The sequence below is a fragment of the Chelon labrosus genome, assembly GCF_963514085.1.
Source record: "Chelon labrosus genome assembly, chromosome: 10".
Taxonomy (NCBI): domain Eukaryota; kingdom Metazoa; phylum Chordata; class Actinopteri; order Mugiliformes; family Mugilidae; genus Chelon; species Chelon labrosus.
Window position 1 is genome coordinate 29577517 of NC_140360.1, and position 140734 is coordinate 29718250.

General features: G+C 40.8%; 1 protein-coding gene across 1 annotated transcript; it reads left to right on the plus strand.

The window, feature by feature from the left end:
• Positions 1–30570: 30570 nt before the first annotated feature.
• Positions 30571–117947, plus strand: LOC311494172 (plexin-A1-like; the record flags this gene model as incomplete). The annotated part of the gene is made up of 3 exons (XM_084553082.1): positions 30571–31749; positions 51901–52083; positions 117726–117947. 3 exons carry the CDS (start codon positions 30571–30573, stop codon positions 117909–117911), a joined length of 1548 nt encoding a protein of 515 aa, XP_084409208.1. The 3' UTR covers positions 117912–117947.
• Between the last annotated feature and the right edge of the window lie 22787 nt (positions 117948–140734).

A 140734-nucleotide genomic window follows, 5' to 3' on the forward strand; every position in this document is an offset into this window, starting at 1 on the left:
GACAGGGGAAGGATATGAGTATGGATCACGGAGGTGGTAATATGCTCTGCTATCTCTGCTTGCTGCTAAAGCTCAATGAAGGTGAGAGGGGAAGTGAGTGGATGAAAGAGCCTGAAGAAATTTGAGTGTAGTAAAGGTGAAGAGGTTAAATCGGAAGGTAATGAGAGATGCTACGTTTCTTTCTGACTTGCAGGTGAACGGTGGAAAAAAGGGTTAGGGTTAGGGAAATTAAAACCAATAGAGAAAGTCTTTCTTAAGTGAAGAAAAGAAAGTCAGATTAGGTACTTCTCTTTGTTCCTCTTTCCTATTTCTGAAAATTACCAAAATGCCTTTGACAGAATCTTGAAATGGCGTATTGACTTGATAGACTTCATTCTTCCACAAGGGAAATTGCTTGGTCACCGTAGCTCAGTTGCACATAAAAAAACACTCTTAAGAACCACAACTAAAAACCAAGTAACAAAATAAAATAAGATTAAGATAAAATAAAAATAAAATATAAATAAAATCAAGTAAAATAAAATAAAAATAGTATAAGAAAACAATTACAGAATTAGCATATGAACACGTACAAGAAACAGAGATGGAAGAATATATATTATATACATAGGAATGATAGTAAGGTGCAATAGTGTGCATTAACATTAATAACATGGAGTTATCTGTTACAGAAAGGTGAGTTGTTGTAAAGTTGGACAGAGTCTCTGGACAGCACAGGAGGCATGGACTGCGTTAGCAGCTCTCGTGTATAAACGAAAGGATGGCCACATGAAAAGTCCAGAAAAAATTAAAAAATACAAAAATGGCCAAAAACCATGAAGATTGGTTTCTGCCATAGGTAAGTATGGATTAGCTATAAAAAAAAGTCGAAGGAACACACTAAGAATAACTACTGGTGACCTGCCGCCCCTCTTTCAGGTGCCCAGGTATAGCTATTCCAGGCTAAGTTACCACATGATGTGTCTTCACAGCCTCAGAGATCCCTGTGTTTTCCTCTAGAACCACTATGATCCACCATGGCCAAGACACTTGTGGCTTTGTGTGAGGGTGTGCATTACTTGGAAATAGTTTTTTTTTCCTCTTGGACATCAGCATGTTCAAGTATTGACTCTGTATGCTGATTTTAGGGTTTAGTGAAAAACCCTTGGAATTATCTTGGTTTCTGAATGGTCATGGTCCTGGTTTTTGAGCTTAAGTGCAGTTTTTACAGATTTGTGTTTCTCTAAACCTAAACCAACAAACTGTTGAAATACATGGGCATTCAAGTATGCGGTTGCATTTGTTTGAAATGGATAAAAAGGAAGGGAGAAAATTAAGTGGAAAGAGAAAGTAACAGTCTCACAGAAAACAACGCAGGCGAGGTTTAAAAATGAGAAAATGAGACAGGAAAGAGCAGGAAGTGGAGGCACTCAGGCAAAGCGAGAGTAGCGGTATTCCTGGTGATGTTCAGTTGAGAGAAGTCAAAGAAAGAGAGGGATAGAAACAAAGGCACTGGGGTTGAGATAAATACCAGTTCTGGTCTTTCTGGAAGTGATTATAAATTGTGATCGAGGAGAAAAAGAAGGGTTGGAAAGAGATAAGGGAAGAAAGATGGAGAAAGTGACATGGGTGACTCACCTGATGACAGAGGCTTTCTCAGCTTGCAGATTTTGATGACTAGGTTCAGAGTGAATTTCCTTATAGTCGATATCAGCCATGTGACAGGATTGTATTGCTTCGACCAATAGCAGCAGTTAACATTTTGTCAGAGCACTGAACGGTGTTGTCAGAGGAACAAAACAAAAGTCTACTCAAATACTTATCTAGCAATAAAAGAATTCAGTTAACAAAACTCACAGAGAAAAGCTCATATATATATTAAGTGCTGAATATGGCATGCTTTTTGGAGGAAAGGCTCTGACCTCAACACTCCCAATAAAGAGGCAGCAAGTTCAGCACAGCAGGAAGTGAAGATGATAACTTGCTCAGAGCCTGCAGATAGATGTTAGTGGTAGAGGTGGGATTTAAAAAAAAAATGCTATATTAGCAGCAGCAGCAGCAGTAGTAGTGATTGACCAGTGATGTGAAGATTGCCAACAGTGTTTTATCTGAGTAGGTTTGTTGTGGCAGTAGGATTTAGACCAGTTTTAGACAGCCTCGCAATCATGAAGAAATATGTTCAAACGTTCAAAGGCACTACAGTGACGTATAATTGTAGGAGTTACGTTTAAGAGAATTTTTCAGAGAAGCACTCTGTCTTGGTAGTTTTGGACATAAAACTAAGGATTTAGTAGTCTCCTAAAAAGTGTAAAAGAATATCCTCTAACATCACCTTTATCACAAGCTAGGGCTGACTCAACTGTTCAGTATTGGTTGTTGTGAAAAATATAACAATCCAGAGTTTAGTCATCCCATATTTCTACTGTGGGCTCAAACAAAGCACCCAAGACAGAAAGAAAGGAAGAAAGCACAGAAGGAGAAGAAAGAACAGACGACAGAAAGAAAGAACAAAAAATAGTATCTGAACGTTTCATCGTGGTGCCAACAGAAACAATTTACCAGCTGGGGATAAATGCAAGGTAAACAGACATCGCCATCGATCTTGTGCTTGTAACGTTTTGAGAGGGATCCTGGCAGGTCTCTTTTGGCTCTGCCATGAAGAAACTGCAGCGAAATGACAGGAACGACTGTCAGCACAAATATGCTGAGTCAGCGGGTACAGTGACACTCAACCAGTCATCACGCATGTGGCAGTGTGCGCACACTCATCTCATTTCGTTGAGTGCTTAGGCAAACTTGCATGCGGGAGGGAGGGATGGCTGCAATGTTTTACTCACGTGTGCATTGAGAATGGGATCTTTTCTTTTGTCTCTTATCATGAGAAGTGGGGCTTTCCAGGTTCAGCATTTTGCTCAAGGACAAGCCAGAAGGTGTCCTTGCATCCTTATGCAGCATCTACAATACATTTTGGCATTTGATTGCCTTGGGCTTTGATTGTGTGATTGATTTTGCACCAGACTGGGCAATGACACAGCTTCGGGTACAGAGAGGCTGGTAAAATTGGTCACCCACCTCAAGTGGACATTTCTCTTGCTCTAAACTATAGGAGGAACGAGAAACACAACATACCTTAGTCGTGCTTTTCTCCTGACAGATAAAGCTCCTTCTCAGCTTGAGAAATAAACTTTCTCTTATCAGTTTAATCCTCCAGTAACAGTTTCCCTTGGTTCTTTTTGTCTTATACCTTATTTTGCCAGCTTTAAGTTTAAATTTCCCTGCATTCTTTTTCAAATAAGGATATGGCTGATAAGATACAGAAACTGTTTAGTGCTGGTAACAGCGATGTGAAGTGCAGGGTCAAAAAACTTGTTTAAATCCATTTACAGCGTCTTGAAGGTTTCTGTTCGAAAGCGCAGACATCTCCATGGCCATCAAAATTGCCCTGTGTATCACCACTCCTATACAGTGGTGACACATGGGAAACCATTTTAAGGCGATGCAGACTGGCAGTTTAACTTTTAAAGCACGCAGGGGGGTTATACATAGACAGAAATAGGAGAGAAAGTGTTGAGTTTGGTGGAAACAGCAGTGACACAACCACAGGAGATGCTTTTGTCTGGTGAGATGAATTTACTCAATACCCTCTGCCTGATGGGGTTGTCTTTTGTTTTCTGTTTTTGTGTCTGCATTCATCTCTCTTTCTCCACAGTTCAGATATTGTGTCTTATTCTCTGTTTATTATCTGTATGCCTCGCTCCCTTTGTCTCTTTATTCGAGGTACTCGTGTTGCCTAAAGAATTCCATGTATTTAAATGTTTCCCATTAAATAATATTGTGTACATGTTTTAATTATTCAAGAGCTTTTCATCTCATCAAGCAGCAGCTGATGTCCAATTTTATCCAGGTCAGAGTTGTACAGCTAGCCGCATTCATCCATCAGTGAAGCAGCCTCATTTAAACAATAAGTTGCTTGTACAAATGTGTGGAAAGGTGTCATACTTGCATATATTTTTTTTTAATTTTCAGCAAGAATGAACACCGAAGGAGCATCATTTTGTTTCTTTGTTGTTTGTCTTGATTTAAAGCCTCTTTCAGACACGACCATGGCATATTCTCAAAACTGTTAAGACATTTCTTGGTGTGACATTTACAAAGAAATATGTACCTGCTCCGTGTAGCAGTTGCATTAATGTGCATCTAAAAAAAGTTCATTCTAAACATACATTAAGCCAAATTTTAGTAGATCTGTGGATGCCTTTCACGATCCAGATGTGCAAGAATTATATCACATCCCAGCTCTTGCACATTGGCCACCTCCTTGATCAATCTCCTTTACCTTTTTGCAGTACTGCTCACACACGATCATTCCCTTTGGCCTTATATGAAGTTCCAGACGATCAGTCACAAATTTTAAAGGGAAATCTGTTCATTTGAAATACCCTGAAGATACAAACACGCGGGCCAACTGCAGCTGGTGGTCCATTTTTAATTGTCCCGCAGTAAATTCTAAACATGTAGTGGAATATATGGCCCACACATTGAACTTGCACTTGACTGCATTGTAAAATTTTGTTTCAGTAGGTGATGCTCGTTTCTTGAACGCTGCACCTTCTCCACAAAACAAGATTAATCAAAGGAGATTTTTGCCACAGGTGACCAGAAATGGCAGAACCAAAGAAAAGCAGATTAGCAAAGTGCAGAAAATTTCAGACACAATGGAAAAGTTAATATTTGTTCACAGAAAATGAGAAGTGTGTCTGATTGATATGCAATGAAACTGTCGCTGAGATGAAAGAGTGTATTATACGACAACTCTATCAAACCATTTCTGTATGTGACCATCAGTGAAAAAAGTTTGGTCGTCTCTGTGTTCACATTATTTTTTCTCATAATTCCACTTTCCCTTAATTCAGTCACTCATCGTTTTTTTGCAGTGTGTATGACTGTTTTATTCCTCCCTCCTTCTCTGTGACTACTACTGTTGGTTTTAGAGATCTCAGCAGACTGACTAGAGGAGGCTTTGCTGCAGGCAGCCCCTTCTCTCTAATGAGAGCGACGGAGCTGTTCGCTGCACTTCTATGCTCAGTGTGTGTGTGTGTGTGTGTGTGTGTGTGAGTGCGTTCATAGTAGCGTGCGTACACGGCGGGAGCGCTTGAGTGTTTATGTGTGTGGTTTTGTGAAATTGCTGGTGTGAAACTTGATGTGTGTGTTTGAGTCAGCGTGTTTTTGTGTGTAGCTATGGGGTTTGTTTTTGAGCGTCTGTACGTGCGCGTGTGTGTTTCATGCCTCGTGTCTCCACACACTGTTTCAAATTCTTTCCTCTTGTGAAACCGAGGAAACGGAGCAGTTTATGTGGCTGTTGAACACAACATTTCATTTTCCCACTGTGTGCTGATGTAGTTGACTGGCTTGCCTGTGTTCTCCTGGAGGAGTTCAGCTCCATGTATCTTCTTTTCACTTTATGCTTACCTGCATCTGTGTGTGTCTTTGTGTGCCTTTATTGTATATACTATATTTCTTGTACTGTTCAGGTGCTCAGGTTTTAGTCAAACATGCCTTGTATTTCTGTATTCTTTTTTTATAAAATCATTGACGGCTATTAATAACCGATCCTTAATTACTAAATAATGTTGTACTTTGGTGAAATTTAATCTAATAGGGAAAAATCAGAAAAATCAGAAAAATGATCTAAGATGACATCTTCAGTCCAAACTGACTAATTGACATACTGTCTCAGCACAAAGAGAGGGAAAATAAAATAACCGTGTCTGCTTCAAAAAAGTAATTCTAATGAAATACACTTACATTTGTGTTGTTAGCATGCATACACATACCATGAGCCGCCACAGCATTAAAAGCACCAGCCTGTGAAGAGAATAACATTGGTAATCTTATTATGATGTGATGTTCTTCTCACAAGCCTGGGTCCTGATATGTACCACCTTCCAGACATTGTTGCAGACCAAGCAGACCTCCATGGTAACAGGAAAGTGGTGTTCCTTGCATGCTGGTGCCAGCTAAGCGAGGCACACACACCCTGCCATACATGTGATGTAAAAGTGATGCATTAGACCAGGCTGACACCTTCCATTGCTCCGTGGTTCTGATGATAATGTGGCCATTGTAGGTGCTTTTGGCAGTGGACAGCGGTTCATTGAAAGCGTTCATATTTTTGTGAACTGTGAACTGAATGCATCATTTTTATACAGTCAATGGTTATTCAAAAAAGCAGTACAGATCCTGGCGGGCAGGTCAGTCAAAGATTCTATTGAACAAGAATAGCTCAAAGCTTCACAAAACAAAAAAACAAAAAACGTGAACTGTTCATTTTGGAGTCAATGAACATAGTTGGAAAAATGTGAACTATGAACGTGAACTAGTTCACTTTAATCTGTGTGAACTGAACTTTGAACTAGTTCTTGTTTAGTGTGAACTTGTACAACACTGGGTAGGCATCAGTGCTAACCACCTCGCCACTGTGCCGCCCTATTGTCAACATTATTTTGAGAATATTTTTTCATTAATGTAATGATAATATGGCATAATAATGCAAGTACACCCCTTCAAAAGCAATAAACTTTTATTTCTCAAGAGTATTTAACATTGTTGGAATGTCAAGAACTTTTAAATATACTAAATAAATAAAATAAACACAAAAAAACAACTGTTTGTCAAATTTATGTAGCATTTCTCGAAATGCTGACTTTTCAACTGTATTAAAAGGCTGCATTTCTATTGCAATTTAGCGAACTACACTGTCTGTGAGCGCACACCATTTTGCGCTGTTTCGTTTGTATTTACTTTGATGACCAAACGCCTCAGTGAGTGACTGTCGGGCGAAGGCTCCTCTGCATCTCGAGCTGCCGTTTTTTTGTCCCAGCTGGGAAAACTGGACTGGATGGTTGTGTTTCAGGTACGAGAGCAAGTTGGTTGTTTTAGCTTTTTCCGTTGCCACTACTTTCAAACAAATACGCAGTGTTGGGCACGTTACTTTTAAAAAGTAATTCGTTATAGTTATTAGTTACTACTCCCAAAAAGTAACTGAGTTAGTAACTGAATTACTCCATTATTAAAGTAACTAGTTACCAGGGAAAGTAACTATTGCGTTACTTAAAAAAAAATATATATATATATGTTTAAATATGTCTAAGAATTAGATTTTTTTTCTGAGCGTAATGTACACTTCACATGTACATCCTTGCCTTTTACCTCAATGAATGCACCAAACTCTCCATTGCTGCAGGCTATCTCTGATCGCTTGTGTGATACTGCTATGCGCGCGTTTGTGTGTAAACAACACCTGCCCAACTGAACACTGCCCTGCTGCTGATTGGCTTACCATGAAATCGTTTTCATTTATCGTGCGATTAATTGATTTATTGATTATTGTGACAGGCCTACTGGGTACTGACGACCGCAGACTAAGATAACCCCACAAGAGCTCTTTGTTGTTTCCAGCTTCTCTAAATATTTGTTTGGAAAGTATAAGCACAGTGTGGAATCATCTAACGCTACGTTCACTTTACAAGTGTCAACTTCACAAAACAGTGTGGCCTAATAGGTTGTTACCATGTTGCTGTTGAAGAGTTGCTAAATTGCTTGTGATCATGAGTTTAAAAATGAACTGATAATGATTGGTTGATCTTTCCCCAAGTCAGCTCAAGCAGGTTAAACTTCTTTCATACTCAAAATAATCTTTATTTGTTCCAGTTTTTTGGTGGAAATGTAATTGAATATGATCACCTTGTGCAAAACAATGAATAAAGGCAAAAAATAACAAAACTGTATTAAACTTAAAAATACAATTCTAGTATACCTAATGTACTGCTGTATTTCTCAGTAGATCATTTTCACGTGACTGTTAATGTAGAAAAAGTAGCTAGAATACCTTCCTATAAAATTAGAAGAAAGGGAGCCATTATGTGATTTATAACTGAAACAAATGACTTCTTCTTCACTTCACTTCTTGTTTTACATCAGCATTTTAACACCCAGTGTTGTATATCAGTGTGCTCTTAACATCACTGTCAAGTACGCATGATGAGTCTATTCCACACATGTCTGATGTGTTGCCTCAGTGGCTGTGGGGATTACTCTCGAGGCTACACAGAGAGAAAGAGAAAGGAAATAAAAAAGGCATGAGAGGGTGTGAATTGACCATAAAGCTCTGCCACTCTGAAGGGATTAGAAGGGGTTAAACTGCAGGGCGCGATAACGATGCCATTTCTCTGTCACAGACTTAGCCTGCTGTTGTGTGTAGATGAACACAAACCACATTGTCATTCATGGAGATGAGGGCATGTGTGCATTTATGATTGTGGATATGTGTGTGCAGGGGTGTGCATGTGTGTGTGTATGACCTATAACTACCATGGGGCAGCCACGGAGTTCCTGAGCCGAGCTGTACTGGATTACTGATGGGCTTTTCTCTGCATGCTGATGCTGAGAAGCAAAAAAAAAAAAAGAAAAAAGAAAGAAAGCATTGCATGGAGAGAAATACTGAGCAGAGAAATGGTGTGTTTGTGTGCACGAGGGAGAGCTGGAGAGACAGAAGGAATGAGGGATTGCTGCTAGTGTGCTGTTTAAGAGTGACTTAGTGGCTGTTAGGTTTGTAACATACTGCAGGAATACAGTGGAAAACCTCGGTTCATCATCCCAAATCTGTACATTGGTACTGCAGCAGTAAATTTTTAAATTACATTAGAAAGCAGAAAAAAATAAACTCTTTTTTTATAATAAATCTAGAGTTAGATTCAGTGTATTGCTGTTAATACCCACAGGGATACATCTTATTTTCTTTCTTTTCAAAATTTCGCCACAAAAGAAGGACATTTTTAATTGTTTCTCTCTTTTTTCTCTATGCATGCTGTCAAATTAGCTGTGATACCTTTTTATGTTTAGTATTAACAATGGAACCAGATGGTAGCATCTGTCTCATGCTGTTAGGCCTGACACATTCCTAAATTAAAACCATGTTTTCAACAAACTTAGTTATTATGGTTTCTTAGAAAGTAAAGGGTATATAGTTGTGATAGAAGTCTTTTGCTACTTTTGACATTTTTTTTGAGGACATCCTCACTGTTCATTAATTAAAAGCCCAGATAAAATAGTAGCAATTTTTTACCACCTTATAATGCAATCAACTGTTACCTAAGCAAAGAATCCATAAGGTGCAGCTAGTCTTTTTGTGAACAAAACCTTTTCGCACAATACATTTTTCAAGGGAGCTGCTCATCATTTGAAATAACATTTCAATCAGGAGACTTTTACTGTTAATTCAAGCCTTTAAAGTTCTCCAGCGCCTACTGACTAAATGAAAAATATTCATTTCTGTTTGTCTATCTGAATGATTTAGCCATGTTGTTATGGAAGGACAATACTTCGTCTGTATGGAAATGCTGCATGTACACATTGATATGATAAGATAGGAAATGTTGCTTTATTTGAGGGAGGTTTCAACTTAAGCAGCCTCTTACCCCAAACTCCAAACCTAACAGTACATGACTTTGCCTTTTTTTCTCTCTTTCTCCCTTCTCATTCCACCAGTTTTGGCGGCCCTGTTTGGGGTTTGGGTTCTGGAAATGATTAGCGTGCTAGACAGACCAATCAGATAAGGCGGCTGCAGCGACTGCAGAGGGTCATGGGTAAGGGTGAAGGGTCGCATTCCTTCCTCTCTGATTATATCCACTCTTCACACTGTTACACTGTAAACTGTCACAGCTGTGTGAGCGCATTTGCGCCAAAATGAAGGCTTCAACGCATTGCATTGTAATTGTTTCAAGAGCATGACATCACAAAGACTCACAGACTGTCTGTAAATGCACGTTGTCATGATTGTACTGCAGGGGACATTTGTGCATAAAACAATGATGATTAGAGAGGATTTGGAATTTGCTTCATGTGCAGCTGTTGTTCTGAAATCCTTTTCTTGCGTCCAAAGTGAACCAAACAGAGTTGTGCCAGGCTAAGCTTGAACATGGCTAATGGAGCCATGGATTTTTATGTGTTTGTACCGGTTCAGTGTTTCTGGCACTCTACTTCACGCTTAGAGTCACAGCGCATTTTTTCCACATTTTGCAGGCTGGAAAAAAAGGCTACAGGGCCAGAGCAAGAGCTCTTATACCCCTGCGTGCACAAACACACACAGACGTGCAAAGACACATATTTCCATTCAAGCCTGCGCCCTCGGTTGACCTCTTCACATGGACACTTGCACATGTGCACATGCATCAACCTGACTCAGTTTTCTGTACACATAATTATTTAAGTCACAGTTTGCCCGGCAGTGCAAAAAGGAATCTGCGCTAAATCTTCGAAGCAGCCAGATTGCTGACATTTGTGTTTTGATTATGTCTTCACATTTACGGCTGCCGATGCCTTGTTTATGTGAAATGTGTGCCTGCTGGCGAAAGAGTATGTCAGCCTCAAGCGATACGGGGAAGGGGATTGCCACTCGAATGCAACGATTGTATCAACTCAAACATCTGGTTCTCTCTGTGTGAGCGAGTGAGTTGTAGACCAGAGTGTTACCCCACCCCAGAGGTCCTTCAGGGAAATGAATGGGGCCAGCACATGCCAGATTAACAGATTTTATTACCGTAAATGGAACTTGTTTTCACAATTTTTGGAGCTTTTCTTTTTCGCACAGTCATGCAGACAAAATCAGTATGCTTCCCGTGACCAGTATATGTTTGTCTCTGTTTTTGGACTGGGTTAAACCTGTTTTGGTTAGCTAAGGCCAACTGATGTCTTGTCCTGTTCAATTAGTCGATAAAACACTAGAAGACATAAGAGCATTATTCATCAGTAGTTTCTTAACTTTCCTCATACCTTATTTTGTACGTAAGGCCGTCGGTCAATAATGAGGCGTGGGTGAGCGTCTGTTGCCCTAGTTTATGTCATGCGTCCTGCTCCATTGGCATTCGTTGGACTGCTGTCGGCAACTTTTCGACCAACTGAGCATGTTTAATTGGCGACAGAGATCAGGTCACTCTGACTGGCTGTTAAAATTAGCGAACCAGTGCATGGGAAGAGAAATGTAAGTGAATGAGAGAGCACACACAGACCGCTCTTCTCATGTCTCATCTGCAAATCATCTGGACTTTGCAATATGCAAATATTTCCACGACATGGTCATCTGGAATGAAAGCACTGAAGGCCAACTGATAATTGGGATTCAGGAGAAGTCATCTCTAAATGACAGTTTGTGTGTCCGTAGTCCTAGTTCTTTGGTTTCCTTTGAATGACGAACACTGACTATTGCCACCTTTTGCTATGGAGATTTATTTCCTCTCACTGAATGTAGTTTTTTCTGTGTGTTCAAGTGCAACTTTTTGGACCAGACGAAGGCAACGTGAAGCAACGCCATAGTTGGTCCCCGTTCAGTGGTGTGAGTTTGGTGTGTCTGGACTTTTAACCTGCCAATTTTAGTGCCTATTTAAAAGATTCAATCTGTGGGGTTCCTATTAAACTGTGGCTGTCTCTTTGTTTCACTAGTGCCCGCTTCCGTAAGGTGGTTACATTTGTGTGGCCATACTGCTGCTTCTTAGTCATTTATTTCTGCTCTTTGTTCTTTTCAAGCAGAGCCATCTCAACTACAGTTTTTAAAACATGAGCAACGGAATGTGTTTTGTGATGGAAATGTTCAAAAAGCTTATGGGGCCAGACGAAAACAAATATAGTCTGTGAGGAGAAAGGTAGCTGTTGACAAGTTCCAGGAAGTGAAAAAATGTATCATGAATGAACTAAAACTGTTCCAAAACAATCAGTCGCAATCCCAGCTTTTGACAGGAGCTGTCACTACTCTAACACTGGCACAAGTATTAGATATATGTTCATGGCTTCTCACTCTGTGCCAGGAAATTCTGGCAAATAAACGAATGCTTGTTTTCAGTTTGCAGGTTTTAGTCGTACAAGAATTTGACAAACCCAAAATTATCTTAAAGGAGACATTCTTTCTGAATGATTTAAAGCTGAAAACTTTCCCTTAGTTAAAGGTAAATGTCAGATGTCTGGATGTTTGTATTTTTCTATTATTCTATAATCCCTCGTGATCCAGAATAGATGGTGCACTCACTAACAGGCTATCCTCCACAGTGTTTCCCCGTGGTTTACAGCTTTGGAAGTGTTTGTGTGTGTGGGATACAGAGAACAGAGGAGATTTGTGAACGCACTACCATGTAGAGACAGAAATGACATGCCGTCAAAAGACCAAGCTATAGGCCTGTTCTATAGGAAAGATAACCGTAAATGGCTTCTGTTGTGATCTGGTGCTATATAGAAAATAAAATTAAATAAAATACTAAAAATAAATAAAAACTTACCAAATATAATGATAGGGGAAACTCAAAATTAAAGCCATAACCCTGTGTTTATGGCTTTAATTTTGAACTTGGAAAGTCTGCTTCAATAAGTAGTCAGTTTGTCGTTCTTGGGCTCTAAGTTTTAACTCTACAAATGATCTTTAACGGCCTCAGCAAGTAAGACTTTATATTTTATGACGATGCAATAGTCTAAACGACTTGTCAAGATGGACTCTGCTGCTAATAACCTTTTGAACTCCTCTGAAAATCTTCTCTCAGCATCCTCTGGGGGTCGTATCTCCTGGGTTAAGGGTAGACAGCATGTTTACAGTATTGGGTTGCTGCCTTGGAGCAGATCCTCAGAGACACGATGCCTTCAGTGTCTGTCTCTCTCCATCTCCCTGTCCTAGCCAAGCCTTTCTGTGCTCTCACGCCCTCACTGACCCTCAGGCCCAGGGGTGTCTCTCCGCATGCCTGTTTAACTGCACTTCCAGGAGGACACTAGCTGTAATATAGTCTGACTGAATATTTATTCAGCAGCAGCAGGTCTCTATCTGCGGATGGATGATATGAACAACCCTGACATTTTACTGTTGAACACTGTTTTCATTTTCCAGTGTGCTCCTGGCATGAGCTGCACCAACTGGTCAACACTGGTCAAATGGGTGGAATTATTTTTGCAAAGACATTTCACTTAAGTTTGACTGTCCTCATTTTGAGTTGAGTTTAAGCCTCAAATTTAATCTTCATTGTCCTCTGTTGTCCTATGTTGTTACATATAAATACATTTCTCTTATGCAGCTGTTTAACTGCTGTTTAAGTGTTGAACTACTATTGCTATATTACTATTAGGAATACAGGTTATTATTATTATCATCATAAAAAGAGAAAGCAACAATAACAACAACCAATACGCTTAATTTGGCTGAAAAGTTTATTTTTTTTTGTCTGCTTAAATTATGTTTTCCACACTGAGAGGAAAATAAAACAAAGTCAAGTTCCAGTACTTCACCACATTCAACCAGAACAGCTAGCATGTGCAGCTGATAATTTATGAACACCTGAGGATGCCCACCTGACAAAATCTACACTACATTGCTGCACCCTGCTGAAACGCGGCTTTACAGTTAACAAGAGCAAATCCTCAATCTCTAGCCGTGTTACAGAAATGCAACAAGCTGCGGGACATCCTTCAAGTTCTCATTGCTGAGGAAACCCATACAGTCAGAGGGCATGGCTGGAGGCCTTGGTTCAAGATGTTATGTTAACAAGAGCAACATCAGCGTAGAACTGTGTTGAGAAATGATCTGTGTGTTAGTGGAACTCGATGATTTTGCTGCTCAAGGCTCTGAGCGAAGTCCATATGTTGACTGTATGTACATGGTATGTGTTGTTAATATTTTTAATTATGTGTTTATTACTGTGGACCAAAGGTGGGATCAGCTGTCGTCCCCATAGTTTTATGGCCTGGTCATTTGAGTTTCATTGTCTGCCTACTATCAGCTTGAATTCTAATCTTAAATCAAATAAAAATCCACTATTAATCATAGACATGTAGTCATTAGTATTCATTTCTTTTCTTAATCTTGGTAAGATTATTCCGCACATTTTTTATTATTATTATTTATGGGATTTTGGTGTCATAAAGAGTCATTCATCCTTATTTGACAACTTCAACCACATGTCATAAATAATGACAAACAGATGGAGGGCTGACGCATAAAAGACGTATTGCACAGCAAAGCAATGGGGGGTGACTCTGCTGTGCACTTTCTGATGGTTTTATTTGACTTCCAAAGTACTCAGAGAAGGATGGAAGCACACAGTAGTTTTCAATGCTTTTGACAGTTTACAATCAAATCTATTTACTAATTGTAATCACCCTTAACTGTTGATTCTTCCACTTATTATTCTTGAACTGCTCATGAACCAAGCTTAAATGTCTGTTGTGTCATTTGAGTGAGTGGCCTACAAGTCGTTAGACAGAAATAACACTTTGGTGATACTTTATTACTCCTTGTAGGAAAAGCAGCCTTCCTCTTGGCCACAGGAAGGTCAGAGGTCAAGTTCAGCTACAGGACAGCAGCTGAAAAGTTAAAGACTCAGACTTTCTTCAGTAGTTGATTATTGATGACAGTATGCACTGTTTTTAAGATGGACCGTCTAGTTGAAGAATTAACTGTCAGTCACGCAGCTATTGGTTCCTTTTCAGTCTTTCAAATAAAGTATTGTAAGGATGGGAAGAACATGTGCACAATGCTTCTCTCCCCTTCCCCCTTTGCAAACCCATGGCCCAGAAGCAGGGCTGGAATGCTGTCAGATCCTTAACGTGGTAATCAGAACCAGATACAGCAACCCAGTATCCCGTCCAATCACAATCAGGCCAATGTGACGCCTCAAGAATTTGCCCTCTTACTCTGTGACTGTAATCTCATGTCAAAAAGGTAGATCCGGATTTGATTAGCAGTGAAATTAGAGCAGAGTTTCTTCAGTGTTTTTATGTCAGAGCCCTCCGAGTAAAGACAAATTAGGCTCCAGACCCCCATTTGATAAGATTTTGTCCCAGGAACCTCGTAAGGAAAAGAGTTCTGTTGTGGATTTAGTGACAAATAGGACTCAAGTGAATAGCGTGTCTGTCCAGAATGAAAATAGTAAGATGGTGGTGCTGAGAGTCACATGTGAAGAAAAAATACGTAATGCATTTTGTAACTGGGAACATGTCAGAATAATTAAATTATGGTATAATTGAGTTTTTCACCTTTGTAGCTCCCCCTCAGGGACACCTGAGGCTTATAGGGGCCTCTTTGACCATGACAGGAAGTGAGGGTAAAAATGTTCTCTGTGGACAGTCATGACTGTACAAGAGCATTCAGTCAACAGAGACAAAGGAATGTCTTTTTATTTTCTTGGACCAAAGCTACTCAAATCATTTTGTTGATTATCATTTAGCACTAAAAAAAAAAAAGAAAGAAAAAAAAAGAAAAAAAACATAGAATAACTTCGCGTACACATACCTTAGACCTTCTATCAATGCTAATGACTGATTTATATTTAGGATTCACTTTAATATTGTAAAGAAAAACCTAGGCACTTGACCTCCCACATGTTCCTAAAAGACACCTGGAAACCAACCAGTGTTTTTCTTATATGACCATGAAAAAGTAATTTTGTAAATTGTAAAGTGTACATAGTAATGAATCATTTGTATTCACACTGGTGTGAAATCGAATCAAAATGTCATACTGGGATCATTTCAGGTTAAGGACTGATCAGTGTCTTTGAGACATCCAACACGTGAAATTTGGCTCCAAGCATCACCACTGCTGCTGGAAATGTTATGAAGATGTGGAAATATAGGGTTCTTATTGTAGGGATTTTATGAATACCAGCTTTAAAATGTTCACTGATATGCAGCACATACTGTATATCACAATGGTTATATGCATTTATTAGAAGGATGGAGGAGAAGGAAGAGGAGTGTGAGGGGTTAAATGCTCTGGATTTAGATGAGCTCTTCCTACATCTGATCTGAACTGCCATGTGCACTTTAATAAGCACTTTCATTTATATTAAAGATGCAAATGTAGCCTTTATAGAGAGATTGATATGCATGGAGGAAACGTGTGCGTGTTTGTGTGTGCACTGGTCTATGTGCGCCACTTTATCAGGGCCCTCTGTTCATTAGCCCAGTGTAATTGTGTTAGCAGTGTTGCTGGCATGGCGGGAAGGAAATATGTGTGTAAAGGTCACATCAGAGGAGAGATGACATACGGATAGATGACACACACAGCGCTACACACATATACTGGCATCCAAACACACATCTAACATGTACACCAAGACACACACATACACACTCTCATTTGTGTGTTTGTGTGCGCGTGTGTCTCTTCTTGCCCTAAGGTATGCATATGTCTTTGTGCATGTGGAGGTGTAGGTCTGTGTAGGTGTGAGTGGCTGATTGAAGTGGCAGTGTTATAACAAGTGTGATATTCCTCCTCTCTCTGCTTGGCGTCTGCAATGTAGGCAGCAAAATGAGCAGATACATTATCTCATGTAGTGTATGTGTGTCATTCTGCTTGTTTGTGCCGTCAAAGATGAATGTGCCAAAGAAATCTAGCAGTTAACACATAGAAGCTTTGAGGAGAGGATTAAAAGCAGATATAGCAACAAAAAAAAACACGTATACATAAATCCTTTACTTTCACTCTGTTTTCGTGGGTGTGAGAGCACTCTAACATGATCAAGAGTACAGCTTGTTTTAACCATGTAAAATGAAATAAAACAAATACTATTACTTTATGCTAGTAATTGCCGCATTACACAAGTTAGGTCAAACCGTTTCCTATTTACTTCCATGAGTCAGTGTATCTTCTTAGCGTGCATATGTACTGTATTAATGCAGGATCCTTGTGAAAGGAGTATTTAAAATCTTATCATTATGACAATATTGTAATTATTTGCTGGCACCTGTAGGGAAATTATCTTTTCTTTGCTCAGGTCAGCATCAAAGTTGGACAGGAGATTTTACATATTGCTTAAAGAAAATCTGCACAAAAATACCTTGTACTGTAACTGCATTTGCATGGCTACAAGGAGCTTTATAAAAGAGTTTTGAGAGAGAAGTAAGGCAAAGACACAGTGTTGCATGAGTTGAAAGAGACTTTAAAACCAAAGTGTATTTAGTTATTGAAGTTTAGGTTGCTGAATCATTCATAAAAGTGAAATTAGTTTAAAGTTATTACACATGCTATTTTGAGTGCAGTTAACGATGAGTATCCAGATTGTGTACTCATAACAGTCATAAAGTTTGGTCTGAAAGGGTACTTTCCACCCTCAGTTGTAACTTTGGCTAGTGGAAGATACAGCAGAAGAGTAGGGACCACCCAGTTTCAAAACTTGTGACAATGACGCACAGCAAGCTGCAGCTGGTTCGAAGAGCACACCCTAGAAATGTTCAAATTTACATGCACAAATCGCAAGAACCACTATATTATAGCCAAATGGGGCCTATCCATATGTCTTTTGTCAACATGCAACATTTACTTTGATTAACTCAGTCAGTCAAATGTTGCTATTGTCATTTCTGGCAAGTTTAAGTCTAAGTTAAAGTTCAAGCTATTCACCAGCAGCGCTGTAGGTTCACATTGAGTCACACTGTATACAGATTTCATTGATTTTCTCAGATGTCTACAACAAATGAACAAAAGTGAAGCAGGGGCCTCAAATTAAGCTGCCTTAATTAACCAAACCATATAGCAGCTGAATTTATCACAGTATGAAAACCTTCTCTTCAGTCTATAAGGTGGAACAGTGGCCAGTGCATCTCCAATAACACTGTCCGTTGATTTTTCACAATTTTGCCAAGCATCTCAACTTTTAGAACCATAAAGAACATGAAATGGTGGTTAGTGACCTGCCAGAGTGGCTGATGGAGGAGATAATTAGAAAAACTTATCAGTATTTGGCTCAAGATTGCTGATAATGTTTTACTTAGGTAACTATTCTTTACAGGCAAACGGCTTTCATCTTGATTATCTGCAGTAGTGGCTGCTTTAACCTTTTAGTACCTCATTAAATGAATTAATCTCTGGCTGTGTAAAGAACAGCACTGACAGCAGAGTGGACCTCCGAGTTCAATTGTCCATTACATTATGACAGCACCACATCTAAGGCAAAGTGAACCGCTTATATTTTATTAAGTGAGCTTAGGCTGCTATTATATGATATCATTATACACTTTTCTTTTAAAAAAAAAAAGGGAAACAGTTGGAAATTCAGCAAATATTGAATGTATGCTGACATTACAGAGCTCACTGTTTTGAACTGAAGAATTCACCTCTACAATCTGCACAGCTGGCTTAAGGTATAAACCAGGGGAGCTGTCAGAGAGACAGAATTCAGGCTTGCTCCCAGAGAGAGTAACAGTAAGTAGAGAAGCACCACTGTGTGAGTTTGATACTACAGTAAATTTGCCTGTAGAGAATGGACAGCTTAAAACCCCTCTGCAGTCACAGTGAACGTGCAGCTAAGGTCAGAGAGGTGATAAAATGCTAAAACTGCAGCTAAAAAGAAACCAGCATGCACACTCAGCAAACAGAGCATGTACATTAATCAGTTTTAACTCAAACAGGGGGATTTTGGTATTGGTTCTTCGGCTGTTGAAAAAAGAATAATCTGTGAGGATCTATAGGCACAGTGAGCTCAACTAAAAAAGCAGAGTAAACACACTGTTTCTCTAGAACAGGATGATCCATAACAATAACCACCATGAAGGTTCTCAGTGTGACTTTGACCTCTCTTTCATTACGACTGCATTGGGTACTTTGTAACAGATTAAAATGCGAAAACAATTTGATAGTAAGAAAGGTTAGTTGGTACCGATGATCATACACAAAATTATTATCATCCAGTTCTGTAGCTACACTCTGCTTTACAACGTGTTGCAGTGGTTTGGCTCATTGATTAGCTGTCCAGCTTCTCTCTCATAATGAGGTCTTCAATTGTGACAGGCAACAATGAAACAACTGCACACTACTTGCAGTTAGCAACATAGTTTTGTATAAAAGAGGAGCATCCATCATCTAACTGACCAAATTCTATTAGGAACTGATAGAGACCAAAAACACAGTTCAAAAAGAGAATAGCTGTTGTATTTCTGTTCATGAGATGACCCAGAACACAAATGAACATGAATCTGTAAGTGGTAAATATGTAAAGAAACAACAGTTTGGTGGTTTGCAGTATTGGCAAGACAACATGTTAATTTTGCCATTGCAGTAAATGCAACGCTGAGAAGAGTACAACTGTATTAATTAGTGTACCTATGTGTACTTTGTGTTTATTATTTGATCATTGTATGGTTGATGATATATTTTATTTTACATTTCTGCTTTTGAGATTTGGATTTGAAGATTATTTGATTTAACAAAATTGACCACTGGCTGCCCCCAAGGTTGTTGTCTTTGTTTATGTGATTTTATACATTAATTAATTAATGAAAGAGCTCCAATCAGTCTCATGCGAGAAAGGCATTGCCAAATTTAGTTTTGTGTTAACATCTCCGCCCCCCCTAATGGCAGCTAAATACCCCAGTTCGTGGCCAGTGTTATAGCACTGGCATGACAATAAAACAGATTTCTATTGCAGGTTGAGTATAAAGTCTCTCAAACAAGATAGATGATGATATTATTCTTGCCTCCAGATATGAAACTACTGTATTCACTTAGTTACCCATCTGTCTCCACACAGAACTGTCAGCGACGCTGGGATACGTCTTTTGTCCTTGTGTCATTGTTTCTGTACTTCCGTTTATGTCCTTCTTTTGCATGCCTGTGCACACAAATCCTCTGACTCCAGTGCAGAGATGTTCTTATGCCACCCTTGATATGAATGTATTGTGCGATTTTTTTTCTTTTCTTGTTTTCTCTTTTTCTCCATCTCTTCATCCTTCATTGCCCTCTCCCTCTCATTTTCTTAAACTGCACAATTGCTGTTCTGCGGGTGTGAGCCAGCTTCAAATATCTTCGCCAAATTCCCTGATAAAGAACTGTGTTTCTGGGCCTATTCAAGCACTTAAAGCCCCTCTAAATGGCTTTAGCTGCAGGGTCCCCTCTTTGGAGAATACACTCACACACCACACACACACTCTGATGCAGTGATTTGATCCAACTGCAGAGAAATTTCTCTTTTTTAAGGTTCATCAACACACACAAATATCTGTCTCACTGTCACAATCCTATCCGCTCACAGCATCTGTTAACGTGCTCCTGCTGGACAATTAGTGTGTGTTCATACAGTATGTGGAAGTTCATGTTGTGATAGAAATATTCCTTTGTTTAGGAGGAAAAGCGATTTTGTATGAGGGAGACCCACTGGGACACGGGACAGCATGTCTCATTTGCTCATGTTGCGAAGCTCTTAGATGGAAAAATCAGTGATGGCACGTGACATTAAAAAGTGTGGTTCATTTCCTATTTCCTAGATGTAATAGACCTTGAGATTATTCAAACCCGCTGTACAAAGACTAATGACTCATTCCAGCAGAAAGGGCTGAGCAGTCAGTCAGCACAGCCAGATCCTTCCCATGATGAGTGCTGACATCACTGCAATGTAAGCCGACACAAGAAGAGCTCCCCTGGTGTCTGGCTGCAGTATAGGTCATAAGCTCCACCCCTTCCATGTTAGTGGATCAGATTTGGGCAAAAGTAAAACACTAGTACACGTCAAATAAATATTTTTCAAAGATGGTTGAAAATACTATCTTCCACCAGTGGAAGATATAGTATAAAGGCAGTGTAAAGGAGTGACAGAGTGACATCTTCCCCATTTTCAGAAAAATTTTGTTCGAAATTATTCCTCAAATAGTGCATGGGCAAGGTTCATGTTCTTCTTGAGCTGTAGCTCCTCTACATGACCTGACCAACTTGTAGGATCCATAAAAAAACTATAAATTCCAGTTTGTCTGTTTTTGTTTGTGTCTACTTGTGTGAGAGTTATTTGAATAACCGCTCTGCTTCTACCTTTTGTTTGGAGGAGAGGGTACTAGAAAGCTAGTGGTGGGGAAAAACGAACAAACATCATGTACCAGTTGATAGATCTAAACATTTGTGACAAAAAAGAGGTGGTGGCGCACTCATAACTACAATAGACAGAAGTTGCAATTGACATTTCTGCAGGTAAAGAATCCAAAAAAACATCACATTTTCAACAGCCTTGATAAAATGGGAATTACATGTTGTGGTGGAGTGGATTGTTATGTTTTTGTGCTCTAATGAGTCACTCATACAAAGATATTTAAAGATAGAACTTTTTCTGTGGTTTCTCTAGTTTGACAGCAATGCTCTGGCTAAATGTGAACTATCCTCCAGACAGATGCACTTTCATACAATGAAATAAAGCTAAAATATCAGCTTCAATCAAAACCAAAGAAAAGAGTCTGCTCCTTTGAGTCACCATCACATTCAGAAATCCACAGTAAAAGCACAGACATCAATTTCCCCACTCACAGCTCTATAATAGGTATTGTTATTGAGAGGTGCGACTCACCTCTTTCCCTTGATTGGGAAAAATCTCGCTACATTATCACCCTCTCCACCTACATGTATAAAATTAAGAGCAAGTGCTTCCCTTAATGGGAGTGTGACTGGTCCACTGAGAATACCAATCCAGGCATTCTCTCAGTCCTGTTCACTGTGGATTTTTGCCACACTTTCTGAATGAGTGATTCCTGGGCTGCACCTCTCAGCTTGAAAAATAAGTGTGTGAGTGAGTCTTCGTATTTGAGTTTGTATGTCTGTATCTGTGGCTGTGTCTGTATGTGTGTATGTATATAGATATAGTCTATCATGACCCGTTTGTGTTTGTGGCATGTCTACAAATGTATGCATGCAGTGTGTATTTCACTGGGTTAAACCACAAAGATGGATTTTATTTTAAATGCTTACCATATAACTTAGTGGTGTGTGTGTGTGCGCCACATGGAACGGAGCACTCTGATGGTTAGCTTACCACTGTGTTTGTGTGAGTGTACATTCAGCTGTCTGTGGGGTGAGTTTGTCAGCCGTGGAATGCGAATGTAAATGAACCACTGTGTCCCCTGCTTCATGGTGCAGCAGCCCACATGTGCGCACACACACAATTACAATCCACATTCTCCTTATTCCTTCACCCCCTCCCCACACAGAAAAAAAAAAACATATTTGGATTCACACAAGTATAGGCATATGTTTAAATATGGCAGAATTTTATCAAAGACCTCATCCTGTGCCATTTGAGTCAACCTGGTATAGAATTCGCAATTGCCAAATGAACAGGGGCGGATGGTGTATAGGGGCGATTTGGGCGACGCCCTACCAGCTGGGAGAAAGAGGATTTTTTTTTTACAAATTCTATCACAGCAAAAGTAGTTTTCAGTGGTCTAGACATATTATCTGTCATTGTCCAATCAGAATCGTCAGGTTCAAGTCGCGTTTCAAATGGTCCCGCCTCTCTGGGCGAATTCATCAACGTGGAAAATCGCCCCAGCTTCTCCCATTGACTCTCATGTTAAAACTTTTTTTTTTCGGAAAATGAGCCTTCAATGCATTTTCAATGAGGATTTGGGGCTCGTCCTAACGCGCTTGCGTCATACGTAACTGAGCAAAGAGATGGCTGCTTGATTGGACAATTCATCAATCAATCACGTCCATCAGGAAGCATTCGCGCAATTTTCGTCGGTCGGCTGAATTGACTGTATATACCAGAGAACGTCTAATATGGTAGACGAATATAATATAATAATATGGTGGACGGGCTCTGGTATATACTATGTGGAGAAGAAAAGGGTGAAGGAGTTGGGACCCGACTGTCCGGACTTAAACATTTCGCAGCAGGCTAGCCTACTGATTGTGGGAGGACATACACAAGGGGCTTCACCTCAAACGTGTATGCTAAACAGCTTTTTTTGTTTCCCCTGCGTGCTGTTTCAAAGTCCCGGGACAGAGATGTTATGGACTACAACGGGATGAAGGACTTAAAACTAGGGCCGGGACTTTAACTTGTTAATTAAGATTAATTACACAAAAATAACGGGTTAATCATTTTTTACGCATTTTAATCACACTTATTTTTGCACCGCGGAACGTTTCTCACTGGATGAGTTCGGCGGACCGATTATACTGGAGCACCAACTAGCGTTCATTACTTCAGACTACAAACCACAGTGAACATGAACGAAGAAGCTGATGAAACCGCTTTGGTTGGCCCCTTGGCTGGGAAATTTCAGTCATTATTCAATGGTATACTAAAAATCCATATGAAAAAAGAACTTCTCACTGTTCTCAGGTCAAATATTTATATGCGATTAAAATGTTTGATGTATTAGCACTTTTAAACTTGCTGGATTTTACAAGGCAAATAAATTAAGTTAAAACTTAGTTCCATGGCCCCATTTGTCTTTGTAAGGAGATGTTCTATTTTGTCTTTATTATTTTGTCAGAATGCACCAGAATGCTTAGTTTGTACGTGAAAATCACAAAAATCTACTGGGGGAGGATGCCCCCAGAGCCCCCTACAGGGGTTTGATTTACAAACTTTGCGCCCCCCCAATACAAAATTCACCAGCCGCCACTGCAAATGAATGATTCCATACAATAAAAGACAACTATGTGCACATGGACCTGACGGCGTCTCTGGAGAAATGCTGAGGGACTGTGCTGCCCAGCTGGCTGGAATCTTCACTAGGGTCTTCAACCAGTCCCTATCCCACTCCAAGGTTCCACCCTGCCTGAAGTCCTCCACTATAATCCCCCTGCCCAGGAAACCCCACATCTGCCAGTTGCACTCACTCCTGTAATGATGAAGTGCTTCGAGAGACTGGTCCGGGGTCACGTCACCTCCACCAGTTTGTTTACAGATCAAATAAATCTACAGAGGATGCCACAGCTCTCCATGCAGCCCTGTCCCACCTGGAGCAGCAAGAGAGCTACGTGAGACTCTCTTTGTGGACTTTAACTCTCTAAGCTAGGGGTTCTGGGTCTGCCATACCTCAAATGGATACATAATAATAATAATAATAATACATTTTATTTAAAAGCGCTTTTCAAGATACTCAAAGACACTTTACATAAAAAGGACATCAAATTAGCAAAACAATGTGAAATATAACATCAAAAACACAATAAACTGAGCTAAACATTAAAAGCAATTTTAAAAAGGTGTGTTTTTGTCAGAGATTTGAAGGTAGGAAGGTCGGTACAGTCGCGGATGTGTTTGGGGAGAGAGTTCCAGAGGGAGGGGGCAGCTGCAGAGAAGGCTCTGTCGCCCCAGGTTCGATGCTTGGTCTTGAGTGGTGGAGTAAGGAGGTTTGCGTCACATGAACGGAGGCTGCGGGATGGATTGTGGCGATGGAGCAGGTCAGTGAGATAGGAAGGGGCCTGGTTATGGAGGGCTTTGTGTGTGAGGAGGAGGATTTTGAACTGAATACGCTGTGGAACTGGGAGCCAGTGGAGTTTCTGGAGGACAGGAGTGATGTGATCACGGGAGCGGGTGTGGGTGAGCAGACGTGCAGCAGAATTTTGGATGTACTGAAGTTTATTTAAAGTTTTGGATGGTGTGCCATAGAGGATGCTGTTGCAGTAGTCAATTCTGGAAGTGATGAAGGCGTGAATGAGGGTTTCAGCAGCAGAGAAGGAGAGTGATGGACGGAGTCGGGCAATGTTCTTGAGGTGGAAGAAGGCAGTTCTGGTGATTTGATTGATGTGATGATCAAAGGAGAGGTTACTGTCAAAGATGACTCCGAGCTTCCTGTCTAGTCGCAGCCAGAGAGTGACAGTGGGCCATCATACATCTATGGCCCTCAGTCTCAGCACTGGCTCCCCACAGGGCTGCGTGCTGAGCCCACTGCTCTTCACCCTCTACACCCACAACTGCACCCCTACCCACCGCAGTTGCTCCCAGTGCGTAGATGGGTAGATGTGTCTCTGACTGTAAAGCGCTTTGAGTACCAATAGGTTGAAATGCGTTATATAAAACCAAGGCCATTTACCATATAAAATTAAAGTGGGCAATTAATACAGTTAATCTGTTAATCTCAGCCAATCTGAGCTGCCCCCAGACCCGGCCAGGAGAGGACTGACCCATCACCAGATCCCTTCCAAAAACTGCCTCTGTACCTTGAGGAGTCTGTCAGTCTAGATTTTAAAAGACATAACTTATTGAGTCCTGCTGTACTGGAAACTGGACTTGTTAGAACTTCAGGCAGTTATATGTGGCTCATGCAGAAATTTGGCAGAAGTGTGAAGTGGAACAGATCAGTACATTGGTCATGTCAATGTCAATGGTATTGCTGTTGTCAGAACAAAAGGTGTGGGAAACAAATGTTGTGACCATATTCTTAAAGAGGATTTACCCAAAGAACCAGACATTTTGCATAAATCAATGACTTCTTCAGTTCTAAGGGACTGGTGGGAAGTTGAGGTTTATATAGGAAACTCTGTGGGTGACCCATCGGAAACTTGCTTGACTTTTTTCTGTTAACGACCGGAAACTGGTGCAGCTAATTATCCTGTTTTTAAACCTCATCCTCTGCCTTCCTTTTTATCTTTCTTTATCTCCGGCAGTCTGTTGAAAACCATGAGAGGAGGGTGTGAGCCGACTACAGTCTGCTGTATTAGCGCTTGTCAATATTTCTCCTTTTGGAAAATGAATTCCAAATAGAAATCTCCTCACGCTCGAGTGTGCGTCTGTCTCCTGTCCCTGTTCTCATATCTCCTTTTTCACCGTCCTCATCTGACCTGCAGTTTGACTTTAACGTTGATATCATCAGTTGCCAGAAGCCTGGAGTTAAAAAGTGACCTAAGAAGATCAAATTCTGTGTGCATACTTAGATTTTGCATGTCTATCTTGCAAATATGTGTTAAGAAGTGTTATTGCAGACTTAATTCTCCCATTCACACATTTGTTTTGACATTAAAATTGATTTTGCTTTATAACCTTCATCCAGTGTTTATAATTCACTATATAGCCTGTTTCTATTCCCTCAGCAATGGTCACAGACATTTTATTACGTTTAAATTTTTATGTTAGCTGATTATTATGTTGATTAATTCTGATTTATCCTCCATCATGTTACTGCTTTTCAGGCCAATTAGTTACACACCTCATTACAAGAATCGCAAGGAATGCTGGGCCTTTATGGATAAGTCCAGTAAAATGACTACATTAAAATCTACTCATTGATTCTGTAGTTTGCTTGAAGGTAAATACAAAGAATGAAACAGATGTGATGCTCCCAATCAAAAAGATATTGCTACTGGTTGGACCACAAGGTCACTTGCCAGCTATTCCAGGTTTAAAGCAACGGTTTATGTGCATTCACTCCTCAGTGGTATTCTTCAAAAGCTGGTAAACATCACAGCAATGCTACCTCTGTATTTGCCATTCAGATTTTTCTTTACTTTTCACTCTCTATATCTTTTTGTCTTCATGTTGGAGGTATTGGAACCATTTTTTTGGAGCATACAGTATTTGTGTTACACTGCCAGAAATGTCTTAATCTCTGCCAATACTGCTAAAATTCTTGGTTTTGATATTGTGCCTCAGAATAGCTTCAGACTTAGTTGGTTCTCTCTGTGACAGGCTGCACAGCAATGTCAGTAGCCTTAATAACACAGCAAGCCATGCCCAGCCTAATGGGCTATCATTGCATTAGCCTTAAAATGCTTCCTTTAGTCTTTGTGAACTTTCTATGTCGAGCAACATGACTAAAGATAGGTCTGTTAAAATAATTTAGATTTTTGTGTATGGCACTGGATGCCTGTCTTTGAGGGAGTTCGATAGGTTTTAGGTATTTCCTTCTTTCTGTTCACACAGCTTATATAATGGCTGTTGGCTCCCTAACTTGTTCCTAAACTCAACTGAAATGCAAAATATCACACCACACATTTGGTCGCTCCTTTGCTTCTTCTTCTTCTTCTGTAGCATTACAATTTCAGAATTTATATCAGCCAAATGCCCTTCCTATTTTCTCCTTGTGCCACAAATTTAGCTCATGAGGTGCCTTTTTGCTGGGTTGGATGCGGAATCTGCCCTCGTTTCAAGGCTAAAGAAAAACCAATACACATTTACTTTTAAATCAGACTCTTAATTACTGACATGTTTGCTCCAGGTTAGCTTGTTTGCTTCTTGATTAACTGTCAACTGACTGCGCACACTTTGAAAGGTCAGCTGCAAACAGGGTTAAAGTTCAAACAACTTTCAGTGCAAGCTGTAAAATAAGTTGAACTTTCAGAATGAGCTGCGGAACCTGTTAAAGCGGCAGCAACACGATTATGCCAGCGATTATGTGGAGAAATCCAAACCTCTAGGCACTCTTGCTTTAATCAACAGGGTAATAAATGTAGGTCAAGGTTCCAAGTAGTTCAGTCTGGCTCATGTCTCCAACATGTTCTCTCTCTGCTGCACTTTATCCAGAAAAAAGGGTATCAGTGTAAATGTGTATACATTGCCTGTGGTTTGTAAAGTCTTTATATGCATAGGTCGATGAGCCTGAACGTGTGTTTGAGTAATAAATACTGTAAGATTAAATATGTGCAGAATGCACATGCACTAATGCGCATAGACAAACACGGACTTACACAGAGTGAGGCCAGCAGGCATGGATGTGAGGTCCATGCTAAAGAAGTGGTGTGTATAAATTTGCCTAAGTGTTTAGCCAAGGTCCGTGGCTGTGTGTGCAATCAATGTGCCAACAGCAATAAATCAGCTCGGGACAGACCTGAACGCTTCTACGGCTTCATCTGATGTGGCAGGTGGGCTTCACACGCACATACACATTAAAGTGAAGGCTGGGATAATTCAAGGTTTTCTTGGAGCACATAAGACGCTGATCAGTTTAAGAAGAATTAATGATATGATACAGTATATCATTAGAGTATTGCGGACATATATCAAGTACTAACATTTTGTCATATTTTTCTGATTGCGTGTTGATAAGAAACTTGCAGCTTTTACAAAGATTTTACATATTTTTAGAAGCTTTAGTTTTGATATAAAATTTCCTTATGATTTACTGTAAATTGTAGTACCAGGATAACAGTATCCATGACTGTAACGGAACACAATTAAACACAGAAATTTACACATACATGTTAATGAGATGATTATAGGAACAGACACAGATGATTTAATGACAACACGGTTATAAGATAAATTGTCAGACTGTTTGAATAAGGATTGTGTGCGCTACAACAGAAAGAAAGTTTATTCCCAATTAGAGTTTTCTGTCCCATTTTTTGGGGTCTTTTTTACTTTTATCATTTGTGCATTCACAGTCATTTATCCAACACGTTTCTTCACTTGTAAGCCATGTTCTCTTTTGATCTTATTCAGTTGTAAAAGAAAGACACTAACTTATTATTTATTTATTTTTTTCAGTTCATAGGTATCCTATTTCTTCTCATCATTGTCCTAGTTTAGTCATCATCTCCACTGGCTACAAAAGCTATGCGGCAATGTGTGCTGCATGGATTTTCACTTATTTATAGAATTTATAAAGTACATCAGAGAAAGTGAGATAAAATGTTGCAAAAATAGCCATTCTTATCACGTCATTTAGCATCGCCAATGAATGTGTAATGTTGTCTCTTTCCCTTTCAAGTGTGTGTGTAGTGTATGCTGGTGGCCAGTTTGTACTTGCAAGTGCATGGGTGGTGCATGAGGGTGTGTGGGCATGCTCATTTTATGTCGGTTAAGTTTATGTGTGAGTGTGTGTAGGCATGTCAGTAGGATGTGTGAGATTTTATATGTGTGGTTGTACATACATCAGATGGGACAGGCAATGGCATCGTCATCTGGGCCACTGTAATCATGGCTTGGCTGTAGATGAAAGACGCTATTGACGAGAAGTGTCTGAGAAGGAGAGAGGAATGTAATGAAAGGGAGGATTGAGGATCAGTGGCAGAAATAGGAGACAGGAATAGTTTGTTGACAAAACTTCATTATGAAACAAGCCTTTGCCTTGTGCTCTGTATTTATTTGCGCATGAATCAATGAACTGATAGAAGGAATGTTGGACAGTTCTGTCTGTATTAGTCACTATTTAGATTTTTTTACTTCACATATCCTGGAAGGTGAAATGCGTAAATGTAATGTCTTAACCCTTTATTGGGAACCATATTTGGTAACTTCAGCACGCATTTTAAATTGCGTCCCCATGCCTCTCAATGAGGTTGCAAAGCATGTGGTTTTCACCCAGTCAATCAGCAAAGGTCAAGGTCAAGTCTTCTTATGTCCTACAGTAACACTCTAGGGTTGAAATTTTGAATTTGCAAGTATTTTGATGTGTTCCTAGTTTTCCTCTTGCTGTGCTTCCAATTTATGTGTCTCAGAAGGAATGTACTGTCTTTTTCATGAGCAATCCTATACTGTTTACAGGGCTTCACAGAAAGGCCATTTGTCATTTCTATTAGCTAAACTCTACAATCATTCCCCAACATCACCAGCATCACATTCCACATTTCCCCCTTTAACAGAAAAAAACTTAAAATGGTTTTGTGGCTTTTGTATGGCTTGCTACTTGAAGCAAGATGTGCAACTTCTCTTTTAAGCATAAAATCAGTGCATTTTTGACCAAAATGTTCCCTTTGATTTTGATCAAATACTTTTGATCAGATACTTTTGATCAGATACTTTCAAAAAATACCCACCATCTTCCTAATACAATGATGGGAATAATAACAACAAGGGCGCTGAGCATGTGGAACAGCCAGACTTTACCCCAAGTGCATTCTGGGATGAGTCCTAGCTTCCCCTGACCTGTATACAAAGAAATAAAGGATGGATGGATAGTCCATCTTCCTGCCTTCTTCCTTTCACTTTGTGTTACTTTTCATCTATGACAGTCTTTAATGCCATCTCACTGCCGTCATATTGAATTGGTACGAAAGCCAAATAGCTTTGACTTCTTTCCCACACGCTGTCTACTGTTTTTCAGGTTAGCCCATCTTTCTACCTTTCTTTGGTAGAAGCAGGCTGCCTGTATTTCTCTACTCAGTTGCTTTGTTGTAAATATGTTTTAGGATTCTTGATGCAGCGCTTCTAATAATTTGTGGATGTTTACCTGCTATCACAATGCTGCACATCTGTTACTCACCCTGATTGTGTGTGCCTTTTCTGCATGTGTTTGTTGTATTTTTTGTGCATGCTGTTTATAGGCACCTCTATATGTTTCGTGGTGCGTAAAATTTCTGTTTCTGATGTGCACTTTGTCTCCTGAATCCTTTAATACCTCCAGACAATCAATACGCAGAGGAGCAATGTTTGGCCCTGTCTTCTTTTAAAAGATGCACTCCACAGAGTGGTGCGAGCCAAGAGTCGAGAAGTCAATAAAACAAAGCCGATAGTGCCCTCATTTGTTTTCTTTTTTTTTTTTTTTTAGCATCGAGGCCTCTGAGTCTGAATCTGTGGGCGAATATTTAGTGTCTTGTCATATTGATACAAACAAATAAATCTTCTTTGTCAGATCTCTGGAAGTGTAAAACACAAGTCCATGCATATATTGACAGCTCTGTTTGCTAAGACTGCTTTGTTTCTCTTTCTCAGGGCTGGTGGCGGACGAGGTTGAAGATCAGTGGATAAGGTTATAAAAACGACAGAGAAAGGAGGAAAAAAGGAAGGAAAAGTCAATTGCTTGGAAACTCTTCTTTTGTATCTTTGCACTCTGCAGTCCTATAGGGCACTGACTGACCCTGTAAAGGATTATACACACTAACACCCACTTACTCAAACACCCCCCTCCCCCCATACCACCATGTCCTCCCACCTAAACCCACCCCTTCCACTCCTCCTCATCCCCTTCCTTCTCCTCTCCCTTTCCACAACTTCCACTTCTCCTACTCCTTCCTCCACCTCCCCCCTCCTCTTCTTTTCTCCACCGGAAGGAGGTCTCACACATTTGGTGGTCCACAACAAAACTGGCGAGGTCTATCTGGGTGCTGTCAACTGGATCTACAAGTTGTCCAGCAACCTCACCAAGCTACGAAGCCACGTTACTGGCCCAGTCACAGATAACCCTCGCTGTTACCCTCCACCTGGTGTCCAGTCCTGCCCCCATGAGTTAGTGCAGACTTCTAATGTCAATAAACTCCTGCTACTTGATGCTGCCCACAACCGCTTAATTGCCTGTGGGAGTACTTCCCAGGGAATATGCCAGTTCCTGCGTCTGGATGATTTATTCAAGCTCGGCGAGCCTCATCACCGTAAAGAGCATTATCTGTCCAGTGTTGCTGAGGCAGGCACCATGTCAGGTGTGGTGATCTCCCCTGATATTTTTGGTGGCGGTGGGAAACTTTTTGTTGGCACCCCCATTGATGGAAAATCAGAGTACTTCCCCACACTGTCAAGTCGCAAGCTAATGTCAAATGAGGAGAATGCTGACATGTTCAGCTTTGTCTACCAGGATGAGTTTGTCTCATCTCAGCTCAAGATTCCCTCAGACACACTCTCCAAGTTCCCAGCGTTTGACATCTACTACATCTACGGCTTCAATAGTGAGCAGTTTGTGTATTACCTTACCTTACAGCTTGACACTCAACTCACTTCTCCAGATGCAAGCAGTGAACAGTTCTTCACCTCTAAGATTGTCCGCTTATGTGTTGATGATCCCAAGTTCTACTCCTATGTTGAATTTCCAATCGGCTGCACCAAGGACGGAGTGGAGTACCGCTTGGTTCAGGATGCTTATTTGGCCCGGCCGGGGACCCGTTTGGCACGTTCACTTGGTATTCAAGAGCATGAGGAGGTTCTATTTACTGTATTTGCCCAGGGTCAGAAGAACAGGGCCAAGCCGCCCAAGGAGTCAGCTTTGTGTCTGTTTACAATGAGACAGATAAAGGAGAAGATTAAAGAAAGGATTCAGTCATGCTACAGAGGAGAAGGAAAACTCTCCCTGCCCTGGCTGCTCAACAAGGAGCTGGCCTGCATCAACTCGGTGAGTGTAGTTCCCGGTAGTATTTTTCCAACTATGCTTTGCATTTTATCCTTACAAATTGTCTAGGACAACTTTTGTTTGTGATTATGTGCATGAATTTGTTCACAAGTGACATCACAGAATATTTCATATGAATGAAGTTAAGTTTCAAGTGTGGTTTCTACTTCCTGGAATAAGAACAATAGAACATTTTTATTGCACTTTGTCTTTTAAATGAATAGTGGCCTTTACCTTGCATTTTAGTGGGCGTGGGTTAAGGCTGTGTTGAAACCAAGCTGGAAACATGTGGAATGTGAAAAGATTTACATAATTCATTTTTTCCACTTTATGAGTTACTAATTTTTCATTATTCATTAGATTTTGGAAATCTATGAGTTTTTAAAGTAAAAACTCATCGACCCATTGTAAATCATAGATTTACAAAAATCAGAATCAAAATCATAGATTTACAAATCTATTAAATAAATAAATAAATAAAGCGACAGAATGGCAGATGACCAAAAGATTCTTGTGCAACTTTTTGACTTTCCCTGGCCAACCTGTCTGTGGAAAGAGTGAATATCAACATATCCTTAAATGCAGCAAAGTAGTACTATCCCTTTTGGTTTGGGCCAAAGCCACCGTGTAGGTGCAGTTGCCTGCTAAGTGACGCATAGAATTGGCATGGGCAGACTCAATTCTGTTGTTGAGAGCAAAAGGAATAAATCTCTTATAAACCTCTGAAAGTGATAGGACGAGAGGGATGAAAACATATGAAAACATTTTTCTTCATCAATAAATTAATAACATGAAGGCTCTTTCTGAGGTCCTGTGTGTGTATCTGTCTATCTATCTATCTATCTATCTATCTATATATCTCTATATATCTCTCTATATATCTATATATATATCTATGTGTGTGTGGGGGTGTGTGTGTATGTGTGTGTCGCCTGCTCCTGTCCCCCAGATGTCACACACACACACTCACAGGCCTGTATCCTCATGAATAATTTATCTGATCTCACCTTCTGTTATTCAGTCGGTGTTCCATAACAACCTGCCATAAATCTCTGGACTACTCTCCACCTCTCTGTCTCCATATCCTCCTCCTCCTCTCGCTGCTATTCCATCTTCTCTTTCTCTCCAATGTGTTTCACTCTAGGCCCATCATTTGCATAAAAAATTCTTTCAGTTTTCCTAACCCCATTCTCCCTCTACTTCCTTTTTTCAATGTATTTTTTATTTATTGGTTTCTTTTTAGCCCCCCCATCTCATCTCTGTGACCTCTTTTCTTAGTTTATAATTTTTGCTATTTAACGTTGTTTGTTCCTTCATTTTTTCACTGTCGCTTCTTTTGTGTTTCTTCAGTGGCGTCCTTCTCACCCCCTGCTCTCTCAAGTCTTTCCTATTTCACCATCTCTTTCTGCCCTCTCCTTGACTTTCCACTGAGTGATGAAGTATAGAGTGACTTAGTGTGTAAAGCCAGAGTCTGGATGTGATCGGAAAATGCAATGCCAGGGGAACAGACGATGCAGTGATAAAGGAGAGCAGAGTGATGAGGAGTGACAGAAAGTCAGAGTCGTTGGTTTTATGTGAGGTGGTGGCAAGGATTGGAAGAATGGGAGGATGTGAGTTGAAGCCAGGTATGAGGCAGGTGGAAAGAAACAAGGGAAGATGAGAGAAACATTTTGACAGAAACATGGGTGAGGGTATACGGGAAAGAAACAAGAAAAATATTAAAGAAATAAGAGGGACAGAGAAAGATGGCAACAAATGATGGAATACTGAACAAGGAGACAAAGTCAGGGAGAGGGACATGGAAGTAGAAGTAGTGCACATGTTTTAATCATGCTAGTGACTTTGCTCTGGGGGTGTCAGTCAGTCTACCACTTTGGTCCGGACTGAAATATCTCAACAGCCACTGGATACATTGCCATGCGACTTTGAACAAGAGTGAAGCATGCTGACTTTGACAATTCCCTGATCTCACTAGTTCTTCTACCAAACATTTTTAAAATTCCAAACCATTTACTTGATGTATTGGAACTAAAACGACTGTACAGACATTAATGGCTCCCAGACAATGTATCCCAGTGAACTCGTACATCCGGGATGAATTGTAATCTTTTTGTTCCATTTAGTTCCATAACCATGTGACACTTGTGATTGACTGCAAAACAAATGGCATGCTCAGCTGTGCTTTTTGTCCTGTGCTGATAAGAATGCTAAACAAATGGCAGCAGGATATACCTTGTACTTCGCAATCATCAGAATTTTAGCATTGTCACTGTGAACATGTTGATGGCGAATTTTAACTCCACTGTCCATAAATACAACCTCACAGAGACTTTAGACATGGCTGCAGCATGACTCTGAAGACTCTTAGATCATTGATGGGTAACAGTGGCAGCTGGTTAATGTGGGCTGCAGTCTCATTCCAATTATTCAGAAGAGATCAAATACTACCACTACATATGCTACCCGTCTTGCAGTATAATTTTGGAAAAGGAAATGCATAATTGTATGTCAGTGTTTGCAAAAAATGTTTTGTCAAATTGTATTTGGTAAATGGCCTTGCTTTTATATAGCGCTTTTCTACCTATTGGTACTCAAAGCGCTTTACAGTCACAGACACATCTACCCATTTGCTCACACAAGCACTCACACATTCACGCACCAGTGCCACGCACTGGGAGCAACTAGGGGTTCAGTGTCTTGCTCAAGGACACTTGTGGCATGTGGCACATTCCAGGGATCGAACCGCTAACCCTCTGGTTTGTGGACAACCAGCTCTACCTACTGAGCCACAGCCGCCCCAGTCTGTATATGTGGTGAATTGTGAACACATATACAGTACTGTTCTCACTAAATGAATGTACTTGTTGGTCCATCAACTACAACAAAGCAGGTGACCAGATGTTGCGCTCTAATTGGCTTCTTCTGGACCCTACATACTCCAGCATTTGCTGATATTGGTTGTTATTATTGGTGTTGGTATTGTTTTATGTATTGATTGGACTGCTTTCAGTCCTGTCTCTCTCTGTCACACGCACCATTACCTCTGTGGCTGGGATTCTTGCTCCCGATCAACAAACTGTTAGTCGATGGGTATGGCAAGAGAGGACAGTTGAAGTGAAACCACTGGGATTCAGTTGCTGCAGCCACAGAAATGAAATAAAATTTGATTTTATCTTTATATAACTAACATATCACCATATTAAAATCAAATTCATTGATTAGTAGTTTCTCTGCTTACTTGTAGCCTGGAAGCCAGCAAGTTGGTTTTTCTCCAGCAAAGATCTGTCAGTCCAATCGAATAGTTTGGACAGACTTCATGCAGTGATGGACAGAAGAGTGATAGTGAAACTGTCATACATATAAACTGAGCGTCATGGAGAATTCCGTGCTACTAGACTCATATTCTGATAACAATTAAGTCTGCCTACTGCAGTCTAGCCTACTTCAACAGTACTAAAGTGAGCAAAGCAGCGGTACTCTCTTGTCTACCATGCTGATGTATCTGTTGGTATTGTCATCCATATGTTTCATTAACCTTTGGTCTAGGACCTTTCACTCACTCCAAAATGCTTTCTTGCTAAATAAGTGTTTCAGTGTCCATGTTCAGGTGGTCACAGTAACTCATAACTGAATTCAGCAAGCTATTAAAACCGTCAGTCATGCAAAACAATTAACCACTTTTGGTCCAAGCCCACCGTTGTTGGATAGCGCTATGTGGCCTTGTACTATAAAGTGTACTATATATGCATGTGATTATGCTAATGAGCATACAGTTACATTATTGTCCTTTATGGCCATCTGTCGTTCTGCCGGCTATCGATCAAGGTCATGTCAGCAGAGCTCTCGCTGGGATGTCGCTGTGATGAATTTATCATGTCCCCATACACGCATGTACAGTGTTTCCTGACGTGAGTGGTGACAGCTCGTTGCCTCTGTGATAGTGTCATGTGGAAACTTTCATACTGGCCAATTTCAAGAGCCAAGGTCGGGTCAGTCAGTCAACTCTCCGACTCTCTTCTGTACCTGAAAGCTATCAAACTTTACTATCGAGTAGAGCACCTGAGATAATCATTTTTTAACAGTTGATGTGACATTGTAGTACGATAAAACGAATCTAATCATCTCATTCCCACTTTCCAATGGAACTGTGTTATCACTATTCATTAGCAGGATTATTGCTAAAAATAATAAGAATAGACAACGGAATAAGAATTAACTAAAACTGACTTGAAATAAGTCAATTCTAAGGTTGTATAAGGAAAGGTAAAGTAAATATACAAGAAAAGTCATGTGTATGTTGTTTGACTTCTTGAGGGACTCAACATTGCCCTTCATGCAATGTGATTTTGGCATTACTGTTAAATTACTGCAGACTGTAGCTCATGAATTGTACAAAACAAGAGCGCTACCAGGCCAAGCGAAGGGAAATAATATCCTGCATTTGTACTCCAGTGTCCTATCACATTTGAGAGGTTGTTTGCTCTCTCTGCTTGCTTACCTGATGGTCAGTAATGGCAGAATGAGCATATTATATGAAGGAACATGGACAGAAGAGCAGTGATTGAAGTGAAAGAAAGGGGAGAAATTAGATAATTATTAATTAGATGGGATTTGCAGCTCTTAAGATGGAGCTGGATCTGGTGGATCTGTTACTTTTAAAGAGTCAGACAAAAGATATATCAAGCTTATTTTGATATTTATTTATTTTCAAAATGCTAGCCTAGTTTTCACTCATTTTATCTGGGAATTTATCACTGGGATGAATGATAGGGTAAGATCTAGATCAGAAACATTCAAACCTATATTCTATTTGTGAACTACCAGAGTTTGAATTATTCTGAAATATTTATTGTAGATAGATACTTTATTTATCATGTCAGAAATCCGGTAAAGACCTTTGCGTCACTCGGTAACTCGGTAAAGTAACTCGGTAACGTAACTCGGTTCCAATCGTTCATTTTAAAGAGGTGTTCAATGGATTTAGTTTGGTTACGAATGTCATAATTCTAGTCTGTAAACAGGGGTTGATAAGCTTTGTCTCTGATGTGTTTGAATGTTCCTCCGATTCTCTATAACACTGGTTCAAGTATTATTTTTGTTAATGAAAGTGTAGCCATACTTTTTTTTCATTCATCTTCTGTAACCGCTTGTACTTGAAGCCTATCCCAGCTGTCATCGTTCGAGAGGTGGGGTACACCCTGGACAGGTCGCCAGTCCATCGCAGGCCAAACACAGATGCACACTCACGTGCACACCTACGGCCAATTTAGAATCACCAATGAACCTAACGAGCATGTCTTTGGATGGTGGGAGGAAGCTGGAGTACTTGGAGAGAACCCACGCAGACACAGGGAGAACATGCAAACTCCACACAGTAAGGCCCAGCTGGCCCATGGATTCAAACCCTTAACATTCTTGCTGTGAAGCATCAGTGCTAACTATCAGAGACAGGGGTACTCATACTATAGTCAACTGAAACCCTTGATCAATCACCGGTGATCTTAGTTAAGTAATTACGTGACTTCCAAAACAGCTGCATCATGGATGGTTTGTGGCTATCCTTTTAAAAGGGTGCAGTGCTCATGTTAACCATTTGTAGACATACAGTATGCTATCGCTGTCACATTAAATCTCCTTTGGTTGTGATTTGTGTCTTTGTCAGATGTCTCAAGTATTTTTCAGTTTGGGTGATTGTTTTCTCTCAAAGCTCGACACCCAGATGTGTGTGTCTCAAACTGCAGGTATCTCCACGTGCATCTCTATGTCCACTCATTATCAGAAAGAGGCCAGTGTTGGTCTTCTGGGAGTTAAACTGAGTGGTGGGTGACCTTCTCTGGCTGTGGGCTGCCGTCCAGCTCTACAGCTCTGCGAGCAGGCCGACCCAGCAACGCTACAGCCTTAGCATGACTAATGAGAATGATTCAGAGAGGGTGAGAGAGATACTATCCTCTGTGTAGATGTGTGTTTAGGACTCACTTTATCTCCATTTTTTGCATCTCCCCCTCTACGTGTGTATATGTGTGTGGTGGTGTGCCCACCTTTTATCCAGGCCTCCTTAGAAGCAGGAAAACAACGGCACAAACACACACACACAAAAATGGACTGATAATAACAGTGGGTGAGTGTGTGTGCATGTGAGTCGGCATTGTCTGCATAAACACAAGGTGGACATCAGAGGTAAAATTGCCTGCAATAAAGAGCAAGAAGACTCTTCTTTCATTATTGCCTCCTCTTTCTGCCTGACTCTACATCTCTCTATGTGTTCGCACTCTCTTGCTCACTCCGTCTCTATTTTTCTCAGAGCATAATAATCTTTATCAGAGTTGATCACAGCTGGTCAGGATTATCGTCTATTTCTGTGGCATGTTGCATTCTGTATTCCAGGCGGTTGGTGAGTGAAAGTGTGTAGTTGTGTCCGTTCATGGCTTCGTTCTCTCTCTGTCTCTCCATTGTATCTTTAGTCTCATTACTGGTGGGTATCAGTGGATGGATCACCCACATTGCATCATCCTTTGGGCCTGCTGGATGGGGGATATCAAGGCTCTAATGACGGTGCTGACATTATGCACACTATTGTATGGATGGAGCAAAATTATCTGTTCATGACACATAAAAATTACTACATGCATTTTACAGCAACAAATACATTTCATTTGTCAGTGGAAGCACATTCTTTTATGAAATTATACGTATTTTATATAATTGCAAACTGAGAAAGGCAATTGCAGTCACTTAGGAGACCGGAAGTACAAGTCTTACACATTTTATATTTTGTGACTTGCATTACAGTTGGTACAATTCCATTTTGGCTTGAGCAAACATATAACTGTCCTGGTTGAATCCTCAGTGCAAACTATAAGCAAATGTAATAGTAAATAGCTGATTCAATTCAAGTCTGTATGTATAACATGTGAGAAAAAATAAACTCTTACTCTGCAAGAACCATCAGCCCAGCTGACACAAGTCAATAATGGCCGTTCCAAGGCTCTGGTCGCTTAGGATACCCTCTTTCCATTTGACACAAAGAAGCTGATAATTATTCACTGTTATTAAAACTATAATTAAAACATTGCCAGTGTATGGAAGGAGCTAGCTCTTCTTGCCCTCGCTGCTGTCAGCACAGTGAATTTAGTGGTAAGAATTGTGTTTCGTTGTGATAAACATTTCGACAGATCTGCATTTTTGTCTCATGTCTATCAATAGTACAATAGTACAAACTGACATTGGTTGTTGCCTCAACTGGCTCTAATTACAGCACTGGCATTATGAACACTAATGTATAGGGAGCAAAATTATCTGTTCACGATGCATAAAAATAAATGAAGATGAGATTCAACTCAGCAGTTGCCCATCACTTCTAGAATCAAGAATCAAGAATCCTTTATTGTCATTACTTGAGAACAACAATTTTGGGCAGTAGCTCCTGGATTAAGTAGTGTCTCCTTGCTTAAGTAGTGAACTAGCACTAGTTTGCACCTTTGCCTAGTTTACCATTCTGTCACAATTAGGTGAATAAATAGCCTGGTGTAGCCAGGCCACGGTATTTAGATTTCAACTGTTGAGCTGTTCAGCTGTTACTGGTATATCCATCACCGTATAAAGTTTGCCAAAACAATTTTAAGACCCGGCAGAACTTTCCGGAGCATAATCAGTTCCCAACTAAGGGGTTCCAGAACAATTTTCTGCCACGAAAAATTAGTTGGTTTCAGGCGAGTGAATACATTTAGTAATATAATGCTGTTTATGAAGACCTGCACCAAAATAAGACCATAATTAATATATGAAAGCTAATTCACAATATGTATCCATACACAGGAGTCTGACAAGCTTACAGAAAATGTTACTCAGCCTCTGGTTTGCCTTATTTTGCCACTTTCTGGAAGCAGATTGTGTTATCTCAGACCACAGGTAGAGTTTCTCCCTTGCTTTAAAAACCTTTTAAAGTTTTTATGACTCAGTGAGAGACTAAGTGACTTGCCATGATGGATTTTTTTTCGCAGCACAGTGATAAATAGATGCAGCGCAGAGGTGAATTGCTGTCAAATGCAGTCTAAAATACGGCCCATTGGGGGAAACACATTTTGATGAGGTGCACTTTTCTCTCTCGCTTTTGAGAGGTTTTGATGCATGATACAGCAAAATGTTATATACCTCACGGCATTTTTAATGACTTCAGCTGTAACACTCCCCCATATGTTTTTGTCTTGTGATATTCTCCGCCTCAGGCTGAGTCACGTGGTTCCCACCCTGGTGTGAGATCTTCCTAATTTATAGTACATTCTAAATGGGGGATCCAACAGCAATATGAATGGTGCCTGTGAAGTAAATACTTCATGCACAGTAGCATTCATTGTAAACTCTAACACATGACGAAATGGATTAATGGCTGCAATAGGCCTCATGAGAGTGTCAGCTTGTTATGGATTTGGAGTCTTTCGGAGCTCGTGACTGCTTAGCCTTAAAGCTGCAGGAGTGTGACCTTTTTTCTCAGAAACTCACTAGCAGTTAAGTGAGACTTCTGAGTTGACACTGAGCAGAAATATCAAGAGAGAAACGTCTGTTTAAGGACGTGAATGCCATATTTTAAACTGAATATTTCTGTCAAGACTGGCTGGAATCAGACATGGTGTAACAATTCACTACACCCTAATCTTTGCTAGTCAGATTTCTTTCATGAATTCAGCAAACATTCGGCTCAGAAGAAACAATGTCCCTAACATCTAATTCATATCTCCCATTAGCTTGTTAACTGGGTCAAAAAGCCAACAGCTTCCTCCCGAAATCCTATACAATGCTGTGCAGGGCACAAATCTCTGCTGCACACTCGGATAACTGCTGACCAGCAGCATCTACTGAAAAGTGGTATTATTTATTGATAGGCGTTCATGCTGTGCTGTGTTTGTTTATGATAGACATCTGTGTGCATGTGTGATTGTGCATACATGCATTTATTAATGCATATTTGTTTCTTAAATTATTAATTTGTGTGTATGTGTCAATGCAAGGGGGTGTGTTTCTCTCTCTCTCTTTGTGTGCACATTTGGGTTTACAGCAGTCTGTCCCAGCTTTGTTTGGGTTTTCCTTCGAGTTGCTCAGCAGGCCCTGTGAGACGAGATAAAGCTTAAAGACATCCTTTGGCTTTTTTTTTCTCGGTGTGTGTGAAGATATGGAGATGTGTGCATTCATCCTCACACAAACACACACACAACGAAGACAATAAACGGCTAATATTGAAAATATGAACAGAAGGCAAAGCCTACATTTGGATTCACGACATTAACGGGGCTGCTTGAAATTTTAGCAGCCTTTCTAGTATCTCAAGTACAGTATTTGTTAAAAATCCTAACAGATCTAAAAACTGACTTTACCCACAGTGATTTAGTTTTTACATTATATTTTTTAAACAGAATTTCTCATTACTGTCATGTCTCACGTGAAATTATTCAAGGACATGCTTACTTAGACAAAACAAAAGATAATTTCAGTCAATTATAATTCTGTTAAATTGTGCATGGCATCCTGTGTGTGTTTACTTCCATGTGCATATATTCTTACAACTGGACTTGTGTGTCTGTATTTTTAGCTTGCTTTGTTTTGTGTCACTCTGAGCTTACCGCTTTCTCCATACAGCAGAACAGTGTTGCACTGGTTCTCATATCTGGGTGAATTTCGGTAGAGGACAGTAGTAATTGACAGGTGTCATTAAAGGCTTTAGTTCAGATTCCGCACATTACACTTTGCAGTGTTCAGAATGCTAGAGTGGCTCAAAGAGCATCATCTGGCTCATGTTACATAGACAGCGCATTTTGGCAAACATGCTGAGGTGATGTTTGCCTACAATTCGTAAATGTAGGCCAAGAGTAGCAGATGTGTTACCTCACCCAAACGTGTTACAGTATCTGCCTATGATCTGTGATGTTGGCCCCAATGATTATTAGTATATTGTCCAGCACCAATATTTACAGTGACTGGCCAGTAAACTCAAGTTACAAATGAGAGAGAACTTAATTAATCAGTGCACATGTTGAATTTGTATCAACTTATTTTAAATGGTAAATGGCCTTGTTCTCATATAGCGCCTCTCTGCCTATTAGTACTCAAAGCACTTTTCACTCACATCCACCCATTCACTCAAACAAGCACACACGCATTCACACACCAGCGCCATGCACTGGTGTGTGAACCCCAATCGAACCCCCATTATGAACTGGGAGTTCAGTGTTTTGCTCAAGAACACTGCCACAGCATATGGCATATTCAGGGATCGAACCGCCAACCCTCAGGTTTGTGGACAACCCTCTACCTATGGAACCACAACCAACCAAAGGTGTAAAAAAGCTGTATAATACAAAAAAAAATAAAAAAAAATGCTTTAAAACTATTAACTTAGTACATTTTTAATTGTTTTTTAAACTTGACGTGGCACCATCTGCAGAGAACGCACAAACATGACAAAAGACAAGTTTAATTTTGGCCTGTCATCCACTCACCCACGGAATTAACATTAATTAGCAGCAGCTGATGTGACCTGCCACAGGCAATGTTTGTCATTTTAACTAGCTAAAGCATCACGTCTATGTCAGACTTGAGAGAATCTGTGTATTGTCAGTGTAAATGTCAGGACTCAAAGTCACTCACCCGAGTACGCCCCAATAATATATCACATTTGCGCAATCAAATATTGCCACATTTGTTTTAGAGGAATGATGCTTTGCAGCAGAGGTTGGACAAAACACAGGAGCTAGTAAAAAAGGGGTTTTCCGTATAGTCTGCTTTATTTTGGCCTATAAAAAAATTAAATTAGAATATTCCCAGATCAGGCTTAATAGCAACCACTGATTGGCTCAGGAAATCACTGATATTTATCCAGACATCTAGGATCTGGCATCCAGACAAACACGCTATGCTTGAAATTATGAATGTGTATCTGACTCAAATGCAACTAAGATTTACCGATAATTTTACCCGTCAGCAATGACATTATGACCAATGACAGACGTCTTGAGTAACAATGATGTCTTTATGACTTCTCTGATCTCCATTTCTCGTTATCATGGAACATGTCAGTCTGTCAGGTATTTTGGGCAGCAAACGTGGGGCAGTCAATGTGTTAGAAGCAGTAAAAATGGAAAAGTAGAGGGATTTGAGTGACTTTGACCAGGGTTGAGTTGTAATAGATGGTGTGGTCAGAGGCTCTCTAAAACTGCAGCTCTTGTGGGGTATTTCCAGTCTGCAGTGGTCAGTACCTCTGAAAACTGGTTTACTGATGCACATGTAGAGTGAAGGCTGGTGTGTTCCAATCAAATCCATTCAAACTGCTGAAAAGGTTATTGCTGGTTCTGACAGAAGGATGTTTTCTGTTTTGTATGGGGTTGCATAGCCACAGATGAGTCAGCATGCCCATGCTGACCCCTGTCCACTGTGCCTGAGCAATGGAAAATAGTGGTCTGCACTGACGAAACACAAATGGCTCATAAGTAGTTACATACTACAATAGTGAGTATACAACAGTGAGTTCAGTGGGTTGACTTGGCCTCCAACTTAAGTATGGGGATGTATCCAAGTATCTGTGGGATGTGCTTGACAAGGAAATCCAACCCATGGAGGCCCCACCTACCAACTTGCAGGAGTTTAAAGGATCTGCTGCTAACATCTTGGTGCCAGACACCACGGGTCTAGTTCTAGTAGAGTCCATGTCTCAGCAAGTCAGTGCTGTTTTGATAGCAAAAGGAGAACCTAGGCAGACATTTATAATGTTATGACCGATCAGTGTATAGCATAAACATTTCGATGAACAGCAAATCATCGTCGGCAAAACTATAGAAGATAGAAATATATATGGACATTTAAGAATTTTGAATTAAAGGAATCTTTGATTTAGATGAAGAAATAAGTTATGAGTTCATGCTGAATTTCACTACAAACATCACAAAGGTGGAAACACACATTCACAGCAGTGTTGAAAATGTACAAGGCTGCTGTGAACAAATGTCAACTGTGCCAGAAAAAAATAAATAAAAAAAGCGGTGTAGTAGACTGCAGCTTTCCTTGTGGAATTGGCTCAGCTGATGACCAGGGCTATCTGGGGTAAAGCAAGGAAGAGGTAAAGGAAAGAATAGGTGACTTTAGAGAGGAAGTTAGACAACTGCGTATGAGAAATTTCATGTTTTAATTGTTATATTTTCGTTGTAATGCATGCAGAAAATATAGGTGGGAATTTGGGAACAATGCAGGCTTTTTGAATTTTTTTCTGTCGAATCCAAATAAAATCCTCCATGCACGCACACATTCACACTTCAGAGTTGCAGGTCATTCAGGTTTTGTATGTTTTTATGGGAATAATGTTCCTCAAACTGGCACATCTGTTTGCAGTCAGAGCATGTGTGGGGAGTTGGTGAGGTTTAGGGTGCTGAAGGAAATGGACTGGAGAACGAAACAGTGAGCGAGAAACAACAAAGGAATCACACAAGATTCACATTTGGTTAGAGAATAATTACACCAACAGAGCAGAGAAACCGAGTGGAATAAATCTAGCAGCAGAATAACTGTTGATCTCTTGGCATAACAGAAATTTGTCCGACTCTGACCTATGGGCCTGAAGTCTCTCTCTTTCGCCTGCCGCCTTCCGTTCCACCAAGCACATCTCCTTGCTGCCAGACGCTCCCTCCAGCTCCAACATAATACTCCTCATTTCAACCAAGCCAAAACAGCAGATGCCGAAATGTCTTGGTGTCTTCCCTCTTCTGATGAGCTACAAGAAAAGTAAAAGAAACAAAAAGGGGATTTAAATAAGGAAAAAAGGCAAGAGGGTGCAAAAACGTGCAAATAATTAAGAAAGCAAATGATGTGTATCCAGATTTTTTGCTGGCCTTTTTTTTAAAAGACTTTTTCTGAATTAAAGGAGTAACTCTACATAATTAAAACTAATCTGGAGTTGTCACAGCTCAGTCACCCATCTCCCTCTTAGTACTTTTCCATTGACCCTGCCTCTGCCTCACTCAGCCTGCTGGCCACTCCCACCTCATCAGTCAACTCAGCAAACCTGTGTACACAGCTCCTCATCCTCTAATCAGGGAACACATATTCTTCAGTTCCACACTCCTCTGCCAGTCACCTGGAGATGGTTACGGCCAAGGTAGAGGCGATGACATCCAGTCCCTGAAACCCGTAAGCAGCTGCAGCCTTTCCTGGGCTGCCACCCATCTCACCACCCTGACACCTTCCAAGACTCCCTTTTGGTGATCTAAGCCTGAGGATGCTGCCTTCCAGACCCTGAAGGACATATTCAATTCTGCGCTCATTCTCAAAGTTCCCAACACGGAGCATCAGTTCTTCGTGGAGGTGGATGCTTCACATGTAGGCGTGAGGGCTGTCCTGTCTCAATGAGCAGCTAGTGACCAGAATCTCCATCCATGTGCCTTTTTTCTCTCTGCAGCTCTCACGAGCCAAGAGAAATTATGACATTGGCGACCAGGAGTTTTTGGCTGTCAAGCTGGCCGTGGAGGAGTGGCAACACTGGCTGGTGTGGACTAACCGCAAGAAGATGGAGTACATCCGCACTGCTAAGTGGCTCAACTCCCGGCAGGCATGGTGGGATCTCTTCTTCTTCAGGTTCAACTTCACCCTCTTCTAGCGACTACTGCAGCATCAAACCTGACACTCTTTCCTGTCAGTTCTATAGAGAGGATGAGTTTCAGGCACCATCCTTCCATCCCCATGTGTTGTGGCATGTCAGACTTGTGAGATTGAGGAGAGGGTGAGAGCCGCTACTGAGGGTCTGTCTGGTCCCAGTGCTTGCCCACCAAATCACCCATATGTGCCTGCATCCCTGAGGTCAGATATACTCCAGTCCAAGCTTCGAGATTGTCTTCCCACCCTGCAATTCAGCCACCTTCAGCCTGTTGTCTGGGGTCCATCCTCAATCCAACGCCCAGACCGAAAGAATGAACCAAGAGATGGAGACGGCCCTCCGGTATATGGTGTCCCAGAACCTGTTCTCTCAGTCCCCGCATCTGTTGTGGGTGGAATAAGCCCACAACACCCTGACTAGCTCTGCCACTGGTCTGTCCCACTTCCAGTGCGCCTATAGTTACCAGCCACCTCTCTTTCCGGCTCTGAATAGGGAAGCTTACTGTCCCTCTGTCCAAGCCTTCTTCTGCCGTTGTCGTCAGACCTGGACCCGGGCTAGGGTCTCCCTCCTGAAGGCAGTGGGCTGGTACTCTGCAGTCGCTAACTGACATCGCTCTCAAACTCCTGAGCACCATGTGGGCCCAAAGGTTTTACTTTCCACCCATGCCCTTCCTCTCTATGTGGAGTCCAACAATGTGGATCCCGAGTTTGTTGGACCCTTCGCCATCGACTGTTATCAGTCCTGTAGGAGTTCAGTTCAAGCTTACCTGGTCCATCTCCTGACTTTCCAATCGTCCAAGGTGGAGCCAGTCCGTGAGGGCCTGCAGGTGCTTGCTGGTCAATCACCACCTCCTCCCTGCCTCATCTCCCAGGACTCTCCCATACTGTGTGCCACATCATCTGCTCCCACCCATGTTGAAGAGGTTTACCGTATCTGATCGATCTTTCCTCATTTTATTTTTGCTGTGTTCGTAAAACACCCTAATACTACTTCCAGCAGTATGATTTCCAGTAGCAAGGTACCAAACGTCAAAGAAATACAGCTTTCAGGGAAATTGGCACTTTTCAATGCGTCTTTATCAGATAAATGTTGACATCACTTCCCACCAACAACAGTTGATCCGTTAATTAGCTCCACATAGGTGGAAGATACATTTCATCACGTGCATGCTCATGTGCATACCTGTGCCCTATGCTATTCAAAGCAAAAGATAAAAAGAGAGGATCCCTTAATTAAACTATTGCTTCATGGCACCTCCACTGGTCAAAAATTGTATATTCAAGAGATGATTAAATAGAAATGAATCCTTTTTCTGTTCTTTTGTTGTCAGCCATAGTACTCCGTTATAGTAAATTGTTTTTATTTTCGGATTGGAATACTGGCGGAAAAGCTAGCTGTGACAAATTATGTATTTGCTTACCCAATTAGATTAGTTGTTATACCAACCAACAGCCGGTCATGTGTGCGTGTCAGTGTGTGTTCAAGCACATGTGTGGGTGGGAGGTGCAGATGCTTATAGTTCTTTTGCCATTAGAGCAGACTGCTCTGCCAGATGTCTGTGTGGATGTCTTACAGAGGTTCAACACTTTACTCTTTCTAACTATACACACACTGCCTAAGTCACATGCACACAGATGCACTCGAAGAAACAAAGTGTGTGTGTGTGTGTGGGGGGGGTGTGTTTGTACAGGTTTTGAGTGTGTGTTTGTGTATGAGCAGGTCAAGGCTTTGAGTGTTCCAGTCTGTTAGTCACATGTTTAAGATCTCCACTGCAACCCCTACATCATCACAAATACATGCTTGCTCTTGTTTGTCATATACACTGACAAACACACGCACACACACAGTCATTAACAACCAATTAGAGAGCAGATATTGGCTCAGTGGGGGAACCTAAAGGCCAGCCATTGCTGTCCTCCACTTTCATTGCCAAGTCACAGCACATACCTGGATGCAGGCTGGGGGTGTTTGTGCATGTGTGTGTTGTTGACTTTGTTTGGCAGTCTACTCTCCCTTCTTTCTTTTTTATAAACAATAGACATACATGCTAACCTAATTACATAATTAAATGCATTTTTGCACTCTGCAATTCTTGTTATTCATTGCATCAGCCAACGTGTCTCAGTAGTACAACTCACACTTCAACATTATCTATCTCACATGGGAAAGAGGCACGAGCTATGTTTAACATACGCACACTCAGAAACACATGGGCAAAGTCGCTCGTTCTCTGTGGGATAGGTTGGATGTGTTTATGCCAGTGTTGGATGAGGAGATGCTTGAGGCATTTGGCTCTCTGAAGAGCATGTAGACAACATTTCTCGCTCTCTCTTGCTCTCTCTCTTGCTCTCTCTCTCCCTCCTCCCCCCTTTCCTTAAGCCTATGCAAACAAATCAGCGTACGAAAAAGAAATCTGCTGTTGAACAGTTGAAGTTGATTAGACAGATGTGGTTGCTTCTCAATAAAAACAGTAAGAGGGATAAAGAAAGAAAACATTGCACACATATAGTACACCATCGCTAAGGGAACAGTTCTTCACTCCATGCTCAGCAAACAGACGTCTTAACAGATGCAGCTTTAATCCTGACCTAAAACTAAATCTGGGAAAAAAACTCCCCAGTATGGACACTGCTACAGCCTAAATTGAGACTGAACTAAAGATAGTCATAACCCATCTGAAAGAGATCTGAAAAGACTTCCAGATCCAAAATATGCTTACTTACTTTCAACATCTTCCTTACATTACAAGCCTTGAATTATTTCCCTGCATGGTTCATTCTCATCCATTCATTCATTTTCTTTAACCGCTGGTCCTCTGGAGGGTCGCGGGGGGACTGGAGCCAATCCCAGCTGTCATTGGACGGAAGGCGGGGTACACCCTGGACAGGTCTCCAGTCTATCACAGAGCTAACACAGAGAGACAGACAACCATTCATGCTCACATGCACAGCTACGGCCAATTTAGAATCACCAATTAATCCAACGTGTATGTCTTTGCCGGGGCTACCGGAGAGAACCCACGCAGACACAGGGAGAACATGCAAACTCCACACAGAAAGGACCCAGAACCTTCTTGCTGTGAGGCATCAGTGCTAACCACCACCACTGAATTAGCTCAGTCCATGTTCAGTGTACACAACGGAATGCTTGTTAATCAGTAAGAACATTGAGTATTTTAAATGGAAATACAAATTTAATTAGTACAGTCTACAAAAAAAGTACGCAAAGTAAGAGGACACACAGTGAAAATAAGAATAAAATTTAAATAGTTTTACAATAGATAATGCTAGAAACTTGTTCTTTCCAGTGCTGCATAGTTTGAAACCTCCGTATGGGCACTACTACTCTTAAGCTTCCACGATTAATTCAACTCATAGGGCTAAATCGAAACTCAGTCTTTCGCTCTCTCTTCCTGGCTTGAGGCTCATTAGTGTCGACAAGAGCGCTGTTGACCCCTGAGCCTTCCTCCATGTCTCTCCATCCTATCTCCCCTTTTTTTTCTCCCTCTCCGTCTCTTTTCCTCTCATCTCACTTGCCCCTCTCTTTCCCTAATCACCCCATCATCATTCACCCAGCAAGAGTTTGGCAGGGTGTGTTTGTGTGTGAGTGTGAGTGTGAGGGTGAGCGTGAGCGTGAGTACGAGTGCGAGTGTGTGTGCCGTTTGTGTGTTTAGCCATGGGCCGGCATTTTCCTGTGTACAGCAGAGGTCTTTGGTAAAGGACAACACAGGGGACTCTGTCCTTGTCTAACCCCCTGGAAATAGAACAAAGGTGTATGTGTGTGTGCGCGGGTGTGCGTGTGTGTGGGTGTGTAATAATGCTATGTACAGTGGCCTGAGTGTGAGCTATAGCTAGTAATAATAATAGCATCCAACAGGGACAATCTATGCAGGGCCCACACTGGTCAGCCACAACATTAAAGCCACTGACAGGAGAAGTGAATAACTTTGACCATTGACCATGTTCTGCTGGGTAACTTCTGGACCTGGCATTCATCGGACACCCTCACCCCATTGCTCAGATATGAGCAAACTGACCAGTCGATTGGGAGGCTACAGCCTTAGCTACACGTGATAGTCTCTTTTATACTGGTGACTGATAGAATTTCCGCATCTCCTCAATGAGTAGCTGAGGAGGAATGATAAAGTAGACAGACTGTAGGAATTACATGTCTACAAGGCACACAACAGCTAGCAGATGTCAGGTCTGTGTGAGGCCACATTTGTCTGCAGTGAAAACACGTCGACTGAACGCTCCACTGTGCCTCAATCTGAGTTGTTGACTCTATGGTAATGATGCAAGTCAAGCTAAACATAACAAACCATTAGCGTCTTCAGCACGCTGACAACAGCACTGGGAAGATGGCGATCTCATTTCTGTGTGTGCGATCTTGACAGACACAGGGAATGCAGATTAGTTTACAAGTATGAGCCACCCGGTATAAATAAATATAGACTAAATGATGCTGTTATAAGTTTGTATCCTAAACAGTTTCTACTCTATTGTCATGTTCCTTAAACCCCCTGGTTTAGTTTCAACACAGTAGATAGAGTAGCAGGTCTGGCTTTGGTGGATCACTTTTGATACAGCTTGTGCAAATGTTGCATAGCAGTTTTGACCTTCATGGCACAAACGTCCTCTTTTTGTCTTATAGTTTAGTTGTTCGGTTGACAGACCTTTGGAACAGTATTTAGTTTATTTGGCTCAAGCAATGCGTAAATGCTTGCAACCCTGGATTCTCAAAGAATGAAGGAAATACGGTTTCAAAGAACTGCAGGCATGTGAAAGCAAGAAAAAAGACTAACCCTATGGGACCTACGCAATTTCCCACTGGCCAGTCCCTGTGACCCTGAAAAGAAAAAATAGAAAGATGAGAGAAATGTTTGAAGACATGAAAAAAGAGAGGAGGAAGAGTAAGAGTAATAAGCAGAGTGAGGAGAAATAGGATAGAAGGAAAAAATATCAAGTCAGAGGAAATAGGTGAACGAAAGAATGGAGGGCTGGTTCTGTTGTCTTTAGAGGAAACAAGTGAAACTGTGTGGCAGGGACCCAAGACTAGGGTTCATACTGTCAGTGATGCATAGAAGCCTCCATCTTCTCTGCATCACTTCCTTTTCTTTCCTCCTCTCAAATTAATCGCCAAACTGTTCCAAAATTGAGAACATGTTTATGTAAATCATACAAAAGCCAAAGCTATTGTGTCTGTGTGTGTTTCCCTCCCTCCCTTCCTCACTTTGTCACTTTGCGTCTTTGTTCATTGAAGTTAAACTTTGTTGTGTTTCTGGCTGCCTTTGAAAGTCTGGTAGAAGGCAGACAATGTCCGCCACAGGCATTTTTCTCAACCTCTTTTCAACCACACTCACTCGCGCACAAACACACGCGTTCCCTGACAGCTTTGCTGTTTTGGAGGGGTGGGGTGATTGATTAGTCTCTGTGGAGACGATATGTCTTGTAATGAACAAGAAAAAGCTGCCGTGTTAATTTGTGCAGTGTGGGAGGCTTAATTGTGCTTTTGTGTGTTTATGTGTGTGCTTTGTTGTTCCTGGTTCATGTATTTATATGCTACTGTATACACGTATCTTCCTCGAAATAAAAGCAAATTCCCTCTGTTTGCTCTGCATGTTTGTGTTTTGTGTGTCTGAACTCACATCTCCTCAATCTCTTTTCAGATTTGTGTGGACCTGAATTTGTGTATTTCCTAGTGGGCCTTTCTGTACATGTGTTTGTGTGTGTGAGGTTACCACGGTAATGCAGATGCTGTCGATTATCTCTGTTACACATGTCAGAGTCAGGGAAAGCTACTGATGCATACATAGCTATCACATTCTTTTAATGACATGCCTATTACACACCCTGACGCACACACACGCAGTACGTTCATAAATCAGGCGTGACATATCAACATATCAGCGTGGCGATGAGCCTAGACACTTTGATTATGATATGCTAATCTGACCTACAATTTACTTCCAGCCATTTCTCTCCAGCTTATATGTTCACCATCCCCTCCATGTTTATTTCAGTTCCATTTGAACCACACACTTTATTGGCTCGCCTTTTGTCAGAAACTACAATGCCAAAGCAGTGAGAAATCAATATTTCAGACATTAGCGAATAACTGCTCTTCCACTCAGACCATGCAGAGATGCTTAATTGCTTGGTTTGACACCATGTGCGATGAAATAATCAAAGGCTGTAATGGAGGAGATTGCATCAATCACAGAAGCCTTAACTGCTGTTTGTGTTTTTGTCCTTAATGAAATTCATATTTCCGCATGTTCTCCAAAAAAGTTGGAGGGACTGAAGTAAATTTTTTAAGTGACATCTAGTAACTTAATACTATTTTTCTCTGAATCCGCAGCAGCCTGGCTTCATTCCAGCGCCATAAAAAGCCTACTAAGTGCTGTTGAGATTGAAATCTCTGCTTCTTCTTTAAGAATTAATGTTAGTTTAAGGAGAAAGGGAATTTAGAAAGTGTTAATGGTTGAATTAATGGCTTCCTCTCCCTCTGTCCCCCTCCTGCAGCCACTGCAGATAGACGATAACTTCTGTGGCCAGGACTTTAACCAGCCTCTAGGGGGCACCACCGCCATCGAGGGTATCCCGCTTTATGTGGACAAGGACGACGGCATGACCTCTGTTGCGGCGTACGACTACCGTGGGCACACTGTGGCGTTCACTGGCACTCGTGGCGGACGCATGAAGAAGGTAGGCCAACTGTAGTTTGGAAATACAAACGGTTAAGAATTAGTAATAATTTAATATTTTATACACATACTGCCTATGAAGTACATACATTGCGTAGGCATTATGCTGGTTTTGCAGTTACAAAAAAATCACCTGACAGTGGTATTGTTTTGTTGATACTTGAGACAAATCTAATAAAATGTGGCTAAAATGGGGACTCAAACTCTCCTGCAAGAGTACAACTGTGTGTGTTTGTGTGTGTGGTGTGTACTGCATGTGTGTGAGTGTTCCACACCAGAGAATCATTTCCACTTTGAAGCAATTTTGTGTCATTTTGTGATGTATTTTCAATGGTCACTGGTTTCGGCACTGCTGACAAATGGTTTTGTCATCAGAGCTCATTGCAGTTATCAGCTTTGAATGTGCATGTAGTGTGGTGTGTGCATATGTGTGTGTGTGTGTGTATCTTTATTGCCATTTTGTGTTTCGTCTTAAAATGGATTGTCACTGCTTTGCCAGTGTCTTTGAATGCCTTTGAAACATAGCAAACAAGACACATATATGCTTGGGGATAACAAAAAAGTAAGGCCGCAGCTCTGGATGCAACTTTTCTCCTACAGAGCAAAGTGTGTGTGTTTGTTTCATTATGGGCAACGTGTAGAGTGGAGCTCACGCTGCTAGACAAACTGGAGCTGTGTGGGTTTTATCTTGCTGAGTGTTGTTTTTGTGGTCTAGTCACAGGATTGACAAAAGCCAGCAAGTGTGTCAAAGTGGCTAAAGGGTGGTTGTGGGTGATTTTCTATGCTTCTCCTGAGTAAAAGAAAATGTTGTGTGTGTATGTGCGTGTGTAGTTCTGTGTGTTTGTTTGTATGCTGCAAAGGGCGCCTCAAAACCTGTCCTCAATCACATGCAAGCAATAATTTCCCATCATGTTAAGCATACACACAGCATGCTGTCATTTTGTGTATGCCTGTTGGTTTACAATATGTGTGCTCTCCTCAATCACCCGTGTTGAGTAGGCTGCATGGTGTGTGTGCCAATCAGCCGCTCCTTCATCTGAGATCCGACTGAGCTGTGTCTGTATTTTTTCTTTTTTTCCTCAGCAGGAGACCTCTGCATGAGCGTCTCTGTGTCACAGGATTCTTGAGAATGAATAAAAAAAGTCACTTGAGGATAAAATTATTGAATAAATACATGGATAACACAAAATAAATAAAAAAATGTTCATCTACATTTCACTGTCTGTGGTGTTTAACTTTGAAAAGTTTTAGAAACGTTCCCTAGAGGTTTTTTTTGGGGAGTAGTTAAATGTCAACTATCATTTTGTAGGTGCTGATATCTTTTCTTTCCAGTGGTGGTGTCTTTGTGTTTTACATCTTACTCTCTGTCACGTTCTGTTAAACTCAGCAAAAACGATTCAAATATTCAGCTGCGACAGTTTTAGATATGACAGGTTAAGCACTAGGCCTGTGTCTCTGCAGTCTGTGGAAAAGCTATTGCAGTAATGCTTCTGTCAACTATATGGGCTATGATAATACCCGCGCACACACACACACTCATACACGCTCACACATGGTTCCTTACACAGCTTCCTGTCACTTGAGTTTTGCTAAGTCGACTGAAACCTAGCCCGCTAGTCCTTGCAGCTGACCCCTGGACTGTGTCTGTGGTTGTGTGCGCAGACAGATGATTTGTGTGTGTGTGTCGAGAGCATGAGGGTCAGCAGATCCTGGATGATATCCCGCTGATCGGAATCCCATTTCCCCTCAGCCGGCGTGTCTTCCTGTGCTTGCGGATGGAGGGAGGAAGGTGAATATAGAGGTGGAGGCTGCCGGTGTCCTCACACAGATCAATGCAGATGCTGCAGTTAAATGCAGCCGTCTATATGAGCACGGAACTGGCAAGACAGGATGACAATTACAATAAATCAACAGTGATTCGAGCTATAGCCAGTTTATGAAGCTTTCGTCGGTGTCCTCTTTCTCTGACACCGGAGGTGATTAGTTTTGGCTTTCAACAAGGTCCTAACAAATAAATTGGAGAACAAATGCTAAACGGCTGAACATGATTTGTGCAAAACTAAAGTTGGAGGTAGTGAGAGGGGAATGGAGTTAGGATTAGAAAGAAGTATGGGAAAAAAGTGATTCTGAAGCTGATGGAGAGAGAAGGTTACAGGCTGTGTGGTTTTATTGCTATTCATTGGGAGTTAAACTGTGCTCCTTGGTCTAATGAAATGTAAAGCTGCAGTGTATTGATGTCTGCACACACACGCTCTCATACTCATTAGGATTCCTACAATGTGACTGTTACTAAATGTGTGTTTGTCTGTGTGGACATGTCTAGGCTGCTAGACTCTATTGATTGATCTATGAATATATAATCACTAGTGTAGATCGTAAATCCAGGGAGTCAATTGGATAAGTGTTGGTGTCTTTGTCAGGGTTTGTGTGTGTGTTTGTGTGTGTGAGAGAGAGTTCTAAAGAAAGCCATGGTAAATCTGCGCTGCTTTCAGTGTGACTAATAAAAATGCAATGGCTGACCAAGCACATGGCATGTAAGTGCAAAATACTCAACTAGTAGCTCCACTACAGTTGGGTTAACTGCTTTCTTTTTTTAGTCTTTGACACATGGCAGTGCATGTATAGACTAACACTGCTTGTCCTTGTAGTTGGTAAATTTCATTTTTGAGTTATATCCAATTAGAATACTATTACTATACACTTTACATTCATTTGATGGTGGAGAACAGTTGATTAAGAACCTCATGTGAGGACAAAGGGTCACTGTGTGAATTATTAGCGTGGCTCATTAGGAGGTTGTTGCGACTGTGCTGAATGAATAACAAGAAAATGAGTATTTCAGAAAGAAAATGATCTTTGGTCGCTGCTCCAAGTTGTAGCACCTTTTACGATACATGTCCAGTGTAGTAAGATAAGATAACTGTCCCGATATGAGTCTTGAGCCGATCTTAAATAAACAAAATGTCCTCCCCTGCACATTCATAAGGGCTTTTCTTAAGTTACATGTATTCTCCTCGATCACGTATGCACCCTGCAACTGGAATAGCACTTTCAGCACTGTCTAGAGTAGCCCTGTCAAAGCTAATGTGTAATAATTCATGGAACCTGTATGAAAGGATACGATGAAGGATATGCAAGAGATTGTACGTATTGTGTATATTATGCAGCATTTTCACAGACAAGACAGGCTCCCTTTTCTCTCTATTTACATCTTATGCCTGCCATTTAGCAGACATATGCTTTATATAAGAGTATACTACAGTACTCTTCTTAGTGCTTCAAAATTATGCATGATTACATTTTTCTTTTAGACGCCACACCACATCACTTTGTTGACAATGTGCAGGTGGGCCACTGAGTTTTTAACAGCATGAAATAACACTATAGCACTGTTTGCCAGAAACATCCTAAAAACCCTCTTCAGACCTCTGTAAAAACCTGGAAATCCATTCATTCCCCTCAATTCGTCTCCTCTTTTGTCTACCTGTGAGAACAAGGTGCTCTCAACGCATCAGACGAGATGAAAAGAAAATCTCAACAGCCTGAAGTATTTCCAGATTTTGGAAACAAAAAGAGGCATGCAAGGCAGATAAAGAGAGAGAGAAATTTACTCACAGGGGTTCATAGGTGTGCGAACGCGTCGGTGTGTGTGGTGGGTGAAAAGGGCTATGGTTTCATGTCATTTCATCATTTCCCTGCTAGCAGCAAATCCAATTACTTTTTCTTTTCCTTTCCATCTTGGAAGATAGCCTGAGTGACAGGACTGATTGGAGTACAGCGGTACTGCGGTAACTGTGTCAACTGCTTGATTGACATAACACTGGCACTTCATGCTGCCTTCAGACAGGAAGACAAGTGAGACTGGTTAGACTTCAGGGCATCTCAGAGCTGGTGAGGTGGACCAGAGGTTCACCTGCCCTGCTCCTTCGATCGTATTTCCCTCCCACTCAGAGATGATCTAATTTACTTTTTGGCAAGATGCTCCTCATGTTCTCCACTGCCTCAGTATGATGGCAGTGACATACTGTATATTACCCCATCACCCCATTCTATCTCTTTTCTCACTTCTCCCAGCTAACAGTATCTCACCCATTCCATGGTAATAATCTATAATAAATAACCAGTGTATTGTGTGAATTGAGTAATAATATGCCCACCATTTCTTAAGGGGCATACAGCATCAAACAGCATAACAGTTCCACACCAGTATTTAAAAGAGGATCCCACATTGCATAAGCTTACTGTGGCTTATAAAGCAATGCCAACCTACATCTAAACTACATAACACATATAGTAAGCTTAGTATGTGCGTAGCAGAAGAGGCAAGTTACGCTGGAAGATACATTTATGTAACGAAATGATAAAGATATAACTGTTTCAATCCATTAGTTCAGTTGTGCTATGTGACTTTGGTCTGTTAGCATGTTAGTTCGGATCCAAATTAACCCAAGTCACACCCTGGAAGACCAACAGCCACCCCTATGTAAAATTACAGTTTTTGTCAATGGAGTCAGGTGGCTTTCAAGAGAGCACTGTAACTGCTCCAGATACCCTCCAGGAAAAGGCTGTCTGATGGATTCAATACTATTCTAATTATAGCATACAATTGAACTGATTATGTCTTTAGGTGGACCTGGAATATATTTTACTTCTGGCCCAATCCACAAGATTTACTTTCTTAGCTTCTCTGTGCTGGTCCTTCTCTTTGCTTCTTCAAACATGTACTGCATGTAGTACACTGACTATTGATAAGTACCTCAAACGACAACACTTCAAGGAAACTGAACTACCCCTTTTAGTAAAGGCAAATTAATTATTTCCATCATACATTAAATCATATGACCCACTATACACAGGGTTTCTGCAGGCTTGAGCAAGTGAAATTTAAGACTTTTTAAGACCTTTTTAAGACCATTATGGGTTAAATTTAAGACCTACTCAAAGTATAAAAAATAAGGAAAATCAGAATTACTTTCAAAATATCAAAATGTATTGTCATTCAACTATGAACTACCCTCTAGATGTGATTTAACATGCATTGAGACATGTCCCAATTTCCTCCATCCAATGTGCCATGCATAGTTTTGTAATGTTTTTCAGTGGAATTAAACGGCTTTGAAACACATCGCTGTAGACCGCTATAGAGCTCCGGGCATCACGTGACTTTTTTTTTTTTGTTGACACCGCCATATTGGCAGGAAAAATTTCTAGAGCAAGTGGTGATTTCAGGCCGTCAGAGTTTACTGCGCACTTTAAACAGATTATATCAGATTGCAGATGATCCAAAGATTTCCCACACGTCACTTTATGATGATGAGGCAGCAGAATCGCCACACGGCGGCGCCTCCTTTGTTTTCATCGCTTAGTTCAGCAGGTGTCACTCTTGCATCCGTCTCTTTTTTTTTTTACTTCTTCAATCTCCGTAATATGGACGCTGCTGAAGGCTACAAGCCACGATCGTTTTATTATCTGTTATTATAGTGTTATGTAATATGCCGTGAGACCTGGCTTCATATGGTTCTGTTTAATAAATGAACTGTGCGGAAATCCCTCCACTTCTTCTCCCGCCTCGCTACTTCATGTTGAAGCTAGCAAACGTGGCTAAGCTTCTCTCAAACTCCACGTTACAAAGCCAACAATCATTAAACTTACATTTGCCCATTTCCCAAGTTGACAACAAGGTTCATGTGACAGAAGAAGTCTCGAATCCAAAAGGAGGCCAAAATCCATAACGCTAACAAACGTTATGTGACGAAAAAATCTCCCTGCTTCACTTGCACCGTATGGCCGTACCATGCCCGGTACAGCAACACGTTACAAACCGGGCTAAACACTGGATTCCACTTTCAGGTCTCATTTGTAGTTTAATTCCTGTGTATTGCTAATAGTTATATTTCATAAAAAACTACACAGAACACACGGAACTAACTGTGAATGCCACCGACACATTGAACAAAATGCCAGTGAAGCAGTAAATGGACGTAAGGATTCAGACTTGACTAAATGTAATATAAGACTTACAATGCAAAATATGCTCGTATTTAAGACTTTTTAAGGCCTTAAATTGGCATTATCAAATTTAAGACTTTTTAAGACTTTTTAAGACTCCGCGGAAACCCTGTATACAAGTTGAGACCCTCAGACTGGCAACTGCTTGTCTAAGCAGTGCACCAAGCGGGATGTTGTTATCTGCTCTTCATCCAGAGAACGAGTTCCTTAGATCTCTTCCCATGGTTTGAGATGGCTGTGGATGTATTGGCTCTACAGGCTTAGCAGTAAAACTAGCTGACAGAATGATTAAGTCTAATCAGGAAACATGGGATAGGAGGTAATTTAGCATGTGAATGCTAATTAGCACTAGCATTTAGACTGGCAGACGATGATTGAAGCAGCGCATCGGCTGCTCAGGCTGGTTAAATGGCAAAAACACCAGGCTGCTAGAGATGATTGATAATCTCTGGGTCGGGCTGCTGTCTGTTTCCCTGCTTGAGTGTGAGTGTGCGGGGAATATAGTTTCTCTTCCTTCTCATGAAAACTTGTAATGAACAGATGAGCACAACACCTGAACACTCTAATCCCATCTTTATCCAATTAACTAGAAGTTAGGGGAATAATGTCCTATTAGTTTCTCACAATACACAGCAGGCTTTTCTGAAGCTGTGTGTGCGTATGTTTGAGGCATTATTCATATCTGGAGTTTCTTTCTAAAGTCTCCCAACGCCTTTACACACTCAGAGACACACGCAGTGTGCCTACATTGATGAAAATACACATATAGCATGTAAATGCACAGTGTGTTCATGCACAAAACTGTTTCTGAAATTGTAGTTTGGCATTCATGCTGTGTGTGCTTGTTGCTATTGTGTGTGATAAACTGTACACTGATGGATGTTTTGTGTGAATGAGTGCCATCCTCTTTAAAATATATGTGTGTTTAACTGTTGTTAAGAACCTTTTAAGGGAAGACTAGTGTGTAAATCTTGAAGAAATAATATTATCACTGAAAGCTAGCGTTTGAGTGAATTATTGTCCTGTTCTCTCCTCTCGTACTTCCCTGGTCTCCTTATCTTTGGGGCTTATAGTTTTCCTGTCTACAAAAACCCTTTCCCCTCCACTCCCTCTCACTTATGTGTCACCTTCAGCTCTCTCTCTCCCAACTGAGGTGGGCTGGATGCCCGCAAATCTGCCTCCCTCAAGAATTTCCCGCCCCATCTTTGTGTGTGCGGTGGACTGTCATTCTCTCCTCTACTCCTCATTCCCTCTCTCCCCTCCCTCACTCTACCTATTGCCTCTATCCATTAGTATATTAGTATACGTCAGCCTGCTGTTTTTGTCGAGCCTTTCATGGACCAGAGACGCAGTGAGGGAGAGATATGATGAAGAGATACAAAGACACAAAACAGTGGGGTATAGTCTGTTTCACACTGTGCATATGCTTTATAGATTACATTTCTTGAAGTTAAGACACACTGGTGATAGTGTTTGCGCTTATTATTTATATCGTCTTCAAAGAGCACTCTGTCCTTTAACGTTGTGAGTAGGCTCTTTTTTTTCCAAACTTGTATACTGTTGCCCCTAGCCAAAATTTTCAGACTTTGACCAGCTCCCTCTGGAGCTGTTAAAATCGTTGTGCAGCTTTTGTACCGCTTGATTAGGTCAGAATTACACACATGTAGAGACTGGAGTTTTAATGGAACTCAGTGAGGTGGTTTTGACAGCTGGCCGATCAAGTGCAAAGGAATGATGGTTAATGGATAGGGCTTGATGTCACTGACTCATGCTTGATTATTCCCTGGTTCCCCAGAATAGTATATCTCCAAAATTCCTTATATTTAAAGCATCCTATGCAAAAATCCATGTAGTATTAAAATGTGTTCACATGAATCATTATGAGGCGGCACAGTGGTTAATTGGTGATTCTAAATTGGCCGTAGCCAGTGGGAGTGTACATAAGGCTTCCACATGTTAACATGTATGCGTCTAAATTTAAATCCTCCCAGCTGCTGGATATCTTTGACAGAGACAAATACCCTACAAATACCAGAGACAATACCAAATACCTGAGACGTTTTTTTTTTTTTTTTTAAAGTCAGCGCTGTATCTGTTGCTGATGAGAATAGAGTGATACAGAAGTAGTCCTCCATCAGTGCTGGCTGAGTGAGCTGAATTGCAGCTGCAGGATCTCGGCCACCTCCGGGATGGAGACTAATATGATACTGTTCTGCATCGCTTATTAGAGGCAGCCGCTGCTAATGTGCCATTGCGGTTGTGGGTTCAATTCCCAAGTGGGCTATCACTTCATATGTATTACCCCCTGTGTCCTTGAGCAGGGCATTATCTCAGCAATCCCTCTGGAGGAATATGGCTCAGTGTTAATGGATGTGCGATGTGCATCAAGAGCTAGATGGATATATTAGTGAGCTAATGAATCTTTGATAAGTGGGAAGGCTTTGTGTGTGTCAGGAGACAAAAGGAAAGATCACGGCTAAACCCATCAACTGTAAGATGGCTTTAATTCACATAAAACCCTGGTGCAGTCTGACATTGCCATTGCCATTGTGGAGCAGACTGATGGGCTTGTTGGCTGTATGTAGCAAATCCATAACGAAAAAAATGAACAGCCAATATTCTGGGGCAGACTTGTTTACGAAGCACCTTATCGAAAGTTGCTCCTTATAAATCTCTAATACTGCTGTACTGGAATAAAAATGCTGGTTAGTTTAGCTTATTGATGACAGTGACTGACTACACAATATATCATCACTGCTGCATGGTGTCATGAGATATTTTAGAAGTAATACATAAATTGTGTTGCATGCTATCTCTGTGTATGCTTTAGTTTTTACATGTTATTTGCCCCCTGACCTGAGTCCTATCACCAACCCTCTTGTATGTCATCTGTAGACATGACACATGTTAAGTGCTTGAAGGGGCTATTATTTCCAATTTTCATGATATTATATTTCACCATTCAGTGGAAATGCTTGGACCTACTTTTCAGAAGTCAAATTTCGGCAAAACTTTCTCTTATAGTAGATTTGATAGATACTGACATTTATACAGTGATGCATACATGTATATACTGCATATTTAAATTGAGAGCTAAAAAAAGTAATTTGTTGCATAATTGAACAGGGTGGAAATGTTAGTACTTTGGATTCCTAACTTTTTCCATTTCCTGTGTGTCTTTTTGCCTCTCTGTCTTCCATGAAATGCTCCCCCCTTTTATGATGTAATTCACATATGGCTACAGTATGAATGCGGCATATTGTGACTGAAAGAGGAAAATGTGCAAAAAAAAAAAAAAAAAAACAGCATTAACCCAGTGTCCTCTAATCCATGTAGACATCACCAGTGCAGACACTGAGTCAGAACGTCCCACCGTTAGGGCATGCACGGCCACGAGTGCAGACAAACAACAGACACATCCACGTATGTAGATGTTCGTCCATAGCCAGCGATGCAGTCAGACAGCTGTTGTGCTGATGGCTGGTGTCAGGTGCCAGTGGCCTGATTCAAGCTGGCTAACCTCCTCACATCACAACATGTGTCCGCACAAATACAGGAGGTGGTGGGTGGACATGTGTCTCTGTATCTGGCATGCATCTGGAGAACAACTGGCATGTTGGGGGTGTCTGCGTGTGTGTTTGCTGTGTTCGCAGGTGTGTGTGTGTGTGTGTTTGTTTTCTGTCTGTGCAGGTTTGCATGACACAATAGCCTGGGTGGTTATGTGTTTGTGTCTGAATAGAGGTCAGGAGAAATATGTCATTGTGTTTTGTGTCTACTATTTTAATCTGTTTTTTACATCTAGGTGAAGATGCAGTGTGGGTGTGTGTACACATGTGCATGTGATTACAGGGCACATGCAGGAAAGGATGCAGACAGTGTGTGTTGTGTGTGTGTGTGTGTGTGTGTGTGTGTGTGTGTGTGCGCACGCGTGCATCCGAGTGTTTGTAATGCAATTGAAAAGGGCTGATTTTTCCATTTGTTTCTGTGCACATGTGCAAGTGCGCAAACGTGTGTGGGGGTCTCTGAGAGATACTGATCCTTAGATTAGAGGGAATCTCACACACCCGTGCGTGTGCATATGAGATCATCTTCATCAGTGTGTGTTTAGTGCAGGATGTAATGTGCGCTTACATGTGACAGCAGCTGTGCCTTATTCGTGTAGAATGGGAGCTGCCCACCTGATGCCAGGGCAACTGCCACACACACACACAGCCCCCCTGCACACAAGCACACACACTCAAATGGTGCCAGTAGAGCATTTTTGTGTCTCCAAGTGTGTGCTTGCTGCAGAGAGGAAGAGAAAGGGGCAGCTGCAGTATAAAGCCTTCATCAACTGTTCCTCTAGACTGCCCCATCTGTCTATCCACTAATACACAAACACACACCCATACACTAATGCATACACATGGTCCTTCTGTTGTCGTATCAGTCACACATGGCGTACTTCACACTCATTTGGGTCTGTCACGACAATGATGTGTATTCTCTGATGTCTTCTGTGAAGACAAATATGTGTCAACTGTGTCTGACACCACGAAACGCCATTTGTGGCATTTCCTGTTAACACAGAACACAGTGTTGTGTGTTCGTGCTTCTTCTAAAATAATTTCCCTCGTTTCAAATCTCTGCTGTGTCGTGATCTGGTAGTTGTAAAAACCTCAGCAGGCGATTGGCACTTTCTTGCTCATCAGCCCCATGTTGGGGTGTTTTCTCCATTTATTTATTCAGGATTTTCCTTTAATTTATTAACTGAGGGCGATGTATATAAGAGAATGCACGTCACTAAATGAAGTCCAAACTCTAAGATAAAGAAGAAACCTTTGATAAAAAAAGATTCTGACAGATCTAAAACTCAACTTGTTGAGGTTAAAATAAAAAATTGTCAGCAAGGCACAAGGACATCAGCTAAGCACTCATATGTTACTGAGGGAGAGACAGACAGATGCAGCACCTGAGAGTTGGTTGCGGTCAAGGAGATATAATGAAATAGAAAAGAAGAAGGCTGAGAGTGAGAGACAGAGAGCGTGCATCAGAGAGTCAAAGCATTGTCTTTGATGAGGTTTATGATATTGATTGCCTGCTCTCCAGAAGCCTCCTGATTTCTGATTTGGACACTTGTGAACATTGTGATTGCAGCGGGAACATCTAATGTCTCGAGTGGCCCCTGCAATCAAGGACAATGACCCTTAACTCCATGTACACTCTCTTGCCCACACGCTCTCCCTCTCATAAACACACACTTCTATGCATAGTTTTATTGTGAAACTGTTTTTTCCCCCTAGATTTTGGATCTGCTGTTTAACTTTTAAATTATTATGTTCGTTCTTGTCAAAAGCACATTTCCTTATATTGAGGATAAGATAAGATAAGACAAGATCAAACACAATAATAGAATGCATATGTTGTCTACTGGGACTGGCTTGGTTGATATTTTTGGCGCAACTGAAGTGTGCTGATGGACAACAGACAGAAAAATCAGCAAGTGCACCATTAAACTTTAAACATTTAGAGCTGTAATCACCTGACTGTTGATGTTGCTTGCCTTACTGGTTTCCACTGATCTGGGCATTTGGTTACCTGATTAAATGTTCATTTACATTACAGTCAACACACCAAAATGCTACATGCTACAATGATACATGATTCTAGGTGCTATGTTAGCCAATAATAATCAGTTCTATTAACAGAACAATTAGTGAGTACCATCATACAGAGGTATCAAGCATGTCTAGATGTTAAACCAATGTTGGGTGTAAATTCTGACGGCTCCCCCTTGGTGGCTGGCTGCAGTATAGATCATAAGCTCCACCTCCTCTGTGTTAGTGGATGGGACTTGGGAAAAAAATGACAAACTAAAACACTAAAGTTTCGTTTTAGTTAGTTATTTGACACTATAGAAACATGATGTGACCTCATGATGACTACCATGTCATGTCAGTGAAGCGGTCCCGTAGGGCCATGAGAATAGGGGGAAAAAAAAATCTAAATAAATAAGTACAGTCTATAATCAAATGTATTTGTCACTGGTGGATATTAACAGCATTAACCAATCACAAACACAAGTGAGTATGGTGGAAATGTGGGCAGTTCATCGATAATGTGGCTCTGCATTGCTCCACTCTCGGACAGTACCCTGTAGATTCTGGCTCCAAACCATAGTCCAAACTCGCAAGATGGCACTGCCCGTATCCCTGGAAAGCTAGCATCAGTTTGGCCAATTCAAGGAAGTAGGGATGTGTTGTACATGTTTATGTACAGTCTATGGTACACACACAGGAAGGTACTAGTAGTGATGTGGCAACAAGAGACCATGAAATTCAGCGAGTTGTAGGTGAAAACAAAAAACTTTTGGTGATGTGAAGTGGGCAGATACCAAGTTGATCTAATCTAAGCAGTGAGGAAATGCAATTGCAGCAACAACAAATGGGAGCAATTGGAAGAGTTGGGATATGAAGAAAACACAGAGTTCCTTAAACAAAGAAACACTGTCCACAACTTTGGTTCCTACCATCAAATTGAACATGGTAAATGGCCTTGCTTTTATATAGCGCTTTTCTACCTATTGGTACTCAAAGCACTTTACAGTCATAGACACATCTACCCGTTCGCTCACACAAGCACACAGGCATTCACACACCAGTGCCATGCACTGGGAGCAACTGGGGGTTTAGTGTCTTGCTGAACCCTCTGGTTCGTGGACAACCCGCTCAACCTACTGAGCCAGAGCCGCCCCCTTAGTAGGCTTGAAGAGTCGGGTAAACCCAAAAGAGGCAGTAACAGTGGCGTTGATGGGGTTTTCTTTTCAAATAGGGAGTGGGGGCAGCAAGAAGGCACTTGCAATGCTTTTTATGTTCACTTGAAAATATTTGTGGTGGTAAATATGCAAAGAGGTTACCTAGGTAACCAGGGCTTGGAACATCCACCAGTGACCAGCTACGAGACAATGGGCGACAAGCACTTCGTTTTTTTGTAAGCTGTGGTAGATATTACGTTTATTGGTATTTTTTTTAACTGTTTCCCCACTGTTTCTCTCTTTTATTCTGCTTTGCTGTATCCTAACTGATCTAGTGTTTGAGCAAAATTATATTTTACAGAAAAAAATGCAAATTCAAGTTTTTTTTTGGCAGTGACTGTGTGTTTTTCTGAGAGGCAGACAGATCAGCAGATCAGCTCTCAAGCACTGAGATGAGCAGGCTCGTTGGTTGAAAACTACAGAGAAAATATATACAGGTTGATGGTAAGAGAGCGGAGGAGGACAAAGAGCCGGTGTTGTTCGTCCAGCTGGTGTGTGTGCTTGCTTCTATTGTAGCCGGATACAGCGGAGAAAATTACTTAGATTACCAAGACTGATATCAAAATCACACTCTAGGACACACTATAGGACAAGCTTCAACTGCCAGCCCTGCACACGTACACACACACACACAGAAGGCTTTGAGAGGCATACAAAGCCTTCTGAAAGACAGGCAATGCTTGCTTTGTGTGTGTGTGTTTGTGTGTGTGTGTGTGTGTCGAGGTCTCTAATTGAAGTGTAAAGTGACTTGGCAGGCTGCCTGATGTTATGGAGTCATATGGAGGGACAATAGAAGAAGAGAATAACAGGAACTAAAAAGGAAAGGGTTGGATGAATGTTAGAAACCAGTAATGGGAGAGGGTTGTAAGATTAAAGATTGGAGGCGGAGAATAGAGGAGAGTTGGAATGAGCTGATGATGGAGGGAATTAGACGGTAACAACAGAACAAATGCAATTTGTCTGTCCCTAGTGGAACATAATGCAACAATATTACATATCACATACTACTTTCTATGTTTGAAGCCATATTTCTAAATGACTCAGAGGTTTATTTCATGAGGACATTCCGTTTGGCCGGTGTATCCACAAATGCTTCCTGTTTGTGGTTCATCCATACTGATCGTAATAATGATGAGCATCAGCAAACGTCTGTGACTCTCTTATTCACAATATAAAACACTACCAGTTGTCACGACGAGTGCTACATTTCCAAACACTTTCTGATATTGATACTGATATATAATATAATTATTTTTTTTTTATTTTTTTTTGCCATTGTTGTGTTGGTATGATATGAACACAATTTATTGCCTGTGTATCAGTCATGCTTTCATGTGGCATCTAAATTCTAAATTCTAAGGTAGCGAGCGCTCCATTGCCACAATAGAAAGACGCATTCCACTCACTTTTGTTGCTCTCTAAAGTGTGTGTGTATAGTAGTGCGTGTGCGCCGGATTTTGTCTTGCGCTTGTGATTACCTACTGAGCGAAGCATGAGTCATTCAGTCTTTTGAAACCATCAGGCATCCAACTACAGTGGTGTGCATCTGTGTCTTGTGAGTCTCACAATCCTTCCTTCAATCCATTTGCACCACACGCCAAAAATGTTGAATGTGGTTGTTAGAGGTGTTGTATTTTCCGTATAATGATGTGTTTCTTTGTGCTTCACATGCCAAGTATTCAAATAAAGCAGAGGTAGTAGCAGATGCAAACAGTATGTTAGAAATATTGTTTTTCTTCCCATTCAGTTTGGTTAGTGTTGTGTGTCTATTCTTTCTGCACAATTTATTTTATGACTATCACTCTTTCTCTTGTCATAGTATTTTTCTTATCTCATACATCTCTCTCCATAACCATCTATTTTGCGCAACCCAGATCCAATCCGATCCGATCAGATAAATTGCTCCTTTTACTTGTACTGTGCACACATATTCAGACACAGGCAAAGAGTATAAATGAGCAGCCCTGGTTAAAGCGACTGAAGCAGTGAACCAGAACCATCAACTCATGAGCCAAAGCTGTGAGGTTAATCCATCAGATTACTGCAGATTACAATGCACCAGGGATTGCTGAATGGGAGATTATAGTAGAGAGATGACGGGGAGAATAATGGAATGGATGGATGGATGGTGGAGAGATAAAAGTTCAACAACAGATTAATGAATGTTTGCACCTGTTTTGCTGATATGAACTCCAGGTTTTCATCAGAAATATACAACCCACTGAACATGTTTTTTTTTATTTTATTTTTTTTAAATATACTTTATAGTTTTAACACAGTATCAGGCTGCCAATCCATTTAAATACACAAGAACAAGGGGACGTGTTAGATTACATGTAACATCTAATCTCATCTAACCTAGATGGAGCGCAGGGATCAAAATGGCCTAGTGAGATATACAATGTAAGTATAATGAAATAAACAGTTACATTTGATCTGAGTTAAAAAAAGGGATGCCATTTCTTTATTATTATGTATAGAATAAATCTTGATTGCAGGTGTTAGAAACACTCTTAAGAATGGTAAATGTAAAGTTCTGTATGACATGGCAATAAAACAACAGTCTTTTGTTATTGTAAAGATGAAGTCACAAGATTGTGCCATATTTATCTTATAGTTTCCATACAGTCATGTCGTGGCACATGTTCTGCTGTCCCTCGTTGGGCCACATATTGTTGTGTTTGGCTATCTAGGTGGCATACAGCAGAGGCTGCACGCTGGTAACTATAATTGGATAGATTATGGACGCTTAAACAATGGTAACATTACACTGCGACCCTGTTGGAAACCCATAGGTTAGCACAATGTTCTTAGTCTGCTTGTATAACCTACAATACACTAGAAACGACACATCCAAATCAACATATACTGTACGTTAGCCTTTATTTTCAGGTTCAGGATTGTGTAAACATACTTTAATATAAAGAAAATAATATTTTCTTTCGCTGTATTCCCCATTTGATCTTTTTTTTTTCTTTCACTTCTCATACAGTATCTGGCTTTTGTTGTTTCATATAACTTTCCTACACTGAGTAGCAAGTCACACATCTTGTGAACAGTGTTGAAATTGTGGAGAATAAAGAAGAGGTTAGGTTAGATGAGCAGACTGATTGAAAGAGGTAGAGGAGGGAGCAGAGACGTTCCAGAGAAGAGAGAGAGGTTAGAGATGAGAGGACTCTCCTCATCCTCCTGTACCTGTCCAAACAGTCTGCATGCCAGCCAGAAGTATGTCAGTCTCTCTGTCCTTCTCTGTCTTCCTCTCTCTTTCTTTGTCTGTCTTCCGTTCTTCCAAACTGATGACAGAATATGGAGAGAGGAATTAGAGGGGAGAGTTGCATGGAAATGGAGTTAGTTTTTGTGCGTTTTTGTGAGTTTTCAGATTTCAAGGGCAGAAGTATAAGGACACATAAGCATTGCAACAATATGTGACTGTTGAACTCCTCACCCAAAAACTAAGGGGCTGCTGTAACAGCCTCCACTCTTCCAGTTTCAGAATTTTGAATGCTGGATGCTGCTTCCATTTAGCCACTTTTGGCATATAGCAAGGTTGCACATTGATGTTTGGTGATAAGGGCTGGCTCACAGTGACAAATCCATTGATTTTGTTGAGGACAGAGCTCTGTGCTAGCGCATCAAGGATTTTCCACAGTAGTCATTGAAAATGATGTATGTGTAGATGCGACTTGGTCTCGGCCTGTCCGCATATTTGTAAAATATTTGTATCTTACTACAGCCCACACTACACTGTTCAGTATATAACCACATATGGCTTATAATATATGCTTATATACTTATTGTAATTACTTGCATGTGTGCATGAATGCAGACCAGGCCATGGGCATCAAACATACAGCCAGTGGGCAAAAACCGGGCCATCAGAGGGTCCAATCTACCACGCGGGATGAATTTGCAAAGTGGGAAAACTACTCTATTCCTCTCAGCTATTCCTAATTTTTCCACAAGTTGTTGCACTGTTTTAGTCAGAGTTGTGAACATAACAAAATACTGAGACTCAGAATTACACAGCAGATGGCTACAGTGTGCTGAAATTGCACTTTTTTAACCTGAAGGAAATTTCAGGTTGTTCATAAAATGTTTTGTAAAAGGATAGTTCATTAAATGTAAACAATTTCATACTATACTTGTACTTTTTTGCACTACAACATTTATGCTATTATTATGGTTCGACCAAATTGGGCTGTGTGTGGCCCCTGAACTAAAATGAGTTTGACACCCCTGCCCTAGGCCCTTATCAGGAGGCAGCTTTCATCGGTTAAACAGCTAGCAAACACAACTTACGTTCCCATTGGTTGTTAGGATAGGATATTAGCAAAGAAGAAAATGAAGTGTTCTAAAGCTTAGACTATATAAAGATGGACAGCGGAACAGATCCTCTAAGTGAAGCCAAAGCAAGTAGAGCTCCCTGCAGTTTAGGTCATAAGCTCCACCTTGTCTATGTTAGTGGATGGGACTTGGGCCATATTAAAAACACTAAAATATAACACTAAAAAATCTTTTGACTCTTTGGCCCAAACTATAATTATTCACCAAAACTTACCAAGTTGTGGTCTTTTTTTAAATCTAAACTTTACTGAACAGGTATTTTTATTTCCCAATATCTGTGAAGTAGTGTTTTCCACTGGTAGGGAGAAACATTCAGGTTGGAAGATTTAGCTTGTTTATACTTTTAAGTAATCACAAAGCTGGGCCAGTGTAGATCAACATGGTACACAGCTAACTTCTTCCAGGCCAAATAGTTAATTGGAAATAGAGTCATATTTCCTTTAGGACCCCGGCTATGGCATTAATGATGAGTTTAGATATAGATGTCAAGAAACAAAGAGCAATAAATACATTTTCTATTGATGAGTGTTATTGAGTGTAATCTGCTTGCTTTTATTGTCTGTGATTGTCTGTGATATTTTACCATTAGCCTATTCCATTAAAGCAAGGCATCTACAGTAACAAAGTGGTGGATAATTTACCTTCCTCACAATGTAATGCAGGTGTTCTAGTTATTGCTGCATGTTAATTATGCTAACTAGAAATGTATCGTAATAGTTTGGTCATTGTCATCAAATGTTTCACTTATAAATCACTCATTTGTCCTCCACTATTGGTTTTATCACATGCTTCTCTTCAGACTCTTTCACATGAACAAGCTTGTGTGTGTGTGTGTGGGTGTGTGTGGGTGGGTGTGTGTGTGTGTGTATGTGTTTCCATTATGATTCGACATTGTTTTATTATCTTTGACAGTAAAGCATGAGAAGAGAGGAAATGTTGCTTTGACTACTTGTCATCAAGCGAGACTGGAGTCCATGGGGCATATATATATATATATATATATCTCCCTTTCTTTCTTTATTTGGATTGAACCACCAATCTGCAACATTGCTCCCAGGTCGACCACTGTGAGTTGTTTACTTTGGTGGAGGGGGGAAATAAAACAGAGGAGCACTGTGAAACATTTTAAAATCGTCAGTCAGCCTCAGGGCAAAAGCCTGTAGACTGGGTTCAAACGGTAAAAAGCTTCACTTTTGGAGCTGGCGGAGAGCTGGGAACAGAGAGGCTAAAGGTCAACAGGGAGGAAGTTTAATAAAGAAAGAAAGGGAGGGTGAGATGGGGTAAACGGAGGGTGTGTGATTGATTGTTTCCTGTCTGTGTCCCAGTCTGCTCTTGCCATTCTCTCATCCCTTACTCTGTCCACTGTGCTGTCTTAAATACTTGTTTATTAGGAAGCATGTTGCCATAGCAGTGTATAAAATGCAGAGAAAGACTCAACAGTCAACAGCTCTAACAGTCAGACCACACTGAGCTGATTATTTGGCTTTCTAACATTCATTACGGAGCAGTAAGTAATCCTTGATATTTAAAGCAATATTAAACAGTTTTAAAACCCAGAATAGGTTAAAAATGTATTCAAAACAACAGAAAGGGCAAATTGGACAACATGGTTGTGTGTGTGCTGGGTCAACCTGTGTCTTGTTTCTTGTTATGTCTTTTCTGGGGTAAAGCAGAGTCCTTTATGGCGTCACAAGACACACACACACACACACACCATCACACACACAGCAGTATAAACTCCCACAGCGGCTCTGAGAAAGGAACAAAAAGACAAAGGATAAAAGGATCAAATTATCAGCTACATTTAATTATCCACAACTAGATAGGCACAATAACAGTGTTATTCCAGATTTGAGAGAGAAATAGAATTTAATCAAGTTGAAACTCTCTCTTCGCTCCCTCTTTCCTGTGCACCGGGGAGGGAGCTTCTATTTTTTTTCTTCCTTTTTTGAAAGCATTGCCGCAGAGTGAAGTGATGACAGCTTGTCAGATTAGGGATTGACGGATAATAAATACCAATGTTTGATTTCTCCACCCATACTCCTTAAGCATGATTACTGCTTACTGTTCAATTCAATTCACTTTTATTTATATAGCGTCAATAACATATTGTCTCAAGACGCTTTACAACATCCGGTCCGGTCAGAGAGGGACACACAGCAGTTAACATGCTACACAGCAGTAGCTCAGAATTGCATGACTAGTAATAGAGAAGAAATTTGATAAGAAATTAGAAGACAAGAGCTCGGTGCCAGAGAAAAGAAAGTGGAGGATAGGAGCTTGGTGCGAGAGAGAAGTGAGTAGAGGACATGTGCTCACTGCATCGTCCCCCATCAGTTTTGGCCTATTACAGGATAACTAAGGGATGGTTCAGTCCAGCTCTAACTATAAGCTTGATCAAAAAGGAAAGTCTTAAGCCTGACCTTAAAAGTAGAGAGGGTGTCTGCCTCCCGAACCCAAACTGGGAGGTGGTTCCACATTAGAGGAGCCTGATAGCTGAAGACCTCCCATTCTACTTTTTGAAATTCTAGGAACCACAAGTAGGCCTGCACTTTGAGATTGAAGTGATCTGTTGGGATGATATGGTACAATGAGGTCTTTAAGATATGATGGAGCTAGGCCTTTGAGGGCGTTGTATGTAAGGAGGAGGATTTTAATTCCTATTCCAGATTTTAAAGGGAGCCGACTGTGCCTTTCTGTGTGGAGTTTCCCTGTTCTCCCTGTGTCTGCGTGGGTTGCTCGTTAGGTTCACTGGTGATTCTAAATTGGCCGTAGGTTTGCATATGAGTGTGAATGGTTGTCTGTCTCTCTGTGTTAGCCCTGCGATGGACTGGCGACCTGTCCAGGGTGTACCCCGCCTTTCGCCCGATGACAGCTGGAATAGGCTCCAGCCACCCCCCCCCCCCCCCCCCCCCGTGACCCTTCACAGGTAGCAGGTGCAGAAAATTAATGAAAATTAATGAATTGTAAAGGGAGCCAATGAAGAGAAGCTAAAACTGGAGTAATATGATCTCTTGCTAATTCCTGTCAATGCTCTTTCTGTGGCATTTTGAATCATCCAAAGTGATTCTTAGTTTAGTGTTAGTGTTAATGCCAGCATCACAGCTGACTCCAATCTTAATCACCATGCACCACTAATATTATGCTACTATGTGTCATTTAAACCTGCCGCTTCAGCAGAGTGTTCATATGTTGGTGAATGTGAGCTCAGCGGTACATCAAGCCAGTGTGAGACCAGTTTGTGGAACAGAGGTTACATGCATGTTGCATCAAATGTCCATTTTCAGCGTGTTTCTGCACTCGTGACCTTGCACTAGACTTCAGTCTATTCTTGTACAGTGAACATCACAGAGAGCCTGCTAGCAGCATTAGCTAATTAAAGCCACACATCTATTGTGCACATGCATGAATGCGTATGCGACCCCCCCACCCCCCACCCCCCTATGGCTAGACTCTAAGGACACACTGTCTAGACAGACATCAGCATGATTGCTCTTTCTGTGGAGAAACAAAAAGTCCTCTGTTGAAGTTGTGGTGTCATCTCAGTTGGTAGTGATGGTAGTGCATAGTTTTACAGTGTGCACTGGCTCCAGTGCTAAGCTCTATTTCAGCGATCCAAGTTTGCTGAAAGGCTGTATTGACAGTTTAAGAGCCCAACGTCAGCTAATAAAATAAGATAATTGAAAGTAAGTGATTTTCATTCCATTTTAAAAACCTCTCTGAAGGCTAAACTGAATATGATGTCAACTTCTGTGCTTTAGACTGACAGATACAGAGAGAGAAAACAGTTCTGTAGATGATGTTACCTCAGTTAGCTTTGCCAACATCAACTTCTTTCCTGTCAAGCCGGTAAAGCAGTTTTGATTTTAGCTGAAGTGAAGTGAAAGATAGGAGAGTGATGCTTACTAATGCATCAGATATCAGTGATATCAAGGCAGATGCAGAGGAACGGAAAGAAAATGTGAGACGGAGGGATGGCCAAAGAGAGAGAGAGAAAGAGAGATGCTGTCAACATCCTCCTTGGAGACAAAGGTTGGCATTGTAATTCCGTTGCTGTACTGTATTTAGTTTTGATGGCCAGTGTTTTGGGGTCTGTGTCTGTGCCATATGCCATTAATTGTCTTTGACAGTTTATAAGGGCCCCAACACACCAAAGTTCCCTTCAGATTCTGTCACCTCAGGTCTCATCTGACCATTGGTGTGGTGGAGAATAATGTGGAGTAGAATTTCTGAGGTGTATTGAACCCTCAGTTGATTCCAGCAGCTTAGTACATTGTTGTTTCATTTGATTATTTGTTTTCCTTCTTCCACAAGCAAATGCCCAAGTTTTTATTACAAATATTCGGATCATGGCCACATGCAAAAAATAAATAACAGAAACATGTGACAGATGTGAATGAGACTGATTATTGGAATGATCTGAGTCTATTTTCTGCTTCTCTGTTGCATTTATTTGTGGTGTTAATGCAAAATCAACTGGCTCCCATATTTGCAATAGTAGTTATGGGCTAATGTTAGGAATACAAGGCTCAATCACTATTCAATCAACCTGCTGACTGTTAAAAAAAAGTCTTTTGCGTTATTGTTACATAGGATCAGCATGAATACAATGGACCAAATGAAATGAATAACATATTGCAATGCTGTCCAAAAAGCCAAACCCAAGCCATGAAGACCTGGAGTAGGGCAAGAGTACAGAAAATTGGGATCAGTGAGCCTTTGTCAGTGCGAGTTCTTTTGAGGTTGGTGTGTCAGACCCACATCAGAAAGAGAAGGCTTAAACGTCAAGTAGAGGCAGTCATCACAGCTGGAGACACCCTCAGCCAGAACAAGCAGTTTCAGCGTCTCTTGTGGAAAAATAATCTGTCCCTCTCACTACAAAGGAACAAGTGCTACTTCCAAATATAAGAAAAGCTTTTTTTTTTCCATGGATTTGACAGTTAGCACTACAAAGGACCACACGTGACAGATATCTCTCTAGTGAAACATGTTGTCGACTTATTGACTTTCTCCTCTTTTCACGCATGCTAACTGCCTCCTAACGCATTTGCATTGATGCATGTTTTCCAAGTCTTTGCACCGGTTGACTGCATATATTTGATGAATTAATATTTGATATGCTGGATGTACGCTGGCAGCATTATAACTACTGTGAGAGTCAACAACACCCATAAATCTGAATATAAACTAAAAGATGAAAAACAAACCATTAAGTCTGCTTCTTAAAGTTTCAAAATCACCCCTGAAATGACCCATCTTTGAATTCCTTGAAAAAGGGATACTTATTTAAAGAGACAGTACATTCGCTTTATGGTGATTTCATTATGAAAATTTGAATAAGGTCATATTTTTAAGAAATATCCAATGGCATTTGCATAATCCTGGTGCTTTCTCTGAAAAAAACATTATATTTGTAATTTCTGTCATCTCAAACATATCTTACTCCACCTCAGTCTTATTTGATGGAGACTTGGAGGCGATGCATAAATCTTAAAGCTGAGTATTTCCTATTAAATCCATTTAAGGAAGTTCAGATGAGTGAGCAGTGAAGGAAACAGGGCTATTTGGCCTCAACATTGTTTATGTGTGTACATGTCTGTGTGTTTGTGTTTGGCGGATGTGAACTTATCAACCCAGTTGCTAACATGATTACCCTGTAGCCATGTGGCCTAGGAGTTAACACAAAACCCACACACATACACACACCAACACTTGCAGCTATACACACAATACCAGGCCAGGCTGCACTGCCTGTTACTCCAAGTGTCCTGGCTTGGAGACCCAACACAAACAGACAGCACCAAAATATCTCTGCAGGGTTCCCATGTCAACACTAGCAGATGCAACATTAATTCAATCAGCCACGCAAAGTCACTGAGTAGAATGGCTGCAAGAAAGCCAGCATCTGAGAGCTGCAGTGACAGTATTTGAAAACTGCAGATGGTTTTATTTATTCTGATAGTCGTTTTGGTAACTTTGGTAGTCTTTAAGAAGCTCATCCCAAATGTCACGATTTGAGATATTTTCTTGGACAGCCAAAGAGGTTTTGATGAGAAATATTTGAAACAGTTTCATGATATTATTTCAGGGACCCTTTATCTCCTTTAGAATCACTATGAAAGCATATTCTTGTTTGTTCTTTCCATGAGTGAGTTTAAGCTTTTAATCTACCTTTCTTCATAGGCATGTTTTCAGTTACTGTCATTCTGTCACGACACAACGCCTTCGCCTTTCCAGCCAAGAGTTTCTGACCTTTACTTAGCACCACAGACTGTTTAATGTTGACAGTTGGTATGTTATGCAGATGGAGTAGCTGTGGTGGGCGATGACTGACTGATTGCCTCCCGTATGGGTGACCTACCTAAGTTCAAAATCAGTGTCCTGTTATTGTGGGTGTGTCAGGGAATGTGGAGGAAAGATACAGCACATGCCCAGTTGAAGGAATTTCTGCACAAATAGAAAATAAACCTGCAAATTAATGTAATTATTGCGCAGCCATTTTATTTTTGAAATCCTATTGTTTCTTTTGCAAATTTTCTGGTCGCCGGTGGCAATACACACCCCGGGGTTTGCTAACAACTACAATGAATTTCATAATTAAGCCCATCTTGGCTCCAGACCTAAATCACCACCCGCATCTCTGATTTGTTAAGTGATTGTAATAGGCTGGTCGTTGAGACTGTCGACTGCTGTTTCTGCCAGTTGGAGAATCAATTGACCAATTAGATGTGTGTTTATTAGGATTAAATTATAAGGACATTGTCATTCTACATAGCAGGTAAGGAGGCACAGGAGACGTGTGTTGGCAGCATTTTGGCAGAACTGCAGGAGCTTCAGTGCTTCATTTGTGTCTATGCAGGATGCATTCAGGCACATCATAAAATGTAGACTGCAGTCCAGCCTTGCATATGTTGTGTAAGAATTCCACAGTAGAGACTGCACCAAAAAGCTCTGATTCTTTTTAAGTATGTCTCTGCAAGGCTTCTTCATTTGTAACTGATGTGACTCCCGGACTTTTTAACTTCTTATGGGTTGTTAAAAGCAACGCAGTTGCCTTTTTTTCTAGAATTTAGATGCATCATGACCTGGATGATTGAGAATCAGATCAGCAGGAGCTTCACTACTTCAACATTGTCTATGCAGGGTGCATTCAGTCAGACTTTTAAGTGTAAACAGCCTTGCATATATCATGTATGAAATCCATAGTAGAGGCTACCACGCAAAACTCAATGCTTTGATTAATTAGGGATCCTTTTAGGTCATTCTTAGTACTAGGTAACCATAAGGCTTCTTAATTTTCTACATGAGTTGTGGGACTCCTTGGCTTTTTAACTTGTTATTTGGGTTGTTGAAAGTAACCCCAGCAGTTGTCTTCATTTTAGCACCTAGATACACCATGACCTGGTTGACTGAGAATTTTCACAGGTATATTTTTAGGTCACTCTATCTATTTTGCACATATCTGTGCAGACACCAAGTTGGATTTCCTGAATTTGTTCTATTTGTTATCATGAAGATTATTCTTCTGATCTAATTTTTTGCACAAATCCAAGATAAGCATAGGTAATATAATACATTACATAAACAATTTGTAATGTAATGATTTGTCATCTGATAATGCACATTGCATGAGAGTGTGTGTGTGGTGGTGGGGGGGGGGGGGGCATCAATGTGGTCTGATTCTAAGTGTTTATTTTCAAGAAGCGCTGGGCAAATAAATAAAATGAACTGGCTATTTAGGAAGAGCATAGATTGAGCTATGTAAACTCTTCCACAGAAAATACAAAGACAAAAAGTGTCACTGTATGAGATACACTAATGGTCTATTGAGGTAAAGTGCAAAAAAGCACAGCAATGAATTCTTATCTCCAAAAATAGAGATGAAATGGAAAAATCCCCAAAACACATTAGCTCTCTTTTTCTTTCCTGTTTTCAGTTCTTTATCTCACAAAGCTTTTCTCGCTCTCCATGTTTCCTCCAATCTTTCTGTCTCAGTGGATTCTAAAACAGATTTAATATTTGCAGAGGGAGTATTACATGACATATGGAAGAGAAACACAGGTGGGTCTGTGTTTGTCTGGCTTATCTGTGAAACTGAGACAGATGCAGAAAAAGACTTAACACCACAGCGTTAGTGTCTTTAACTAGTCACACTTGGAAAGAGTGGTTGAGTGTGAAATGGGTGCATTCATTCCAAGGAAAAATGGTTCAACAGAAGATAAACTCTGCGTGACATTCTCTGGAAAAACATGCCTGACAAATGGTGTGATTTGTAGATGTGTTTAAAGGCTGTTGAGTAAATTCGTGACTTTTTGAAGATGGCTTCAGTTATCCGGCAACTCTTCTTAAGCATACAGCATGCTGTGTCCTCTAATCCGTCTTCATCCTTTTGGTGTCATTTGCAGTGAGAAGTGCTGCACTGTGCAATCTGGCTGACATTAAGCATGTCCTGCCATTCAGCCCTCTTCTTTACCTCCTTGACTAGTAGCTTACTGTGACACAATCTGTCTCCTGTATTCTTTTTAAAGCTTTTCAGCCAGGATCACATTTGCTGATCACACACATGTTCAATTATACAACTTAATTCTGCTCTGCTTCAGTGTAGTTGAATGCTTTTAAACCTGCTCAGTAATGCCACAGTTATAAATTTGGGCAAGTGAGCTGCGGTCAATAGTTCAATCCCTTGTCAAAGGGCATGTGGTTAAAGAGGTGTTGAAGGTGGTTTAATTTCTTGGTTGGATACAAAGAAGGAGAAGCAGTAACTTGGGAGGAGGTTAGGAATCTTGATCAAGGTTATTTTAGCTGTGGCTGTTGAGGGAATACAACAACGACTGTAAAAAGCAAAATGAACTTGCTCAAGTATGCTCAGGATGCTCAAGTAAAATAGATTTCAGCTAGCTCTGAGAAAAGTAATGGCCTTAAAAGCTATAATTCCAATGCATACCTAATGCATTCTAGTACTTCTGTCCCACCCACCTTCCAGAATCCATGACAGGTTAACCCATAATCTTATGATTGTGAGAAGTGAAGAGAGGAAAAAAATGGCAATACTCAACTCAAGGTCCATTGCATCTCGGATTCCTAACCAGCACACTGATTTTGCTCATTTGTCATGGAGATAAGTCATGGTAATGTCACAGTTTCTGCCCTATGTGTAAGAGCTGCGGCTGAAGTTCATACTTGCATTATGTGATAACAAATGAGCACACTCTATCTGCAGACTGTGAGATGCGGTTGAAAGCTCCGGTAAAGAGCTGGTAACTATGTCTTGAGTTAATGCAATTTTTCAGCGCTGTGAATACAACAAATTAAGTTTCATTCACTTCCATCTGATCGAGGTGGAAGCTGGAGCCAGAGGTGAAAGTCTTCAGACCTGGGAAATAAACTAAAATCAGCATTGTGGCGCAAAACTGAAAATTTAAAGTCAAGGATGGATGGTGAGTTAGAAAAGAAATAGTATAGTGAGTAGCTGGTATTAATGACACATAAACATAGTCTTGCTGAGGATCCTATAAATGGTCTTTTTAAGAATTGTGAAGTGTCCTGAGCACAACATTTCAGTTTAAGAATAAACTTTTTACTAATCTCAAGTTGAATGTGTGTAATTACATACATAATAAAAATAACCTCAAGAATATTTAGACATTTCTGTACTGCAAATTGTTGTTTTAAACCAGGCGCGACTAAAGGAAACTGAAAGGAAAGGAGAGAAATTCTGAACTTAGAGAAACTCGTCTGTTTTTCAAGGCATTTGAGGTGCAGTTTCGCTTGGCATTTCCAGGTTGCAACATAATGGAAAGACAACAAACCATCACTGAAACTTTGATTTAGGCTTTAAAATGTTCCACCAGAGAACTGTAAATTTTTTGAAGAAATTGCTTTTTCCTTATTCTTATAAAACAGAAAGGAGGAGAAGTACAAATGTTAAAGTATCTAACAGAAATACACCAATAAACAAGATGGCAAAGGTTGATTTGATGTCTTGACTGTGGTTATTTTGAGGTTTTAGAAGGTTGAATTTTCCATGAACTGAAGTGGAAGTTGAGCTGTGTTTGCATGGAATCATCATGACTTCACCACCATCCCTCCCTGTCCTGGCTGTTCTTTTTTCCAATCTGTGAGGGATTTGGATGTGGCCCCGGGGTGCCAGAGAGCGGGGCAAATCAACATGTGCTGGGGCAACAGAAGGTGTGTGTGTGTGTCTCCCTTTCTGTGTGCATGTGTGCATGTGTACAGGCGCTAATCTGCTACGAGGGGGGTCCACTAAGATTAGTATAATCAGGGGCTTCCGAGGACCCCTTCGCATCCCCCGCTGCGTCTTACCTCCTTAACCGATCGTCCCTCTGCTGCACGGCCCACCATCCACTTCCTCATCCTTCCTTCCCCTTAGTCTCCTTCACCCCCTTCATCTCTCAAGCTGTCCCCTTATCCCTCTATCCTTCCCTCAATCTCTTTACTGCGCAGCTCAGTTCCTCATTCTCACCCTGCACTTCCATTCATCCCCCTTACCACATCCTCTTACACTTATCCTTATCATTACCCTCTACATAGAAGGCATTTAGCTCAGCAGCTTGGAATCACAAGCTCCTGCCCCGGGCTGAGAACGGTCCTGAGATACTGAGCATCAAAGTTTATATGTCCTGCATGTGTCAGAGGTATCCCCGCAAACTCTGACGGACCGCATGAGAGGAAAGTGCCTGGGAAAGCAATTTAGAGGGAGGAAGGTATCTGGGTGTAGGGCAGCACTACAGCTTGTGGATGTTTAAAAGCATTGATATTGTAACAACAGCTACAACCAAAATAGACACAGACAAATGCAGCACTGCATACAAACTGGTGCTTGCTGAGGCTTCATGTTGGTTACTGATACACTGTGCCAGGGATTGTTAACCCTTTAACCCTTGAAACCTTTGCCTCTCTTGATTTAGAGGTTACATTCATTTGATCCATCAGATAAATTGAGACTTTGTGTCTCTTCATTGTTGCACTTTTGACCTACTTTGTATCAGAATGACAGGAAAAAAAAACGAAACGAACTCCACTGGATCCAAATACCGTCCGAACGACTCCAAATGACACCAAAGTTATATGGTTGAGTAAACGATCGTATTTTATGCCAGAAGTAAGGTCCAGGTTGTTAAAAACAGTAATTCCCCTTTAAATAAGTCATGTTCATTATATAACTCTAATTTGGCATGTTTTAGTAAACAGCTAAAATAACAAAAGTTATTTGTCTCTATCCAATGGATGGACCCAACGGTAACTGCATAAGCTAGTCTGGAAAGTGGCTGATTTGTGGTAATGAGTAGGTGAGTCAGGTCTTCAAAGTAATAAAGGTTGTAGCTGACTATGAGATGTTAGTGCAGGCATGTAAGTATGTTTAATGGGGTGGAAATTACACTTAGATTTTTCACAAAGAAAAGCAGCAAAGAAACTTGCTCGAAGAGGTAGTGTAGGTTTGGATCCCTTTGGTTTAAAATTCAAGCGTCATCCCCCCTCAGCCTGCATATATCTCTTTAAATGCTCCACTTTATCCCATCCCCTCATCCATTTATCTTCCTCCCTCTGTCATCCACCCCCTTATTCCAGCAGTGGCTCCTCTATACAGTAACTCAACACTCCTCACAGTCAGCCTCATCTACTTATCTTCACCCTTTCTAAAGGTCATTACACGCACAGCCTGTTTTGTCAGATTAATACAGAGGCCTCCAGAAAGGAAGATGAGGTGTGTCATATCTGCCAGCCTTCCACCTTATCACACGCATACGCATGCAGATGCGGACATGCAGACCATGAAGATACAGACATCGATGTATGCTATATGCTGTTAAGAAGTGTAGAGACCAGTGAATATTTACTCACAGACATATGCACAGTTGCTTCGTAACCACACATGCAGAATGAGTTCTGTCACACACTTGCATTCATGCAGGTTCATAAAGCAGTGTACTGTACACATTCTCCTTTTCTCCATTTTTAAGATTTTTGTACATGCATGAATGTGCTTTCAAACACAATGGCATACACATAATTACATTTGCACATCAAACAGGATTAAAAGAAACAAGTTTAGAAATGGAGAGGAAGGAGGAGATTGTTAAAAGAAAGAGGAGGACGTAAGGAGAAATGGATAGCAGGCATTGGAACATGCATCCAAAGTTATGATTACTTTAGGGGGTTAAAAAGAAAAAAAGAGAGGTTGTTTGTCATTTTGAATTTATTTATTTATTGGGTGTGAAAGAGCTGTAAGGCGTTGAGAGGACCGCCATAAGAGAAGGATTTGGCTGCAAGCGATGCCAGAGCCTAGAGGAATACAAATGAGTTTGAATTCACAGATGTAAAAAAAGGCTCGCTGTGTTTCTATTTAAAACATACACACACAGTAATAGCTAAGGTGGTGTCCATCCAGGGTGCTCTGGCTGGTGCAACAACAAGGAACAAATTGTGATTCCACGGTCGCACAAGTCTCCCTTGCTGTCTACGTTTGTTGGCAGAGGTGGTCCCGTTTTAGCCTTTTAAACTCGATGCACTGCAAAAAAAAATAAATAAAAAAATGTTCAGTATTGATTCTTGCCACATTGATTGGATTCATTTGATTCAAGACTCACTTTATTTTAGTATTAACAGGATTGAAAATATGCTAAGAAAAGCAGCCTATGATGTTGCCAAATCCTCAAGAAGTCTTTGTTGTTATTGTCTGCAGGTTGCCTCCCTCCCTTTCCACTTGTTTGCTGTTTGAGTGTGTATATGTGTGTGTTCATGTGCGCCTATCCAATTCTCTGAGAGGGTCAAAGCCTCGTATTATGGATGTGTGAAGCACTCGTGTTTTTCACATGCAGATCAGCCACATAAGCCCCTCCACACAGGCTTTTCACATGGGCCTGCTATGGTTTTCCACTTCCCAACAAAACCCACTTGTCCAGTATAGTTGGCTGACTGGTCGCTAGCTCCTTTCTGTCGATATAAAGCGAACTGGCTTGTGTGACTGTTTACTCGGCTGACAGCACTAGGGCCCTGTTTATTCTCTTAGAGCAAAGCAGAGGTTTTTGTAGTCGGGTTTTGACATTCAACTTTTCTTAAAAGAAGTGTCAGTGAGTGAATGTACGTTTGAAAGATTTGTGCTATTCACGAATCTGTCTCTCGTTTTTCTCTACACATTAAGAAGCCCATTTCTTTGCACACTTAGGGCTGTCACTTTTTCTACAAAAGTGGAAAATTAGTTCATACTCACATCACATTTTTTGTTTAAATTCATCAGTTAATAATTTCAGATTAAAATGTATGCCAATACATAAAGTAATTAAATGACTTGACATTTCAGCTGAAGCATTAAGGCTGGGCCAGTTTTTAGTTTTTATGTTGATGCATGCCAAATGTTTCTGCACAAAATTACTTTTGTCCAGTTTAGTAAAGCAAATATAATGCATATTTCTCTCCTAATGCATTTCTGGATTAATGTACATAGCAGTGCATCACAAAGACACATTTACATTAATGTATGAAGACAACCAAGCCTGTAACCATAATTTATATGCTCTCTATATTATAATGTATAATTAAGTTTATTATACAACCTAAGGTTGCTCCTGTGGGTTTTGGAGTTCCTTGCAGGGCGAGCAATGGGTCCTTTTAGTCTGCGGTGACCTGTGATCGATGAAGACCTGGCAGTGTTTTAGCCGTTAACACTGCTGTTACAAAGCCGCTCGCATCAACCACCACTCTGCTCTCATCCCCTACGCACTTCTACTTACCTAGACCTCTCTCTCACCCCTCCTTCTTTCCTAGACTTTCTTCTTTCTTTCTGTCCTCTTGCCGGTCTACTTCCGTCAACCTTCTCATTTGCTCCCTTGCTCCAACATCCACCACCTCACTTACTTTCTCTGTATCATCCATCTGTCTGCTTTTAATCTCCCCCTCTCCTTGTCTCACACTCTCTATCCTTCCTGTTCATTTTCATACCTCTCTCTCTTGCTCGTGCTTTTGAGTGACAGAGCACTTAAACTGTTATTGGTTTCTGCAAAGGAAGCAACCCAGCAGTTTGGCAGCACAGAAAGAGTCAAGTGGGTATGGTGCTGTTGCAAAGTCAAAGATGAAAGCATAAGATTCAAATGGACTGTTCCAACCTTTGAAAAAGTTTACAAGGTGCTAGTAGCAGAAGGAGGTTGGGGTTGGGGCAAAGAACATTATTGTCCTATTTCAAGCCAGTCAAATTCACACATCCCATTCTTTGCTATCTAAGAGATAGCATAACATTACACATGCCCACAAGAGCACATATGTAAGTTGGACAGTTAAGCATTGCAGTTTTGGGGATATTCTGTAGCTTCCTGAAACTGGGTTATGGAATGAGAGAATAGTTCACAGCTTTTAATTCCAGCGTTCAGTTTCATTTCATTCATAATGAAATGGAAGTCGAATGTGTGTTTAAGTACCTTGGCTTATGTCGGCTAACCGTCTGCCTGGAAATGAAACTAGTATGTGAGTATCATTTTCAAACTACTGATGGTAAAACACTGAAACATTAAGAGAAGACTTAGCTAATATAGACAAAGCCTGCATAGTGCTTAATGAAACATCAGATTTTTCTACTAAGAATAAAAACAATGATCCAATACATATAGTTACACTGCAACTCATTTACACCCCAACTCTAGCTGTGTTCTTGTTGCTTTCAGCAGAATAAAAGACTCTTTCAGTTTGTTGCTTTCAAAAGTTCACTGTCAGAGTGACCACAAAGCAGCTTTATGGATTATATGATTTCACAGTAATTTGGACTTCACTTTTAGACCACTGGCAAAATTGCCAACAGGAAGAAGTCATCAGAGTTGTCACTACCAATCCATCTGGATGCATGATAGCCTCACAACTCCTCATCTGATTCTGTTGTTTTTGAGTCGAATTATAGATGAAGTCAAGTTCCACCAAGAGCAGCTGCTGAAACACAGATTCTAACACTAGCTTACTCTGTAAACATGCAAACCCGCTGAAGTGAAGTTGTATTTTGGGCGTGACTTAACCTACTTCCAAGGTACATGAAGGAGGGAAAGAAATCTTGTGATTGTAGACTGAATATGAAAGTGAACAGGTTACAATTACTTCAATATATGTGCATTTCACTAAGAACTGTACAATTTCCTATTCACTTTCACTTTTGTATGTATTATGCAGGGTGGCTCAGCAGGTAGAGCGGGTTGTCCACGAACTAGAGGGTTAGTGGTTTGATCTCCGTTACATAGACCATATGCCAAAGTGTCCTTGAGCAAGACACGGAACCCAGCGTTAGAGTTGCTTGGTACTGGTGTGCACTTGTGTGAATGTGTTGGTAGATGTCAGATGTTTCACAGGTAGAAAAGTGCTATATAAATATTGTTATGATTTGCTTTTGACAATGATGTCTAAATCAGGAAGGACCTATGCTGTTCTCAGCTGCTCCAACGTTAGCAGCAAATTTCATCTTTGATAAACAAGCTTTACTGAATGGAGAGTGCCTGAGACCATACACGTTAGATGGATTCCCTGGTCGTGCAAGTGGAAGGGGCGTTGTTTCCAATAATGAACCTATGGAGTCACAGGTTATTGTTAACAGCTCAGCTTCTGTTCTCACAGTGACTAGCACACACGTGCCTAGCTAGAATAATTGAACTTAGTCCACTAACTAAATAATGTTTGTCGCACGATGGTAATCTAATGACCAGAAGTAAATATCATTCGGGCTGAGAAACAGAACTTTTAGAATGCTGTCCAAGATTCCATAGTTTGTAAGCATAAAAAAGTGTTATTTGATCCAAATAATAAAGTGTAGATGTATTTTTATTGATCCCCAGGGGATCACCAGCTAACTAGGAGAGTAACAGTACTTGATCACTTGAATTGTAGCGGATGGTGGCCCACTTTTTTCTATTTCACCATTCCCTTTTAAGACTAATGTTATGGCAAATATTGGTTTGATGTGTAAAATTTCAAAAATTCGGCATTCACATTGGTACCTATGTCAGTAACAGGGCTACCCCCTGACATAGCCAAACTATACTGCTGTCAGTGTCAGCAAGCAACAGCAGATGCAAGTCACCATGACTTGCCATTGTGGTAATAGGTGCGCCAAGGCGGAACACAAAAATGTATCACCTGCCGTCATCAGAAATGTACATCATATGGTTGTTTCATATACTGTAAGTGTTGCTAGGGTTTTGACCTTGTGCAACTACACCACAGGTGCAGAATAACACATTAGCTTGTAGCATGCTAACATATACTCCTAACTTGCTCACACAGCATGTCTCAACTCTACAAAATTACAGATAACACACACTAACAAGTGCTCTGTTTACCCTGGTAAAAACTCCTACCATAAATATTCACGCACCACCTTCACCAGTATACTGATCATTTTGTGTGTGTCTGCCTTCCTTCATGTGTGTGAGCGTGTGCACCCTTGCGCACTGCAGGACGCATCCACCTTCTCGCTCCGTCACAAATTACCTCATTAAATTTCATTGCATTAAAGCCACTTTTATGAATTTAGCGTAGTCCCAGGCCCATTGTTTTCCTGCAAATGAGATTAAAGCAACATTTGCCTTCTCCCGCTTTCAGTTTTGTTTCTGGAAGGACAGTTTGGGCGCAACGCCTTATGAGGAGAGAAGAAAAATATGAAATGGTGCATTTATAGTATTTTGGACATATTCTGAATTAAGACAACTTAGTCAGACTTTTGGGAAATTCATGTGTCATAGATTTCTTGCTTTTTTTGAGAGTTTTGGAGTTGTTTTTGCCATTACTGTGGGTAAAAAAGCTCTATAATAGCCCAGAAATAAATATCATCCAAATCCAAATACAGTAAGTGGTATTATCTTCCCATTCAGATGAATTATTTATGTATTTTATATGGGTGTGTTTTCTGTAATCAGCAGTGTGTAGTCCTTTTTGTGTCTGTTGTAATGTGCCCTATAGCAATGCAGGGCAATAAAACAAAGCGATCTGAGGTTAAGCTTCAGACTCCCTTCCCACAGTGCAGATTACAGAAATTGACAACATAAACACACACACACACACACATACACACCTAAGATGAGCTAATGGTCAATGAAATCATGTTACTAGGCAACAGATTCAACTCCTGGCAGTAAAATGCTGGGTTTTGGCACTTACAAGGAACTTTTCCTCCAGGAAGTAAAACAAAAGCTCTTCCACCCGTTTCTGTGTGGCTGGAATAGTGTTGTGTCGATAGCTGTTTTGACATTGAATATCAAAATACCATATATACAGAATTAGAATACCAACTAATTTCAATTACTGATACTGAGTCACTGTTTGTACCAAGATGAAATATTCCCAGTATCCTAAGTCAACCAGCTCTCTATGCTCCATTAGCTAACAGATGAGAGGAGGACAGGTGATATTATCTTTAGAAAGGTGAAAAATCACCTCTGTGGAACCACAGGGGTTAATAACACCCATTTAGGGAATGGGATGGGGAGGGAGGATAGAAGAATAATAGAGAGACCTTCTGCACTTTACCAGTATAGACTCAGGTCAAGGTGGGTATGTGTTGACAGCTTATAATGAAGCACGGAGACAAGCAGGAGTCATGGTCACTATATCTAGAATGTATTATGTGCCTGTAGATGCATGTGTATGTGTGTTCATTTACGCTTTGGGACTTTGACCATGAAAGGCAGCCAAGCAGCTAATGAAGTCCACCCACGGGATGTCCGTTCCTTTATGGGACCCCACACAGGTCATCTTTTATTTATGTAGTTGCGACTACCGCTGCTGTACAACTGTCCACTAAGGTAAAACGTTCTCAGCAAAGACAGAAAGGACAGTGGTAAATGTTGAGATTCTTGTCTTTTAGTGTAATGATTCGACAACTGTGGATTGGAAAAAACTGTCCCTGGCAGGCACATACCCCCAGCTGCTCTTCTGGATCAAGTGGATTGCTGAAATTATCACTCCTTATTTTAATGTGTGGTTCCAATATTGGTAAATTGAACCACTGACATCCTGACATCCTTCCTTGACCTGGAAATGATCAGGATAATATGGAGCTTCTTTATGAGGAGAAACTCTCCTTGCTCTTAATGTCTTCTTAGGATTGGATATACCCAATATTTACTTTCACTGTTTCTACTTTGAGAGGGAGTGGGAAGATATCAAAATCATTCTCAAATTTAACAAATTTTTGAAAAGGATAGATGAATAAAATGTGTCGGTGTATTTCAGAAACCAATTAGCATTAGCAGAATAAATCGTGTGGTCAAGCATTTAGATTCCAAGTATTGCAAAAGGAGCTAAATTGGATGTGTGTGATATATCTGCACTTTCATATTTGCATTGAAAGTACCATTATGACCACCTTCTTAACATCCAAAACAGTTGTAATTCATCAGAGAATGGACATGGTCTTCTGAGGGTGTCCTGTGGTGTCTGGCAACAGAATGTTGTTAGTGGGGGCCTTTGGGTCCTATGGGTTGAGGGGAGGGGCCTCTGTGGATCATCCCACAGATACTTGATCAGTTTGGGATCTAGGGAATTTGGAGGCCAGGTCAACACCTTGTGCTGTTCTTCATGTTTTTTGAGTTGTTCCTAAACCATTTTTGTGTATGTCTGTGTCTGGCTGCATCCTGCTTTTGATGGCTGCTGCCATCAAGGAGTGTCATTGTTACGGGGTGGGGGTGCCTGGTCTGGTCTAGGCTGGTGGTACATGTCTAAGTAACATCCACATGAATACCAGGTCCAAAAGTTTACCAGCAGAACATTGATGGTCAATGTTATTTACTTTTCCTGTCAGTGGTTTTAATGTTGTGGCTGATCAGTATATCTTCATGCATATACAGTCCATTGGTTCTCGTTCCAATGACTCGTGCCAGATAACCTTTAAGTTCCATATTCCACCACTACGGTCAGGGACAAATGCCACATTGCTCCAGACACCTTTCTTCTTCTTCTGTTCAACCCTGTCTGCCGCAGCCACACACACACACCCCTCACCCAGCTATATGAAGTGACACTAATGGAGCGTTCCATAATCTGCTTCATCCATCTATCAGTAATGGGTAGTGCTATCAATCCAGCTGGGGTGAGGGGAGGAGGAGGAGGGTGGTGGGTTGTATCTGTAGTCACCCCCGTCGCGGTAATCCCTCATAAGGTGTGTAATAACCATTCGGCGTGATGAAACGGGCTCTGGCCGGCCTTAACCCGAGTGACACCATGGCTGATGATGATGTCATCATGTCAATGTGTGTGTGTTTTTCTGAGATGACTGTTCGTGAGTAGAGGTCAAAACTCCGATCTCATACGTCTCTCTCAGCATGCTGATTGAATCGAATGACCAGAGAGAGAAGCTGAATGAGCCTGTGACTGAGGGTTTCTCATTACTGTGTGCGGAATATGAAGCAGGTGTTCAGACCATTCTCTTGTTTGTCAGTAGCAGGAGGTTTCAGCTCATTCAAGCTTCCTGTATTAGTGAGCATGTTCCTGTGATTAGTGCCAGCGTTGCCAGACATCTCGCTCTCTGCTGTAGCTTTTTCATTTTGACAGTAATGCAAAATACAAAGACAGACTCCTTGTGTTTCTGAGTTCACATGAATTCACCAGGTGCCTTATTGGCATGACACTGGGAATCCATACATTGCTGACAGAGACTGTGACAAAAGCTAAATTGCATGCATTACACACAGACACATCTAAACCATGATGATTGCTCCTTCATTCTTCCTTTTATTCACCTTCACTCAATACACACACGGTGCCGAAAATGCATGCTGATTCGTTTATCTTTTTCCATTTTATTTTTCTCTGCATAATTGTGAAACAGCTGGTTTTCCTTGAGCCGCCTGTTGCGCCTCATCCGCTGTGTTTCTCCGGATAGAGGGTCAGTTCAGTTTCTGCTCTGATGTCTCCATTTTTGTTCAGCATCTTAATGAGTGTGCTGTGGTGAGGAGCAATGGTGATCTGCGACCTATTTATGCACCTTTCAGTTTGCAGGGCAGAGCTTACTGAACTTTTTAGGCCAACAGAAATGCTACTGAACAGTATTTGTCAAGTCAAGTGGCATCTAATTGATGTCGGGCTTAGTTTTAAGAAAATAGAATATTTAATGTAATAAAACAGACACATTAAGAGCTTTACTGAAAAGCAAATGTAATGGATTTTTTTTTTGTTTTTTTCCCTCACTGCTGAACCATAAAGGTGTTATGAGTTAACTACTACTAAAAATGCAAATTTGAACAAAATTGTTACAAAGTACTCATTGACATATTAGAAAATGAGAATATGCTTTTAGCACTGAAGCAAATTTGATGCAAATGCAGTACAGTTCCCTTGATTGCTTTTAGATATTCATTCAATATTCAACCTGTGTTTTTAACAATATGTATGAAGGTTCAGTCCCATGGCCCTGATATATTCTTGAACAGATGTGAACCACGGCAAACACATGTGACTCTACAGTACAATTGAGATCTGGTTACATGACCATGTTTGAAACACATGCATATTTGGATTGGTCTCTGTCATTGGTCTGCATGCATAGGTTTCTTTGATATTGTTATATTTGGATTTTTTTTCTTCTTTTAATTAATATTAATATAATAAAATAATACATATTATGTGTGCATTGTGCATACTTTTGTCCAACTGCTGCTTTGCTCTGCCAAATAAAATTGAAACTCAAGACTGAGTTAAGGAGAAAATCTTAGATTTTTACTGTCGTGGTTTTAGTTTATGTTTTTTTTCTTGGGTTGTCTTTTCCTATTTTGTTTTATAATCTGTTGCCTCTGAGCGGCACAGTGGCATGGTGGTTAGCACTGAAATCCATGGACTGACAGGGGCCTTCTGTGTGGAGTTTGCTTGTTCTCCCTGTGTCTGCTTGGATTCTCTCCGGGTACTCCGGCTTCCTCCCACTGTCCAAAAGACCTGTCCAGGGTGTACCCTGTCTCTCGCCCGATGACAGCTGGGATAGGCTCCAGCTGCCCCATGACCCTTCAGACATGATCCTCACAGCAGTATTCCCCCAGTCAAAGTGTGACAGAGTCCGATGGAGCAGGCAGAGGATGACGCCCTCCATCCCCACCTTCCCCTGGTATGCAAACTGTAGTGGGTCAAGAGCGTTAGCGGACCTGGGGCCGGATGTAATGGAACAGCAGCTTCTGCATGGTCTTCATGATGCTGGATGTCAGGGCGACCAGTCTGTAGTCATTCACCTCTCTCGGGTGTGACTTCTTGGGGACAGGGATGATGCAGGATGTCTTCCAGTGCAGGGGGACCCTCGTACAGTGTAGGCTCATGTTCAATACATGCTGAAGCTCAGAAGCACAGGCCCTGAGCAATCGTGGGTACACTCCATCTGGGCCAGCTGCTTTTCTTGGATTGCACCTCCTTAGTCGTCTGCTCACCTGAGCCAAAGTGATGTTGGTGTGGTGTTAGGGGTGGCTACAAGCCACTTCTCTGCAGCAGTGATGGTAGAAGGTATTAGGTCTGGTTTCAGCTTGCTGAGCCAAAGCAGTTAGAGCAGTAGAGGGGGTAGGACAGTGAGGACAGCCCCTCTCTGCATCCCCCTAGACAGTGCTCTTCTTCTTGGAGCTACAGCCGGTGATGATCTTCACGCTATTCCACCCTCTTTGGTGCAGTCATCCTTCAACTTCTGCTCCACCTTAGTTCTGTATTTCTCCTTCGTCTCTATGAGTTCCTGCTCGACCTTGAGTTCCTCCTGCACGTGCTTCAGCTCCTCCTGGTCACCGTCCTTCTGGTTAAGAGGGGCCTTGATGTCACTGGCGATCTAGGCTCATTGTTGGGGAAGCAGAGCACAGTTCTGGTGGGAACTACAACATCCATACAGAAACTGATGTAGTCAGTGGTGCATCCAGCTATTCCTACCTGCAGGAATAGCTGGATGCTGCCCTATACCTGCAGCACTCCCCGGTCTGTGGACTAGAAGCAGTCCTTCAGAGCTTCCTCTGCCTCAGGCGACCATTTCCTGAATGAAGGCTATAAGTTCTATATCACTGCAGCAGATGGTCATCTTCCAAGCCCCCCACCTTTCTTTTTCCCACCTGCCTTGGTGTCACTGTTCGCTCTGACTGTGATGAAGCCCAGTAAATCCACAATAGCATTGGGGGTGCTAGGCGTTAACCATGTCTCCGTGAAGCACAGCAGACTGCTGACTAGATTCTACTGTTCATCACTAGTCCAGCCACTTCGTCTGTCTTGTTGGCCAGTGAGTTCAAATTCCCCATATCCACTGATGGAACACAGGGCTTGTATCTCCATCGCTTTACTAAACGCATAGCCTTGTCCATTTGCCATGGTTCGTAGCGTCAACAGCTGATCCCTCGTATATGTGATGGTACCAACGTTGTTATCCATTAAAGTTCCGTAACAAACTTTTTATTTGTAACTTATTATTTAGTTAACTTGCTGCTCTTTGGTTAATAGCACCAGCCGGATAGCTTGTGTTCGATCCTCTTAGAAGTCTCACAAGGCTGAGAAACCGCCTCATTCAGAACTACCAGTTTGGTTTTAATCACCATGTGTGCTTTTTCTATTAATAGAGAGGAAAGAATATACTGAACCTTTACCAAGACTTTTATTTCATCTTTTTGAGAGCGAGAGATGCAGGGAGATTGATTCATGCTGTTTGTGTTCTGCTCTTAGACAGGCAGTACTTTTATTCATACAATTCCATGATTCTCACACAATCAAACATTTAGCTTTGTTTATGGCAGCATCATATCTTGATTCTGTCTCAACACAACACTTATGTTATATATTAAGTGTATGGGATTACTGGCTAAAATACAAGATATGGATAAACTAAGTCATTTGAGTATTTTCTGACTGCAGCTTAAAAGGACTTTGCCAACCAGAATGCTTTAGGACTGAACTGAAGTGCATGATCACATAAGGGAGGTTAAGAGCGACAATGGCTGCTTTGTTTCCCTCAGCAGCTATGATTGGTTAGAAGCAGACAGAGACATTTTGTGTGTGCGCGCGCTTTCCGCTGGTGTCCATGTGGTGCCAATGTGACTGCAGGACGGTTGCACCTCGCTAATCATGACATCATGGTTTCCACTGGGCCGTTTCCATCTCTCCTCACTCTGTCTTCTGCCCTCCCTCTGTCTCTCCATTCGTCACCACTGGCGCTGAACTTCCTGTCTCTGTAGGGCAAGACTTACCGTGTTTGCACACTCCATTCTTTTTCATATCACTCTTTGTTGTTTTTTTCCCATCTGCTAACAGAATAGGGAAAACATTTTAAGCAAATAGATGAAAGCTGGGAAAATGAAAGAAATTGAGAAAAAAAAAATGGAAGGATTAGGGCCCTAAGAGCTAGAATGGTGGCTTTTACTGCCTGGCACAGCAAACACTGAGGCCCACCCACAGCAAAAATGGGAATCAACACATGCCCACATTCCTCCTTAGCTTACCATGCACGCACACACACATGCGGCTGCAGAGACTGGCATATTACCACATCTACCATATGCATGTGCACATACATAGTTTAACAAATGTGCTATTCCCCCTGCAAAGTCAAGCTGCCACACACTGCCAGACAAGGAAGGGGTACAAGCTGAATGGAACCAAAACAGTGGCAATTTTGGCTTTGCCACTGTTTTGGTTATAGCCACACTAAAGTAAAATCTGCCATTAATAAACAAAGCTTGAACCATAGTGCCACAACATTAACCTAATGTTGGTGGTAATACAGTTTGACCACATCTGCCAGAAATCATTACCCAGTATCCTTTTAGTCCAGGGGTGCGCACACTTTTTTTGGATTGAGAGCTCATTGGTGCGCTGCACCTTTAGAAAAATAGCACTGTCCCTTTAAGAAAGACGTATAGAAAGTAGTCTAAGTTATTGTTGATGATGTTGTGCATGGTTGTGGATGTATGCTGCTGAACTGAGGGCATGTTGCAATAAAAATTAAAAACAACATCTTTTGCTCATATTATACTCCCATCAGCAGTAAATCTGACATGACTTAAACCAAGTCTGCACTCTAAATGCTTTAAGGAGGGCTGACAATTTACTTCGGGTAATTCTTGGATATGTGCTTGAGGCAGATTTTGAGGGATGGTTAGAGGTTAGTACATGCATGTAAGCATTGTCAACATTGGACTCCAGTACAAGTGGTAAATAAATAAGGTTATTACTGTTAAAAGGGAGTTTTACCTTGCCACCGTCGCTATACAAATAAAATTTAATTTAACTGAATTGAATTAAATTGAATTATAGTCAAGTTCTAATTATTTTTTAATGTTTACAGTGCTTAAATAAGATCATATTACAGTTTAAGGGTTTAAAAACAGATGTCAGTATCATTGTCAGTATACGTAAAGTTATAGGGATTCAAGTAGTTTATTTGCTATACATGCAAAGCGTGCACAGTGTATTACAGTGTATTTTCCTAAATCATTTCTGATCCTATAAAAAAAACAAGTTTGTCCGTTGCTATTTGCTGAAATTTTGTTATGGATAAGTTTAACTGCACTCAATGAAACAAGTGACTTATAGAATGGGTAGGACATTATGCGTTTTTATTTATCCATTCTGTCAGTCCTGCTGTATCAGGGATTGGTTTTAGACTATGAACACCACGTGCAGAAATGTTATTTACTTATTTATTCAGTTGTTTAGACATCGGTTGGAATGGTCCTTTAAATCACTCACAAATTGGCGCTGCCACCTCTATAATTGGTGGCTAGAAATATATAACACTGATTTGCTGTCTGGCATTCTACAAGCTCTCAGTTAAACATACCTCAGACCGCTCCATCTTCCTTAATCTGCCTGTTACTACCACATCCCCTTTTTTGTAGGCTATTTTGATTGTTTCATTTGTTTTGTTCCTGTTTAGTTTAAATAAATGTAGTAGCAAAGAGACACATGAAGACTAAGGATGAATGGGTGGGAAACTATAATGAACAGAAATAACTGGTTGCCATCAGTGATAAACAAAGGACAAAGGAAAAATTGGTGTTAAGAGAAATCTGCCAAGGAGAAGATATATCAATATATAAAACAACTGCACCTGCAGTTGGTTATGTTTGGAATCATATTCAAGTCTATGCCCGAAGCATGTGTTTGGTTTTGTAAAGGGTGTGTTCTGGGCAGGTGGGTGTCTTATTTTTTTGTGGAATGCTTTAGGTTTACCATCAGCTGTGAAATGAGCTGGGCACAGAAGCAAAAGCCTATATCCATAAATACAGTTTGAACAGTAATGGAAAGAATGAAACCTTTCATAGCCTTTAGTCATGTGGCCCCACGCCTGCAAGAGCTGCATTTTACAGCCAGACATTATCTGCAGTGATGCCCTGGTAAATAAAATGGTGAGTAAACTGTTGTTGCTGACCTCGAGGCAAAATCGGTTATTTGCGCAAAAGCATTGATTTATATTTGGCCGTTAAACAAATTCAATAATAACTTGTTTTGGTTTGATACTACTCGCTATATTGTTCACTGTGAATTCACATCTTAAAGATTTCTATCAACCTGGAAAGAATGTTAAAGTTGGTCAGCACCATTCTGTACTCATAAAATATAAACTATACTTTAGGTTTAGTATAGTTTACACTCCAGAATGCCTTTGTTGTGGCTGCTGTCCCATTTGGCACCATAACAACCTTTAAGCATTGTAGCACATAGAGTTGAATGCATTGAGTTGTTAGTGAATATAATATCATAAGTAGAAGCCTTGAAACACATGGGTGGGAGGTAAGAAAGGTCAGTAGGTGCTGGAGTGTGCATGAGTGTGTACATGTTACTGCATGGCACTGTAACAAGATTACCAGTCATGGGTAAAGCTCAGTTAGAGTAAAGTGTGTGTGTGTGTGTGTATTCTCAGGACCCAGACTAATGCTTGATGCAATATTTTTGTTCAAAGGACAGGATTTCTAGCCATGCTTGCAGCATTCTTCTATGGATGGCAAAACCTGTCTGGTAGTCTGATGGTCCGCCAACAGTTTGTAGGATGGAATGCCATGAAACCTGGCACAGAGATTGATGCCTACTCACTTTGTCTTTTTCCTCTAAAACCACTATGATATTGAAATTTCTAGACTTAGGTATCACGTCTTAGCATGTTGGATTGCCATGACAAATGATACAGACATCCATGTTGTCAGGATGACCTGAACCATAAGCATCCGACTGATGAATCAGTCCAAAATGAACAGGTTGTTCATGTTGTTATGATGTCTAACCTTAACAGTCGCACTGCGTTGATCTTGGTTTGGTTTTTGGTGTTCAACTCAGATACCAATAATACCAGTAGTAACCATTAGGTGATGGCCATTTATAACTTCACTACCTTTGGATTAAAGGCAGCTAGGCAGCTATGTCATGATACAACCTAAATAATGGACCCCTCACTTTCAGATTCGGTTCATCATGTCTTTCTCCCTTTGGCGGGGTGTTGCACAATCGACCCATTGGAAAACTGCTTGTGCTGAAAGCCGAAAGCAAAAGTGTCAACTTTGGGAAATCAAGTGGTCAACTGTCTAGCTACCACACGCCTGCAATGTCTCTGGTTCAAGGCCAGTCAGTGATACGTGTTGCCAGATCACGCCTGCACCCTCATCCCCTCCTCCTATCCCTCTACTGACTGATAGCATCAAACAAAGGAAACTAATTCAGTCATTAGAAAAACACAAATGTCATCTTAGGTGATAAGCAACAATGAAATGCTATAATCAGAGTCATGCTCGATTACTCATGTAATCTTGTGAAGTTCTCCAGAATATTTTCACAAACAAATGGTGCACTGAAAAATGCCCAGATTGTGGGTAGAATTGGTCACAGAAATCAGTGGGCTTTTGGAGTGTCTCTCACAAAATTTGCCTTTCTAATTTCGTTATTAGCATTCATCCAGTCAAGCTCCCCATAAACCTTTGTTCCATTGACAGTGAACATGCAGCATGAAAACCAACCTAACATGTGAACCTACTGATATCTGCCTCTATCTCACCTGGTGTTAGTTACAGATAGGACTGGTGTCTGATTACTGCTCTTCTTACACTCATTACACTGATGGATTGTAACTTTATCCTGCACTCACACATACACACACATAATGGTAATTAATTGACACATGAGTTACGGCACATGTGAACCCGAAGGAGTGCTGTCAGGAAATACACCAATAAAGTGTACGTGCGTGCGCACCCACATGCACACATACTCACATGTCTGCAGTAACTCATGATCACATACAGTATACATTCACCCTCCCATCATGAATACACACATAGTCTCATTTCTAATAGTCTTCGTAATGAACATAAATTGAATGACTCATCTGATCCTGCTAGAGTACCACCTGCAGCTATACTGTCCATCTGTGTGTGCATGTGTGTGTGTGCATGTGTGTGGGTGGGTGCACTGTACAAGTGGCTGCAAATTTAAGTGTAAGTGTGTGGCTGTTCCTTAGAGATTAGGATATGCACACAAATGACACCGTGCTATGCCATTGTTCATAAGGAATGTATGTATTTTTTCAAAGTCTCTTCATTTTTTGTTTGTGGTTTTAGTGTTTTTGTTTGAAAGAGAAACATAGTAAAAAGAGAATGACGGGATTCCTGTGTGTAGAAAACGGCCATGGGCAAAGAAATATTGTTTCATTGTGCGTGTGTGTCTGTGTGTGTATTGGCAGTGATCGTTCCCTCAAAGCACATTCCACCGCAGCCCACAAAATCCCTCCTTGTCTCTGTTCTCTAGCCTTCCACACTCGTTCCTTCCGTTTATTTTATCGTATATATCTCCATCTTTCTCACTGTTTCTGTGTCTTTCTCTTTTCCTCTCTTCCCTTGTAAGTAAAAGGTAGCAATTTGTCACTGTGGATTCAAACTTTCCTCAGCTGATAGTCTCAGAATTTCTTTTGGCAGATTGCTTTGCAGTTAAGAGTAGAAGCCTCTCTGTTTTTGGTTATGGTTGGGAAGTTGGGTTGCTTGTTGACATTAAATAAGTAAATTAAAATGGACTATATCCTTATTAAATGGTGTTGACTTACTGTACCTACTGACCCTTTACAATGGCCTGAATGACTCTTCTTAATCGGCCCCTACAGTGGTCTACTCACTGTAAAATTCACAGACTTTTTAGCGGCTAAAATATGGCTTTCTATTCAGAGAATCAGTCATTTTGCCCAACAGGGCTGCAGGGTGCCTAATTCTTCCCACTGTGACTGCTTCTATTGCTTTGTCTTCTACGGAGACACCGCCATGCAGACGCCACCAGGGGAGTGTGTTATTGTCTCCCACCGTATGGCTGTTTTAAATGGCAATTTGAAGCACCGCTGGTTCTATAATTAGCTGTGAGCTCCCACAGGAGAGGAAAAAAGGGGCTTATCATTTCTCCTTTGTAATTACCGATCCAGGTAGGGCAACAGACACACACACAAGGAAACACGAGTGCAGACAGATGCGCAGACGTAAGAAAGGCGTGCATGAATCAGCATCTAGATGCACGTTTGTAGTTATTTCCCACCTGTGCCAAAACGCTAAAGCTTCCTTCACAGACTGACTTTCTGCCTGTTTGCTGAAGGAAGTGACTTCTACTTTTCAACAGCTGCACCGAATATGCAAAAGTGGAGATAAATGACAGCATGGCAGGAGAACAGACAGTCCAAAAATATGAGTACTGCTCTTTGTTGCCAGAGTTCTCCCTGTGTGTCTCATCCCAGTTGCAGCTGTGCGGCTCTCACACAGCAATAGATAGACATAAAGAGGAAGATAGAGTGTGTTAGAGGCCGATGTCATTAATCTGACTGTCCACTTCTCTCTCTGCTCGCAAGACAAGAAAGCGGGGAAGGCGAGGAGAGAGGAAACGCAGAAAACTGCAAGAAAGGAACAATGAAATAAAGCAGCAATGGTTCCAGACACTAGCTGCCTCAAACATAGAATTAATGACCTGCTTTTCTTTGAATCACTTGATTTATGTTCAGTCATCTTCATGTGCGGCAAAGTGTTTACTGATTGGTCAGCTTTTTTCGTAATGATCATAATCATTTCACATTTTGGCCAACTAGCTTTGTAATCTAGTACAAACAGATTGGCAATTTAACACCACTGATTTTCCTTTTCCTGTGAAGAGTCGTATAATCCCCTTGGCATCTTGCTGAAGTTCGGGATAAAAACTCTGATTATGCTACCGTGGTCATATCAGGTTAGGCTTTGCATCTAAACATCTCTAACAGAAAATCTGAGACTCAAGGGCGGGTGGATATGGAGTTTGACAAATGCGGGCATTAACTTCGGGTCAAACAAAGTGATGTCATTTGCTGTATTACAGGAAATGATCCAGTGTCTACTTTAGCTTGATCGGGATAACTCAGCCTCTGTAGTTTTGTTTCAGAGGCCTAGCTTTTTGGAAGCGCAATGCTGAATCACTTGAGAAACCTTTTGTATTATTGGTGGGACATAAATTTTTTTTTTTAAGTATTTTGCTATTATTACTAAATCAGTAGCATGAAACTACTACATAAGTTTGATGTATTATATTTGCTTAGGTAGTGGCATTTGCGTGTTATCCTGTGCCTGTGTGTGTTTTCTCTTAGTGCTCCACCTTCTTCTCACAGTGCACTTGCTCCAGCCGCCCCCAACCCACTACGGCAGTCGTTTGCTACCTGCTTTCCTTGGAGCACCCCTTACTACTTGTGTGAGCCAGGAAAGGCTTGTCTGCTAGCTGCATGACATTAGGTGTGGCCTAAAGGATCTTAATGCATATGTACTTTTGATTATCCAGTAAGTGCTTTGACAACCTCAAAGCAGAGAACTACTCATGAACCCTGTGTGATATTTGGCACTACTTCTCTACAGGACACACAGTCATACACTGTTAAGTATATTCCTGTAAAATAACAGTAAAGAACTGGCAGCAGTGTTGCCATTATGTTACTGTAAAATTAACATATTTTTACTGTCACTAAAATTTGCAGTTTTGTACTCTTATTGAAAAATACAGCGTTTACTGTTTGTTAAGATTACTTTCACAATACTTTACGGTCAACCGGTTTGTTTAAAAATACATTATCAGTCTTCACGAAATCTACAAACTATGTGCTTTGTGAAAGAACAGATCAGCATGTAATTGCACTGTGAAAAAAAGAAAAAACACAGCTTCTTAATGCACTTTGACTTTTATTTTAACATGAATTTAGAATGTTCAGAAACAGGACACAAATAAGTCGGCGAGAATAACAGGGATTCAGACCTTCTACCCTGTAAGAATCAGAATCAGAATCAGAATACTTTATTAATCCTTCAAGGAAATTGTTTTGTTGCTAGTTGAAAGAGCAAATACAATAGAATAAAAGTAATACAAAAATATATAAAAAATAAAGTAAGATGCATTTTAAAGTAAAAGAAACAGTATTGCACAAGTATTCACAATATACAGAGGTAAAGAGGTTGCAAATAAATTAACAGCGTCTGAAGTGTTGACAGTGTTAAGAGTGACCAGCACTCAGTGGGAGGAGTTATAAAGTTTGACGGCCACAGGCAGGAATGACCTCCTGTGGCGTTCTGTGGTGCATTTGGGTAGAATGAGTCTGTTACTGAAGGTACTGCTTAGACTGGCCAGTGTGTTGTGGAGTGGGTGAGATGAGTTGTCCAGGATGGTCTCCACTCTTGCCAGCATCCTCCTCTCAGACACTGTGTTCAAAGAGTCCAGCTCCACCCCTACAACATCACTGGCCTTACGGATCAGTTTGTTGAGTCTGTTAGCGTCTGCCACTCTCAGCCTGCTGCCTCAGCATGCAACGGCGTACAGGAGTGTGAATAATCTCACCATTTTAAATGAAGTCCCACTGAAGGTCCATGAGTCTTCTCAGCAGAGTGGATACATGTGGGTTGACTGTTGTCCTCTTTTTGCTGGTGGCTTTGCCAGTGTTTTTTGACAAGACTTTGCCATGTCCAGCCTTGGTGCCTCGCTCAGGATTTATACCAATGAAGCGCCTGAAAAGTAATAGTGTCTCTTCAGACATTGTAAAAATCAAGTTGTGTAACTCACTATCATCTGTGAAAATGTAGCTAGCTACTGAATCATTCTGTCAGGCCATGCACATATTCAGTAGGCTGATGAAAACAAACTGAAAACATCACCAATATACTTTGCACCAATTTACAAATAAAATAAAACTGCTACTCACAAAATAATTTACTAGATAGTGATGGATAAAGAGAGGAACAGATCCAGCTTCCCATGTGTAGTTTGGGTTAAATTTCCCAGAATGCAAAAAAATACAACATGATACCGTGATTTAGAAGGTTTGGATGAATGATTAGCAGTAAAATGCTGTATTTTAGGAAAACAGTATAGTTCTGTTAAAAGAACAGTAAATCACCAAAATTTCACATTTTTTTGTTTGTATTGACAGTAGAGTGATGTATTCAAAAATAACAGGTTAATACTGTTGGGATTCTGCTGTAAATTAACAGCAATTGCTAACAGTATGAATGGATAGATAGTTGTTTAGATAATTTTTCACATTTTCCACATCATGGACTTCTATCTTGCTGACTTTTTGCAGACATGATGTTCACAGAAAAATACAAAAGGCTTTTAGTATCAATAAACCTATCCTGAGTAAGCAATTCATTCAAGTCTAATTAAGCCCACTTTTCCAGCAACAGTGGATGCGATCATTGGCAATCACTATGTCACTGTTAGTTTCTCCCAGCACCAGCAAAACTTTGATGATTCAGTGTCCCCAGTAGCTCTGAAGGAGGGGGAAAGTACAGGAGAATGAGAAGAAGAAAGAACACATTGACTTTGCTTGAAGTTGCTTTGTTGGATATTGAATAGGGTAAAAAATACATTAGTGTTTTTTATACATCTCCCTGTGTCTTTTGCATTACTTAATGTATTATCTGTTCAAATTAATAATTCACACCTTTTAGGTGTTTTTTCTTAACGTAAATTCATATCTAAAATAAAGAAACAACACACTTAAAATACAGCCCACGTAATTCTAGTTGCTCAGCAATCATTGTTCACTTACACTCAACTGCAATACTGGGGTTGACTGTATATAGGTTCAAATTTGTATGTGTGTGTGTTTGGAGTATAAATTACAGCACAGGAACAGGCTGTGTGTGTATTTGTGGTTGTATAGCTGTGATAAGCTGATGGTCTTTGAAGCAAAGCTGTCCAAAATGTGTCTCTCTCATCTCTCCCTCTGTCCCTATCCCTCTCTCTCTGTGCATCCCTGAATTAATCACCGTGGCAACAGGCCAGAGGATGAGAGCAAAGAGAAAGAAAGAGAGAGACATTTATCATTTGCTTAGTAGATGTTTGCCCTGTGACCGCACCGTGACATTGTTTTCTTTATTTAGTTTATTCATGGTGGCAGCTGATAATTTATACGTACTCCTCCTGAGTCGGTGCCTTCTCGGGGTGGGTCTGGCTGTTACTTTAAACGCACACACATGTGTGTGTGTGAGGATATTCTTTGTGAATATCCTCTTTGTGAGGATATTCATTAACATAATTATTTCCCTAGCCCCTTTCCAAGCCATCTCAACTAAGTGCCTAAACCTAATCATAACCATAATGTATCCGTAACCTTTACCCCAGAACCAAGTTTTAACCCTCAAACAGCCTTATAAAGAAGTGATGACCAGCCAAAAGATACTCACTTTGTACAAATGTCCTCACTCGGATGGTGTAAAACTCAGACTGGTCCTCAGAAGGATAGCTGTACAAGAACATGCATACACACACACTCACACATAAAATGTGCAGTCAACACTGAGGGCTTGACCACTCTTTGTCAAAGTCAACACACACGCATACAGAGTGAAGGAGTGGCAGTGATGAAGTGTCCTTTCCTCCTGGTCAGGCTGATCCAAAACAACAGAATTGTGTTTGTGTGTGTGTTTGTGTTTGTGTACATCTAAAGTTAGGTGTTGCATCTATTGGAATTTTATGCTTGAAATACTTTTTTGTTTGACCCATACCTCTTTGTTTACCTTGAAGACATCTCTATGCTGTTGACAGATTGATCTAGTTTAGCAGTAGTTTCACTTCTCACTATAGGGCAAAGCACATACACTTTACGCACAAATGCACACACACTCTGCACACCTACACATGCTGCTAGGCTGCGCTCTACACAAGTGTGTTCTGCTTGGCTGCTCATGTGTGTCAGCTGAGCTGGTACATCAAGATGGGGAAAAAGCAAAAGAGAGAGAGAGTGTGACAAGTTGAAGAGAGAGCTGGATGAGGGTGGCACAGATGGATAGCGAGAGGCAGAGGGAAAGAGAAGAGAAATGCAATTGTTTCCAAAGCTCTGAGGAGCGAGTGAGAGGAATGCTGGCGCCAAATGAGATACTGCAAGGGAAGTGAAACGCTGTGTAGATGCAAATATGGACTCACAAACACACATCACCGATAGAGCCATAGAGATGAAGATTTGTCCTCACTTGTCCTCATCTCAGAGCCATCAAGATAAAACTATTACAGTGGAAGTGTGAAAACAATAGCTCAGGGCCAGCAGTTATTTGGGCGCAGGAATGCATCCTACACCCTGATCGTTCTCTCTCCACTGACCCAAGCTCTCTGTTCCGCCTGGAAATCTTCAGCCTCACATGGTAAACAGGGCATCCCCACAAATGTAGAAACATAGTGAGCCATCCTTTATCACACACTGAGACAGAGCTTTACCTGAGTGGCACAATGACTACTTGAAACATTATAGCAAATATACCATAAGTGCAGTATTATTGTGACTGCTACAACTACAATCTAGCACTACAGTAGTACAAACAGCACTGGATTGTATATGTTAAGGGGCAGAGCACAATTAAGTCCCATTATACCAGAGGAGAAAACAATCCATCGCTCTCCATTCACTTTGTATGAGATCAAATCTCAATCAGTTCTGCTTTACTGGCCAAGTACTGCATATGCATACATTTGTTGTCTTCATGTAACCCATCCACTAGGAGCAGTGGACAGCCTAAGGACCCTTGGAAGCAGTTTAGGGTTTAAGTGCCTTGCTAGTCAATTGCTCCCCTGTAGACTAAAGTCCCTCCTTGTCATGTTGTCTGCAAGCAAAACACAGAAAATGGAAATGGAATGCAAACCCCGAGCACCCAGTTTTTAAGTTGACAAAATGAAAATAAACTTTTAAAGACAACTAAAGTGGAAGGGAAAAAACTGTAGGCAGTGTCTGCAAGTGCAGCAAGCATTCTGTCACTGCTAAGTCAAATATCTGTGTTTCAGTTATAGGTTGCTGCATGTGTGTACGTTCAGCTAAAGTGTTTTAACAATATGCATCTTATTTTATAGTGAAATGAGGATAAATCACAAAGCTATGCAGTGATGTCTGCAAGTGCCTTACCATAACTTAGCAACTGGCAGACACAAGGTGTTAAAATAGTCCTTTAAGGAGAGGAAATATTATATTTAGCTAGCTTAGCGTTTTAGATCTTGGTTGCATATTCCTCTAGTGGACATGTTTTTTTCTGTATATGACACTTTGACACTTTCTCTTTTGCCTGACTACATCCACTCACAAGCCTATTTTTTAGCTTTAAATCATCCTTTATCAGAGGAAGATGCCTTAATTAGTTGTTGTTGCATTTATTGTACTGACGTGTTTATGAGTTTAATCATAGTTTTTTTGTGTTTCTTGTTGACTTAGGATTCAGACATCAAAGTTAATTGTTGATCTCGACAATACTATTTTGACAAAACATTCCCAGTTGAAGTCCAAGTCAAGTGGACCTACTATAGATTTTAACAGCCATCTGGTGACAAGAGACCATAGAATTGAAATAATAGTATATCATAATAGTATATCTCTAACAATGATAGGCAGAAAAACCTGGTAACGTAAAGTGGAAGGCTATGGAAGCAGCTGATGCACTTGATTGACATATGACCCAGACACACAGTTCCTCAAATGTTTACCGTGAAACATTTGGGAAGAGAAACATGCCAGTAGATTACAAAGGCAACTGGTATCTGAAAGCTACAAGCTTGGCTCCAACCTACAAAGTTATGGCCAACGAGCAAATTTGCGCAAGCTTTAATAGCTGTTTAAGTGGAATTAATTCTGTGCTAGGGACACTGTGGCTTTGGTTCACCTGGGTACACACATAAACAGAATATACAGTATAAAAGAGTAACAACAAGTCATTCACATCAGTCATATCAATCAGTAAAACTTCTATTACTCACTCACATTACTTTGCTAATTACACAAAGGGAGATGATGACTGGATCACTTTCAGCACTGAACAGGTTGGAATAAATCCAGTCGCATTGACAGATAGTAAGACAAAGTAGGACATCGGACATATTTACATATAATGTGTTGCAATATCACGACAGCGTAGAAAGTAAGGGTCTCTAACATTCTACTTTACTACACATCCTGTCTATGTTAGATGCATACCATTTTTACAAAGTAAAGATAACCTAGGAGACATGCTGTTACCCACATTTCAAACTGTGCCTAGGTTTAAAACCAGCAACTACACAATTCCAAGACTTTCAGCCGACGTGTGTGGATGCCATTAGCTTCACATTGGCTTCAGCCTCCAGAATCTGCCTTGGGGAAGAATGGGGAGCTGCTGCTTTAGCGCACAGCCAGACCTAGTTATGTCAGAAGTGTTCTCAGGGGTGGCATAGCGCAGTGGGGCTGAAGAAGAGGGGGGAAGAGAAACACTTGAAGAAGAAAAAAAAAACAACCATAACAAGTCATTTAATGTAATCTTAAACTGCCAACAGACGAGGTGATTCCACTCAATTTTAATGCAAATCAACTCGTTTCAAGATCGAAATTGAATAAGTTTTCTTTTTGAGCAATCTGCAGGTTTCACAATTATGACACTTGTTACTGAAAAATAGGCTGTTTAATGGACCCCCAACTAGCAGTTGTTTTCAAAGAAATAATACTATTAAGCCAAATTACTTACAGTGGCATCTCCCCTAGACAAGAACAGGGGTAGATAGATGAAGAGAAGGGGATTAAAAATGGTAAGATATACATAGATTAAGTTTATAAGACAGACAGAAAAGCAGATGATGGAGCAGTGAGGGGAATGAAAGTGATTGTGGGCAAGGAGGCAAAAACAGCAAAGAGAATGAAGAACGAAGAAAGCAGTCATTCCTTGGACTTGTTACAGCTTGTGGTTATGATATGAGGCAGGAGAGGCAAGCTCTGGAAGAAGGCTTGTAAGAGTGGCGCTGAGGGGAAACTTAAGTCCATCACGGTTGTGAAAGATTAAAGAGGCCATACACCAGCAAAAGCATGTGTTCAGCTGACAGCAGAAAAAGTACGGTTCCATGTCTTGCTGGCTGGCAAGAAGGCCACATATGCATATTTGGTAAAGATAGTTGTGTGCATGCATGTGTGCTTATCAGCGTGCTCTTGACTTGTTTAGAAAAATACATAATTTGTTAGTGTTAGTGTTCATTTGTTAGTGTCTTCTGGTTATAAAGTGTCATTTTCTAGCATATTTTTCCCAACAGTGATGTAAGTCAAAGGGATACAGTGACATTTTGACACTCCCAGGGGTCTGCAGTTTCAATGAGAAATCCAAACAGTGCTAATAGGACTAATAAAGTATGTCAGGGAAAGAAACAAACAAAATCTGTATACTTGTTGTCAACTTATACCTTTGAGAATTTTCAGTGTGAAAGTATCTAATTGCTCTTTCTTCTTTTGCCACCCCTGTCAAATTCTGGCACACAGAGGTGTGTTTACACTGCTCAATACAAGTGGAAAAATACCATAAGCTGCTCCATATTAGTGCTTAAAATGTCAATGTATCTTACCTTTATTAGTAACATTTTAGACCAAGTTAATGAGTTCTGGAGATGCAGGAATATAAACACTGGCTGTTACATGATCAGATTTCCAACACCAACCAATTTTAAAGACAAAATCCTTCACTCTACATGGGATTGTAACCGCCTTTATGTGCTCTTTTATTATAGCATGACATAAGCTGCAGCTTGTTTACATCCTGTTTGGTTGTCAGCACACACATTTTTCTTTTTCATTTCTTAAATAAGTAAACTTACGTATTGCGATCGAGATCCAAGAAGCTTTGTCATCTGTCACACAATAGAAGAAATTCCCTTTTATCATTGCAAAAAAAACAATATCAAGTAGAAACTGTAAAAAAAGAAAAATCATACATTCAAACACTAAAACATCATGAATTCTAACATCAGTAGTGATACAAATACAATGTGTGAGCATTTGCATGAGTACTACATTACTCATCTGTGATAAAGGTGCTTATTGCAGAGTTGCTCAAGATGTGTAAAAGATGTTGATCTTTGTGGTATCTTGCAGCAATAGCCAAGATGTTTACAGCTGGAAGAAAGAGGTTCCTTTGTAATGATGGAACCTTTACTTGGTATTGATGGGTGTACAAGCAGAAAGAACTCAAATTTGGTTGAACCAGATTGTACAAACCACAAAAATATTAAAGTTGTAGGATCATGAAAAATAAAAACTAATCGATGAGTTTGAAGACACTTTTTAATAATGTGGACCGACTTGTTTAAAACCGTGTATGGACCTAGTTCCAAAGCTGGAAAACAACAACAACAACAACAACAATGAAGAAAATCTGTATTTATTATGTGTTACTAATGCTATAGCAACACAGGAAGTACAATCATCCTTAAAGTGTCTGACCACAGGCGATAGCCAGATGTGATTAGTTTGATCAGAACATACTGTAGTCTCTACACCATAGACTGTATAAAAATGGAGCCAAAGCAAGTAGAGCTCCCCCTGGTGACTGGCTGCAGCATAGGTAAATGTACAGCAAGGGCGTGGAGGCTTAGGGCTGTGTGCAGGGAAACCTCTGTGGAGCAAGGCATCAGCAGTAGAAAGGAGAAAGATGGTAGTGGAAGAGGTACAGAAACAAGAGGAAGCAGTAAGATGCACTAAGGCAGTGTCGCAGGCTAAGCAGGGTCAATGGGTGAACTGGGAGAGTGTGGAGAAAAGGAAGTTGAAGTGGAGAGAGCTTTGGAGCATGGAGGCCAGCAGAATTAGATTTATGATAGGGGCTACTTATGATGTGCTGCCAACTCCCCAGAACCTAAACCAGTGGGTAGGTGAAGATGCTGCCTGTCCACTGTGCACTTGTGTCTGCACGCTTAGACATATTCTGACAGGTTGTAAGGTTAGTCTTTCCCAAGCATGTTACACCTGGCGTCACAACCAGGTACTGAAATGTTTAGCAGCTGCAATTGAGGAAAAACAGGTGAATGTAAATTCCATGGCCGTTAACAGAAGGAATAGATGCATTAAGTTTGTACGGGAGGGAGAAAAGGCTAGACTAGCAGGCATCAGGCATAACACGGGACAGCTAAGAGTAGGAGAAGCCTGGGAGATGAGGGCGGATTTAAATGGACAGCTGGTTATTCCAACTGAGATAGCTAGCACCCGTCTACGGCCAGATCTGCTGTTGTGGTCTGAGCCAGAGAAAGTAGTCTATTTCATAGAACTCACTGTCCCGTGGGAAGATAGAGTTGAGGAGGCTAACGAGCGTAAGAGAGCTAGGTATGCAGAGTTAGCAGCAGATGTAGAGCAGAATGGTTGGAGAACTTTTGTCCGCCCGGTAGAAGTGGGATGCCGTGGATTTGTAGCAAAATCGGCGATTGCCCTTCTGAGCGAGCGGGGCACACGCGGAAAAAGCCAGAGGACTGCGGTTAGTGATGGGCTATTGAGGCTTTGTTGAAGCCTCGACATGTGATTCAAAAAAAGGTTCATTACTCGAAGCTTCAGTGACACAGTGCTCTATTAGGACATCTAGTGGACAATAAAATGTAGTGCAATGGAGACGTGTCTTACTGGTTCATGCTTGTATGGGACTTGATTTGCCATGCACATTCCTATTCGACTACATTACATGGATATGTGGTTTAAAGCTGATTATAAGAAAATTATATACATATAACAATAAAATAAATAAAAAAGAACCAATGGGAATCGAACCCTTGCTTTATCAACATAAGACCGGTGATTTCACAGTGTACCACTCGCCACATTAGTGATGCTCTGTTGTTGTTGGACCATTTTGATTACGTCACTACTACACTCTATGAACGTTCACTAATTTGCACTAATGTTTATGTTTCAGCATTTACATCAACTATTTTCTTTTGCTCTTGGTATCATGGTTTAGTAGTGTTAGAGAATATTTGTACTGAATGCAACAGTGTCAAACCAAATCTCTCTTGACTCAGTCATTTTTTGCTTCGAAGACTCATCTCATCTCTCCCGAAGAGCCCAGACAACCAAACCAGTGACAGGGTTTCTGAATGAAGCAGTGAAATGGTTCATACGTCACAAAACACGTGATTTGTCCTAACCAAAACTATACACGCACTTCTGACTATATATCTATATCTTTTCTGTATCTCTCTCTCTCTATCTTATCTATATATAACGCTATTTAGGACTATCTATGTAACTATGTCTATCTATCAATCTAGTGTTATCTAACTATGTAACTAATTTATCTATTTCTCTCTGAATCTTACGATCTGTCTTCACAAAATACGCAACTAACTCCAACTACAGCAACGAACCAATCTACTCTGCAAAGAAACATTCAAATGAGCATCACTAAATAGGGATAGGATAACCGGGATATCCCTGAACACACTCGATTCCGCCAAGTGATTCACATGACAAACCGAACCCCTCAGGTGATTCGTTTGCCGCTGAAGCACTTGAGTGACGTTCGAAGCACTTGAACTGCTTCGAACGTCACTCAAGTGCTTCAAACGTCACTAGTCACGTGACCGAACCACGCCTCGGCACAGTGGTTCGATACAATTGCTTCATGAGCTACCGCGCATGTGTCGGAGCCTTGGGTGTCAGAGGGCCATCACTAACTGCGGTATGTAACATGTCTCGGGCAGCAGAGAGAGCGAGCGAGTGGCTATGGGTACGTAGGAAGCATGCTAGCTGGGGAGCTAGCTAAAGGTAAGGATGGCTGCGTGACGTTAGTGTGCTTGCAAATCATTATAGATGTGGTCAGTTTGTTTGTTTCGTGTTTCAGCCCGCGTCAACGGGGTGAATCACGGTAGATTTGTTTGTGTCGTGATTCATAAAAGGACTAGGCTAATTATTGAAATATTAGTTGTTGTCTAATATTAATGGTGAGAAATGGTGAGAAAAACAGGTTTTGCAGTGGCAGTGTGGAGGGGGGTGAATCCAGGACGCTGGAATTCACTGTTAAGGCTTCTTGAGGTGTCGTGGGCCTAACTTAACGAAACATCGGTGAAGGGAGGTGCCCACTTGAAAACCCCAATGACATGCTGCATACTGCTGTTGTTTAGGTCAGGTTCCTGATGTCTTCATATTGCTTGGTAGCTATGGTTAGCTGCTGAGCAAGCCATACAAGCCAGCAGCGTTAGGTTAGCTTATGTTTCACAATGTTTGAATTATCCTCTGCTGCTCTGTGGGCCTGCAAGCCAGCAGCATTTACTTAGTTCATTTAGATTTTAGGTTAAGATAGCCAGTAGCATTTGGTTAGCTTATATTTCACAAGGTTTGAGTTAGTGTCTGCTGCTGAGCGGGCCATACAAGCCAGCAGTATTTACTTAGTTCATTTAGATTGTAGGTTAAGCGTCATATCACATGACTGTAGGTTTGTTAGGATTTCTCAGCTGGACAGGGCCTCTAAATGTGTTTTGCCTGGGATTTTGGCACAAGGGATTGTTACATCTAATCCTGTGTATTAATGAATATGTCATAAGCTCCACCTCCTCCACATTGGTGAATTGGACTTGGGCCAAACTAAAACACTAAAATCCATGTAAGGAAAAACATTTTCAAGAATGGTTTCTGTCACTTTATATTTTATAATAAGTTAATATAATGCTGATGCATACTCAAGTGTTAATTTTTCTGATAAGTTTTAGTTAGTTATTTATTGCTATATACATCATGATTACTACCAGTTGCCATGCCAACTGCTCCTTGAAGTGATCCCATTGGACAGTAAGAGTTGAAAAAAAAAAAAACAACAAAAAAAACATAAGTACAGTGTGTAATCCAACAATTCTTTGTAACAGAGCACAGTATTAATTAAATGAAAATGTGAGTGAGTGTGGCAGAAGTGTGGGCGGGTCATTGATAACGCGGCATATCCCCGGGAAACTAGTGTCAATTTGGTCAATGCAAAGAAGTGGGGAGTCCATATTTACTGTATGGCAATGCTCTACACAGGTGTCGTGTGATTCTAGCCTTAGAATTAGATGACTGTTAGATATATATATGGATATATGTAATAGGAATGTTTACCAAGATAACTCTCTGAGTGACTTAGTGACAGTTTGTGTTTACTATGCATTCACCTGACCACAGCTTGGCACTGTTGTCTTGGCTCTGTGTTCTCTTTCAACCAGAGCCAACTAATGTTAGCTGTTAGTAAAACAGCTTCATAGAGGCGTGCTGTCACCGACCAGATGCCTGGCTGTCACTCTTTGTGTGTGTTTCTGTGTGTGCGTCACCTGGGGCCGGCCTCCTGTTGTGAGAGCAGTGGTGCGACAAAAGAACGATGATTAATTTCACTCCGAGTAACCTGTCTCGCTGATGTGGCCTCACCAAGCAGTGTGTGTGTGTGTGAGAGAGCGATAGAGATAGAGAGACATGTAGACTGTGTAGTCAGCAGGTGTGCTGTGATACTTTGGATGCCCTCCAGTCAGGGTCACACACGCACATCCACATTGAGACGGCTACCTTATAAATCCTACCCCATACTCACACTGACACTGTTCATTCTCCCTCTTCTGGTCCTATCCTCTTTTGTGAACATGTGACTGGTTGCATATATAATATTCACTCTATTCTTTTTAACTGTTGTTATTAAATTGAAACTGCTTTTGGAAACAGAACCCTGCTGTCAGAGTTATTAGCGTCGCTTTGTAGTGTGTGTGTGTGTGTGTGTGTGGGGGGGGGGGGTCTAAACCGTCCTCTCAACAGATGAGACCAAAATCAATTTCATTATGGATCATGAATGCAATGAGGAGCTGTTAACACACACTCTCAAACACACATTCTAACTCACACACTCCACTGCTGATTTCATTAAGGAAATGCCTTTTCCCCTCTCCCTCTTTTCCCTCCATCATCATCAAACAGGAACTTGAACATTTAGGACACTGGTGGATTACTTGTCCTCACTGGACGTTTGTATCATTGGTTTCAGTGAGAGATGTTAAGAAGGTTAACAGGCCACTGCTGTTGAACCCTCGACTTTTTTCCTCCCTGCGTCTCTCCCTCCTTCTCTTCCTCTTCCCTCCCTTTGTCCTGCCATGTAATTAACTAGATGTTTAACAGCTGAGGTTGGACAGGGCACTGCTGTGTCTGGACACACAAGTGCATGCAGAGACCCACACTCAGTAAGAGAAAGAGGTCTGTGTCTGTGGGGGTAAGTGAGAGGACAAGGGAGTCTTGGAGCAGACAAGAGGGAAAGGACAAATCTCGAGAAGGAAAGCGAAGCTGGGCAAAGGAGACATGAGGGGATGAAATGAAGTGTTGTAGTGAATGAGGAAAAATCTAGAAAGAGAAAAGTGAATGATGAGTAAATCATGACAAGGGAATGGAATGAAAAAGAAGACAGGTAAACATTTGAGCCAAACAACAGAAAATTTGAATACAATTCAGAGTTTAACAATGTAACAAAAACATGTGGCATTCTAAAAATACATCCTAAAGTTATCCAAAAAAGGTTTTTTAAAAAAAAAGGCAACTGGACTTGTAGAGTTTTTTGAGAAGACGTTTCACTACTGATCTGAGTAGCTTCTTCAGTTCTAGGGGATTGGTGGGAAGTTTGAGATTTGAATAGGAAACTCCTACTGAAAGCAACGTTTCCTGATGAGCTGTCTGTGCACTCCTCACTGCTCTGAACAGCATACACCACATTACTCTGTTTCTGCCTGGGTGTTTTGTCTTTAGGGTGGACTAGTTTTGTTTTGAAATAAACTGGAATGCGGTGTTTCCTGAAAACCAATTTTTTTTCCAATACCCCAACCGCGTAGGGGATGACGGTGTTCTTCCTTTTGTTGTGCTCTTCCTCTCTGTCCTTTTTAGGATATCTTTTTGAGCCTTTGACAAAGGCCCAGTTGAGATATCCTCATGTCTTGAGTGTCCGTTTGATGTGTTTCTGTTCCTTCTCCTTGCCATCCAGTCTTGTGGATACAGTCTGTGCCTAAAGTTAAGAATAGAGACTTAAGGGACAGTTGAAAGGAAGTAAATAAAGCCACTGGAAAATAAAGAGAAAACATCAGTGAAGGAAGTTTTATGAAATGAAAGATGTTTCAGAAAAAGGGAAAGCAGGAATAATTGATAGCATGTGATCATGTTCTCCCAGTCTAACTGACCCAAAGGTGTGACCGGTGTTTGAACCCAGCGTGGTATTAATCACTGCAGCACTCCAGCCAAACCTCATTACTCCCTTTTGTTCACTTTTATTACCTTGTCCTCCTCTACACACTCCCGATACACTTGCATGACCACGTACTAAGCATCCCTCTGTCTATTCCGCTGCGCCTCCCACCTTCATCACATCATATCTGTCTCCATCAGCACCCTGAACCCACTCCAGTGCATGTGTGCAACTCTGTTTGTGAACAAAGTATATTAACCTGCCGCCTCGGGCTCATTGTAAAGCTGATGTTTAAAATCTTTTTGTAGTTTTCTGTTTTCATCAGGAGGAAGTGTCAGGATGACCTTATAACAAGAGCTGTCTTCAAATGGAACTCTTTAGCACGTGGTTATAACATGGGAAGTTACATAAACAAAATGTTTAGTGTTTCCAATGGTAACATCAGTTGAAAGGCTGTAAATGCAACGATACGATGAAAGGGCGAGACTCTTGGGATTGTCTGCATTTCCTGTGTACAAAACTATACATCTAAATAACAATATAGTTATTTACACCTCTTCCATTTATTGTAAATGCCAGCAAACACAACTTGGCCATGAATTCCACAATAAATCTAATACTTTTCTTGTGAGCATGGTAAACATGACCCATTTGAAGGTAGCAATAGAACAACAAGGATGCAACCAGCCTTGCGTAATCAAACTCCATTCTTATCATAATATTAGGCTGATAACACGGTATTTGGATTTTATTATGTGGTGTGTTTCAAGAAAAAAAAATATCTCTGCATGCAACTGCATAGTCCAACAACTAACCAGAGCCATTTTGTTGTGATCATATTCAACTCCACAGTGCTCAGATGACCACGGATGACTACGTCACTGTTACTGTTCTGTGCATCACTGCATAAAGGCTGCCTAAATGATTTAATTGACCTAGAAGATTGTTGCCAGAGCATAATCAGTTCTCAATGTTGTGCAAAGATAATTAGCCGCAATAATTTCAAGGATGATGGTATCTCAATATTTTCAGTCTAAATGTGCAAAGGCAGCAGTGTTTTTGCAAAACATTACTCTCATGTGTCTTCTTGGTAGAACTAGTAAGTAAAGTGCACATATTTTGTCGTCATAACAATAATTCAATTGTTCAGAAGTCAACACAGAAGGACCTTTAGTGGTAATTTGAATCAAGCCTGACATTTTTTTATATCACAAAACCTCATAGGGAGCGGTGTCAGGGTGGATAAATGGGCCACCAAATGGGTCATGAATCATTTTCATACCCTTTTCCTGTAGCACTGACACTAAAGGTTATCAAACGTAAAGCCCAAAAAACCTTTAACAATCCCCTAATCTATGGTGATATATAAAAATGGACTCATAAAAGGATTCAAGTTTCCACATTGCCATTTTGTACATTGTTTATTGGCTTGTAAACTAGTTGTACATCTCCACGCCTGAAATTCAGTCTTTAGGGAGCTCACATATCATCCAAAGAATATGTGGCCGAACTCTGGACATTCATCCTTTACTGATAATAATTTGTTGACATTTGTGTCTATGCTTTTAAAAAAATGTTTGTGTACTGAAGTATGCATTTTGTCTACATCTGCAGGCTTCATTGTGTGTATATATACAGTATAAGGCTTACAATGTCCTTGATAATATCACTGTTGGTTTGGTAATGAGTCTAATCCCAGGAGGATAGAGGAGATAGAGAGGTCTGAGAGAGGAGGGGTACAAAGAATGACGAAGAAGGGGGAAATGTAACTTGAAAGTCAAAGAATGGAGCCCAAACTCATCATGAAAAGTCACCTTTAACTTCCATCATGAACTTTCTCTGCTCTGACACATCTGTGAAGTTGCATAACTCAAGGCAGCCAAAAGAGACCGTCCGTCATTAGAAAGGTCGAAGGCATGAAGCATGTTTTTCAGTGCTGTCCTTAACCAAGACACCCAATCTGTTCCTGCTCCCCCAATGTACATCACCTCGGAAAAGATCATTCACTGCGTGTGTAGAATACAAATAGAGTTATCATATTCTTTCATACTACAATACCTCACCTTCTCCTGAAGTCATTGGCATGATAATATATCATTTAATTTTTATTTTTTATTATTTTTTTTGGTATTTTGAAACTAATTGATTGGTTTATAATTAGAATGCAAATAGCAGTAATTAAAGTTCGGTGCACTAATCAGAGAGTGGAACTGCTAAGCAAGACAAAAATACACGATCGTCTCTCCAAATAGGTAAGCTAATCGTTTTTTTAAAAACGAGCCAGTTTTAATGACTCATAAGCTGTCAGTGACATCAAAGCAGTAGGCTTTATGTTTTTTTGGTCTAAAAATCATCCTGGGAGCGGTTATGAAAGCATACTGTATTTAATAAGCATCTTTTAAAACAGGTAGACACTTTTTATGGAGCAGAGTTGCTTTCATCGCATAGCCTGGGCTCTCTATTCATTCAAGTGAGAAACTGGACACAGTGGAAACTTCCAGATGCTCTGGTGTCACTTCTTCAATTGACTTTTTATGGTGTTACATTTACTGAGCACAAATTATACAGCGAAGTGGAATTTATGAAGGTATTTTTAACTTTAGTGAATCTAAACAACCCAATTCAAGATATCCATTTGGCAACATTTCTGTAGAAGTAACAAAAAACTGTAGGCTTTATCAAAGTTTATCACCCTAAAGTGCTGCTGCTTCCTCACTGAGGAGTCTGTGTTTGGACAAGCTAACTTCCAGAGTGCAGAGGTCGTAGAAGGAGATCAGAAACCTGCGGGCTAGTAGACTAGATGAGAATCAGTCACCTGCTTCTTCTGTCTGCAATCTCTTCTGTGCCAGCTGACCTGAATCCCACTCCAACTGCCCTCTGCCCCGAGCTGTAGGGCAGAGCACGCTTGCTCCTTGCTCTTATTCCCCACTCGCTCTGCCACAGTATTTCACTCATCCCAAATGGTACGGCAGCCCAGGGCTTGTAACAGTTTTAGAATGGTCAAATAAAGTTTTTTTTGTGTGTGTGTGTGTGCAGGAGAGTAAATGTGTAAGTGTGAGCTCGTCTTTACCGTTGTTGACAGTGTGAGACAGAAATCATCAGAGCCAGAAAAACAAAGGAACAAAAGGTCACACTGACTTGACGTCAATAAAAGTTTCAGTGTGTGCTTGTGTCCTCGTGTGGGAGCAACATAGGAGACTGCTAAAGCAAATGACACACACACACACGACAACAACAACAACAAAACAAAACAAACCCTCTTTTGAAAGTTAGAAAAATACATTTAAACCGTGAGATTCATTTAAGTGTAAAAGTTAATACAACATCATGCGCAAGTATTATTAACCTTAAGTTAGGCGTATAAATGTCACTTACTTTCTGCAGTAAACTCACTTTACATTTTACCCTTTATTGTGGTTTTATCCTCTCTATTTCCCACTGAGTAACTCCTCAAAGCTCATTTGCAGAAGCACTTGACTTTTAACCAAAGCCACATACTCCTCTTAAGCAACAAAAGCACATGCAGTGATGACAGCCTGTCTGTTAATGAACCTTCTGTTCAGAGAAAGATTAAGAAAACTCTGGTAGCAATTTGGTGAATAAGAACGACAGAGACTGTTGAAACCAAGGAGAGAAAAAAATGGAGAGATGACAGAGTGATGGCAGAAAAACACAAAGGTTATAACAGCCTAAACTGCTGTCAGGTGATGGATGAGGAGTAGGAGGCTGGGAAATTAGAAAAAGAAAGACCCAGACGAGAAAGATTTACTCGCTGCTACAGGAGGGGGTCACTCCTCATAGCTCTGTAATTTTGTCAGGAGACTTAATGCTGGCAAGCATCAACTGTTATTTAGCTGTTGGTACACCCTCAATAATGTGGCATCCTAACAAACTCAGAAACATTTTGAGTTTCGGTAGAATTGAATGAGCAAATTGAAAGTGCTGAAAACGTCATCTGCCAGCGTTTTTCTGGCTGACGGCAACATTTCAAACAAACTTCTGGATGAAAAGCAGGGAAATTGGCTGCTTTCACATGAGGTGGAAGCAAATGCATCACTTTTTTGAACAAAGCAGCAGTACATTATAAGATGTTCTCAGTCAGGATGGAATGAGTGTTGGATGAAATTAAAAGTTTTCTGCAAGAATTTGTTATGGTCCTTCAGGGACAGGAAATATGTACTGGAATTTTGGTAAACTGTGGTGTATTATATGAGGGGTGGAAATTGAAAGTCCAAATGAAACACATCACATCAGTATTGGTTAAATAACTTAAAAATGTTATTTCATGGTTTTGTTTTTATTCAACTTTATTTTTAAAGCTAAGCAATGTGGTAGTGTGCAGTACACAATGCTGTCACAATGCTATTGAACATATTACAGATTGACCCAACAACCCTCAACCCTCCCATCCGCCACTCCCAGTACATTGCTTTCCAGTACAATTTTCCAAGCATTCTTGGAGTGTATTAACAAAATGACATGTATGTATATCCATATATATGCACATATACATACATCCATATACGCATACATACACGCACACATTATGAGATGAAAACTAAAATAATAAAAGGGAATACCACAGCAAGATACCTCAGTCTAATACAGTCAAAGTAACACTCTTAACACACTCTAGAAAAAGGGTTTGAGCAATGAAAAACACTTTCTAAAAAAAAAAAGCATCATCATCCCAGTTTGGTGTACATACATTTGCCAGTACAACATTAAAATCATAAATCTGGCCAGTAGTGACAACATACATGGAGTGTATAAATGGAATGAATGTGTGCAGAAGGATAGCTACGCCTCTTGACCTACTAGAAAAAGTATAGACTTGACCAGTCCAGCTTTCAAGTGGGTTTCTTGTAAATAGATAAAGTGGGCATCTTAATGACAGATGTAGGTTATTATTTCAGGGTTTATGCGTAAGTGGGGAAATCAAGAGGAGCTAGCCCGCTTATCTGAACACACCAGCTGAAGCTGACTTGACTGTATTAACTTGTGTAACAATAGTTACCAAATGTACAACCGTCTGCCTCATGCATTGTTTCCATTATAGTTAAAACCATAATTTACGACTGCATTGTAATCATGGTTTCACCATTTTTCTCTGTCCTCTTTCAGATCCTGGTGAACTCCATTTTCCAGCCTTCCTTGTTGTATGAGAATGTGGTGGTCAACGATGGGAGCCCCATCCTCAGAGATCTGCTCTTCAGCCCAGACCATCAGTACTTGTATGCCCTTACAGACAAACAGGTAGGAGAAACACTACATAGCATAATGAGCTACTGTACAGCCAGGTACGGTTAGTACAAATGTTGTACAGTATTATGGAATGTAATGTTGTAAATGACATTCATGAAGCAATTTCACGGATGATCCAGAGATACTATACTTCTGTACTTCACACTCCCTTCTTTACCTGGGATCCTTAGAATCTAGAACCGCCACTGAATCCAGTTCGTAACACACACCCTTCTTGCTATCAATTACATACATGCAGCAAAATTTAAGTTCAGTCGCGGTTTGGTTTGGTTTGGTTTAGGCACTTTTTGCTGTTCAGCAATAGAGCCTCTATTCAGTCATTGAGCAGTCTGGAAGGTTAAAATCAGTCCATCATAATTAATCTGTGATCTCGTTGTTATTTCCGTGATAAATTATCTCATTATCTCAAGAAATTTCTCTGTTGTTTTCTTCAGATAACGGGATAAATTAACCTGTTACCACGAGAAAACACGCTTTGTTATCTCAAGATAGCAAAAATAATTAGCTTGTGATCTCTGCATGGAATAACTGCATTAGAAAGGTAATTGCATACACATCATTCTTGGTTTCCGTAATTATAAGAGGGTTTGTAGCATTAGATTGCTTAGTCTCTGTCACCTCACATTGCCCATAGTGACCTTATCTGTCAAGCACAGTAGCATACTAGCACAGTATCCTAGCATCTACGAAAGTGCTATTATCTTGAAATTACTTAATTCCTGGGAGTTTCATACTATTGTCAACACTTTACCTGAACGACCCTCTTATCTCATAACGGTTAATGACCTCAGTGTGATATCCTTCACTGAGACTTCCTCTGTACATGCAAAGTAACTCCCATGTAAGTGCTGTGTAATTTACCAGCGATTAGACTTAACTGACTTCCATCTGTCTGAATGAGCACAGACAGGAAGTCTGTGTGGTACCAATGGACATGACCCATTGTCGATGTGACAGGGTAAATAGAATGATCTCTTCAGTCATTGTAAAATATTTACTTGGTGAGGAATAAGTAACTGGTTCAGAGTTATGGTGGATCAACGCATTGGGTTGTTGGTCAGAACAATGCACAAACACAGGGAATCCAGTTATGTTCATTTATTGTTTTAAGCTGGTTGAATTCTGATGAAAAAGGGAGAAAATGAAAGAACAGCTTAATATTAATCCACACAACTCAAACATAAGGATCAGTTAACAAATAAACAGAAGAGATTTGATCTAAACAAAACACTGCTCAAAGGTAGAACTTAGTATATTTAATAGTTAAATTATTAATATATATGTTAAGAGTGTGTGGAATAAAAGGAATAGCTTACATCATATACACAGCTCAAACAATTGGGGATGAGTGATGAGGCCAGCCAGCTCCTTTGTTCTCAGGCAAGGGAAAAGGACTCACACAGGTGAACTGGCTGCCTAAATAGACTCCAGGACTCCGCCCTCCACTGATGTAAGGAGAAGGAGGTGGGGATTTTCCACAGTCATACATACACTGCCTGGCCCATAAAAAAGTCGCCACCTAAATAAAAGGTCACACACACTCCCTGAACCACTCTTTCACAATTTGAGCCCCATGAATCCTTGAATCCTTGAATCCTTGAATCCTTGAATGAATCCTGGCTTTGTCATCTTGGAATATGCCCGTGCCATCAGGGAAGAAACAATCCATTGATGGAATAACCTGGTCATTCAGTATATCCAGGTAGTCAGCTGACCTCATTCTTTGGGCACATAATGTTGCTGAACCTAGACCTGAGCAACTGCAGCAACCCCAGATCATAGCACTGCCCCCACCGGCTTGTACAGTAGGCACTAGGCATGATGGGTGCATCACTTCATCTGCTGCTCTTCTTACCCTGATGCACCCATCACTGTGGAACAGGGTAAATCTGGACTCATCAGACCACATGACCTTCTTCCATTGCTCCAGAGTCCAATCTTTATGCTCCCTAGCAAACAGAAGCCTTTTTTTCTGGTTAGCCTCACTGATCAGTGGTTTTCTTAAGGCTACATAGCTGTTCATTTGTAATCCCTTAAGTTCCCTTTCCATTGTACGCGTGGAAATGCTCTTACTTTCACTATTAATCAGAGGCCTGAATTCTACTGTTGTTTTTCTTCAGTTTGATTTCACTAAACGTTTAAGTGATCGCCGATCACAATCAGATTTTTTTACGACCACATTTCTTGCCATGCAGTTTCCCAGCATCACCTCTAAGTGTCACCAAAGGATCAACAGCTGTAGAAGCCAGCGTGCGCCAGCCATGACGTTGGCGTGAGGCACGTACAAGTTTGCTGTCATTTCACTTGTCATTTCACATCTGAACTTTTCCGTGAACGAATACGTACGGAAAGTTTTTGTGCACACGCACCCTTCGTACATGAGGCCCCAGGCCCAGGTGTCTCTGTTTCAGCCAGCAGAGCTCAGTAGCTGCTCAGCAGGATGATGGAAGTTCATGTTGGGAGCGTTTGCCAGTTCTTCCCTTTTAAGTTCTGTCATCTGCATTAAAAATGACTGCTATTGCCACGAGAAAGCCTTTTCAATTATTCAAGACGGTGTTTTATTTTTGATGAGCACTGATATGTCCACTACATGTCTGTTCGTGTTAGCACTGTGACAGCAGGTCACAGCAAGAAACCTCATGGAGACCACAAGGCTTCTTCTTTGATAAGGTGATGCAGTTACATACACAATTTTAGAACTTGCACTGTAGTTAATAATAATAATAATAAGAAGAAGAAGAAGAAGAAGAATTTTAACCCGGGGAGCAATTTGTGGGTTAGATGCTGGAATATGATCATAAATCCAGGTTTGGGTAAAAAGCAAAAAACAAACAAAACAACAACAACAAAAAAAATAAAAATAAAAAAACAGATTAATACTGTACACTGATCAGGCATGACATTATGACCACCTTCCTAATATTGTGTAGGTCTCCCTTGTGCCTGTGAGAATAGACATGGGCCTTCTGAGGGTGTCCTGTGGTGTCTGGCAACAGAATGTTGTTATTAGGGGCCTTTGAGTCCTATAAGTTGAGGGGAGGGGCCTCTGTGGATACTTGATCAGTTTGGGATCTTGTGAATTTGGAGGCCAGGTCAACACCTTGTGCTGTTCTTCATGTTTTTTTGAGTTGTTCCTAAGCTGTTTTTGTGTGTGTGTCTGTGTCAGGCTGCATCCTGCTGGGGATGGCTGCTGCCATCAAGGAGTGTCATTGCTATGGGATGGGGGTGCCTGGCCTGGTCTATGTGGGTCCAAAAGTTTCCTAGCAGAACATTTCATTATCACAAGATGGCCAATGCTATTTACTTCTCCTGTCAGTGGTTTTAATGTTGTGGCTTATCGCTGTACATGAAATATTAAGCTAGAGCCAGCAGGCAAAAAGCCTAGCTTGGCACGAAAAGTGGAAGTACTGACAAAGCTGGCCAAAACAAATCTACCCTACCATATCACATTTCCATTTGACTAATTAACATATGATATTTAGTTTTATATTTTGTTTGTTTAACCCAAATACAAAGAAAGAAGCAGGGTTAATCCTGGAACATTTTTTTTTCACTTGAACGCATCAATTTTATGGACTTTCCCCTAGTTTCCTGGCAGCCTGATGGTAACAACAATGATTCTGTAAATGTGAAAGATATAGTGTGCAACTTTTGCTTACAAAACAATGTCACTTATGTTATTTTATCAAACTAGTTATACAGTATTGATTAATCTCTGTAGTGCAGCAATGACTTTGTACTCAGTGCCGAAGAGGAGAGTAATTACTGACAGAGACAGAGCCTACAACATCCAGAACTATGGTGGAGTCTATGGTGGAGTTACAAATGTTCTAGGAAGGTTGTCAGGATTCACCATCTGGTCACCATAGTCAGAAAGGTTAAATCCATCCAGAGAACATATTACAGTCCAAAACAAAGTGAAAGTGGTCAATGAAACCAAATATGATGGGTTTTGTTTGACACAGCAGTTCCACACCGTGGCTTTTAGTTTGTAATGCTTGGAGGTGGTGATGGGGAGTTGCTTTTTTTATCTTATGAACAGAGCCAGCCTTGCTGTTTACCCCATTTCCAGTCTTTACCCTAAGGCAATTGTTTGTTAACTTCTTATTCAACAAACGGACAGGGCTATCAATTTTCTCTTCTAACTCTATTGCCAAGGCAAACAAGTGTACTTCCTTCTGTACGGGCAAATTTTTACCTGAGACCGGTATTGTGATGAAAATGTTTGTTTTAAATTACATATTTTTCTGTCTGTGCAATTTTGTTTCTGTGAACACTAATTGACAGAATAGATGGGATGGGATGGTCATCTTTTCGGAGAGAAGATAATGGCCTTTCACTTTCCAGAGCCTCAACATTGACCAAATTCACAGTCCAGTCGCAGAATGAAAGAGAAAAGCAAAGAGGGAGAGAGAGTGGGTGGGAGAGAGCTGAGAAGGTGGGAAATTATAATTGGTTTGTAGGATATGCTGTGTTCTTTTCTGTAGCTCTTCCTGCCTCATATTTGCAATATTCTTTCGGGTCAGCACGTTTGTCTCTCTCAGATGGAGTGAGTTTGTGGAGTGAATCCTCACCCTGTAGTGGCTTCAGACAGCTTAGAATAGAATAAGGACCAATGTGAACTTGTGTCCGAGACAGTAAGAAACTAGAGTGTGTGCAGAGCCTTCCTAGCCTGCTGATGAGGAGCGTCTTCCTAGCCAGAGGCTGTCTGGACTCCAGATAATGTATTGTGTTTTAAGGTCGCCGGCCAAGTCTGGGGTTGTATAAACTACTGTATTTATCAATCCATGAAAAAGTATCCAAAACAAAAGCTGTATTTGTCGTCTCTGGACAGAAAATTATTTAACACTCAGATTCAGTCTAATGAGACCCATTCCCAGTGAGAAATAGCATTATGTCTCATCCGTTGTTTTAAGGGAACAGTATGCCATGCCAACTAGCAACCCAAGGAGAGGCTTAGGATGAGAGGTAGGAGTATACCATCAATGAGAAATACATTTGAAGAAGGTAATTACAATTAAAATGATACATTGACTGTAAATTCAACAGGTTTTGGAAAAAAAACAACAACAACAGATTATTATTAACATTAAATGCCACCTGTCAGTGGGTGAGAAAAATAAGTAAGTGAACATTTTTTCCTAAAAATTGATGTTAGGAAGCAGGAAAAATGACATTTTGACAAGGGACAAATTGTGATGGTTTGACAACTAGGTCAGAGCATCTCCAAAACTGCAGCTCTTGTGGGGTGTTTCTGGTAAAAAGTAAATTACTACTGACAGAACCAATATTTTCATTTACATTGTGTACATGGTTCAGTGCGTGCTCCACACCTACCTGGGGAACACATGGTACCAGGATGAAAGGAACACCAAAAGTAACATCCATGTAAATGCCAGGAACCAGGTTTCCTCGAAGAACGTTACATCATAATGAGATCATCAATGTTATGCACTACACAGGTTGATGGTTTTAATGTTGTGACTTACCGGTGTATATAAGAGGAACGTTGATACTGGGTCTGGAATGTAAAGCCATTGCAAAAGCGCATAACCTCATGTGGTTGCTAAGCACCAACTCCAGAAAACCTGTGGCCCACACAAACTTGCTAGTTTTCCGTCAATCAGTGTTTAGAAAATAGTTCCATAATTAAGTAAGTATTTCAGAGCGATAGGTTTGGTGGCCTGTCTTGCTTGTTCGGCATGTCTTGTCTTGAAGGACTGACAAGCTGTCCTCAGGTTCCCATTATCCCCCCCCCCCCCCCCCGTTACTCCCTAGGTCCTTCCTTTAATGCAAACATGCTCACTTGGCTACAAAACCACACAATGCCGATGACCAAGACTCAAGGATTCAAAGTCGTAGTCCACAAATCAATGAGTGAAGTCACTGTGAAAGCAATCTTTTATACACAGCCCATGCATTATCTACCAAGTGGTACAGTGGTTACAGTGATCACAATAGCAAGCAAATAAAGATTTGCTTGCTAACGGGCACAGTTTGGATTTATTACAGTCTTTGCGCTTGTTTGACATCAAACAGTAAAATTCTGAGACATAAAACCAAAACTGTGTCTCCTGATGGAAGCAAACCCACAGTCTTCCCATTGCCACTAGGAATCTTCTCACCATGTAATTTGAACACTTGTCACACACATACTCTCTATGATGTTCACTTACAGTGTGGTGTACCTTCGTCCTGTTTGTCCTCTTCAACTCCTCTTCATCCCTACTTCCCTCTCTCCTCGTCGAATAATAGAAATGCCAAGTGATGTGAGCTTAAACATCAAAAAGCCCATTTCCCTGCTTGACAGAGCAATTTACCTTTCGCATATTCACTCGTACATAATTAAAAGTGGTGGATTGGACGGCAGCATATAGCCTGCATATCTGTATGGCAGCAGCGTTCCACGTAGACACATGCACGCACATGGAGTGCAAAAACATAAAACTGATTCACTGTGAGAGGAGAGTTTTCGATTAACCAGCGATGGATTTACATGTGGCTTTCTTTGTATCTTTGCTATCCACACATTTCTACGCGCATTTACACTCACTCTCTCTCTCACTATGATCTTTCACGTATCTTTGTCTGCCTCTAGCTTTAGGTCCATGTCTCTCTGTTCAGTGGTATCGCACCACGGCACTAAATCAATTTTATCATTGCTGTTTTTTCCTCGTTACATGTTCAAATTGTGCTGATCTAATAAAAACGGCAGGGGAAGAGAGATTTTTCATTCTGTCATCACCCTGTCCTGCTTGATGTCACTGAGACAGAAATATTTCTTTTTATCCAGTATGTCCCTGTGGATGACATCACCTAATTGCTTTATAGTAAGTGACTAAGTGGATTACAGCCCAGAATCTATTGATTCTACTGTACCTTTATACTAAATGACTTACTTATCATATAATTACAAGGCTTGTTTCTAACATGCAGCTATAAAGTCAGTCTTTTATTTCCTTGATAATGAGCTATTCTTTTATTTTACTATACAAGTTGGGGCCTGAGGACTTTTTGATTGCCGGACTGCAATTACTTGTATTTTTGTACCAGTCTCTGATCTTTTCTCTTTTGTAGCATCATTAGCACTACCAAACTCAAAGGGTAAGGTGAAGCCTCTCCACTTATAAAACAGCTTCATAAGCTGACCTGCTGGCCACGACCGGCCTCGCCCCCTGCCTCCATAAGGCCACTCAGGCGGTGGCATAATGGTCTGATGATTTACCTCTGCGTATCGATTTAGCTACTGTACAGAAATGTACTGAGTAGTAGTATACTGCTCAGTGGAGAAACCCTACCCCTGGCACCACATCAGAGGGGTTCATATTCAATTCACTCAGCATTTACTGCAATTGGAGGTCAGGGAGAAAAGACTGCCGTGTGCTTCTTTTAAAGCCACTTTCTTTGGTGTTTGTCCAATTTTGAAGTTGCTAAAAAATGTTTGTGAAGACAGTGACAGAGAGAATAATGAGGAGTGATAGAGGAATACACTGGAAGTGCCCTTGGCCCTGTCAGCTAATTGGTGAGTTGAGTTTTGGAGCAGCATGTTTTAGCATTTGCTTTGTGTAGGCAATTAAAAATAGTTGACAAGGAGTTTTATTGCTTAAAGACACCGTTAGCAGGGGACAACTGTGTATACCGTTGCTCAAGTGTGTCTGACAGCGAAGCCCTTTGGGTCGGCTCAGTTCTCAAGTAAAAACTGAATACTTGACTTTTCCTGACTTTTGTGGGTTTATCCAGTGGCATCAATGTACATTTTCCCTTTCTAAATAAAAGGCCTGAAACTGCTATTCTGGCAAAAATGTAATTCCTAGAGAGGCTGTTTCTCAAGTTGACAACAACAGAGGAAGTGCTGCAAGAAGTGTTGATAACAGCGGCTCCTGTGCTCTTTAACAGTCTGTGTGGAGCCCACTGGATGTGTTATGGGGTATTTGCTTGAAGGGTTTCAGACCTGGACTTAGGCCTGAGTTTCATCATGATGGTAGTCAGTTTGGAAAGTGCACAATGCACTGCTGCAGTTGAGAATGTTTGATTTGAAGAACTAATGATTTCACAAAATGTATTATATATTCCCCAGCATGTTAAAAGTTAAGATCTCTGATAATAATTCATAATGGCTTTTCAAATGTTTTTTTTGTTTTATTGTTATAAATAACATTTTTTTTCTGCTGCAAAATAAATATCTGTTGTACTAGTCTGTTTCTTGATGACATAATATCTCCTGAAATAGTTGTCCTCTCCTTACTCACACACAAGTACACACACACACAGACACCCCAGTTGTCTGTTTGTTAAGGTAGAAATATTAGTGATTGGCTGATCAGAATGTGATTTGAGACAGTCAAAGAGACAGATGCCGAGAGAAGAAAATGAGAGAGAAGACTTAATGTGTTTGGGAGGAACAGCATGTCTTCAGTTTGGAAAGACCTAAAGTGAGTGACTGCGAAGGAGGCATGTTAGATCTCTTGTGTATCTAAGTGTGTATAATTGAATCTGCCTGTCTGTATATACAGATGTAAAAATATTAATTGACATAATGCAGAATGTGAAAAGTAAAACAAAGAAAAACAACCCAATTATAATGTTCTTGGCGATAATTATTTTTTTAATCGTTTTGTGTTTCTTTAATCATTTTGTTTTCTTTTATAACCGTTTTCATTTTTCCGGTGGGCGTTTTAACTGTTGTTTGAAGGGAGTTGTTGGATTGTTCCAACTTTTTGATGTAATTATGTGCGTACTCCAGGCTTCAGTGGGTATCTTTTATTTCATTGTGCAATGTGACCAGTAAATCGAGTTTGTTATTGATGGAATTAAGTACACTGACCTCGATTTCTGTTGTCTGCAGATTGCTGGTGTCGGTGGATGATGTCTTTTTCCTTTTATTGGAAGTGTCTTGTTGAAGTTTTGATGTTGACTGTGGAACTTTGTTAGCAAAAGCAATCAACCCATTTTACCCATAATAATAATAATTTATATTGTATTGATCCCTGAGGGAAAATTATGTTCCTGCTGTTCCCATGCTCTCCTGCTGTAGTGGGGTTAGGTACTTGCTCAAGGCACTGCAGCCATGGCATTGGAAGAGGTGAACCTGGGATACTTTGGTCTCCACAGCTTCCCTTAGGAAAAGGGTAGCTATGGATATGTACACCTTCAAATGAAGTGTTGATCTCCATTGAATAAATACACATCACCTGACCACAGTTCGCCTGACTGACTGCTGTTATAGCTTCATATTTAGCAAGGAGAAGTGAAAGAAAGAAAGAAAGCACATAAGGAAACGGATTTCCCCACAACCATCCCTTAAGTTGTTGTCAAGTAAGCGGAGAAAAAAGGCAAATCTGGATAGTGTGTCTCAAAGATGCTTCTTTAGTGTAAAATATACTCACTAATATTAACAGTGCTAACATTAAGCCATATCCAGTGAGGTTTTAAACTAAGTTGTCTACTGTCACCTCAGTTGGAACCAAGATAAAACAGTTTGCTAATTGCCCTGAAGCAGAAGTCATATGAAAGTTATATAAAAGGAGAGGATGACAAAGACAATCATGTTAAATAGGGACATTGTACAGTTATTGACAAATACGTGCTCAGTCAGTAGTGGTAAGTTTCTATCACAGCGTCTAGACATGACTCCGCCAAAGTTTCCCCTCGTGTTCTTATTGTTAAGATATGGCACCTAACACTAACTATAAAGCTTATGAAAACAAGAATACACTTTTAAAGTTTAAGGAGCAATATGTTCTTTACCAGGCTTTGTATTTCTCTCCTGTCTCTCTCTCTCTGTCGGCTCCCACCCAAGGCGACTTGTGATCTATGGCCTCATTTGCTGTGTTTTTGGTGTGTCCAGCCAAATCCAAGACAGATGAGAGCATAACAGAAAGACTGAGAGGCAGAGAGGGGGAGGGAATTGGACAGACAAATAAATACATTTAACACAGATACATACTCATTTAAAAAATATTGGGCCCGTCTGGTCCAGGTGGACAGAAAACTTTCTCCCTCCCGCTTCTCTCTGGTATACCGGCTTACCTCTTCCGTGTTCCGGCACCTGCATGGAGAGGCTGCAGACACCGGGGGAAACGCAGCGGCAGGCTAGTGAAATTGAAAGCCTGTTTGGCGTGCGCCCCTGCTGCTTTCTCTGGAAATTCTAGGTCGGCGTGTCGCCGCTTCCTTGCCTTCCTCGCCGCTTATCTGCCGTGAAACTCTTTCATTTCACCAATATTTTGTTATGATATGCTAGTGATATTCCCCGTTGAGTCCAGAGTTACCTGTTATCATCATCTGGGGTCTGTAGCTTGACCTGCTAACCTCTGACCTGGATGATGTCATCTCTGAGCACTGCGCGCACCCACCCACGACGGTCGGCTTGTTTACCTGTAATTTGCTACTGCTAGGTTTTTGCAACATGGCTGAATATTTTTCTGATTCTGAGGTTGTGGACAGCGTCTTTGTTTGTGATGGACGTCCTTACCGTTTTGAGCCAGAGTATACTGATGAGGAGCTCGTTGAAAGGAGGATGCGGACACAGAGAGAGGAACAGCTGGCCAAAGAACAACAAACCGCTGCACATCCGCGAATACATAACAGGTAACTCCGGACTCAACGGGGAATAGCACTAGCGTATCGTAACAAAATATTGGCGAAATTAAAGAGTTTCGCGGCAGATAATGCGTTATTTAGAAGCTTTTTTGGCAGGGATAATGCCAGTATGACCAGATTTTAATTGTTGGGGATTTTAATATCCACGTGTGTTGTCCTGCGATGCCGTTGGCCATTGACTCTTTTAATCTTGTACAGCTTGTGTCTAGTCCTACACAAGAACATGGGCATACTCTTGATCTTGTTTTTGTTGTTGGTAATTTAGAAGTGTGTGATGCTGCGTTCTCAGACCATATGCCTGTCGTATTTGACATGCCTCTGCCTTGTCATATGGTTAAACCTCGCGCTCTTGCGCGACGCTGTCGTGTTGTTAACTCCTCCACTGCCGCTCAGTTTTCAGCAGCCTTCAACTCAGCAATCAGCCCAACTGAACAGCTGGGGCCTCATGTACGAAAGTTGCGTGCGTACAAAAACGTTCCATACGTACTCGCTCACGGAAAAGTTCAGATGTATCAAGAGTGAAATGTCCGGGAACTTGTACGTGCCAACGCCACGGATGGCGTACGCTAGCTTCTACAGATATTGATCCTTTGGCGACACTTAGAGGTGATACCGCCCACATAGCAGAGACATTTGGCCCAGATCTGGCTTGAAGCCGGCACAGGTGGCGTTCACTCGGCACTGGCATACGGCATGTGAACCGGACATGGCCCAGATGGGGCAAAGGCGGCACTGTCTTGACTCTGGCAGACAAGATGTGGGCCACTTGTGGAGTGTAGTATTCGGCCCACATATCAAATGTGGGCCATAATGTGAGGCCGGACTCATTCCACCCTTAAAGTTAAGTTTTCGATGTTTTTGAGTGAGTTGTTGTTTAACATCACAGATTTGATAAAAATAAATAAATAAACTGTTCTTATGATATATTATCGATGTCAATCAAAATCAACTATCACCCTTAAAACTGTCATAAACGTGAAAACTATTAGTCCGACCGATCATGACTGTGCCGGTCAACCCTATCCTCATGTCAGTCAGGTATATCAAATTCCCATACAATGCATCTGAACAGGTCAACATTAAAGCGCAATTTGCAGCGAGAACCAGTTTTCTGAATGCAGTCGGAGCTATTGACTGCACACACATTGATATAAAAGCGCTATCACATGATGAATTTGTATATATCAACAGGAAACATTTTAATTCGATCAATGTACAGATCATATGTGATGCGCAAATGCAATTAACCAACATTGTGGCGCGTGGAGGACAGTGTGCCAAAGGAGACATTTTTGCACATCTCCACTCCAGTGAGTAGCGTCTCCAATTCGCTTTCTGTTAAGTTCTTCTTTTTTTCCGTCTTACTAATTCTTATGTTTTCATTTTCTGATTGTGCAGAGAGGGGAATCTCAGGTGCAGGGTCAATTTAAATATAATTTGCATATTTAAATGGTGCATGGACAGGGAGTTGCATATTTAATAGGGGCGTGGACAGGGAGGGGTCTGGTATGCTCGATTGGAATGTACAAAGGAAAAATGCTTCTAAATCTGAGCGTGCGCCACATTTTAGAAGGAAATCCACGCAAGTCTTCGTACATGAGGCCCCTGGGCTCTAAATCAGATGCCTTATCCTCTCATTTTTACTCATCCTTTCAGACTGTATTAGATACTGTGGCTCCGTTAAAAACAACGCTTTCCAAACCTAGACCTGAGCCCTGGATAGATGATGCTACGTGTGCTGTCAGGCATGAGTGCAGAAGAGCTGAGCGGAAGTGGAAGAAGGACAAGCTACAGGCGTCCTTCCAGATGTTGAAGGACAGCTGGCCTTTTTTTATCAGACTGCTAAGTCCAAGTATTTTTCAGAAATCATTACATCTAACTGTCGCAATCCTTGTGTTCTGTACTGTAACTGTAAAATCTGTTCTTAATGCCCCACAATCAACCTGTCTAGAGAACTCAACAAAAGTCTGTGAGAATTTCTTGCGCTTTTTTATTAATAAGGTTAATAAGCATTAAGGCCATCATTAGTCTTCTTATGACATGTCCATATTTGCCAAATGCTCTGCTGTTTTTATCAGTTTGAGCTGGTCAGTCTGCCCAATTTGAGAGAGATAATTGGTCATATGAAGTCTCCCAATGATCCAGTTCCACCTCGTCTTTCTAAAGAGGTTCCACCTTAGCACCTGTGCAAAAAAAAAATAATAGCAAACAGGATTGTACTTGCGAGTTTTAAAAAGCCTGGCTTAGACTCATCTGTTCTTTCAAATTTTAGGCAAATCTCCAAACTCCGTTTCCTCTCTAAGATTCGGGAGAAAATTGTTTATTGCCAGCTGAAGTCTTTGTTAGTTGAACACGACATTCTTGAGATGTTCCAGTCTGGGTTTACAACTCGTCACAGTACTGAGTCAGCACTGCTGAGAGTTTTTAATGATCTTCTTTTAGCCACAGATTCTGGTCACTGCGTTTATTTTGATTCTGTTGGACCTAACAGCTGCCTTCGATACAGAGACCATCAGATCCTTCTGTCTTGCCTGGAGAACTGGATGAGCATTTGCAGTCGTGCTATAGATTGGTTTAGGTCCTACCTAACTGACAGACGTTTTTGTGTCCGTGTTGAAGCCGGAAACATGGCATTGTATTCCATTTTTACGCTGACAACAGTCAAATGTATGTGCTACTTAAACAAACTGACTGCTAAAGTGCTTTGCGGAAATCAAGGCATGGCTGGCCATCATTTTTTTACACTTAAACGATAACAAGACTGAGGTCATGCTGTTTGGGCCTAGTGATGCATCCAAGGTCCATGCTGATCTGGGGCCTTTAAATCAACATTTGACACAGACAGCAACTAACCTTGGTGTAAGACTTGACAGCGATCTCAAATTTGATGCACAGATTAAATAATTGGTTAAGTCCATTTTTTTTTTTCAACTGAGACTGGCCAAAGTGAAACCATTTCTTTCTCTGCATCACTTTGAGATTTGAATCCATGCTTTTATCACAACTCATTTAGACTATTGCAATGCACTTTATGTTGGGCTTAGTCAGACGTCACTTCCTCGACTACAGCTGGTTCAAAATGCTGCTACTCGACTTTCAACTGGAACCAAAAAACAAGAACACATTACCCAAATTATAGTGGCAATTCACTGGCTTTCAGTTCATTTCCGTATTAATTTTAATGTTCTTTTATTTGTTAAAACACATTTTTTCTCTTTCGCTTTGAGGTCAGTTTGAGATGTTGGTTCTTATTGTTTATATTGTTTGATTGTTTTAGTACTGTGTTATTTTTAAAGTGCTCTATAAATACAGATTGATTGATAGATAGATTGATAATGGAATTTGCACCTATTTATGAAAGGTGCACATGTTTATATGTATATTATTACAAATTCCATATGTACATGCATTTTGTTCCTGGTAGCTTGTGTGAGTTTGTACAGTAGTCTCAGAATCCAGCTTAGTGTCAGAATGAGACATCTATCAGTCTTTTGTGTGGTGGTGGCAGCACGTTATATTCTACACCATATTATACAGATGGGACAACTAACGCCTATAGCAGCAGGTAGAGGGGATGAAAGGGGCCCCATATATGTCTGTGTGTCTTTCTCATCCAGCCTTTCCTGTGTTCCCCATTCCCAACCCCCTCATTCAACCCCCAATCTGCCACTAGGCAAATTAAGAGCCTCTCTATCATGACCCAAATGAGAGAGGCTCATTTGTAGCTGTTATTTATTTGTAATAACCCCCACCCCATTCACCCTCTCTCCTTTCCCTCTTTCCTCTGCTCTTGAAATAAAAAAAAGCATGTGAATCCTGCTTGCCGTTTTGTGTTTTTTATCCACAAACAATGTCCATTACGAATTGAAGACTAAAAGGAATGGTTAAAATTGACTTTTTCGCTCAGTGTTCTTATTCTTCCTACCTTCCTCTACCTCTTTTCCTAATTCTTCTGTCCTCCCCCCTCGCCTCCCCTCCACTGTCCACAGATAGATGTGTTTCCCTTTGCCGAAGCAAATAGGCCGGGGATGAGAATGCCATTTAATATGAATAGGTGGTTCTCACTTATTTATTGTCTCTGTCACAAACACACACAGTCTGTAGTCACTTTGGTAAGACAAAGAGTCTTTGGCTGAGCATGTCCTGTTTCCCATCCCATTTTCTGTTTTCTAAAACTCAATAATTGAACTGTTCCATTGGAGTACATCATCTGGCCCTCTATCACAAAACCGTCCATTGAATTAACTTCTCTCCCTGGCTATTGTGCTTGAGCTTGACATGTTTTTCCCCCTCTTCCTCCAACTTCTCCTCCTCCTCCTCCCTCTATCAGATAGCCTGTATTACTAGCATGATATTTGTCCAGGCACAAGTAATGACTGCAATTTGCTGCTATTTGGTGTCCTGTAAGAGGCATGTGTCTGGTAATGGCAGCATTATAATAGCTATCAATTTAATATTACCATGCTATGAATCTGCCATAAGCTACTGTGTCTGACTGTACATAAGAGTGACACAGAGGGAGGATATGTGCAGTATGAGGCTGAAATGCCGAGATCACTGGCATCTAGCTGAGTGATATACTGTTTGTATGAAAGCTGGGATGTAAACTGACATAGCACCCCCACTGCATAAGGAAAAATAGCAAAAAAAAACAAAAAAACTCTCTCACCATAACCCTCACACTTTGAATTAGAATAGTACCACAATTACAGAGAAGAACACACATTGATAAACTGCTTCTATCTTGTGGCTTGTTTAGCCTGCAGTTGTATTACCATCACCTACTGAACAGGGGTGTTGTTGCAGTCTCCCTTTTATTTACATCTACTTCTCCATGTGAGGTGGTGCATTCAGGGCTCCCTGATTATTTTCATTTTTTGCTGTTGGACACAAGTATGAGATTGAGAGTGATGCAACCTCTGATTTAAAGAAAACGCTTTTGTTGAGCTATGTCTGCATGCTAAGCTGCACGAAGATTATGCTAACATGCTAATGTTTCTCAGGTGTAATGTTCACCATGTTCACAATTTTAGAAAAGTATTTGGGAATTTGTGGGAAAACAATTTCCTGCATCTGACCCCTTCAGGTGCTTGAGTCACCTCAGCCATGGATGCAAACTGACGCTTTGGTCTCAAAACTGTTTTACTGATGACTACTCCACAGCTCCCCCAAATGTTGTTTCATTGTCAGAGACAGCGCTTTCTTCTATCTCCGTAGGTGCAAAATCCTTCCTGTTAATGTTATTATGTGATGTAGAGTATTTTGCTCAAACCAGCAGCAGCTGGATCAGATCCTGCCTCCAAAGTTAGGCATATGTCAGAGGCCGTTTCATGCAGTTAGAGTAATAAGTCATGTGACTGGAGGCGGGACCTATTTAAACATTTGACTTTTTTTTTTTTTAACAATATATTTATTGTTTTTGTCATAAAGAACATACAGTAACAGGGACAGTAAAATAGTGAACATCCCGCCTCAATGTAAACATTCAGAAGAAGAGAAAAAGAAAGATAATAATAATAATAAGTAAAAAATAATAAATAAATAAAATAAAATAAAATGAAAATTAAATAAAAAACAAAATCAGTAGTAGTCCTGCTTATTTATAAGAGGCATGTCAGCTTCCACAAGCGCCACCAATCAATTTCAGTCATCAATTTCAGACTGAACACTTTCCAGGAACTGCATAAAAGTATTCCATATCTCTGTGAACTTATTTAGTTTCCGTTTGGCAACATAAGTTCATTTCTCTAGTGTCAAGCACGACACCATTTCCCGTAACCACATTCCAGTTGTAGGGCTATCCATACTTTTCCACCTCAATGCAATCACTCTCCTAGCCTGAAGCAAGGATAGATCAATCATGGGCGCGGCTTTGCGGCCGGTGCAAAGTTATCAGGATAGATACCTAATATACAGAGCTTTGCCTCAAGTGGAACCACCATATTAGTCATACGTGAAATCATGTAGGTTACATCTTCCCAAAATGACTGGATTTTTTGGCATTCCCACATACAATGCAGCAGAGTGCCAACATTGTCACTACATTTAGCACAGCTGTCAGGGATGTTAGGGTTGTAGCGATGTAATTTAACAGGAGTCACATAAGTTCTGAATAGCCACTTGTATTGTATAAGTTTTAGTGCTGTGTTAGTCTTTGTTTTTGCCTTTAGACAAGCATTTTCCCACTCATTTTCTGTAATGTTTACTTCTAGGTCACCTCTCCATGCATTGAGTGTACAGTGGGAGTTGTCCTTCGATTTGGATCGTAACATACCATACAATATTGACAGCTTACCTCGAGCATCCTTATTACTTACAATATACTCTTCTATAGCTGACATGGAAGGTCTATCCAGGGATTGAGTCTGTGATTTTATGAAACTCCTTAACTGCAAGTATTTAAAGAAGTGATTTCTAGGTATATCATACTTACAGACCAATTGATCAAAGGTCATTAGATTCCCATCTATGTATAGGTCAATTATTTTACATAAACCTCTGTTAGCCTATAGTTTAAATCCACCATCCGATCTACCGGGTATGAAGTTATCATTACCCCATATTGGGGAAAACTGAGAGAGTTTGGGTGCATCCCCTGTATAGGCATGCACCTCATGCCAGACAGAGAGTGTATTTTTAACAAATGGGTTTTGTCTGTTTCTTAAGGTTTTTAACATGAGTAGAATACAAATGTGACGGAAGAGGTAGACCTGATGTTGTAGTACGTTCAATACTTAGCCATGCTGGAGGATCAGAAGTAGAAAAATAAAATGTTGCTGTATGTAGCTGTGCTGCCCAGTAATACCACTGTAAGTTAGGGACTTGAAGTCCACCACCATCATTGGGAAGATACAGTAGGGAGAGCCGTAGTCTTGGACGTCTGTTGCTCCATATAAAATCTGAGAACAGCTTTCTGAGTTTGCAAAAAAAGGATTTAGAAAGTGGGAGAGGAATAGATTGAAACATTTGACATTTAAACCAACATGTCTGATCAATCATGCAGTGGCTGTTCAAGTTTAAGATATGAAAAGAGCAGATGGGTGTTTGAAGTTTAAAACAAACAAACAAACAAACAAAAAATGTTGCAATGGCAGTAGAGTTTCCTCTTTGAAGGTTTCCACAGTGCTGGTCTTGTAGCTCCAATTAGAACTCACCCTCACCACCTTCCAGCTTCACCTGGTGTGTCTCCTGCCTCTGCAGCGTTATTGATGTTGTGGTATGTGGTTGTGGATGTACTTTAGAATTTAACTGCCCCAGAAAACTTGTTTCAAACTCTCATTCATTCATTCATTCATTCATCTTCTGTATCCGCTTATTCCTGTTAAGGGTTGCGGGGGTCTGCTGGAGCCTATCCCAGCTCTCATCGGGCGAGAGGCGGGGGTACACCCTGGACAGGTCGCCAGTCCATCGCAGGGCGTTTCAAACTCTCCATTTGGTCCAAATAGTAACTTCTCATGGTGTGTACTTACTTCAGTGTGTGTTTGCCTGAGGAATTTTGCTGTCTGCCAATCCGCCTGTCACTGGTAAACAGTTTTCAACAAGCTGAGATAAAACATATGTATGCTAATACAGTGGAGTTTGGGATTCTTGAGAAAGCAAATTAAATCAGAGTTTTCACAGGTAGACTGTGATTAAATTTCAAAATGTTCTCCTAAAGGTTGATTCCTTGACTTTGGAGCTTTCTACAACGTGGGTACAAAATCTTGAGCTTCTTGTTAATCTTCCAAACAGATAGCATATAGTGATGCAGACAGTAGAATATAACGTGTCTCTTTAAATATATCTGCAAGGCAGCTATCTGCAAACTTTTCACCCTGAACTTCTCACGTCTCACTGTCTCCACTGATACATCCTTGGCCACAAGAGACAGGTACATTTGGGTTTCCCTCAGTTTTGCCAAATAGATCATTAAAGTTTCATCTTACCTAGTCATGCAGACACACATATGCCAGCTGGAGGAGATTTAGCACACAAAAGGAGTAATCCTTGATGTTTATCTTAATGGTGTTAAGTACAATGGCACGTTATTTGCAAGGCTTTCTTAGGTTTTAAGCAAACTTATTCCTCTTTATTCGGATTAGGGCTTGTGCAGGAATCTCTCAGCCATATGTTACTTTTTATTTGAGTGCTGCATTTCTTTTTAAAGATTGCTTGTATTTGGCAGCAGGAAGGTTGTAAGAACAACATATGTCCTTATGTTTTTCTAATCAAAGCTGAGGATTGATAAATGAAAAAGGATATTGTTCACTAATGTGTGGCAGTGAAGTTATTTTACATACAAATCAATGCTGCAAAAGAGGCTTTAAAGCTTTACACTATTAATTTTGTCTGGAATCCGCAGGCTCACATTATTCAGCTTGATCTTTTGTTTACATTATACCCTTCATGCTCTGTAATTTCCACCATTTGTCCCAGCAGCATTCTTCTATCTATTACTGTGCAGCTAGTTCCAAGTATATACAGTTGATGGTCCCAACTATCAGAAGAAAGGTACACCCTAGACTCTAGGGGCACCTGGTCGCCCGCTGGGGGTTGTTCTAAAAGTAGCACTTGTGTCACTGTTCTTTTTATACCAATAACACTTGCATTGCTGTAGAGTTGAACATGGAATTATTTAATATAAAATTATATATATTATCTTTTATGTATATATGAACTCTGGCCTCGTCTGGTGTCAAAATTCAATATAACGTGCAAGACAAACCGCCATCTTTCTTTTTACCGATGTATGGAAGCGCCGTGGCTATGTTGGGGAGCTACATGAGGGTCGTAACAACAGAAAAACATGGAAGAAAAGCTAAAGAAAACGTACCATTTTGTGGTACGTCCCAGAGAGTGGGAAGAAACGTTCTTTTTTACCACAGTAAAAGAAACCTGTGTATGCATGTAGAGAGATACCGCAGTTCAGTACGTGTCATGCTAGCTTCCATGCTAACTGCTAACTCCCCGACTGGCAGCGCACTTCGGGCGGAAAAAGGCAGTGAGTTAAAGGCAGTGTTTTTACATGAGGCCGGCAAAGAAGTCAAAAGATGTAAGTGAAGCATCATTTAGCTAAAATGTGAAAAATGATTTGTTATAAAAGCGTAACAGGTTGTTTTTGTTAAAATACTATATATTTGTACAAATGTGATATGATTCATTTAAATATGTGAAAGAAGTTATATTGACATTACTGGTAGTTTGTACGGACATGGGACACAGTTCATGATTTGTTGAAAAATGTCACAAAGGTGCTAATACGAACAAAAATAAAACAGCTGACTCTATACAAAGTGCTGCAAATGTGCTCATTCATACAGAGTGCAGTCAAGAAAGACAGAAGATGAGTCAAAGAGAGATGTGAAAGCTCAAATGTTGAAACTGAATTATAGGAACAAAAATAAATAATAATGAAAAACGTTGCATGTTTAAATAAATAGGTTTCTACCATGTAAATCATTGCTTATATTTATTGTGAGGATTCATTAACAATAATATATAATAACAACTACTAACGTGAGCAGACAGCCTCATCACACATATGAGTTATTATTATTATTATTACTATTTTTATTATTAAAGATGAACTGTGCGACTATGTTATTCAGTAAGTTTGTATCAAAGGTAACCCTTTGAATTACTCGGTACCCTTGAAGTAGCTCTCAGTTTCAAAAAAGTTGGTGACCCCTGACTAGACAGTCTATCTGTCATAGCAGCAATAATTCCCAAAACTAGAATGTCAAACTCATGGTAGCACTAGAGGGATTAAAAGGAATGGGTTGCATCCTCTAGGAACCAAATTTCACACTACTGGTTTGGGTTGCCTTGATGTGATGGAATGTACTGTGCCGAGGCTTTGGAGTGTGTGTCAAGAAAAGTCTTTTATGAAGCGCGTATGCTCGTGACTTGTTTTTTAAGGGAAAATTACATCAGCGATGACATGTGAAGCCTCGCTGGTTCAGAAAGCGGTTTGAGTGTTTCTGATGTTTGTGAACATGTATCAAGCGCAATGGATTCTAAGTGACAAGAAACACAGCAGACACAGGGAGAACATGTAATGCCCACATAGATGGACCCCAGACGGCCAGCAGCATAGAACCTCCATGCTGTGATGCTAAACACTGCTACATGTTGCCAGCACCCACATAGATCAGAATGTTAATGGGAATTTAAATCGTTTAGTTTCAGGTAAGGTAAAAGTAAAGGTAAAGTGCTTTATTTGTCATTATATATTGTACAACGAAATAGGATGGAGGGTTAGTCCTGAGCCGCTGCAACCAAGCACACTGCCAATGTAGTACCCATGATTTTTTTTGTTGTTGTTTTGGTTTTTTTGATGATGGTGGGAGGAAACCGAAGTGCCCAGAGGAAACCCACGCAAACACGGGGACAACATGCAAACTCTACACAGAAAGGCCCTGAGAATCAAACCCTCTCTGCCCCGGGGATTTGAACCGAAAACCTTCTTGCGGAGGACCTTCTAACCACTGTCCCACCGCCACCCGAAATACAGAGGTCTATGTGCGGAAACAATCTGCTTCCAACTCATGAATGCTCTGAAAAGCAGCGCTGATATGCTAGTGATTAGCATCTCCTCTCGAGTCTGTTGAGTTATTTTCTTAAAACAACTGATAAAGACACAACAATGACTCCTAGGAGCCAAGCAACAATCAAACTAAATGGTCAAGATATTCATTGGCTCTGCTGTTGGGAGTCGTTTCAATGTTAGTAAGTGTGCAACCACTTTGTCTTCTTCTTTAAGGATTTTGGCAGGTTTGAGCTACTGGTTACTGTTACTGCCCTTTACTAGATAAAAGTATTAACACAGAGAAATGTCTTTCAAGCACCTGGCTGTCTGTTTAATGAATTTCCTCACTTTTGATATTTGGACAAGGGCTTTTTTCGTAAACATTGCGACGTATTATGTGCAAACTGACACATATAAGTAGTCGACATAATCAATTACGTTCGTTGCAGCCCTACTTGATATATTTCCCACCTCAGATTATTTCAGAGCAAACATGGTGAATTTGGTGTTAGGAACCAGTTGTAGACTGCTTTTCCTTGGTTCCCTTGTGGGAACCGTTTGTGAAACGCTATGTTTGCATGATTTGTCAGTCAACTTTATCGGTTGCTCCCACTGGTCGAGATTAGTGCATCTTTGCACCTGCCTGTTTCCCAATGCTGATGGTTCTTTCACCAGTTATCACTTCAACTCACTGAATTTCATTCAAATTCCATTGTCTCTTTTTGCCACATAGCAGTTAGTCTATTCTCGCATGCGCGGTCCTTAAGCCATCTAACAGTTACCTAGGTATCTCAGTCAACCACTTGATTACTATTTGGATAGAATGGCTAAAATGAGTACTGTCTAAGTTCAAGCCCAAAATAACCCTGATATCAGCAGACTGTGTAGCTTCCTCATGAAGAATGTGATCTTGACGATCGGGTCTAATGTGAGACGCTGGTCTCAGTGTGTAGAATCTACTCTCAGAGTTCAACTTTTCACCATCCAACAGGAGAAAATGATTAATCTATAAAAATACTTAAATTGTTTGTTTTGTTCAGCATTCTCTGATCCACTGGAGGGCAGTACACAGTGTATTACAGAGATAACTTGGTCAAAGGGTGTGTGTTTACATGTCCGTAAACCTCTTCCTTTCCCCCTCTAGCGAGGCTCGTACACAGCAGTATGGAGTCGTACGCAGCATGCTCACAGCTGTTTATCTCTTATAGTCACAGTGGGCTTGTTCCTTTCATCTCATGTTCCAGACGCAGGACTCCTCAAGTAGATCCTGTTTATACCAGGCCTATATGGCTTAAGCTGTTTGAAGCTGATGTAAACAGAGATTCTGTGCAACATTAACCAAGTTGTGTGTGTTTTTCTTCTTCCAGGTGACCCAAGTACCAGTGGAGAGCTGTGAGCAGCACACTTCGTGTGGAGCCTGCCTGGGATCAGGAGACCCTCACTGTGGCTGGTGTGTGCTGCATAATGTGTAAGTGACACACAAGGCTCACATTTAACTATTTTGTCCAATGTGTCTGAAAGCTATTTTTTTAAGGTGCTGGATACCTTTGAAGATTCTCTCCTGAAAGACAGAAAAAATTAAAAGATAATTTATATACTGTGCATGGATGTGCGTGGATGGCAAATTGCTGCATAAAAGAATGATGTAAAACCACTCATGAGGGAGGGGAGATTTATAAATGTATGAAAGAATACATTCTAGCTGGTGACAGGAGTAATCATACACTCTTTACATTTCAATCAATTTCCAATCCATTTTTTT